Source organism: Neltuma alba, unplaced genomic scaffold (genome assembly GCF_004799145.2).
Source record: "Neltuma alba isolate B1F8T4 unplaced genomic scaffold, ASM479914v2 tig00012263_pilon, whole genome shotgun sequence".
Lineage (NCBI taxonomy): Eukaryota > Viridiplantae > Streptophyta > Magnoliopsida > Fabales > Fabaceae > Neltuma > Neltuma alba.
In genome coordinates, this window is record NW_021636789.1 from 269111 (window position 1) to 413289 (window position 144179).

At 35.5% G+C, this 144179-nt stretch overlaps 5 protein-coding genes across 8 annotated transcripts; 2 read left to right on the forward strand and 3 right to left on the reverse strand.

The window, feature by feature from the left end:
* The first annotated feature begins 1426 nt into the window (after positions 1-1426).
* LOC114725729 (zinc finger protein ZAT3-like) lies at positions 1427-2164 on the forward strand. Its single transcript, XM_028912282.1, has one exon. The coding sequence runs from the start codon at positions 1427-1429 to the stop codon at positions 2162-2164; it is 738 nt and encodes a 245-aa protein (XP_028768115.1).
* Positions 2165-19172: 17008 nt separating this feature from the next.
* LOC114725730 (protein NLP2-like) lies at positions 19173-22467 on the forward strand. The gene is given in 5 exon segments (XM_028912283.1): positions 19173-19994; positions 20373-20426; positions 20525-21548; positions 21633-21970; positions 21973-22467. Coding segments are annotated over 5 exon segments (2733 nt in total).
* A 9738-nt stretch (positions 22468-32205) lies between these two features.
* On the reverse strand, positions 32206-82439 carry LOC114725742 (NPC intracellular cholesterol transporter 1-like). The gene is given in 40 exon segments (XM_028912306.1): positions 32206-32536; positions 32882-32950; positions 33069-33135; positions 35001-35068; positions 35333-35443; positions 35661-35718; positions 35840-35876; positions 35966-36059; positions 37055-37120; positions 37197-37261; positions 37365-37509; positions 37631-37696; positions 37958-38107; positions 38804-38873; positions 42110-42186; positions 42301-42369; positions 42461-42544; positions 42966-43015; positions 49447-49590; positions 49781-49979; positions 53243-53371; positions 53478-53561; positions 53702-53815; positions 60302-60409; positions 60478-60573; positions 61431-61499; positions 61697-61798; positions 61945-62040; positions 64268-64351; positions 69051-69168; positions 69276-69343; positions 71987-72178; positions 72331-72575; positions 74509-74580; positions 74583-74658; positions 75901-76017; positions 81209-81316; positions 81441-81540; positions 81616-81695; positions 82201-82439. Coding segments are annotated over 40 exon segments (3894 nt in total). The 5' UTR covers positions 82246-82439; the 3' UTR covers positions 32206-32434.
* Positions 82440-86628: 4189 nt separating this feature from the next.
* On the reverse strand, positions 86629-91827 carry LOC114725741 (probable galacturonosyltransferase 3). Its single transcript, XM_028912305.1, is given in 10 exon segments — positions 86629-87032; positions 88268-88412; positions 88414-89211; positions 89447-89781; positions 89903-90040; positions 90265-90402; positions 90473-90520; positions 90969-91029; positions 91192-91244; positions 91620-91827. Coding segments are annotated over 10 exon segments (2076 nt in total). The 5' UTR covers positions 91701-91827; the 3' UTR covers positions 86629-86753.
* Positions 91828-123308: 31481 nt separating this feature from the next.
* Positions 123309-139280, reverse strand: LOC114725716 (actin cytoskeleton-regulatory complex protein PAN1). Of its 4 annotated transcripts, none has more exons than XM_028912263.1 (14): positions 139127-139278; positions 138853-139027; positions 136791-137925; positions 136313-136522; positions 135972-136201; positions 135349-135423; positions 128037-128108; positions 127851-127949; positions 127653-127724; positions 127456-127570; positions 126833-126901; positions 125210-125570; positions 124783-124912; positions 123309-124003 (listed from the first exon to the last, which is right to left on the reverse strand). In XM_028912263.1, the coding sequence occupies exons 2-14, from the start codon at positions 139000-139002 to the stop codon at positions 123578-123580; spliced, it is 3144 nt and encodes a 1047-aa protein (XP_028768096.1). In that variant the 5' UTR covers positions 139003-139027; positions 139127-139278; the 3' UTR covers positions 123309-123577. The 4 variants fall into 4 exon arrangements, with proteins under 4 accessions (XP_028768096.1, XP_028768097.1, XP_028768099.1 ...); XM_028912264.1 differs by having other exon boundaries at positions 139116-139278; XM_028912266.1 differs by having other exon boundaries at positions 124786-124912; positions 138853-139280.
* Between the last annotated feature and the right edge of the window lie 4899 nt (positions 139281-144179).

The following is a 144179-nucleotide window of genomic DNA, read 5'->3' on the forward strand; positions in this document are numbered from 1 at the left end:
ACATATGTCATGCCAATCAACTCTGCTTGAAAATAAAATAGGTTTTAGATTTTTCCCTCGTTCATACTCATATGGTGCAACTTCTAACATATAAATATTCTTGAAAGTTTTGTTCCCAATTGGATCCGATAATAATTGAATTTGACTCAGTTAGATAATCATAAATATACGCTAATAATAAATAAAGGAAATATATAAAAACAAAAGATGTAATAAATATCTAATGTGATGTTTTATAATTTTTTTTGCTGGGTATCGATATTCTCCTATTAAAAACAATCCAGTTCGATGCATGACATCTGCCCTGCTATTTAATTTCTAGTGGGCAACAAAAGATGTTTACGCCAATATTGAAATCTTTTTGCCCAATATACCCTAATTTTATTAACATCTTCTTGCTCCATCCATACAACCATAATTCTTTTCATGCGAACTCATACACTTCCTAAGCCCAGCATGAACCTCATCTGCAAGGTCATTAAGCCCATTCGTGACAGACCCTCATCCTGATGTTGGGATAGAATGATTTTTTTGACCAGGGGAATAGAATGATTTGGATTGACATAGTTGGTGACCTGGTCACAATGCATGCGCGCCCGAACACACGCACACATCCTACATTGCAGCAAGCAAATGTATTTTGAAATAGAGTAGAAGGACGCGAAGATGATCTTTTTCTCCCCTCACATTTCGCATCTAAAAGAGTGGCATCCCGTTGCAATTTTAAATTTCTTGGGTAAAATCTAAAGAATATCAGCGAGTGATCCAAGACAATTCACAACTACAAGGAATGACTGATTTTGTTCATTCCCATTTTTCCAGCTGGCCGTGACCTTTTCTAAGCAGCTGCCTGCGTGCATTTAATTTCTTTTCTTTCCCTTGTATATATTTTTATGATTTTGTATCCCGCTCCATATGTCACTCATCAGCTGAGTTTACCTTAGGTGGCAAAAAAACCAAGTTTACCCTAGGAAAAAGTTAAAAGGAAAACCTGATACGAAGCAACGGAAAATCAGTGTTGAGTTGTGGTTCATGAAGTCATTTTCCCACGTCCTTCATTGTACGCATCACTATTTAACAGGTGGCGGAAATGTCGGGCATCTTTTCTATATATGAGGCCTGAACTCAAAGAAAGAAGCAACAGTCCTACAGAAACCGGAAGATAGCAGCCGAGGGGGAGTGCCCAGAGACCAGACTCAAGGCCCAATAGTTTGGACCCAATCATTAAATTAATCAAAATTAAATTAAATTAAATTAAATTAACCAGATAAGAGGATCGGAGGAGGAGGAGGAAGAAACCGCCCACTTCAACCGAGACGTTACAGTAACCGCTTGGTTCAATCCATGTCCATGTATAAAAGCCCCTCCTCTTCCATCGTTAAGACTTTTTTGGTGTCTTTCCAACAGGAAACCCACTCTAATCGCAATGTCCAACTCCGACGCCGGTGCCGTTACTGATCCATCCACAACTCCAAGCAGCACCCAGAAACAGCATTCTCGAAGTAAACGAAAGAAACGAATTGCCATCATGGACCACAAGGTGGCTTTCAAGCCCAAATACGCCAAACAACCCCGCCCTGACGCGCCTATGATCACCCGCCCATGCACCGAGTGCGGCAAGAAGTTCTGGTCATGGAAGGCGCTCTTCGGCCACATGCGCTGTCATCCCGAGCGGCAGTGGCGCGGCATAAACCCGCCCCCAAATCTCCAACGACAGCCTCCTCCGGAGAAGCAAACACCAGAACTCATGACCCCAGAAGACCACGAAATCGCGGCCGGTCTTCTGTTGCTGGCGAACTCGGAGGGGGCGGGAGCGTCGCGGTTCGAGTGCTCCAGTTGCAAGAGGGTGTTTGGGTCACACCAGGCTCTGGGAGGGCACAGGGCGAGCCACAAGAATGTGAAGGGGTGTTTCGCGAACGAAGATGAGGAGATGATGATGGTTTTGGAAGAGCACAAGTGCAGCAGATGCCTGAGGGTATTTCCGAGTGGGCAAGCGCTGGGTGGTCACATGAGGCGTCACTGGGAAAAAGCAGACCCCGAGCCTCCTCATCCTTCCATCCCCCATCTGCATCATCCAGGCTGTGGCCTTGACCTCAATTTGCCTCCCCCTCTCCCCCCTGATTCCTCCTCTCCCTTCGCTCTGGATTTGAGACTGGGACTTTAATTTAAGGTGGCATGATTTCTCATTACTTACTATACTTGCTTACTTATCAAGTTACAGTGTCAGTAGCAATTTGTTTGTGACAAATTCATTATTATATACTCTTGTCTGGATAATGTACTCTATTTGCAGATTAATATATTGACCTCACCCCTTTGGCCATCTTTGTCGACAACTAACTCAGAGTTGTTGATATGTGTGTGTGTGTAGCTGCTGCTTTCCTTATTACTATTTTTGAGTAGGCATTTTTCCTTCGCCGTCGTTTATGTCTGCCCTCACTGATATGTCCAGCATGTTATACCGTCGCTGATCATAGGACCGCAAGCCGAGTCATATGGGTTCATGCAAATAGAGGAATGGTATTATTTGTTCTATTTTGTCGCTGCAGGTTTAACAATGTAAAAGGGCCGTTGATAAAGGCATTCACGTCTATCGGAATTGGGAATTGTTTTCCTTCTAAATTCTTTTGTGATAGGATTAAGATTACTCGGATAGATAATAGAATATCTACCTTTAATCTAACAAAATGTCACTTGTAATCCGCTATTTCAAAAGTTAATTTGGATCAAAAGAATAGCTTTTATATATATCCTCTAATTTTCCAAATGGTATAGGTTTCCTGAGATTTATTCTAAGCATCACATGTTCAAACGGGCATATTGGCATCATTGTGCAGTGGAAGCTAGATCTTCACATTGTAGGGTGCAGCAACTACTGCTTGCGTCTCCGGGCCCGGGGGTGCTCGCTGGTGTGGAGGATTTAACTCAGCAGCACCAGAGACTGCAGCAATTACTTGTTGATAATTTAGCTGCGATCTAAATAGTTGTTTCATGCTCGATAGTATATGATTGAATCTTCAAAAATATTTATATTCATTCAATTTCCACATTTACAAACTCAAACAGAAAACACATGGCCAATCACACCTTAACCTAGCTAAAGCTTTAGCTCTAATAAACTTCCGAGAACTGACTCATCTAACTTTCATCATTATTGTTGTTGCCTGAGAGAAAGGCCTAGCTTGTTTCTTATTTATTTTTTATTTTTTAACCTTAAACGTGTAGCTTGTTTCATCATGAGTGCAAAGGCTTCTCATGGGGGGAAACTATTGGACCTAAATCTGTTGTCCAGATATCCTCCTCCATTATTGGATCCTTTGATGTTGTTGGCTGTGAGGATGGAGAGATACGAGAGGTTTGGGCCTATCTTGTGTGGGTCAGGTGTGACTGGCGAGCGGAGTTGGACAACCACTGTAACAAGAATCATCAGGCTTTGCTTATTAGTTTATTTTTTCCCATAAACAGAGAAAGATGGTCTTTATACATTGAAGAGATTGGGAAGGGAAAGGGGCCTCTAATTGTCCAAACCTCCCGAATGTTTTTCTCTTTTCTCTTTTCACTATTAGATTTGAATTTTTTAATGATTTTTCAGAGAAAACTACCACAAAATTGTGCATTTTTATTTTTTTTTTGAAAAAATCATAAAAATTCAAAACTGCTCCATTTTTTTCTCATAGAATATTAAAATGTCACTAATTTTATGTAGAATCTAATAATGAAAAGCCCAAAAAAAGAACACTTGAGAGGTTGGGGCATTTCAAGGGCCATTAGAGATTAGAGAGTAGGGCATTAGAAGCCCCTTGCCCCAGTATGAAGGACATAACATTACTTGATAAAATTTAATCAGTTCTATACTTTGTGATATACTTGATTATAAGTAAAATAATAGACTTATTTATTAGAATTATTATCAAACTCTTGATTCTTTATTATTTAATTACGAGTAATAATTAAAATTTAAAAAATCAATTTAAAGAGATACTTGTTAAAATGTTAAATACTCCTCCGGTTCTAAATATAAACCCACTTTCGTAGTATAATTTACACTATGAAAGGGGTCTTATATTTAGGACCAGAGGAGTATGAGAGAACTTGATTTGATATTTGAAAAGCCTTACGTTGGATAGAATTGTAGCCTTAATAACTAATACATATACGTGTATATATACAAGGGGAAAGACTGATGAACTTACTGTCTTAATAGTTTAGATTAGGATGTGATGTCAAATTCACTTATATACAGAATCTTTTAACTGACTAGTCTCCTAAATTTGGGAAATAAGTTTTCACTTTTAGATCAAATTCGCTTATATGCATCATCTTCTAACTAACTAGTCCCGTAAACTGGAAAGTCTGTTGCCATTTTAAAATGTGAGTCTTTGTTCAAAAGTTAAAGTTTAACGTACGGATAGATTGCAAATTTTCAAAAATGAAAATACATGGTACGATTCGAGCGGTCCGCTTCTTGTTATCAATTTAAAGGCCTAGTGTGTGATGACAATATTCATCTTACCTAACTTCCCTAGTAATGATGTCATCCTTTGTGATTAGATGACCATGACCTTCTTATAATGAAGAATAATCTGCATTGATTTTATTTTTATAATGCCAAAGCGGGAAATCAGCCAATATGGTCTTTCACCTCGGAGGTTATCTTCAGTTGTTATGTCATCAGTTCTAGGATAATATAGATCTCCAATAATGTACTTATATAATTAATATACAATTTTACAATGTCATGAATCATTTTGTTGTGGTCCAGGAATTAAACTTGTTTCTTGCGTTTTGATCCTGAGAGATTGAGCATTCGGGTTAAATGGATTCGAATCAATGTCATGTAAGGGGGAAAAAAAAAAAAGAGATTCGAATCAATGTACCTGTCATTACTAAATCCCGTGTCAATCGAGTCCTTTCATAAAATTTTGGGGGATTGAAAATATATAACATATATAATACGAAAAAAAGAAGAAGAAAACTTGGGGGTCGTGGATGACCCTTTGCAGTAGGAGCCACATGATTATCTCTCATCCCTTTTGTGTCCAGTGCACGTATTATTGAAGGGAAAAAAGGGAGAATCTAAACATTAAAAGAAAGAATCTTGAATATATATATATATATATATATATATTTATAAATAGTTGTGGGACGGCTTGGGTGCACAAAGGATTCTCATTTCCACATTTCATTGATTGTGTGGGGGAAACAAATATATGCTTACAACAGATAATATGGATTGACGTGAAAACAAGTACGCTTCTATTCTATCATGTGCAGGCTTGTGAGCTACAACCCTTATTCAATTCGATTTAGGTAGAATCGCAAATTAGTTTCTGAAAGAGATCTTATATATATTATATTCTTCAGGACGGTCTTGCAAGAATAATTGCCGTGGGCTAGCTTTGGCTTATTTTAAACAAAGACATTCCCAATAAATTAATAATAAACAGTAAAAATTAGGAAGGCTAACATAGGAATACATGATCATGAGAGGTAAGGAAGGCCGATATAGTACATCAAAGTCAACAGCGGTCGTTACGGATAGTGGGACGTGTAGACATATATACTTTTTGTCATGTCACTGGCCAGTAGTAATATAGGGATTATTGCTTTTATCAAGAAAAAATTCATTCAATGTATTAACTATTAGATATGGAAATCCAAAACATGGCGCAACTGTATCTAAGATTTGATATGAGAATCTGAACATTGGGATCTTGAGCAAATCCTCCGATCAACACACTGATTGCCGGCAAATACTGAAGAAAAATTTATTTTAAATGTGGCTTCCTGCTAGTCCAACATATTATTGTATCCTTGAAAAAGAAAGTAGTACGTAATTCATGTTTATTAATATTAAACCTAAAATCTTGTGTTTGTATGCCAAGAATCAGTTAAAGTATTTTAGTGTGTAGACTGTAGACTCCATTCGGGGTGGAAAAGCAGTAAATGAATGGCGTGTACAAATTTTATTTGGTAGGTTTTTTCAAATTATATGGAAATAAATGGAAAAAAAATACATATATCTTAAAAAAAGAGCACAATTTCATGGTCAAGTTCGTCAATAATAAAAGTTAGCGGTACTAAATATAATTTAATGATAAAAAGTGGAAAAGTTAGTATCAAAGATCGATCTTGTAATTCAAATCTCCATTATACCATAAGTGTGATTTAATTACACATAAAATAAGATTTAACGACATATAAAGTCACTTTTACATAAAAAGCATGAAGTTCTATGTCAAAATTTTTAAAATAAAAATGAATATTTTTAATTACTCCTATGGTCCTTAATATAAGATCTATTTAACTAATTTGATTAAACTAAGAAAGTTAGGTAAGTTAGTTAATTATAAAAAATGACATATTTTTTTTTCTAAAACACTATAATTATTTTTCTTAATATCATCTTTTCCTCACTTACATGATTATGGTTAAAGGAGTATCTATAAGAGTATTTAGGAAAAAATGATAAATATGAGAAATATGTCTTATATTTAATATCAAAATTAACTTAACAATTAAGTCCTATATTAAAGACTAGAGGAATATTTCAGAAGGGCAGGAGATTGCGATCCCAATTTCACAAATAAGTGGAATATAAAGCAAATGAGCAAGAAAGTAAATGTTGCGGAGAAACGCAAAAGCTATAGAACCCATTGGCTATTCGTTAACATTGCTAAAGAGTAATTCCTAAAGTGGTAGTATAATATTATTGTTCTCAATTCTCAATGTGGTGATGTCGCAGAGGTGTTAATTACACGGGGTAGCTTAATTGGAAAGATATCTACAAAGCTTAATTGGTGTGTGCGTGGGTAGAAAATAAATTAAACAATTTAAAGCTCGCAGTTATGCAATATCATTCTTACAAAAATTCTTATATATGATGGTAATTAATTAAATTATACGATTATATGTATGTGGTTAATTTCCCTCTCACGGTCTGTTCATGCAAGAGTTTCAACTCTGAGCTGCGAGTTCATCGCATTGGACAATGCTGTAATGTCAGAGAGGAGGAATAATTGGTGGAGCATCAAATCAACGAAAGGGACAAGTGGAGTGGGTCAACCTCAAAACTCTAAAAAAGGATCCATCCCCCTCCCCAATAATGATTTGTGCCAAATTAATTAAACAAGTTGCTCCGATTCTTAATCTAACATCGCCATCTTCATCGATCTCCAATCCACTTCCATTTCGCTATTTTATTATTTAATTTACAATTCGCCGCTTAATTTCTTCATCAAATGTCATAATATTCTTGAACCAAGCAGCACCTATGAAAGAAGCTTGATTATTTATTAATTAATTCTCTCTCTAGGCTCAATGATTCCGCATCTTATCAATTCCCTTTTTAATACGGCCTCTAAACTAAAGAAGCATTTTATTTCGTTTTCACTGACTAATCTCAAACACTATTATATTATCTCATTTTCTGCTAACATTAACATGCATGCTTTCTTGAATATAAAATTCATTGAAAACGACGGACTGCGACTCAACTCATGATCTTGTAATTTACAGTACACCAGCTCTGGATTATTGTGTGCTAATTAAGATGGGCAAGGTATGACCCATAACCATTTGATTATATATATTTTTATTAGATTTTTTTCGTCATTCGATTTTTATTTATGGATTGTTGACGTAAACACGCATAATGATATCGTATGATTCATGTAGCCGACTACACTTAGTGGGATAAGACTTATTGTATTGTTGATGCAAATATATACATCTAATTTCATGATGTGGACGTGCCAGCCAAAGTTTCTACGCCTTTCTGGCATTCCATCCATTTCAATTCATCAAAACCCAACTAGGTTTTGCAGCGTTTTCAAATATTAGCGTAGTGAACAAATTACTTATTCTCGAAAATATTTTTTCTAATTACTAATCCAAGTTGAAAATGCTGTTAATTGGCCTCCAGTGGGGGAGAGGGTGTTAAAATACGTACCTTCCTATTTCTTTCTGTTTGGATGCTCTTGAAATGCAAATATATGTAGCTGCAAGATATGTCCCAGAAGCACTAATTGCACATTTTCCAATAATGCTACAAAGAAAATAATCAACTGTAACATTTTTTGTATACGACTAACCATATAGAATGGATTCGGAGGAGAGTATGGGAATTAATTTACTACTCCTTTCATCTTGATTTACTTACCCTGATTTGGATTTCTAATTTGTTCTCAAATAAGTGTTCTGTTTCAAATTTTAGATAGGATTATTATTCGTGTTCAATAATACTACTCCTATAAGACGGAGGATATTAAATGGAGGTAATTAAAACTTAAAATGTGCGTCATCAGATGGAGGGAAAAATTAAAAAGAGAAGAAAATAATTAATATATGCGCGTAATATCTAGATTTTGCTTTCTTATTCTTTTTTTATAAGGACGGGTAAATAGGGACGGAGAAAATATTATGCTGGGGGAAGAGTAACAAAAGTGGGTAGAAAATAGAGTGGTGGCAATCACGTACAGTAAGTAGAGAAGCAAAGAATCTTAAAATGGCCAGCTCATTCTCACATATTCACAAGGATTCCCATATGTTATGTGGACCGCAAAGTACATTATTGCTCATTTAATTAATCAAAGCGTATTTAAGCGACTTACTTTACCCCGAAAGTTTGAAAATAACAAACACTATAGGGCCAGATTAAGCAATATAGTATACTATATTTACAACAGTTGTTTGCGCTAATTTGGCTTCCCCGCGCACTGAAATCCCACTTATTCCCTTAATCTTTTTTACCCACACTTGTGAAAGTGACCCACCAAAGTACTCTTCTCTTTTACCAATTTTCAAATTATTAATGCCTAGCCAGCGGAAAGGCTTCCCACCCATCATCCAAGCGCATACTTGTTTAAAATCATTTAATCGCCGCCCAACTAATATTATATCCTACATATACCACCCATTTTCGAAATAACTGGATTAGGAAAATTATTAAATTATGTACCTTGATTATACAAAAATTCAACAAATTTGATCCAAAAACGTTAGATATTAGTAGAACATTTAAACCAATTTTGTATTAGAGTGAGCTCTTTGTCTATCATCGTAACTTGTCAGTTTATTATATTAAAGTTGTCAATTCTGGTTAGCTATTATTTTTTGTCATTAATATAAGAACTTCTTCATTAATTTGGGTAATATAAATTAGTTATACATAATGAAGATAATAATAATCTCCTTATAATACCCTATATGTAACATAAGATTATAGTGTATAGTTAGTTAATTAGTTAGGTAAATTAGTTTAGAAAAAACTAATAAATACGAGGGACAAAATAAATTAAAATTATATTATATATTTAGGATTAAATCCAACTTCTAAGGTACCCATATATCAAGGATCCGAGGGATTGTTAGTGGAGCTCTTCATCATCATTTGCAAATGAGTAGTAAACTTCCTAAGGGCAATTATCAATTTTCCATACCAAGTTGTAACCTAAAATAAATTGCTGAAATCAATTCGCTGTGCTCAAGTTATAACATAAAATGAATGACTTAAGTTATTAATTTGTTATGCTCAAGTTGTAACCTCCTTTCTCAATATTTAATTTGTTGCGGGCAGCCAAAGGTAGGAGATTTCGCCAGCTAATAGTCACCAACAGCCGCTCGAGGATGGCGGTTGCCGGCAACCATGTGGGAAGGGGAATTATTTTTTGTTGTTAATTAAGAGTATTTTTGTAAATGAACACTAAAACTTGTTTACAAATTTTTCAGCTGAAAAACTTATTTACAATTAATTGTATAAAAAAAACAATTAAGATTCAACACTTTACAATACTTTGATTATTTCAAATTACATCCGAGTAATTTCCCTTGCATTTTATCCAAGCAATTAATAGTTCTTTGAAATTTTTAATATGACAATTATTTGAAACAAACTAAGGGCCTGTTTGTTTTTGTTCTTTGTTTTCTTGTTCTCAAAACAATTTTGTAAAATTGTTTCTTATAACTATTTTTGAAAACAAAAAACAAAAGAATTTGTTTGGATAATAATTTTTAAAAAAAATCATGTTTACAAGAAAAAATGATAAAAAAAATCACACTTGGTAAGTGATAGTTGTCACTGGTATTGATAAGTAGTACAAAGTATGTGAGAAGAGAAGAAGATTTTTAAAAATTTTTTAAACCAAAAAATAAAAAACACAAAAATAAAAACAAGAAAATATGTAAAAATTGTTTTGGTTTTTTAGTTTTTAAAAACACATTATTGTTTTTATGTTTTTTAAGACAATCAATTAAAAACAAGTTACCAAACAATTTTTTTTTGTTTTTCTGTTTTTAAAAACAAAAAATTGTTTTCAAAACAAGAAACCAAACAAGCTCTAAATTTCTACACTCTCCGTTTTACTTATAAAACAGGTTTAACTAACTCACACAAATATAATTGCAATTAGTTAATATCCAATCTTTTTAGATATATAATTCATTAAATACAGTTGATTCTCTTCTGAAAATGAACGTCATTAATAGGAGTCAAGTAATTTTTTTAGGTTTAATATGCATCGAACATTCTAAAGTATTTTGTGATATGTTCAACATTCCCAAACATTTTTTCAGATACATCTAATATCTGGAAATATTTTATAGTGTAATTATATTTTCAAAGTATTAATTTTTTTCAAAAGCAATTGTGCTTTAAAGTATCATTTTGGGAGCAATTTTAACTGTAACGTCCTGAGTTTTATCGGGTTTTAATAGCCTCTTTTTGGTTGATTTTAAGGATAGATTAGTGATTTAACCTTGATCTTGGTGTTTGGCTTGGGATTGAGGTATGTTGAAGGAATAGGTGAACAATGGAGGGGAGTGTCTTTTCGGGAAGGTTTGGCCGCGGTGAAATCAGAGGGACGCCGCGGCAAAATTGTCCAGGTGAGCGAGGTTTCCCTCTCGGGAAGGTCTCGCCTCAGCGAAGTTAGGGCATGCCGCGGCGAAGGTTTTCTGGGCGAGCGAGAGTTTCCTCTCGGGAAGCTTTCGCCGCGGTGAAGTTAGGTTTTTAGGCAAGTAATCCCTTTCGGGATTAGTTCGCCGCGACGAAGTTATGGGTTCGCCGCGGTGAAAGGGGTCGAATCTATATAGTCGCTGGAGGGGTCAGATGTGCGAAAATTAGAAAATCTGAAGGAAGAGAGAGAGGCTCTGCTAGGGTTTCGAATTTTTGACTTGGAGGGGGCATTTCTAAGGATCCATTACCTCAAGTAAGTGATTTTAACCTCTAATCTACTTTCTTTCATGGAATATCTGAGGATTTATGGTGAAACCCTAGAGTTTTCTAGGTTATTATGGAATTGAGGTTTTTGACCGATTGTTTTGAGTTTAATTGATTGCGCTTTGAGTTAGTCTAAGTATTTAATCGATGTAGTTTTCTTGGATTTGAAGAACTTTGAGTTTTTGAAGTTAGGGTTTATGGAAATGGGAGGTTTGTGATTGAGGATAATAATGTGGAGATTGATTTTGAGTTTTGTGATTTGGGTTATGTTAATGAGGGTTAAATTGGATGTTTAATCGGTTTAGAATGTTGTTAAGACTTCAATTGTGCAAATGGAATGTTTGGGTGTTGAATTCCTATAGTGGGTCCTTGAGGTTATGAGTTTTAATTGATGTTTGGAAAGGAATTAAGGTTTTAATGGATTTTTTTATGACCTTGGAGTGTTGCCTTGATGGTTATACCCTTTTTAGTTGGGTAGAGTTTTGGTTGGAGCTAGGAATTTTGTGTCCCCAAGTGTTGTTTTGGTCACATTATTAGTTGAAAGCTAATACATGATGGTTGTATGCTTGTGTAGATCGGTTGTGAGTCTTTGGTACACGGGGCATTGTGGTGGTTTGTTATTCTTGCTCAGGCGAGAGGTAATCACTTTCCAATCCTTTGTACATGCTTTTGTGGTATTGTGAGTGGATTTATGTTTTGTGCTCCGAGTAACAACTGTGTTCAAAGTGTATATTGTATATTAAAAAGGAAAACCGTCTTGTGGGGTTTCAATTGATATTGAATGAATTTATTACTTGTGAAAGATAGGCCACTGAAAGAAGTTAATTGTGAAATGATTATTTACTCTTTGATTACGGTTTGAGCATGATGCATGAGTTGGGAATTGGTGAGAGTTTTGATTGTTACTACCACGTGGTAAGGCCTCCATTAATGTATTATGGTTGGCTCTTTACGTCCCCCATAGTGAGGGATAGGCCGGGTTCGGCTCTTGAAAATCCCCCAAAGTGAGGAATATGGTTGATGGGATTGCATCATGGCACTTGCATGACTTGTTATGGCTACCATTTATAATATTACTTGTGAACTGCCCCACTTAACACTTCACGAGCACCTATTTAGTAGTACCTTGAATTGGAAAGGTTGGTTACTGGGACGTTTGTCTCACCCTGTGGTTTACAATGTTTTCAGGTGAAGGTTCTGGGCGTGTGTCATCAGGAAGAGACGCAGAGGCTTGAGCTTGGTTAGCTTTAGGCCTCTAACCCTTGTATATGTATGGCTAGTTGTATATTGCCACATTTAGGGCCTTTTTTGAAATATTTTGATTGCCCGGCCTTATTGTAAACTGGAGGGAATGTTATCTCCTTATTTTGGTTGGCCGGAGGCCATTTCTAGTGTCTTATGAAACTTTGATTTATTTTGTTGGAAACCATTTGGATGGGCTGATGTGATGTCTTTTGTTACCCGGGCCGGATGCTCGGAGGCCCAGTGGATGTAAATGAATGATTTTAGTTGCATGCAACGGAGTTTGAGTTTGAACCGAGTTTAAATGTTACTCCTCCGGTCCTTAATATAAGACCCATTTAACTAATTTGATTAAATTAAGAAAGTTGGGTAAGTTAGTTAATTATAAGAAAAATGACACATTTTTCCTAAAACACCATAATTATCTTTCTTAATACCCTCTCTCCCTCTTCTACTTGATTATAGTTGAGGGAGTATCCATGGGGGTAATTTAGAGAAAGTTAATAAATATGAGAAATAAGTCTTATATTTAGGACCAAAACCAACTCAAGAATTGGGTCCTATATTAAGGACCGGAGGAGTAATTTCTAAAATTATGCAAATTTCTTTCTACTATAGTAATTTGTTGTAACACCTTTCTTTTTCTACCATAGTAGTGATTTTATGACGAGTTTATAATGTTTTGAGGTTAAGGGTTTTACATTAACTTCGTCATTAACTCCTCAAAACGTCCGTTAAATGAATGTATATCAAGCATTATAATATATATTTTTAGTATTTTCTAAAATATTGGATGCACGTAAAAAAATACTTCAAAGTACTGAATAAGATACAAAATACTTTAGGGTATTTGATGTTTGGATGCATTTGAAAAAATATTTTAGAGTGCTGGATACATCACAAACTACTTTAAGATGCTGGACATACCTGACAAAATATTTTAGGGTGTTGAATGCAATTTAATGCTTTTCGATGTAAACTATAAAGTATTAATTTCGTTCCACCTAGTATATCCCTAACTAACTATATAATTAATTAACTAAATTCCCCTAACTAATTATCTTTATTGAGGGTAATTAATATGATATCTTGTGAGAAATAACTAATTTAACCTATTTCTTTGATAAGTTAAACTAATTTTTTAATAGGGTTAAAGTGCAAATTTGCCCTCGAGAGTTTTCACTCAGGAGATTTGGGTATCTGAAGGTCTTTTTGGGAACTAATTTGCCCTAAAAGTTTAAAATCGTAGTAATATTGTCTCTACCGTTAAAAATATTAATGCTCAATATAAAATTTTTAATGGTAAGGGGTGATATTACTATAATTTTAAACTTTCGGAGCAAATTAAATTTGCTCCTAAAAGGCTAACAGATACCCAATACTTCCGGATGAAAACTTTAGGGTTGCATCTTAATCTTTTTTTAATTTATATAAAGTCGTTGTTTATAGCAAGTACGTATTGAATAGTATATATTAATCCGTCTTAATATTTCGTAAAATATCTTATAAGCTGAAACATAGAGCCCTCATAAATATGCCTTGTAATTAGAAAACTGAGCGAATATTGTGAGAGAGAAGAACGTATAGCACTGCACACTTTATTTCTCCATCAGAATTATATATTTATTACATATGCTGTATTCTCTTTCAAGTTTTGACAAATGGACTCCTTTGATAATGATAATTATATTTTTTTTATCAATTATAATTATTATATATTCTTAATCTATTACATACTTTTATTATCATAGGTTTCGCTGTACCTGCTACTTGTAGTTAAATCAAGCCATTATTCGGTTAGGTGAAAGATATACATGAGTAAAAATTTAATGAATAGTTCACCAAAAAAAAAAAAAAACAATCAAGCTTGGTTTTTACACCAAAAAGCTAAAAAGGATAATTAAAGAAAATATATTGTCAGAAATAATTGTCAGACATAAGCATTAGAAAAAAAGTAATTTCACATAAATTGAGACAAAATAACTATCACATATTTATCTCATACTTCATAAAATTACTTCTAAAAAAACTAATCCAAAAATCCCATAATAGAGGTCCCATGTATGAGCTTGCCTAGAATTGTTACTCCCTTCCATCCTTTATGTAATATATTAGAAGAGTTTTACCAATAAAAATAAAGTGATTTTGTAAGAGTACTTGTAAAATATTAATTGTTTTATTTAATTTTTTTGGGTAAATTTTCAACGAGGATTGTGATCGAGAGGGCATATTTTTTTTTAATTTTAATATTTATTAGAGATAAACATAATGAACAAAATAATTTCTAAATAATTTTACGGATGTAATTAACTTTTCCTCATTCCAATGAAGTAGTCCGAGGAAATAATTGTACTACCACTGGTCATTGATATAAAACTTGTTTAACACTTAATTTGATAATAAATATAAGATCATAAGCCACTTCATCTCCAATATTTATATATTTTGTCCTCAAGTAATCCCTATAGTGGTTGTATATGTTACAGTGTTACTATCAATGGGTAATTCAAATACACATGGTTAATAAGAATATTTTAGGAAAGACAATATTATTTACTACAAATAATTAATTTAACTAACTTTTTTAATCTTTTCAAATTCGTTAATTAGATTTTATATTAAGTACCGAAAGTATTAGTATAAACATCTAATATGATATGTTGGGAGTGATAGGCAGCATATATTATACACCCACGCATATGAGAGATATGCTATGTGAATGGGTAACTAGGACGTGAATACTTCTTTATCTAATGCAGCTAAGCAAGATATTCTCTATATGCTTCACGCTTTCTTATTTCCATCTTTTCTATTGACTTCCTAGTCGTGTTCTTAGTTTTATGATTAAGGGTGCCTTGTAACTAATCTTCATTTTCTATTAATACCATTTTGTTTTTTTGAAAAAAGGACATGGTTTTTCACCAATAATAATGTAATTTATTTCTTTCTCTGAACTCATTTCTAATTTTTTTTTTTAGATGTATAATTGGTTGCATTGGAGGCCTAATTTTTCCCCAGTAAATAGAAAAGGATAATTGGTTCCTAAAATCTAATAGGAATTCCAGAATTATGTTTGAAAAAGATGAAAAATAAAATAAATTATTGCTATAATCTTCTATTCCTATTTATAAGACAATCTTAACATATTTTATTGGAATCAATTAAAACTTTAACATCATTAGTTCTGACTTGAAATTTAATAACTTTTTAATTTTATCGCTATTTAATTATATAATTTTTTTAAAAAATATTAATCTATATAACAAATTAAAGCTAAAATTATATATTTATATGAAAAATTTAATGATGCAACTTATAAATAAAACAAAAAGATATACTTTCTCTACCTTATAAGTAGGATGAAAGTAGCTAGGATGAAAGGAGCAATTACTATGGGTGTTTATGATTATCTTGCAATTTGTTTCAGCTTTCCACACACAACTTCAATGCTGAACTGTAAATAAAGGCCATAATAATAAACAAATACTACCTCCGGTTCTTAATATAAGACCTCATTTGACTTTTATTTTAGTTCTAAATATAAGATCTCAATCCATTTTGTCTCTCATATTTATGTATTTTTTCCTAAGGTAGTCTTTCTAATAATAGTAGTTTTAGCCAATAAACTTGATTAGCAAGGATAGTTTAGGAAAGACAACACCTATTTATTATAAATAGCTAACTTAATTGACTTATTTTCTTAATCTATTTAAATTAGTCAACTAGTTCTTATATTTAGGACAGAGGTAATACTACTACTAGTACTACGGAATACGGATACCAATTTCAATCTCATCAAGGGTCGCTAACACAAGTTTGTAATGCAAATTAAACGAGACTCCTTTTTGGCTAAAATAATTAAACTCGAGATTCCTTGACATAGAGGATAGATAATTCAGTTTGTGATTAATTAATCCTGACTCTCAAACGTTAGTAATCATGATCTTTAACCAAGCAAATGTGTGTTTTGGATCAATCTTTATGGACGATTCAGAGCCAGATAATATTGATTTTATTTCGTAATTTTGACCATCAGTTAAACCACTCAATGGGGACACATATTTAATGAGTAATAATTGCATATGGAATCCGAGCTAATAGCCTATGAGCCAAACGAATGACAGGGACGAGCTGATTCTGTAGTAAGGGAATTGGTGAACACTCGGATGTGGGTGAAGAAGCAATTTTCTCTCGTCTTCTTGTTAGTATGTAGTTGAAGTAATAAACTAAACTCTTTTATGCAGCCGGTGCGGTTGGTGCGATGATTCATTTCATGACAGATGGCGCTGGCAACAATATTATGCACTCCTCCCGTGCCCAACATGTTCGCTGTCTGAACATTAGATATATTATATTTTTACTAATTTTGCTCTTAATTAAGTTTTTATACTCTCTCTCCTCATCTTTTTCTTTCTTATTCGCCTTCTTATTAAATAACGACATATTTAAAAATAAATATGCAATTGTTACATATTTATTATTTTTAACTAGTTTTAACTATTTTTTTAAACAGCATAATTTAATTAAAATGATCTTATAAAAAGGATAAAGGGAGTAGTACTCCCTCCGGTTTAAAATATAAGACAAACTTTATTAAATGAGCTTATTTTTCATAAGATAATATTCATTTTTATCTAAATATTTAATGGGTTTTATTTTTTCAATTTTACCCCTAACATATGCATTTTATTTATTTTTGGTTATTGACTGTATTAATCACGAAAAGTGGTTGGTTTAGGAGGCATGGGAAGAGAGGTACCTTCATTTGCCTTCCATATATTTTCTTTCATCTTTGATTCATTTATTGCATCTTTTACTTATTATCTTCATTAATAAGAATATATTTGGGAAAAAAATATATGCCCTACATATTTATTGTATTAAACTAATTTTAACTAATTTCTTGATAAACATAAATGGATAAAATTTATCTTATATTTTGAACTGAAGGGAATAATAAATATTCAAAAGTACTTATGGGGCAATGATAGTAGGATATTACATTTTGAGTACGCCAAATGATATACTCAATTATATGATACGATATGTAAAAGTACAAATCTTATTCACGCACAAAAAAGTACTATAAATCTTCCAATTTAGGAAAGCAAATGCAGGGCTAACATGGTGATATAGTTTAAGGTGATTATTATTTTAATAGAATCCAGAAGTGGTCCAATTAAACAAAACACAGACAGAAATTCTGAAACAGAACATATGACGTTATTTCAATGAATAAAAGAAAGAACACGAGAGGGAGAGGTGAAAGTGATATACACAAGGTGTAAAAGGATCCCAAGATAAACGATTAATCTTCAGCAATTAAAAAGTTTGCCCTTCGTTTTCCAAAGGGGGCCCAAACAAACCATCAATCTAATATGGTAATAATTTAGGTTTTTGGAGATTCGTGGCGTCAATGAACTCAGCCAATGAAACGCACGGGAATCTTTTTCACGGCCTCAACTTGGATGTTACACGTAGAAAACTAAGCCTCTTCTCCATCCATCCTCATGGACATGGCTGCCATCAACTCGAATGAGTTAATATGCAGAGAGGCATCCTTTTCGCCGATATCGTGCACGTGTACGCAATCCCTCGCTTCGTAGATTTTTACAAACACTAAATCTCTAGGATCGCCATGTGGCAGATGGAGAGCGAGCCAACTCTCTCTCCCAACCACGCCTTCCCTCCCCCTCCTCCGATATTCAGCTTGAGTATTCTTAAACTCTGCTACTATATTATATAGTCACACGCATATTGCCACAGATAGGCGACTCTGAGTTGGTTAAGACATACGCAGGCAGACATACCAACGCCATTACGCTTTTTATATTTCCAATTCCATAGTATATCATACCCTTTTCTCTCTTGCTTGCTCACGTATATCGCCCCCCACTGAACATATTCATATATACCTTGAGTTCTTCCTGAGTTTCTTTATGCAAGGTTTTACTCTGAGTTAACGCCAGTCCGCTCACTGCCCTCAATTTGTCAGCCCAAACCAGCTGCATATCCCAATCCCAATTATTGCTGCTGCTACTACCCTCCCAAAGCGGATCATCACTTCTCTTGCATATATATCACAATCTTCCAAACGTAAGTCTTTACTACTTGTTTTTCTCTCGATTTACTACACTTCTCCATCGCGAGCAACAAGATCTTTGCCTTTTCCTCTTTCTTTACAACTCCTCACAGACTCTAACCCAACCTCCTGTTTTCTTTTGGCAAAATAATAGCACTAAATGAGATTGTGATAATGGGATTTTGATTTCTTAATTTGTTTATCCTACCAAAAGGCTATTCTGTGTTTATTTCACTCAATCTGTGTAATATTACCGGCGTTTACATAGAAGAATCCTTAATAAAGATCTTGGACGTAGTCACATAAATTTTTCTATTTTGGTTAGCATTATCATATGTTAAAGCTTTCCAACCAAGGACTCGTCTCTTCTTTATATTTTCACTTCCTATTTTCCAAAATCCTCTTGATTCTTTGAACCAAGTAATCATAAAAAATGATACTTCCTCCCACTGTCAACTCAGGCTTCAATTACTTCGTGCTTTTAATGGAAGCAGTTTGTGTTTGCTAAAGAGATCCAAACCCCTCTTTTGTTGGATTCTGGAGAGAGATTTGCTTATTTATCTTATCTTATCATTCAATGTAACGTGTATATAGGATCTGTCGGAGAGAATCGCAAGTTGAGGTATAAGCAACATGGAATATGGTGCCTTAGTACACAATAATTCTGCATTTGATGCCTTATCAGACAGTACTGCCTCAGTTTCAGAAGGGGATTTCATTGACGAGGTCCTTGCGCATGGTTGCTGGCTGGAAACCACCGGAGGATCATACAACCTCACTCAGCCTTGTGCTACGAATCCCCCTTCTCTCAGTGACCCTAATTTGCACTACTGGACATCCTCAGATCCAAATCACCAAATCTATCAGCAAGAATCAGAGTTAAGTTTTCCATTCCAATCCGAAAGTTTCGTGGTTGCGAGCTCTGAAGTGGGCAAGAGGTGGTGGATTGGACCAAAGGCAAATCCCGGTCCATCTTCCTCAGTCAAAGAAAGATTAGTTCTTGCCGTGGGATACTTGAGAGACTACACCAAGAATGCCAATGTGTTTCTTCAGATATGGGTGCCCACCAGGAGAGAGGGAACATACGTTCTAACCGGCGCTCACGATCACGCTCCCCCTTACCCATCCGTCGATGATCCGAGCCGTAAGACTCTTGAATATTACCGAAATGTTTCCAAAGGTTATCAGCTGGCTGCCGAGGAGGAATCAGAGGAGTGCCGAGTAATCCTAGGAAAATTGCCTGATCAGTGGACCCCCACTGTTCGCTTTTTCAAAAGCCACGAGTATGTTACATATGTAAATTATGCACAGCAGCACTACGATTTGCGCGGATCATTGGCCCTTCCCGTGTTTGAGAGAGGCAACGGGACATGTCTCGGCGTTGTTGAGATTGTAATGACCAATCACAACATCAACCATCACCCGCAAATCGACAATGCCTGCCATTCTCTCCAGGTTTTCTTCTTCTCCCGTAAAATCTTCTATTTTCCTATGTACATCTAGCAACCGAAACCGTTTCTCATTTAATTTTCTCATCGAGTAACCAGTTACCACCGATATCTTCAATATTTTCTTTTGTTTGTTTGTTTGTTTTTTTTTTTTAACTCCCATTCTTCTACCTTCTACGGACTTAACAATATATAGCAATAATATGCTTGTTCTGGAAGCCGGATGGTCGTACAGTAACAAAAAGGATCGATACAGATTAAGACAAACACAAATATATGTGTGCTTAATGGACTAATCAGCGTCCTCGTGTTTTAACATTAAAAATAACGTGTCACCATACATAACCTCTCTCACATAAGTATATGTATATTGATCTGCTTGCAGACTGTTGATTTTAACAAGAGTACTTGCCAGAACCTCATTTCTCCGTCTGTGAAGGTAAGGGAGTGAGCGGATGAGTCAAACTAGATTCAGACCATAAATATATACAAGATTACGTATGAACGTGTGGTTGCTTTTATGTCGTATGTGAGCAGGTATTTGACGAGTTGTACCTAGCTGCACTAAATGAGATAGTAGAGGTGTTGACGTCTGTGTGCAAGACACATAATTTGCCTTTAGCCCTGACTTGGGCTCCCTGCGGGCAGCAAGGTAAGGGCGGATGTCCGAACGATAATTTCGTCGGTTGTTTGTCCACCGTGGATTCTGCTTGTTACGTGACGGATTTAGATTTACTTGGGTTCCAAGAAGCCTGCTCTGAGTACCACCTTCTTAGAGGGCAAGGCATCGTTGGCACAGCCTTCACCACCACCAAGCCATGCTTTGCAACCGACATAACTGCCTTCAGCAAAACTGAGTATCCTCTGTCTCACCATGCCACCATGTTTGGGTTGCATGCCGCCGTCGCTATTCCACTCCGTAGTGTCTACACCGGATCCGCTGATTTTGTGTTGGAATTTTTCTTACCGAAGAATTGCCATGACGGCGAAGAACAAAAGCAGATGCTGAATTTATTATGTGTCGTGGTACAACAAGCTTGCCGGAGTTTACATGTTGCCATGGACAAACAGATGGAGGAAGAATTCACGTTTACCGTTGGAGATATGCTGGCTGCGGCTTCCAAAGGCGGAGCCCACAAAGAAGAAACTCTTGAGTTTGGGTCTTGTAATTTAGAGGAGGCATCTTCAAAAGAATCGTCGTGGATTGCACATATGATGGAGGCTCAAACCCAACACAAGGGCAAAGGCGTGTCAGTGTCGTTGGAATACCTGGAAGAACCAAAACAAGAGTTCAAAGTGACAACCAACTGGGAAGGTGCCCACGTGGGATTCTGCAATGGGCAGACATTTTCAGATTATGGACAAATTCACCCGAGCTCAGCGGCATCCAGAGCGAGTGTAGAGGGTGGAGGAGAATCTCATGCTTTTGGTGGACGCCGCTCGTCTGGTGGCAGAAAATCAGGCGAGAAGAGACGAACCAAGGCCGAGAAGACTATCAGCTTGCCAGTTCTTCGACAATACTTTGCAGGAAGCCTTAAAGATGCCGCCAAGAGCATCGGCGGTATGCATTTGTACTTATTTGCCTGCAATCAATCTCGCGCTTAATTTATAATTCCAAACTTGAATTTATTGTGTTTAATTGCAGTGTGTCCCACGACTCTTAAAAGGATATGCAGACAACATGGAATTACCAGATGGCCTTCAAGGAAAATAAAGAAGGTAGGACACTCGTTAAGGAAACTTCAGCTTGTAATCGATTCAGTACAAGGTGCTGAGGGCGCCATTCAGATCGGTTCCTTCTATTCCAGTTTTCCAGAGTTGAGCTCCACAAATTTGTCTGGCAGCGGTCCTTCTCAATCGTCAAGCATCAGCGACCATTCCAAGAAAGCGCATGCTCGTCCCGAGCACGGCTTATATGGCCACGGCGGCCCAACATTAAAATCTCCGCCCTCTTGTTGCAGCCAGACTTCCACCATCATTAACGCCGGTCCAGTGCAGATTTTATAATGGCAGAAAACCCAGAAGCATTGCTCAAGAGAGCTCATACTCACGTTGAAGCAGAATTGCGTGAGGATACAAAACATTTCGCAAGCCAGCAGAAACCACTCGGGGAGCATCCCAGTGTTGAGATTTTACCTCCATTGCCTGAAAATAGTGGATGGAACGCACGAGATGGTGATGCTTTTAGGGTGAAAGCTACTTTTGGGGACGAAAAAATTCGCTTTAGCTTGCAACCAAATTGGGGGTTTAGAGAACTGCAACTGGAGATCGCAAGACGGTTCAATCTAGATGATGTGAGCAACATTGGTCTCAAGTATTTAGATGAGGAGGGTGAGTGGGTTCTTTTAACGTGCGATGCTGATCTTGAGGAGTCTAAAGACACATATCGATCATCTAAGAACCGTACAATGAGGTTCGCCCTGTTTCAAGCTTCACCCCTAAATCTAGCCAACACTTTCGGCAGCAATAGCTCATCCTGACACCAATTGTTTCGTCTGTTTATTTCATTCTAGTTCTAGCTAGCTGCATCATGTGTAGGCTTGAACCAGCTATATTTCTCTTCTGCTTTTAGTTAAGGGAATAAATACAGGTGAGATTTATGTCGCTACATTTATAGCAAAGAGAAGAGAGAACCATTATCCACTAGGATCTTTGTAACATATATACTGAACAGATGCCAGGTCATAGACGTTCAATGATTAATGGGCTGCGTCCATAACCATGGACCGTCCCTATGTCATCGCTCGATTCATTGGCTAAGCCGCATAAGAGTACATTATCATTAATTTAGCCTTTTCATTTAACAAGTTTAGATGTAATTGTTGATAAATGATTTTTAATATATGTAGAAACATGGAACGAACATGTTAAAAGTTATATAAAATTTAAACTAAATTTAAAGGGTTTACTCTTATTATATTACGGATTGTGTATATATGTTAACACTATTAAAAGCCCAATAATAAATAACGATAGATCAAAGCCCAGACACTTATATTAGGAGCCCAACAATACTCATATTGATAGATACTAGGAGATATTTTTTGCACAACTTTGCCCTAAAGGATCACTTCTCATATGTTATATATACTTGTGTTGTTACTATTCACAAATCAATAAGAATGCTACAATGCTTTTAGTTGCATTACTGCTTTGTCTTTTTCTTTCTATCCTTTTCATACTTTGAAATGGTATCAGAGTTTTGAGTAGTCAACATGACTGATCCTACCAAAACCCCACCTTCTCATTCCTCTACCACCAGTGAACCCATAACCACACCTATACCTCCATCTTATCCTTCAAAAGTTTCCCCCTTCATCTCAGTCAACTTAATCCAGAAAACCATCTTGTTTGGAAAGCTCAAAATGCTTTCTTATCTTTATGGCCAATACTGTTTCTTTTACATTGATGGATCAAATCCCCAACCGTCTCACAAGCTCAATGATGGAACACCAAATCCAGCTTATATTAAATAGTTTGAACAAGATCAGCTTGTCCTCTCTCTTCTTATTTCTCTCTTTCTGAAAAGCTCATAGCACAAGTCATGAAGCACAATACTAGCCGAACAATGTGGTATGATCTTAAGACAACATTCTCTCAACAATTTCAAGTTAAGTATCTTCAACTTCATCAACAACTTACTCATCTTAAGAAAGGAGGAGAATCAATCTCTGAATATTACTAGAGGGCCACATTTCTAGCTGATTCATTGGCTGTAACAGGTAGTTCAGTCTCTAATGTGGGTTTTAAGATCTATCTTTTTAGTGGTTTTGGCTTAGAGTTTGACTCTATAGTAACGTCACTCACTAGAAGATGAGAGGTTCTTACTATTGAAGAAATCCTTAGTCATTTCTTTTCTTATGAGGCTAGACAAAATCAAAATATTGGTACTCAATCTGCTTAAATCACAGTCAATATAGCAGAATCATCTATAGGTCTTCTCCCTTCTCCAGGTTGCTATAGTGGCCGTTTCTTTTAGAATAATAGATTTTGTGGTGGTAGATGTTTCTTCCTAGGATATCATGGAAGAGAAAACAAAGGTGGTTGTTCCTTTTGTACCACCAATACTTGCCAACTCTATCTTTTACCTGGACACACAGTGGTGACCTGCAAACATTGCTATGACCCCAACTTTTAGCTTGGTTCTATCTCTGGTAATTATTCAGTGTTCCTTTCTGCTGTTGAAGATGATCTTCGATATCTAGACACCAAGGCAACAAATCACATGACAACAACATTTTCAAATATGAATATTCAAGCTAATCCTCATGAAGGCCATAAATTAGTACATGTTAGTGATGGTGCACCTTCTCCAATACAACACACTGGCTCTGCACAACTCACTTCCCAAAATAGAAATATCTTTCACTCAACTTCTTCATTTTCCTAACATTACCAAAAACCTCTTATCTATTTATCAATTTCATCTTGATAATTATGTGTTCTTTGAATTTCACTCTCATTTTTTTGTGAAGGATGCCAAAGCTAAAGAGATACTTCTTTAGGGTCCAAGTCACAATAAGCTTTATCTTATCCATGGTCTCCATTTGTTTTCTCAGCCTATGGTTGCTGATTTTTGGTGCTCGTACTTCTCTCACTTCGTGGCATAATTGATTGGGACATCCTACTTTTTGTACAATGCAACACATTATCTCCTACGCTCTTCCTATCTCCACTACTTTTGTGTCTTCTCAGTGCTTAGCTTGTCGTGTAGCTAAAAGTCATCGTCTACCATCTCCTTCATCTCCTTAGTGTTCCACTACTCTTGTTGATGGTTTTAGGTACTATGGTTGCTTTGTAGATGACTTTTCTAGATATATATGGTTGTTTCCACTTAAAACTAAAGATCAAGTTCTTGATACTTTTCTCTCTTTCAAAACTATAGTTGAAAATATGCTTAATCGTAAAATCAAATCTTTTTTAATTTGATTAGGGAGGAGAGTTTCATCTATTTAAGGAAGTTCTCTTATCTTTTGATACTCATTGTCGCACCTTATGGCCCCCCACACACCAAAATGGAATTGTCGAGTGCCACCATTACAACATTGTTAAAACTGGTTTTGTCATACTCACACACACCTTAAACTTACTAGTCTTATGCCTTCTCTACAGCCACCTACCTACTTAATCGTAGTCCTAACTCGGTACTCAACAACATCAGTCCTTTCCAAAAGATTTTTCACCAAAAGCCAAATTACAAATTTCTCAAAGTCCTTGGATTTGCTTGCTGGCCCAACCTTTGCCTTTACAATCACAACAAACTTGGACCCAGATCCATCTTATTTAAATCCTTAAACTGGCCGAATATACATCTTCAAGTATGTCATTTTTTATGAAGCCCATTTTTCCTTCTCAAAGCTTAACAAAACACCTCAACCCAATCATAAACAACTCACTCTTATTCCTTTTATTACAAACCCAAACCCAACTCGACCACCCACTATTCCTAGCCTAATACAACAGCAAACTCACATTACTCTCACACACTCTCTAGCATGTGACACGCATCTTTTAGATCTGGGCTTGCCCATCGACACATCATCACTAACCTCTACCTCCTCTAAAATGCTAATTTCCTCAGCATCTTTATCTCCCTTTGTACCTTCTACATTGATTCATCCAAATCATACAACTTCCATTCATACCATGGTTACGCGATTTTAAGCACAAATCTCTAAACCCAAACAATTTATAGATGACACCATCCCTTGGCCGCCCCCACAAGCCTTAACAGCTATGGCGTCCTTAGTTCATGTGCGTAGCTTGGTCTCTAAAGTACTCAAATCTCCTAAATAGAGAAAGGCGATGAGTGAAGAATTTCAAATACTTCTTGATACAAGTATATAGAGTCTCATTCCTCGTACTGCTACTCAGGACCTGATCGAATGTAAGTCGATTTTCCAGTTAAATATACTCTAGCAGGTGACATTGATCATCCTAAAGCTAGACTCATTACAAAGGGCTTTCATCAGCAAGCTGGTATTGATTACTCTGAACCATTCTCCCGGTTGTCAAATTAGTTACAGTTAGGTTACTTCTCTTTATTGTTGTCTCTTGAAATTGGTCTCTGTGCCAAATTGATATTTAGAATGCTTTCCTTTATGGTTTTCTTGATGAAGATGTCTACGTGACTCAGCCTTAAGGATTTATTCACCCAGAGTACCCAGATTATGTGTGCAAGTTGAATCGATCTCTCTATGGTCTCAAACAGGCTCCTAGAGCATGGTTTTCCTATCTCAATTCTCGACTTATTCAGCTTGGCTTGTGTGCCTCTAACTTTAATCCATCTTTTTCAATCTTCAATTCATCCAAATATCAAATGTATGTGCTCATCTATGTTGATGATATCATCATAGCTAGCTCTTCTGATGTTGATGTAAATGAGCTTCTTCAAACATTTAGTTTCAATTTTCCAATTAAAGATTTAGGTCCTTTGCAATATTTCCTTGGTGTTGAAATTCACAGAATCTCTGATGTTATTGTACTGTCACAAGGGAAATATATTTTAGACTTGTTAAAATCCACAAATATGCTAAACACATACTCCATATCTTCTCTTATGGAAGTAAAGACCAAACTCACAAACACTAGACCAAATTTTTCTGATCATACTTTGTATAGCAGCATAGTTAATAGCCTCTAGTATTTGTCCTTCACACGTCCTGACTTGTCCTTTACTGTGAATTATGTTTGTCAATTCATGCATAACCCTAAGGAAAATCATTGGATGGCTGTTAAACACATCCTTCACCATCTCTACAGTACTTTCAATTATGGTCTTCATATCAAAAAGTCTTCTCATCTCAATTTATTTTTGCTATTGCTTCTTTGACACCAAATACTCTTGAAGGCTATTTTGATCCTGACTAGGGAGGATGTCCAATTGATCTTACATCCATTGCCGGTTTTGTTGTCTTTTTTGGCCCCAATTTCATATCATGGAGCTCCAAGAAATGTCTCATTGTCTCTAGATCAACTACTGAGGCTGAGTATAAATCTCTTGCAAATGCCACTAGTGAAATTGTTTGAGTACAAAACCTACTTGGCGAATTACATATTCATCGACTAGAAGCTCTTATGTTATATTGTGACAACTTGGGTGCCACTTATCTTACTGCTAATCTTGTTCTTCATTCTAGAGCAAAACACGTAGCTTTGGACTACCACTTTGTGTGCAAATGAGTTGCATAAAAAACAGTTAGATCAACATGTGGATAGTCTCGCAAAACATCACTAATCACTTTCATTGGACTAGATCGAGTCCAAATGTAAAGCCATTACCTTTAGACTTGTAGGGAAATGTTAATACTATTAAAAGTCCAATAATAAATAAGGATAGATCAAAGCCCAGACACTTATAACAAGAGCTCAACTATACCTATATTGATAGACACTAGGAGATATTTTTTTACACAACTCAGGCCTAAAGAATCATTCAAGAACTTTATGATATATATATACTTGTGTTGTTACTATCCACAAATCAATAAGAATGCTACAACGCTTTTAGTCACATTATTGCTTTGTCTTTTGTGTTCTATTCTTTTCATACTCTAAAAATATGGATTTTATACATGTTATAAACTTGGCTTTCAGTTAAGCTAATGTTCAAGCTATGGACATGTTACAACTGACTTAAACTATTGATAATTAACTCTCATCATATTTAGAAATGAAAACAATCTCAAAGAGGTTTGACGACAAGTGGAGGCTTCAATAACCTTGTCAATGTCATATTGCCTTGATGACAACCTTAAGTACAGAACTCATCAAACATAAGTCTTCCTAAGCAAGTCCCCATAATATATGTACACACGTACATGTTTATATATATATTGGACGTAGATCTAGTACTTGTCTTGTTGCAATTTATGATATATAGGATTTACCCACGACTGTAGCAATTAATGATTATCTAATTGATTTCAAGAAAGGAAAATGAATGCCACACCATCTTTTTTTTTTTGTGGGGTCATGAATGCCCTACTATCTTAAGAGGCTTCATCTCAATGGCTATCTGAATATCATTCATAAGTGTCACACAGAACCCTCTATTGCTCTTGTTTACTGTTTCTCGCCATTGAGATTCTTAATAGCAGGCTACTTAGGGAATTGTTAGATATTCTCATGCAAAAATGATACAGACAAAGTACCATCAAAGCACACAAAAAGTTTGATCTTTATGCAAGCATATAATTTGCATTGATGTGGTCATAAGTGACCTAAAATTCACAAAGTTATATGAAGATGCCAAGGCTCTTTCAATAGAGATTGGGCTTGACAACGACATCGTTAGAAAATGGAACCATATTTATTGAGCATAATTTAATTAAATGAGAAAAATCGAATTAATGTTCACATTATTGCATGAAGTTGCCTTATTGGTAGAATTAATGTTCACAACATTGAGTAACGATATAATCATGACTGATGGTCAAAAACTTCTATTATTAATTGCTTGCTTGTAAAACCAGGGTGACAAAGCCCAAGTAATACTGACTTTACTTTTTGTTGTTGGCATTAACACCCTTCCCCAAGTATAACAATATTTGTCTCATAATGAAGAGGGAGTCATCTTTAAAACATATGTTGTTAGTCTTTGGTTTGGAAAGATACTAAGTGTTGAAGATATGATTTTAAATAGCCTTCATTGGTTAGTGGGTAATGGCTCTCAAGTTAACCTCTTTAGCAACAAGGGTGTTGGGAGGAATGGTTAGTCAAGTTATTATATGATGATTTTGTTGATAAAATTTTGAGGACTCCCTTTTTCTATATTCAGCAGAATAAATAAGATTGGTGGGAAGTGTAGTCATTCAAGAAAGTATATTGCAATTGAGGGACATAAAAAAGGATCTTAGGGCAACACTAATTGCTCCTATGTTAACTCTTCTTGAGATGATATTACTCCTGAAAAAACTTTCAGATACTTATAACCCTTGGACAAAAAATTAAAAGATCATTTATTTCTTGAATAGTTTTTTCAAAAAATGAATCCACCTGATTTATGAGTAATAAGATAATTCGTGAAAGAATAGAGAGAAATAACCGAATTGAGTTAATAGATTTACTTAGGTTAAGAGACCAATAAATGGTTTTCATATTCAAAACCAACTTCTAGAGCTAAATTAAACCTTAACCTGATAAAAAATTAGCCCATATACATCTTGTTTAAACATGGGTTTTGACGATTTTTGGCATAAGTTGGGCAAATTGAATTTTATTCATTGTGTGCTTTTGTTCATGTAGAGGCATCTTCATGATGCTTTGCCAACTAAAGTCAACTTGAGGCAGCACTGTATGGCCTTAAAAACACATTGTTTTGTCAATCGAAGGTTAAGGCATCACTTATTCTTTCAGTGCCAATAGGTATGAGCCATTTGGTTTTGCCCCTCCCTGGGTTTGAGGTTTACTTCCTTGTATGATTTTCAAATTGAGGAGTGGATTTTGAATACCACTGGAAGTAGTCTGCTATGTGTTGAGGAACATATTTGTTGGACCTTATATTGTATATGGTTTTTTCAAGAATCTTACGTTAATACACAATGAAGAGTCTGAACCAACAAAGGTCATTATTATGATCGATTGAGAGTTTAAATTTTACTAGAATGTAGTGGAATGGGGAGATTCTATTGAGAATAAGGACATCAATAGTCTTGCAGTGCAAGTAGATTGCTTTGTGAATTGGGTGAAATGGGTGGCAGATTATTTTAAGGGGTTCTAGGAAGAGGCAAGGCATGTAATGATGCATTAGGTATTTATGAATTTTGGTTCTATTTCAAGGTTCCCATTCCAAGGTGGAGTTTTGGGAAATGGGCATTTCTTTTCAGGCAGCTAGGAAGGGTTCTAATGTTCAGGGAGAATTTTATAGTGCCTCTTAAAAGCCACTTGATTTCCAATTAGTGCGAAGAAATTTTGACATTTTAATAAAGTATTAAAGTACAAAATGAAATTATACTTTAATGATAAATGACCAAAAAACTCACCCACTGCCAAAGCTTTCGTCGTCGCCCATCAAAGCACGATTGTCAGAGCACCGTCGGTCGCTAGAGAATAAATGCTTCGACAAGGTGGCTACCCCTTGCTCATTAAAATATTTATGACAACCAATTTATCAAACCCATTTAATCATACAATGCAAAAAATTATACATGCAATAAATTTGGCTTCCAAACTACTTGTTTGTTGCAACAAGAATTTAGCTATGTATGCTTGTCAATTCTTTATGTGAACTTATTAATCATACCTTTTACATATTCAATCTTCGTTACTACTTCTCACAATATAAAGTGTATTTGTTCAAACTCTAAACAATTTAGCTATGTGCACTTGTGAATTCTCTATGAAAACTTGTCAAGCATACCATTTACATATTTTATCTTTTTTAACATAAGGTGCTCTTGCTAAAACTACATGTCAATTTAGCCATGTGTACTTGTCAATTCTCTAAGGGAACTTGTCAGCCATACCATTTGCTTATTCAATCTTTACTTTTTACAATATAAAGTTTATTGGTTAAAACTCTAGCATAACTTGTCATTTACCATCAAAGTATATTCAATCATACCATTTTTTTGCATATTGAATTTTCTTGTTACAGCATATTATGCTCTGTAATTTGTTGTAACATAAAATATACTTATTAAAATTCTAACATAAATTCTACACTTCTAGTTCAAATATTTTGAATTAGATTTTATTGTTCAAAATCGATTTCTCAATTCCAAATCCATTTTATCAGGCAAAATTGATTTTTTTGGGTCATTTATCACATGTTTAAGTTACTTTCTTTTTTTAATTTAAACCCACTGTTAAGTTATTAAAGTATATTTGAATCAATTTCTTATCTGGTAGGGTATTGAAGGATTATCACACATTTAGGTTACCTTTTTTTCATAAGGTTAAACCCATTCTAAGATATTATATTTTAAATAAATTTTGGTTTTTAGTCTTTATTTTGAATTTTGATTAGTTTTGGTTTGTAACGATTGTGAAATTTGAATTTGATTGGTTTTTAAAAAATTCATGTCAATCGTTGTATTATTCAGCTGTAGTTTTAGGCTTTTAGTTTTAGGGGGCTATTTCATTGAAAACCAAACATGATTTTAAGTGTTTTTTTTCTTAGAAATAAATATATGAAAAAAGTTTTATTTTGACTTTTAAAGTGCTTTTCAAAGTAATCTAACACCACCTTAAAGTTGTCTTTTATTCTGTTGATGATAAACTTTGTCGATCATGGGTTTAATAAATTTATACCTAAAACTGAAAATGTAAAAGCTTATTTATAAATTGCTTTTCGAACGCGTCTGGAGAAAAGAAAAAATTGTTTTGTATAAATAACAGTGTCATGATTTTTCATAATTCTTTAGCATAATATTTTAACGGTAAACTAATTTAATATTTTATTAACTGTTTCATAATAATTAAAAAAAAATTCTGGTTCTTTCTTCGTAGCATTTTATCATTGAAACTATGATAAATAATTTCTAAACTAAAATGCACATAACCCCCTTAACCGGAACGATTTTTTTTTTTTTTAAAAAAAATTGTATCAACTCAACTTTAATTCAATTGCGCATAACCTCTCGCTTTTAAAATTTGAAAGTTTAAGATGATGCCATGGAGTTTAAGATGATGCCATGGAGACTACGAAATTAGCAATTGGGAATCATTATTGGTAAAATAAAAAAACTGTTCTTCTAATGAAGTTTTTAATTTTAATTTAGGATAAATTAATAAAAATTAAAAACAATCCATTGCCAAATCATTTAAATAATCTAATGCGATTCAGGTTCCATTAAACTTATTCATCATTTACCAGTAGAGATTTAATGGTCAGTATCGGAAAACTGAGGGTGTTATTTTTAAACTTTTAAAGATGAGCACGTTCTATGCTAGTTAAATTTGAAAGAAATCACACACACACATCTTTAACCTAATTTCTATCAAACCCTTTTAGTTTTTATGTTCTGCAACTCCGAATCTTTCAATCTCATGCTTCTACCTCCACCTACCAAAAAATAAAATTAGAAAACTTGACATAGAACCAACGATTACTATCATCGCAATCATCACAAGTTTTCGATATACTTTCTATGTTACTTAGATTTAGAGGTCCAAGGAAATCCTTGCTTCGTGTGCTCAAAATAGTGATAGAGTCTCAATCTAAAGCTAAACGCACAAGGGCCAAAATGGTGCCTCTGCTGCTAATGAAAAGCATATATCTATCAAGATATTTAATAGGTGCGCTTTATTTAAATAAAAACTGAATTAAGCATATGGCATAGTATTTGTGATGGTCAAAACTACCAAAACCACACAGAATTGCTCTGACATCATATACATGGAACTACAGTGAGAGAGAAGCTAATCATAATCCTTAGAACAAATTTTCTTGATCAGTAAAGATGCAATTAGCAGGACACAAGTTGCAGACCCTAAAATCTAAATTCAACCTGAAAGAGTCGGTTCAGAAGGGGTGGGGGGAATGTCTTCCAGTTGCTCCTTAGTGATTGTGTACTTGGACGGAGGGCCAAATAAACTCAATGCTACCTGGGAAAAGGCAGGCAGGGTTTAAAATTGCTACGGGAATGCTTGCCTCAATTATATTATACATAAAATAAAGCAACGATAAAGAACTATCCTCCGAAGACAGGCAAGGTAACTTGACCTTTCCACCATGTATGGTTAGTAATACAAAGATCAAACATAAAAGCATTTCATCATTGACTTGCGAACTAGTTATTCAAAAACCGAAGGCAAAATCTCATATCTGTTGTATCAATAACATATATGACCAGCAAAACCCGCAAAATGGAAAAGGACCAAAACCTTTTGCTTGAAGGCAATCAAGATCTACCATAAGGAGCAGAGCAAGAGGAGATTATGCACACTTACTGGTAGAAACACAAGCCCGTGTAAGAAGCCAATGACAACCAAGGCCAGATACATCTGGAAGTAATATACCTATAAAAACCAGAAAATGTGTTGTTTCAGTAATAATAATAAGCCAATGCCAACTAAAACTAGTTTATCGTTCCCGAGCAGAAAATAAGTGTCAACAGCCAATGGAGATATCACATACCACGAATATTTCTGATCTTGAGAAGCAAAGGACAAGAACTCCAACTAATTTTGTAAGAGTGATTCCACTGCCAATATAAAAACGGAGAAAAATGTTTATTGGCACAGAAATTAAGATCCAGAATTTGTAGCAGCAGGATCTGCGCCAATTCTGAGGATGCAGTAAAATGAAACTAAACACACTTAATGTAAAATAACTTTAATTTGCAATTAGAAGAGAAGTTAAACCAATAACTAAAAGGCATAATGTGGGACCCAACCCAATGACAAATTGCTGACATTCTTACCAAGGGACTTTTAAGACAAGCAAGTTGGACATGGTTAACGTCTATGACCTAACGTGAGGGCAAAAACTAATGGTCACTTGACATATCCGCTGGTGTGGCTAGAACGGGAGCCCAAATGATTGTTACATTCATGACTTGAATTTGTCCAAGTGTCTTAAAGCTACTGAAGTTATTTGTGATTGCAAAATACCTCAAAGGATAAAAGGGAAGTTATATCACAGGCCACCAATGTTATACTGTAGTGAATGTTGGTTCAAAGGGACAACATGAGCATATGCTGAGGTGGATGTGTGGTCATATACAAAAAAAAAAAAGAAAAAAAAGAGAAAATTTGTACTGAACATGTGCGTGAAAAAGTTAGAGTGACGTCTATTGAAGAAAAAATAGTAGAAATTTATTTGAGGTGGTTTGGACACATTCAAAGAAACCCATTGGATGTGACAGTGGGGAGGGTTAATCATGCCGTATAGAGTCCTTTGAAAAGGTGTAGAGGAAAGACAAAGAGATTACTCAATCAAGTTATTGAATGAGATCTTTTAGCTAACAATCTATCTAAAAATCCAGTCGCTGGTAGAGCATAATGGCATTGATGTGGGGTAAGACTTCATCATTGTTGTTGTCGTCTTCTTTTTCATCCAAAAGGAATCATGTACATGATTTTTATAAACCAGGTTCAAAATGTCAACTTTTAGAAGAAATGGGATGATTTTCCTCTATCTCCAAAAATCACAGGGTAATAATTTTTGTCACTGTCCATTATCCTTAGGTATCCCTTACTGTCTTTAGAAAGTTAGTCGTTCTCATTTTATTTTCAATATCCCTAATGTTACAGATGCATCCTAGCCAGAGCAAAACCCTATTTTGTACTCTTATTCTGCCGTCAATAATGAAATTGAGCCAGTGGAAGCAATAGTCACTTGCTCACTGTACTAGAGTGTTGGACTTGATCAACAATGATTCAATTTGACTGCTCTCTGAGAGCCGATGGCCAAGAGGGACAGGGCTCCTTGACAGAGATTACTCATCGTCCTCCGTCAAGAAATCAAGCATCTGTCTCTCAAGTGAAATCAAGCATCTGTCTCTCAAGTGCCGCTGAGCGAACCTAGTCCTATTCTCATCATCTCACAATGCTTGAGCTGTCAAAACTACCAACAATGTTCAGTGAGTGTGGGGCTGTTCATTAGAGTGGAAGTATGAACTGCTCACCACTGAACTTACAAAACCCAACCCTAATTATCCAAAATTTAGTGATTACGAGGCTGATGATGGTATAATGCAGAGGTGGCTCATAAATTCAACGGTCACAAAAATTGGAGTGAACATTATGCCATACCCCATGGCTAATGAGATCTAGGAAGTGGCAAAGAAGATATTTTCTTTCATGAAGAATAAAGTTGCAATCTTGACTATTGAAGGTTCATTACATGATTTTTGACAGCGCAATCTAAACGTTAATGACTACTATGACACCTTTGTGCGTCATTGTTAATGACTTGACTTGAATGAACCCAATTTTGCACTCTCATTCTGCCATCAGCTGTGAGCCAATGGAGGCAAGAGTGTCTGTCCACTTGTTTATTTCACACATGCTTGCTATTAAATCACAATTTGGGCTTAAAATGTTATCAAAACACCAAAGAATAAACCTGAATACAGAAGCACCCATGGTACACAGTGCTGTCTTTGCTCGTTGATTCTTATCCCCAGAGCATACCTGGGTAAATAGAAGCCACATAAAAAACTCAGCAAAAAGCATATCTGCAAGTTGCCAGCGGTAAGATTGCTTTGAATTTTCCTCATGGCTTAAAGACTAGAATTTTTTTGGGCAAGAAAGAATTAGAATTGCAAGAATAATAATGATCTCAAAAACCACACTTTAACAAGACAAGGCAGGGCATTAGAACGCTCAGCTATGACAAATTATAATCATACTGATGGAGAATACACCTCAAATAACAAGATAAATAATTATACTAACCATAAATGCATGTGCTATATGAACACAAAACTCAACAGCAATCCCTATTGACATAATAATGTTTACAACAGAAACTGCATTTAGTTGAATATCCAGAATTGCCATCACACCCTGCAGGATTCAGCAAAGGTAATAAGTGTTATTTCATCTTATCTTTCTTTTTTAAAAATTATTTTGGCATCAAATTAGACAAGGAATAAGTACACAGCAAAGATTGTGAAATGGAGTACGTGTGGAAAAAAGAAAGAAAAATGGACGGGAAAGGGAAAATGAAAGAGTAAAGCGATTCAAAAGATGTAGCAAAATTAACCACAAAGATGAAATATACCATGAGGTCCACAATTATCATGATCAGAACAACTAATATGATCGCTGAACTCCACAAGCTGCATTTGGGAAAAAATCAGAGACAGAAAAGGAAAAGCAGATCACAATTTAGTCTCGATAATAATAACAATTCTCCAAACTATCATTACCACACAATGCTATATTTGAATGGAACACTACCTGGAAGTAATAACCAGACATACAACAAAAACAGCACCTGTTATATCATCCAGAGTTAGAGATCTCCCAGGCTCACAAAAGCAATAATTTAATAGTTCATGTCAATGAGAAAGGAAGAATAACAACCAAGTGCTATAGTAATGTTGATCAGGGCTATCTTCCAAATATCCAGATACTGTTCAAAGAAGATATAGAACACCGAGTATGGAAATATATCCATCTGCATTAGAGAAGGATGATCATTAACTAGAAAATTTAATAGAAGTATAATCTATAAAATAAGAAACATTAGCAGACGTGATGAAAGAGAAGAATTAGAAGAGAGAAAAGATAGTAGATATCCTGAGTAGAAATAACATGAAATCTCTCCAGTTGAACAGATTCCCACCTCTCATATCATGACTAGATGAAACAAAGAATAGAATCATTCAAGTTTACGCCAAATAAACAAATTTCAAGAAGGATAGGGTGAATTTGCCACTTCTTCCCTTATGGGCATTCATGATCCTTCTGATATTTAGTGGAGGCAGAAATAGCATATGCTGCTGGCTATAAAAGTTCTTTCTTCAAATCATGACAAACTTTTGGTTTGCAGAAACAAGTTGCTGTCTCCATTTACGGTGTATGGAATGTGAGCCTTTGAAAATGTCTAAGTAGAGTGATGAACCCTCTTCAAAAACCTATTGTAATGGGAACACTTATGCTAAATGTGGGGCTAGACATCCCATACTACCATGGTCTCCACCAAACGACCACCTTGGGGGAGCCAACATCTCAATGTCTATTCTTAGTGAAACTTTACTAACATACTTAGGTTCCATAGAGCAACTCATGCTGCTTAGTATAGGACGAGGCATCCCAGAGTATCTTGGTCCCCCTCAGGTTCAAAACTCAAGAAATCCAGAGAAACCACTTCCAAGTAGAACAATAGACAAAAGATTACAAGTGTAAGCAAATAACATATTCAGTTTTAATCCAGTATAATTAATGCACAACATAGTAACAAATCAATCTTAATATATGGGCATGCACATGGCTATGTTCTAACAAAGTAATCATTAATAATCATGTTGCCCATCATTTTTATCACAAGGCTATGTTCTATGATAAAGAACGCAGAGGAGAGAGTTCCCTAAAAGCTAACATTGTTGCATAAGGCGATGTTCTATCATAAGGAACACAAGGAAAAATGCATCCTGCAATGAGTGTTCTGACCTCTAAAGAATCAGAAATTTTTTTGGAAAAATCCCGTGCAGCTCGCATTGCATTCACATAATCACCCTAACAAGATGTGCAGCAAGATTAGAGCGAAAATTGTCCTGAATGCAATAAAATTACGAATTAAGACACTGCATACCTGTCTGTTAAGTGGCGTGTGATATGTACGAAACTCAGATGCCCGTATGACACCACTTTGATAACCTAAGAATAGGTCATAAGCAAGTTAAAAATAGTAGGGAAGTAATCCATTATAAATAAAAAATTACAAGAAAGGAAATCACAGAGAGAGAGGTGTTTTTCAAACCCTTTAGATCCACACTATTGGTATAGGCCCCATGACCACCCTTTGCACAGTCAGCTGATGGCAACGCATCAAGAAACCATGGAAGCTTTTCTCTGAATTGTGCAGTAGTCGGACGGTCATTAACCAAATCTGAGTGGCGGAAACACTAGTAATGAATGAAAACTGTTAGTCTTTTCGCTATTGCACTACTTTAATTTACAATTAAAATTCTTTGCAAGCAGCCTTCTCAATCATTTCCAAGATGCAAAGGGTAAACTGGGCATTACAGTAGTACAGTCTTTGCACACTCCACCAAACCCACACGGGCCTTCATCTGGTGAACAGCAAGGTGGCTGAGAGGAAAAAAAATTCTCTATTTTAGCAATGAGGAAGGGCATCTGATGCTAAATAAACCAATATCAAACTGAAATCTTGATTGCCCCACCAATTATAGCACAAATAGAGGAGATAAAGGATGACAAGGGCAAGGAATCACAATATTGCACTATGTATATGTACATTTTTGTGTGTTGATTAAAGTCCAAAAATTATGAGAGAATAATAAGCAGCGAGGTTGCATAGAAAATTAGACGGGCAGACGTAAAAGCACAGACCTGATCATCAGGAGGGCAATAAGAGCCGTTTCTAAATTTTCTACAGCAACCAAAAGCTTCTGGTGATAGCCATACAAGGAAATCATCAAGCCATGAGGCAGCAGGTTTGGCAATGTAACTTGATTCTGGTACCAAAGATGCCCTAGATATCTGCAATTTTAAAGACAAAATATACAATTCCATTTACACATACAAAATCTCATATTCTTAATGCTTTCCAGCAAGATAGAACAGACTTTTAGAAGATAGAATCACTTTGAAGAGATGAAAACACAAGGAAGAAGTAACGCCTAACATCAAAGTTATAGTTCAGGGGCTTCAACATTCCAGATCAAAGATAGCTTTATTAGGGAAACCAATAGGAGTATACAGAGTCTGATGAAAGGGTGATAGGTTTCAGCCTACTACGACCACTGAAACACACATAAGGAGGCATGAGTGAGTGGCAAAATGGTAGAAAATAGGGGACTATTGGTCCAGAAGGAACCACAGATGTTAATATACAAAATGATAGAAAAGTGAGGGAGCAAAATAAGGGTGTAATGATGAAGGGTAGGAGGGAGCAGTTAAAAAGTTGGGAGTGGGTGTATAAAGAGCCTAGCTGAGAGTGTGAAGAGGGAGAGAGAAGTTTAAGCATGGTTTTGGATGGAGAGCCAACCTCTCGAATTAGCAAATCTATGGTGTTCTGTTCTAGGAGCGTGTGGTGTAGGATTAATTATGCGTTTGTCACGTAGTGAATGATTCACAACCTTCTTGTTATCCCCACGGGTACAACAATTACCATTAACGAAATGGACAAATTGACACCAACACAAATGATAAAGCACCACTAGAGCATTGAATTACCTCGTTCAATAGAGAGTTTGAATCACAATGGCTAATAGAGCATAGCTGGTTTGTATGTGTGGATTCCAAGCTGCAGAAGGGATACGCAGGAAAGCCATCAAAGCAAGAAGATGATATATGATAACTAGTGACCCAACGTTAGAATAGTTGAGTATTGCCCGTTAGTTATAATCTTATCTAGTTTGTCATATAGGATAGGATATATTTTTAAATTTAAAATATTGTAGCTAAAGAAAATACGTTTCACAGCATATGCATCTCTCAAGCAAGAAAATACCTCCAATACAAGTCTAGGCAAGGATAACCAAAGTGAAGTTATCCCAAGAAGGAAAGGTCATATCTTGCGCTAATCAGATGCGTGCAATTTCAAATTTTATGGATGTAGAAAGTTTGTGACTACTATCCCTCATTACATGATTCTAGAGGATGATGATAACACATGACAAGCTTGAATGTAAAGATCCTCTTGAAGATAACACAGGACAAGCTTGAATGAGGGATGATCTGTTTTTGCAAATATGAAACTCCATTGAGAGTGCGAAAATTAGCTCCATTGATCATTGTAAATTTGTTAAAGAGCATGGATCGTTTCCTGTATTTATGAAGTGTGCAATACCTTTTATTATGCACAGAGGCAGAAAGGACCCTTGAGGCCTACTTATATACTGTAAGGATTTATGAGGAGCTGAACAAAATATAACCTCTTCTCATTTTAAGATTCAACAGGTTCAACGGGAGAAGATGGCTGTTAAGAGCTTTTTCTTCTTGATCTCGCATCCAAATATGAAAATGTTCAGAGTTCTTGTATATATGGCATTATCAGTTGGTATTTGTGAAGGATTGCAGCTAAAACATACCTTGGGGAATGATAAAGCCCAATTTTTATATATTTTATCCCATATTAACTTGGGATTTAAATGATAATTTTGAGCTTAATTGGATTTTTATGCATTAGTGGATTAATTGGTTGATTTTTGGATTTTTCATAAAAATTGAGATTTTGGATTAAAAATATAAATATTTTTTGATTTCCTATTTTTGACTTGGAATTAATTTTTCTTATTTCTTTGGAAACAAGTCTCATATTTTTAGAAAGATTATTTTTGGAAAGTTTTGCAATTTCTTGCCTAATTTTTGTGCATATCTAATATTTAATTTTTATATAGATTATACTATATTTGAATATAATCTACATTAATGGATGTACTTAAATTCTTGTAGGCCAAGAAAGAGCGTATAGGAAATCCAATGGTGCAAGATTATTTCTTGGAATTTAAGCACAATCCAATGGCTGATATTAAGTGGGTCAATTAATTACTAATGGGCTTGAGCTTTGGATTCACAAAAATTTCCTTTTCTCCCATTAAAATAATCCCTCCAGACATGCCTTTTCTCAGATCCCATAGTCACTGATCACGCTCATGCCTCTCGGTTAAAAGAATTATTCACTTCTCCATTCTTGCGCAGTGCCACACACTCCCTCATTCATGTCACGTAGCCCATCTTGAATCGAATTATTGTTTTCCTCTCATATTCATCTCTCCCCCTGCGCAAGGATCCACTTACTATCCACATCATCATCATCTTCCATTCTTTATTCTTTATGGCCGTGGCTTTTGACAACCTTGGAGGAGGAAGGATAATTTTCACGACAGCTTAAGCTTGTTAGGAAGGCAACTTGGGAGGATCATGAAGAAGGCTTGAGTCTTGGGCTAACACTTGAAGATCATAAGAGAGCGATATTCTATTTATCTTTTTAATTCAAGAACTTGAAATTATTTAGTTTTAAATAATTTTGGGTTGTATTTTTGTGAGACAATTTAGTTCTAAATTGTCATCTCTATGCTTAGATTAGATCGATATTTGGATTTTATTTGTGCTAAGATACTTGTTGGAATTTATGTTTATGAACCTTTGCATTGTTAATTGAATTTATAATTGAGTTTTCATTATAGATTTAATTATCAATGTGATTTGAATTGTAAAATTTGGATTCTTTTGCCTCTTGATTGTTTAATTGGGTTGGTAAATTATCTAATTGTTTAATTGGATAATCCTAAACATAATTTTCAGAATTAATTTGAATTATTTGTCATGGGTTTTAATGAGTTTAATTAACCAACCTTATACCATTATGAGTTCTCTAATGGTTTAAGGTTTTTTGAAATTGAGAGTTCCTTTTGTTTCAAGTAGGCAATTAGACTTACTAATTCCACTCTCTTATCACTTCCTTTTGGTCTAATTAACTAATTAAGGTTATGAAGGTTAAATCCATGTGAATCTTAAGTTGTTCCCTCTACCATACCTGAAGAGAAACTTCTCAATTTTACTTGTTAATTTTCTTTGCTTTTTGGTTAATATCCTTTATTTATCATTTTAATTTTTTTTCTAAAAAAAAATCCCCCCAAAAATTGCATTTGCATTCATTTAGTTTAAATTAATTTTCATATAGATTTTAGAACTTTTGTATCTTGCATTTAAAATTAGAATTTTGCATTTTAGTTTAGGTCTATTTTATTGCATTTTTCATCACCTAAATTTTTACCTAGAGAAAACCATAATTGCTCCTTGGAAGTAATGACCTAGATTGATCCTAAACTATAAATTAATTAGGACCTGGTTTAATTGAGTGTTTTAATGACAAGAGGCATCACCAGGGAACTAATAACTTACAAATAACTCCACTATTCAAACCAATTAAGGTACTATGGGAGAGCATGACCCAAATCAACATTGTGAAAAATTATGTTCTTCAACATAGGATCAAACAAGTAGAACTAGACTGAAACTATAGCAAAGAAAAACTTGCTATGATATTATTGACACCTCTACATCCCCAACTAAATGGCAAGTGGCAGATATACCCACTAAAGCCCTACCTAGGGTGAAGTTTGGAGACCTAAAAAGCAAGCTAGGAAAGCTCAACATCCAATCTTCAGCATGAAAGAGGGTATCAATGATCACAGAAGATAATGAAATCCTGTGTTAATTTTTCTGCTCCCATATCCGCACCTGGTCATTGCAATTAGCAGCTAGATTTCTGCTTAATCTTCCGTTTTCTGTTTTCCTATATATGTGGGATTTGAGATCTATCCTATTAGTCTCATTCCGCTACTTATTCCTGCAACTAGCCTACCTATGATGAATAAGAAAACAGAAACAATTTGATCACTCACTGTTTGTGTTACATGTTCATCCTTTTTGCAACAAATTTCTTAACCACAAATCCAAAGTTTGCTTAAAAAGATATCGACAATGATTTATAAAGAGAGAACATTAAAACAACCCAGTGAACCAATAACCGACCTGTAGTTATAATCTTTAACAACAAAATATAATGGTGGTCCAACTCTGAGGTACTCTGAGATGTTATTGAAATAACCCTGGAAGCAGCCAAGAAAAATGAAGGTTGGTTAGGTAAGACAATTGTCAGAAAGAAATTGCCCAGCATGGGGAGAATTAAAAAAAAAAAAAAAAAAAAAAAAAAGCCTTGAAACCTGAAGGTAGGAATCCCTAGGAAGAACAATCTTTTGCTCTAGACCGCGTTCAATCCTTGTGCATAATGCCTGTTGAAGTAAACACACCATAAAAAGAAGAATATATCTCTAGAAGTTGTGAAGAAAAAGCAATGGAGCACCTTATCTCATATCAACTTACAATGCTTGCTAACGTAAATGCAACAAAAATGGCAACGACCACAATCTTAACTCCCCAAAGTCCAAGAATTGGCGCATGAATTTCCTAAATATTACATGAAAAGAGAGTTATCTTTCAGAATAAAAACAGGAGTATATATGAGTGTGCGTGCACGTGTGTGTGTGAGCTTTTTTTTTTGTTTTTTTTTGGGGGGGGGGGTAAGCTTGTATGCCCGTCTGAATAAACTTTCTGACATTCTCCTGTCTCCTAAGAACTAAAGCAATTTTTAGACGAAGAAACCAAAAACTGCAGCCTCTGGCATTTTAAAAAGTTGAAATTGTTAACCTTTCTCAACTAAAACCCTGCATACGAAAAAAAATTATTGGATAGATTTTGGACCAAAAGCTATATAAACAAGCAGTAAAATACCATATTCGCTTGGGAACCATTAACCTGCCATCAATTAGACTAAGCAAACAACAATCATTGCATCCAGAAAAATCTTCACATCAAAATATGATTTTACCTTCATATATCGTGTCAACAATCCATCTCTTTGCTGCCTGACGTCTACACCTTTATATTGAAATAATCAGAAGTATGATTTTTTCCCATGAAATATTAATATAGAGAGAAAAAATATCCAGCACAGAGTATAATATATCATTCAAAGAATGAAAATAGAAAACTCCAAAAGATAAGATTGCTAGTTAACTTGTAATACTAGATTAGAAAAGTCTGAATACTTTCCAACTATTCAAATGAGGATACATGGTATTTTAATTATAGAGAAGAGCTATCCTAGGAAAGAAAATTAGTGGATGAAACAACTTAAAAAATGAGAACCCCTTCATCTATGCCTAACTACTAGGGTTAGCTACCAAATTTGGTGAATTAAAAAAGATCTAATACAAGGTATTTCACCTTCCTATGCGGTAAGTTGGTCACCTAGAAAAGCAAAAAACAATTGGTAGTCTCTTGTAGTAGTGCTGAATCAGAATACAGGGCTTTAGCACTTGGTATATATTGGAGATAACTTTCTGAATATTCACTTGCTTATTCCCATGTAAGATCAATACATAAGTAGGCTCAAATTTCCTTGTAGTATAAAGGAAATCCAATTAAATTGAATAGAAATTAATATGGGGTGATCACCCACAATCAGGAAGCATGATTCTAGGAACTACGTAAGGAAACACTAAGAGTGTAGAGACTTGTCCTTAATAGCTAGAACTAAGGGATTCGATTCTAACAATCCTCCTCAAGCTGGAGAATAGACGTCTAGCATTCCTAGCTTGCTTCAAAGACCTTCCAATTATACCCTTGCCAATGGTTTGGTCATTATATCTGCAATTTGGTTTGAGGACCTTATAGAGGATGGATTTATGATGCCCTCCTTCCACCTTCTCTTTGATGAAATGTTTGTCTATTCCCACATGTTTTGTCCTGTCATGATAGACGGGGTTTCTTGTCATTTCAATACTGGCTTTGATGTCGCACTAGAAGTGAAGGGGTCCTTCATATAGGATTTCGAGTTCTTTAAGAAGTTTTATGATCCATATTCCTTACACACTCCTAATGCCACAGCTCTTAGTTCTGACTTAGTACTACTTCTTGACACTACAGATTGCTTCTTGCTTCTCCATGTCACTAAGTTGCCCTATACATAAGCACAGTACCTTATGGTGGACCTCCTGTGTTCTAATGATCTACTATGATCTGTATTTGTCTAGATTTCAATGCCTTAGTCTTTTTTTCTCAAAAAAGATCTCTTTTCTTGGATTAAGTTCTAGATAGCTTAAGATTCTGTACACGGCCTCTATATGTTCCTCTTGCGGTTGATGCATAAATTGGCTTACCACTCTCACTGCATAGCTTATGTCAGGGTGTGTGTAAGTTACATAAATTAACTTTCCTACGAGTCTTATACCTTTTTGAGTCAACTAGAGTGCCATTTGGTTTGATTTCCAAGCTGTATGTAGCATCCATTGGTGTTTTGCTTGGTTTAGCTTCAAGCATCCCTATTTCATAAAGGAGGTCTAGTATGTACTTTCTTTGGGACATGTTGATCCTTTTCTTGGTCCTTGCTATCTCCATGCCTAGGAAATATCTTATTTGTCCAAGATCTTTTACCTGGAACTCGACTGACAGTGCCTTCTCGAGTGAGTCAATTGATTTGTCTTCGTTTTCATGATAATAAGATGATCGACACAGACAATGAGTATGGTAACCTTCTGATTGTTGTGCTTTACAAATAATGTGTGGTCGGATTGCCCTTGGGAGCAACCAAATTGTTTAAGAGCCTTTGCAAACCTATCAAACCATGCTGTCGGTAATTGCTTTAGCCCATATAGAGATTTTCTGAGCTTGCAGACCTTGGAGATGTTTTCTGTCTTCCTTACTTCTTCTGGGATTTCCATATAAACTTCCTTCTCCAAATCTCCATTTAGGAAAGTGCTCTTTATGTCTAGTTAGTGTAGAGGCGAATCTAAGTTAGCAGCTATGGATAGTAGGATGTTGATGATGTTGAATTTTGCTACTGGAGTAAAGGTCTCCTCGTAGTCGATCCCATAAGTCTGGGTGTACCTTTTTGCAATGGGCCTGGCTTTGTATTTGTTGAGACTACCACCTGGGTTAAACTTTGGAGTAAACACCCACTTACAACCTACCACTTTCTTTCCTGGAGGTGATAAAGTGATGTCCCACGTTCTGTTCTCCTCCAGAGTTTTAAGTTCCTCTTCCACTTTCCAATTAGGATTAGCCATAGCTTGTTGGAAGATCTCTGGTATCCTTACCTGTGCACTGTTAGCAACAAAACTTTGCATTCTACTAGACAAGTTACCACAAGATACAAACCTTTGCATACGATGTTGGGTACCAGATCTTACTCTCTTTCTAAGTGTTATAGGCCATCCTAGTTCTTCGGAATCTAATTTCATGTTAAAGTCCTGGCCCTGCCTTAGAGTGGGAGAGTTATTCCTTTCATTTCTTTCATGATTGATTTTAGTATTTGGGTTATTATTAGTTTTTGGGTTTTCTATGGAGTCTTTAGAGTCACTTTGTTCGATGTCATAGCTTGCGGGAGGGGAGTTTGGTGTAGATTTTGTTTTGTGTTGTGGGGTTTCAAGTCTGTCCAGAGAGTTCTTATTCCTGTTTAAGTTTTCTAGTCTATGGAGAGGATTTTTAGGTATAGTAGGTGCAGTTTCAGGTCAGGTCTTAGTACAGTTTAGGGACTGTTTGTTTCCTAAATTAGCCATTCCTTTGCTCCATAGTTCTCCACTTGAATGGGTAATTTCGAGTAATAGGCCTTGTCTTCATAGAAGACAACATTTTCAGCGATGTGGACAATTTAGTGTTCGGTGAATAGCACTTATATCCCTTTTGAGTTACAGAATATACGATAAAAATGCACTTTTCTGCTCTGGATTCAAGTTTCCCTTCATTTTTATAAACAAATACGACGCAACCAAAGACTTTGGGGATAAATTATTAATTAATGGGTAGTTTGGATAGTATTCAAGTAATTTCTAGACAAGTGATTTAAAATTCAGTATTTTGGAAGGAACTCTGTTTATCAGATAGGTAGAAGTTACAGCATCTCCCCAAAACAGAGTTGGAACATTTTCCCAATATAATAACTCGAGTTACTTCAATAAATGTCTGTTTTCCCTTTAAGCCACCCTGTTTTGTTGCGGGGTGTAGACACAAGAGGTTTCATGGTGAACTCTGTGTCCTTGAAGAAAATCTTTGAAAAAACCACTCGTATTCTTTCGCATTATCATTTAGCAAAACTTTGATGGTGGTTTGAAATTGATTTTTCACATATGTAAAGAATCTTTTGAAGGTTTCAAAAACTTCATATTTCTCTTTTAACAAGAAAATCCATGTCATCCTAGTATGGTCATCAATAAAAGTGATGAACCACCGTGCATTAGAAAGTGTTTTTATCTTGGTAGGGCCCAAAGCATCATTGTGGATGGTAATAAAAGGAGCAATAGGTTTATAACATTGTTTAGAATAAGAGGCTCTAGTTTGTCTTAGCAAATTGGCAAGTATCACATTTAAGAAAATCCAAAGTATTTTGTGGAAACAAGTATTTCATATAATTGAAGCTAGGGTGGCCTAGTCTATGGTGCCATGATAAAAAATCCTTGTTTTGAGAATCGTGGCTAACAATTGCTTGTCTTGTTTCCTTTTGTTCATACTGAAATGGTATAGTCCATCCCACTACTTAGCCTTGCCAATTGTCCTTGATGTTAGATTCTGAGAAACACAGCCAGTGTCATTAAACAAAATGCGAAAGCTTTGACTTTTAGTCAGTTTACTTACATAAATCAGATTACAAACAAGTTCAGGGACATATAACACGTGTATAGTGAGATGTTCAAGAAGTTCAATTGTTCCAAGTCCACAAACACGAGTACTAATCCCATTTGCTACTTTTAAATTCTCATGGCAATATCTAAGAGTTTCAAAAAGGAATTTGTTACCAGTCATGTGGTCTGAAGCTTCTAAATCCATAATCCATACATCATCACCAGTCACCATAGCATTGAGAGCTATTATGGAGGTACTTGACTGCATGATAATAGTGCTGGGTAGGCTGGTTTGTTTTTTTAGAATGAGTCTCAGCAATTAAAGCTCTTCAGGGCTCAATTTGTCATCTTCCTCCTCTTTTCTTTGGGCATGGTACCCTTTCTTTTTTGTTCTTTGTTTGTTGCTCTAATTTAGGGGTTTTCCACGTAGTTTCCAACAAATGTCCTTGGCGTGACCTTTTTTGTTGCAGTGATCACACCATTTGTTTGCCTTTCCTTTATGTTTGGTTGGGTTTGTTCCTTGGATTGCTAGAGCAGAGGATTCAGATTGAGTAGTTGGGACCTGTATCAGTTGTTTTTAGCTTTCCTCACATGTTACCATGTTAAAAGTTTCAAACAGAGGAGGGAGAGGCTTAAAGCCCATAATTCAGTCCCTAACATATTCAAAAACATCGGTTAGTCCTAGCGAAAAATCATAGGTTCTTTCCTTCTCAATGAGGTGTCTATAATATTGGGCATCATCTACACACTTCCGGAAGTGTGTTTCAAATAGGTCTAATTGTTGCCAAATTCACATAAGGGTACTATAATATTGGGTTACAGACATCATACCTTGCTTGAGTTCCTCTTAGTTGCTTCTTCAATTGGCATAACGTACCAGTATTATCAACAAGGGAGTAGGTTCGCTTGGCAACATCCCAAATCTCCTTTGTTGTATAAGAAAGTAGATAGCCTTCACTGATCTCCAGATCATCGAATTACACAACCAGGTCATAATCTGGTTGTTTTCAGCAAACCAAGTGTCAAACGATGCATCATCAGGGAGTGGCTCTAGTGCTTGGCCGTTCACATACTTCTCTTTACGTCAGCCTCTCAGATACATCGAGACACTTTGTGACCTCTAGAGATAATTGCTCTCGTTTAGCTTGTGAGCTATCACTATTTGCTGAGTTTCAATTGTAGAGGTGAATTTTGGTGCCATTGTGGAGTTGCAGGAAGGCTGGGTCGGCACGGAAGGTGATGAAACTAGGGGAGCTGATTTGCTCGACTCGCTTGGTGGTGATGAATGAAGCCCGGTCACCTGGTTCCATTGTAGCATCCCAAATAGGGAAGGAAAGTTGTCACTGTTCATATTTTAGGTTTTTCTTATCTCTGTTGCACTAATACCATATTAGAGATAATTTTCTAAATATTCACTTGATTATTCCCATGCGGATTTCCTTTTAGTGTAAAAAAGAAAATCTGATTACATAATATGGGTGGTCACCCACAATCAGGAAGCACGATTCTAGGAACTAAGGAAACAGCAAGAGTGCAGAGATTTGTCCCTAATGGCTAGAACTAAGGGATCCGATTCTAATAGTACAAGTGAAGGAATTTGGTGAATACTACTCTTTAAGGAGCTTAAACTAAAGTTACAAACTCCAATTCAAGCATGGCATGACAATCAATCAGCAATGGAAATTGCAGCCAATCCTGTTCAGCATGACAAAACAAAACACATCGAAATTGACAAGCACTTCATTAGGGAAAAGATTCAAGGAGGCATTGCCAACCTCACCTACGTGAAATCACAGCAACAAGTGGCTAATCTTATCACTAAGCCACTGGACAGGAAGCAATTTGATGAGCTAGTAGACAAGCTAGGAATGCTAGATATCTACCCGCTAGCTTGATAGGGAGTGTTGGTTAGTGTATTGGGCTTCTAGTCTAACCCCAAGAAGCTTTAGTTTGACCTAGTTTAATTAGTTGTTTCTATTTTTAGTCCACACCTCAAATTATAAGGGACTAGGATATCTTAGCATTTATATTGGGTAGGATAGCATTTTGTTTTTTTTGGGGATATCCCTCTTCTGTCCTCTCGAACTCTTCAACCCTATTCTACATATATCAGAGCATGAAGATTCTCCACTGCAAATGAGGGAGTTTTTTTGCCACGAACTGTCACAAATTTTCTATTTTATTGCAGTAAACTAAACTATTATTCACATATCATGATATTTTGTTTATAGTTTAATACATATAAAGCAAAGCTACCACATAAAAGAAAATGAATGTGGGAAAAAACTTAAGAGGTGGATAATGCCTTGATCTATGTCAAACTGATAAGGTCAGCTATTAAATTCCAATCACAGCTAATATTACCCAATAATTTCTGACTTATTACAGTCCTTACAATGCTTTATAGGATTGCACAATAGGGCCCTACATAAAAGTACCATGGACAGTACCCAAAAGGAATAAACATGAACATATCCCATGATGTGCAATAGCAAAACGGTAACCATGAAAATACGAACTCTTATCCTTAACCAAATTTGCAAATGAATTTCTAAGACAACACGTTACCAAAACATCCTAAATAAATAGCATATTAAAGAAGAGACACAGTTTACCTACTAATATGTAACAAATAATGCTTCAATATGAAGAATAATTAACGTATTCACGAGTGTTCCTTTGCACAATTACCTTCATTATGTTGTATAGAGGCTGAAGTCACCTTAATGCATGGTATACAGTCAATCCTATCATTCTCAGCTCTTATAAAGTCAAAAGTCACCAATGCTACAAAAGCAGTAATTTGCAGAAGAAAGTCCAGCAGAACAGCCAAAGCTACATAAAAGTAAATAAATGTTAAAGGGAACACCTGCAGGAGCTTCAAATTGTTCAACCTCCCTTTTTGAGGATACATAATAATTTTTCCCCAATATGAAAAAAGCATTATTAAACCCCCCCCCCCAAAAAAAAGGGCATACATGAAACCAATGGAAAATTTGAGAATGAGAGGAGAAAAATATTAAACCTGCAAACATCGAGAAAACACGGCATGCTGGCATTGAAATGAAAGATCCTACTGCAAAAGCCAAAATCTCAGAGATGCTGGCCAGTGTAATGGAAGGTCCTACCTGCCCTAAAGCATTACTTATCCGCTCTTCTATTGGCAAACTTGTAGACTGCCGTTTCATAGCATGTACAATTATGCACATGTTATCTACTCCAACCTGATTATTGAATGGAAATTCATAAAATAAAGAGAAATCTCACAGTAAGTCCATAAAGTGATAACTAAGCAGAAAACATATGCAAATTAAAAACAAAATGTTTTTGAATATGCAGGAGTTTGGATGACCCAAGCGACCATGTCAGCTGATTCCAAGAGAAACACTAATCTGTTTATATATTGTGAAATGGTTTGGCCGATTTTGAAGACCGTTTCTTACATTTAATGGGAGTATTCAATGTCTAGCTGATCTACAGGTTCGTCTGGCCAATCCTTTTGCTGTGGATTTTGAACTGGAAAGAGAGCATAAAATACGTTGCTATTGTTCCATCAAGCAGTGTCCTCAAGCTTTGAGGAAGGGAGCTTTTATTGCACGTTGGTCATAGATAGTAGTCAACTTTAGTGGAATGTGGTTGAATGATCATTAGAATAATTGGACTATCTATGTTGGTTTCATCCTGTTAGTATATGGAGGTCAAATAGGAGAAACCAGTAACTCAAAAAAGGAGACCAAGCTAAAATGGAAGTTCTACTGATGTTAGGCAAAATCAACAAAAGATATGAGGTCCACTCGTGGATATTGCATGTTTATGTGGGGGAAGCTAATGACAAGAGAAATAAAAACCAGAATATAGTGGTCAAAAGTAGCGCAGAAGCTGAGCCTAGAGCCACAGGTCAAGGAATATGTGAAGGTCTATGGCTACACAAGTTGTTCAAGGTATTGAATATCTGTATGGAACATCCTACCCTGCTTTTATTGTGACGAGTCAGCAAGTGATTCCTCTCTCGATCCTTTTCAACATGACAGAACTAAATATGTTGAGGTAAATAGGCACCTCATTGAAGAGAAAGTTGAAGAGGGAATCATATTTATGACCTAGGTTCCTACAAGAGAGCAAACGACATATATCATTACAAAGTGTCTAGCCCATTAAGGAGAAGATTGAAGGAGGATTCATATCCCTTATCTACAAACCAGCTTGGAGGCAAACTGCAAATATCTTTATAAAGGGCATGTACAAAGAGAAGTTTCAAGAATTTGTAGGCAAACTGGATAAAGATTAACATCTATGATCCGACTAGAGGGGGGTGAAAACCTCCAGATTAATCAGCATTAATGTGATTTTATTTATTTCCTTCCAACTTCTCCTCATTACCATGTAAAGAGTCAAAGATAGGATTTAATTCTTTATTCCTTGTTTTTAGCTGAGATTAGTGTATTACCTCAATGGGTCTATTTTACCAAAATCTTGATCAACAAAGAGATGAAAATTCAGATCTCTTTGCTTGTAGTAAGCTTCTCAAATCGATATACGGGTTAAAACATAATCCCCTAAAGCATGGTTTGAGAAGTTCACCAAGATTGTTCTTGTACACGAATATAGTCAAAGGCAATGTTACAATACCATATTCATAAAGACTCGGCCAAGGGAGAAATTGCAATTTTGATTGGGTACATTGATGACATCACCAGTAGAATAAGTTATGTAGAAGAGATAAGTAAATCGAAGAAGACACTTGTAAAGGAGTTTCAAACAGGACCTTGGTCCTCTTAATACTTGTTAGGAAAGGAAGTAGCTAGATCTATTAAAGGTATCTTGGCCTCATGATGGAAGCAGACAATTGATCCCTTGCCTGGCATAGGAATGCTTGGATGCAAACCATCTCACAATCCTATGGAAAAGGATCACAAAATAAATTTCAGGCAAGAAAACCCTCCCACTGATGTGAAGATCTATGAATGATTAGATGCCGCTAGTCAATGAAGAAGCCATGTAAAGTAACTAAAAGGAGCCTAATGTATCTAAAAAATGAAATTGAAAGGGGAATTTTTATTTAACTGTTTATTTTAAATTCTGGTGAGAAATTAGAGATATATTGTGATGCAATTTTAGGGTTGGATCAATCACCGAGAAGAGATTAGTAATTTATTGCCCTATATGCAGGGGTAAACTTTTAACCCCAAAAGGCAAAAAGTAACCAGTTGATGCTGAAGAAATATCATGGGCCATGGCTCTTGTAATTTGTGAAGGGATTTGGCTCAAACATGTACTAAAGGAACTACAAAGCAAATACAAGGGTAAAAAAAAAAAAAAAAAAAACAAAAAAATCTGCAATGTGATACCAGACAATATAGCTAAGAATCTTGTCCAGCATGACATAACCAAGCGCATAGAGATTGACCAAGGCATTACACAAATCAAGTGTAGGAAAACCTGTATGCTTGCTAGGATTAATTAATATTTACTCCCCAGCATGAACTAGAATGTTGGCATTTGAAAAGGAAATTACGAGTAACTAGGCTGATTTGCTGAAATTATTAATGGTGGTCAAACTTGGAAAATAATCAAGATCTGGAACTAATTATTAGAAGATCTAATCTTCTTCTTCAATCCCTGATCTCATGTTACTAATATCATATCTCTCCAAATCCTAAGTTTCTTTCTTGCCTTTTATATTTTATAGTTGTTAGACTTCGTTTCACAATCAATGCATCTTCTTGTTTGCCACCTTTCTTGGAGGGTGGTCAGCAAACCTCTCTTCTATCACAACCAGCTTATTTATAGTTTGCTTTCTTCAACCTTTGTTTCAATGATATTTCTTGTGATAAATACTAGTCCAGAAAGTTTCCTGTTAACAAGCGAGTCTCTCAACTATGGAGGGAGGTAGCACTGTGTCTACGGCATTAGTTCATTATTTATTTTTTACTCCTAATATTATCAGTATTTATCTATTAATTATTTTATCCAGTCAGTTTTCATTAACTATATCCTTTAAGGAATTTAATTAGAATCACCATAGATTTTAATAACCCTTGAGCTAGAAGGCAGGTTTATTGTTTCTAAAACCTATATGTCCACTGATTACAATGAATAATTGCAACATACTGAGAGAAAAATTAAGCTCAACCACTTTTCACCATTTCCGAATATCTTAGCTAGACCCTTTTGATGGATCATAAATTACTTCAGCAAAGTGTTGTACTTTTTAATCAGACCAGTCTTCTATATTTGGGGAAAATATTTTTATGTCTCCACTCTGGTATACAACAATATTTTTATGTCCTTGTGGTGGTATCCAACAAGTGAATTTCATAGGGCGTCCTCCTAGTGGAGCTACAAAGGGATCTTCTAAGCTAATTATACGTAGGTTGAGTTCAATGGATTATTTACATCAACAGAATACAAAAAACATAACAAAGTTCCAGGCAACGTGGAGCAGGTAAATTCTATCAGCTGGTAATGGTAAGAGAGTCAGTCTTACAGCCAAAACTAGGAAGGGAATGACTTCCATAATGATTAAGGTAGATTTCACTCCAATGACACTGAAGAATCCCATTGAGCCGAGTACAGAAAGCATAACAAGCACAACGCCAGAAAGACCAAGCAAAACCTGGATTACATAAAATTAGATTATGACCAACGTCAAATAATCATGCTTAAAATTAATTCTAGCACCTTGGGCCATTCACACAGGAAACTTCAAGAAAACATCATACCTTGGATGATATGTAGAAAGTTGATAGATGAGGCATATCTCCCAAGGTTACAGATACATAAGCAAACATTACAAGGTAGCTTGCCTAAGGAAAGGTAGACAAGAACTTAGAGGTAAGGATGAGCACAGAATTTTGATTCAGTTAAAACAAGCAAATGAAATAGTTCATAGGCACACAATACACAAAAATTATTCAATTAAATGGGAAAATTGAAAATGCCATACTAGTATCGTTACAACATCTGCAGTGCTTTCTCTTTTTAGTTCTTCCTCAATTGAACTCTCAGCTGAAAATGACAAAGTAAGATTTCTAGACGTCACCATTGGCAGCAAGTCCTCCTGTCAAAAGAAAAATTGATATAACAAGTTTGCTGTATCATACACGCAAAGCACACTGGCTCAAATAAATCATTGTTATAAGCACCTCCCCTATAGGCTTTAATACAAGACATTTCGTCTAAAAATTTATTTTTCCCCTAAATATCCTCTGATTTGGTATTCCCTGACTAACTAAAAAAACTTCCTTTAATTAATTAATTTTATTGATGGTATCTATGAAATTTTACAAGAATCACCTACTTTTAACTAGCCTCCACAAATTTTGTAACGTTGTTAATAGCTCCTAAAAAAGGACCAAAGAACAACGTGATGCAAGCAATCTTATAATACTACGAATCTTAACCAATCGAAGCAAAACAGAGTTGCAGCAACAAGGGTTGAATACAGTTATTTTAATGAAAAACACACCTAGTGACACACACAATGTTCAGAAAAAAGGGCAGATTGATAAGAGGCTGCCAACCACACAATCTTTCAAGACGTATTCCAGAAGGCACAAATGTACCCGCACTAAAGAGGTGAATAGTTCCTTTCATGACAATTAAAACTCGTGGTAGAATTGCAGGGCTTCCTAATTTTATTGGGACACTATCAGAGACAAATTACACATCAATTGACCGACCTCGCCAACAAGAATTTATTCAAATGGTCAACTGCAGCAACAAATGACTCTCAAACAAGCCATGACTTTAGTTCTGGCGTTTAGGCATCCAGTTGTGGAATGTAAAGCATCAAGGAATAGGGTCGCAGCAATCTTATCTCAAAATGGACATCCCACTGCTTATTTTAGCAAGGGATTTTCTTTTTCCAACTATCATAAGCCTCCCAATGAGAGCATTATTTGCTTGGATGGCTCTTTGAGGTGCATACAGACTAGTTTAACTCCAAAAAAACAAAATCATTGGCTAAGGATCAGATGTAAAGCAGGATTAATTAAGGTGATGGGTATAAATATCGAAGAAGAAAGGCTTTAGGGTGGGGATATTGGTGTGAATGGGAGTAAGGACATCATATATTGTAAAGATATGTAAATATATATTGTAATTAGTATAGTATCAAATCAGATATGATAGGATAAAATATTATCTCCTAATAATGAGCCATTAATGGTCCAGGCTCCTTTCTTGTGTATAAATTTCTCCTTTCTGATCATGAATATACAAGAAATATATTCCATATTATTCTTTGTTTAATATGGTATCAAAGTAGGCCATTTAGGGTTAGGTTTTCCATCTGGTTTCACTTTGTTTGTGCTGTAAAGTGGGTCTCTGCCGTCAGCTCGTGTTCAACGTTAGGGCTTCTGTGATAGGTGTCTGGTGGGAGCACGCGCCGGCCAAGGAGGATTGCACGGTGCTGACCGGCCGATCCCCGAAGTCTCGTCGCCGTCTGAGCAGCGCGTGAGCCTCACGCACCGTCACCTGTGGCAGTACCGTTCACGCACCGCCCTGTTTTTCGCCGTCTAAGCTCCTCTTCGGCTTTGTCTTCCCTTTTCCAACGTATCCCTGGTGTTTTTCAGATCTGGGTCCTCCCCTTTGTGTTGATTCAAAGCTATTAGGTTACTGTGCCTTGTGAACAGTAATGTTTCAGATCTGGTGTTGCTGTTCCTGCCTTCTATAAACTGTAGGAGGTGTTGTTTGGTCCCTGGTGTGATCATTTGTGACTACTTGTTCTTTCTTACTGCTGCTAGAATTATTATCTCCTTTCTATTTATATTTCATAGGTGATACTAAGTCTACAGTTACCTCTGAAATGGTTCCAATAGTCATTAAGATTACTGCGCACAAATTAAACTGGACAAATTATCTAGATTGGAGTAAGACTATTCGTATCTACTTATGAAGCATTGAGAAGGACAATCATTTAACTGAAGACCCTCCGACCACAGACTCTCGTCAATCATGGTTAAGGGACGATGCATGGCTCTTCTTACAAATCCGCAACTCCATTGATAGTGAGATTATTCCCTCTGTTTCTCACTGTGAATTTGTTAAGGAACTGATGAATTACTTAGAGTTCCTATACTCAGGCAAGGGAAATATCTCTCGTGTTTATGAGGTTTGCAAAGCTTTCTATCGCGCAGAGAAGCAGGATCGCCCTCTAAAGACCTACTTCATGGATTTTAAACGAATGTATGAAGAACTGAATGTTCTAATGCCTCTCACTACTGATCTGAAAGTTCAACAGGCCCAACGAAGGACATGGCCATCATGAGTTTTCTCATAGGTCTTTCGCCTGAGTATGAGACTGTTCGATCTCAAATTCTATTTGGATATGAAATTTCTACCCTTTAGGAGGTGTTCTCTCGTGTGATGAGGACTGAGAATCTTTCATCGCTAGTTACCAATGCTCCTGTCAGTGCTTTAATCAGTCGAGGACAAAATGAGTTGTGGGACAACTAACCGTGACGGTTCTAATCAAGGGGGAACCCCTCCAGATTTAAATAGGGTGATATGTTACTACTGTAAGGAATCGGGCCATACGAAGCATGCTTGTCGTAAGCTACAAAACAAACAACGTAATAACTCTGCACGTGTGGCAACACTAGCTGATGACAAGGTCACAATCTCTGCTGCTAAATATGCTAAATTAAAATCTCTTACACCACCCGTGAGTGCTCCAGCTGCTACAAGTAATCAGACTACTGCTCGTCTCTTCTTCCTCCAAATGGATCATAGATTCTGGTGCTACTGACCTCATGACAAGTAACCGTCATCTCTTCTCCACGTATAATTCTTACGCCAATCCTTCAACTATCACTATTACCAATGGCTCCTATTCTCAGGTCCTCAGATCAGGCACTATTAAGCCTACCCCCACCATTCATTTGTCATCTGTGCTAGATGTACCCGACCGTGCATTTAATCTGCTTTCCCCTGATAAACTTACTCGTCAATTAAACTGTTGGGTCTCACTCTTTCCTGATCATTACTTGATACAAGATCTTTTGACGAAGAAGATTATTGGTAGGGGCTTTGAACCTGGTGGATATTATTTCCTTGACAAGCAACGGTCTCGTGCTGTGGCTTGTACCGGTGGTCTCACTCCTTTTGAAGCACATTGTCGTTTAGGTCATTTGTCTTTGTCTTCTTTAAAAAGGGTTTATCCTCAATTTCAACACTTGTCATCTTTAGATTGTGAGTCATGTCAGTTTGCCAAACATCATCGTTTTCTTTTAGTTTCTCGAGTCAATAAACAGGCTTCATCCCCTTCTGAGCCAGTTCATTCTAATGTTTGGGGTCCGTGTCTTGTTGAGTCAAAAGCGGGTTTCAAATATTTTGTTACATTTGTTGATGATTATTTTCATACAACTTGGTTATATTTAATGAAAAGTCATTCTGAATTATTCTCTCATTTTTGGGCCTTTTTTATTGAAATTAAAACTCAGTTTCATACTTCTATTCGCACCTTATGTAGTGATAACGCTAAAGAATATTTTTCTACCACATTTGAATCCTATATGCTTCAAAATGGTGTCCTTCATCAATCTTCTTGTATTGATACACCAGCTCAAAATGGTGTTGCAGAACATAAAAATCGCCACTTACTAGAGGTGGCATGAGCACTCCTGTTTCAAATGAAAGTCCCCAAAACTTTCTAGGCTGATGCTGTCTCCACTGCTTGCTTCCTCATTAACCGCATGCCCTCTTCAATTCTTGATGGTAACATTCCCTATACTACTCTTTTCCCTTCAAAACCTTTGTTTCCTATTGATCCTTGGATCTTTGAGTGTGTTTGTTTTGTCCGGGATGTACGACCATCTGTCTCCAAATTAGATCCGAAGTCTCTTAAGTGTGTCTTTCTTAGCTACTCTCAGGTTCAAAAGGGCTATCGGTGTTTCTCTCCAACTCTTAATTGTTATCTAGTTTCTGCAGATGTCACCTTTTAGGAATCGATTCCATACTTTTCTTCGTCCATTTCACCTATCCCTCCTCTATCTGTGGAAGAGGATGACCTTCTAATGTACCCTGTTCTCTCGCCACCCACTCCACCACCTCCGGCTCCAACTCCTGCTCCTGCTCCGGCACCTGTGCCACCACCCCTATCTCATGTCTACACAAGACGTTCTAGGGAGACCAATGTCACCGTCCCAGATTTCGGCCCTCCATTGTCTTTGTCATCAGATCCTGCGTTGAGCATCTCTCATCCTGAGCCTACACCTCTCTCCAACTCTGAGACACCTCCTGTTCCTCATCCAGATCCTTCACTTGACTTGCCCATTGCTCTTTGCAAAGGTAAACGCACTTGCACCCATCCTATTTCCTCATTTGTGTCTTATAACCACCTTTCCCCTACCTCTCGTGCCTTTGTCTCTTCTTTAGATCTTATTTCCGTACCTAAGACCCTTCATGAAGCTTTAGCCCACCCGGGTTGGCATGCTGCTATGGAAGAGGAGATGGCGGCCCTTGACCGGGCTGGCACTTGGACCTTAGTGGATCTACTGGCAGGAAAGAAGGCTATTGGGTGTAAGGGGGTCTTCACCCCTAAAACTCGAGCTGATGGTACCCTTGACAGTCTTAAAGCTCGCTTGGTTGCTAAAGGCTATGCTCAGACCTATGGTGTTGATTACTCTGAAACTTTCTCTTCTGTTGCGAAACTTTCCTCCGTTCGTCTTTTCATCTCTATGACAAAAACCTATGGTTGGGATCTCCATCAATTGGATATGAAAAATGCCTTTTTACATGATGATCTCCTTGAAGAAGTCTTTATGGAGCAACCACCAGGCTTTGCTGCTCAGGGGGAGCGTGGAAAAATATGTCACCTCAAGAGATCCTTATATGGCCTGAAGTAGAGTCCCCATGCATGGTTTGACAGGTTCAGTACTGCTATGCAGAAATTTGGCATGTGTCAAAGTAAGTATGATCACTCTATGTTCTACCAGAGCACAGACACTGGCATGATTCTATTGGTTGTGTATGTAGATGATATTGTGATTACAGGGAGTAAAATGTCGGAGACCTCTTCACTTAAGTCCTTTCTTAATTCTCATTTTCAAACAAAAGATCCGGGCCCGTTAAAGTACTTTCTCGGAATTGAGGTCTTGAGAAGTAAGAAAGGAATCTTGTTGACTTAGAGGAAGTATGTTCTTGATTTGTTGAAAGAAACTGGTAAGTTAGGGGCCGCGCCAAACAGTTTTCCTATGATTTATAATCCACTCCTTGATGCCGATGGAAGCATACCATTTGAGAATCCCGTTAATGCTGATGAGAGCAAGCCATTTGAGAATCCGGAGAGGTATCGAAGATTGATTGGAAAATTGAATTATCTTACTATGACTCATCCTGATATCACTTATCCAATCAGTGTACTTAGCCAATTTATGGTCTTGCCTACTATCAGACAGCGGGAAGCTTTAGAGCATGTGCTTCATTACTTGAAGGGGTCTCCAGGTTATGGGATATTATATAGAAATCATGGTCATACAGATATTAAGTGCTTTTGTGATGCTAATCATGGTGGTTCAAAGGCCACAAGAAGATCCACTACAAGATATTGCGTCTTTGTGGGAGGAAATTTGGTGTCCTAGAGGAGCAAGAAACAAAATGTGGTGTCACAATCAAGTGCAAAGGCAGAATATAGAGCTATGGCACAATCTGTGTGCGAGATAGTCTGGTTACATCAATTACTGAAAAAGGTCGGTCTTAAAACCTCGTTACCAGCAAAACTGTGGTGTGACAATAAAGCAGCCTTACATATAGCTTCTAATTCAGTGTTTCATGAACACACAAAACACATTGAGATTGATTGTCATTTTATTCAGGATAAGATCAAGGAAAAATCCATCTCAACAGGACACGTGAGATCCAGTGATCAATTGGGTGATCTCCTTACTAAAGCTTTGAATGGGGTTCAGATTGACTATCTTTGTAACAAGTTGGGCATGATTGACATCTATGCTCCAACTTGAGGGGGAGTGTAAAGATATGTAAATATATATTGTAATTAGTATAGGATCAAATCAGATATGATAAGATAGGATATTATCTCCTAATAATGAGCCATTAATGGTCCAGGCTTCTCTCTTGTGTATAAATTTCTCCTTTCTAATCATGAATATACAAGAAATATATTCCATATTATTTTTTGTTTAATATATATATTAATCGGTTGGAAGGTTTTCCTGTTTTCTTTTGTTTTGGGGGGGGAGGGTGTTGGGGGAGTTGGCCCCCGTCAAGCACAACTCCTTCCGTCCCTAATGGCAAGAGTTTACCAAAGAATGGCGGATGTTTTCTCCCCCACGTCTGATCTACAATTCATCAAATTCAATTGCTAATTTCAATTTACAATTGACAAGTATATTTCTAATTATAATAAGAAAGGTGAAAATAGATGTTCTAGCAAACTCCAGCAGACTTTCAATTAGCCCTTAATTCTCGTGACATATATGGTCATGTTATCAAGGCTCTTCATACAAGAAGCAAATAAGAATCATATTTAAAAAGAAAAAACAAAAGAATTAACTGCAATTAAAGTGTTCAGTAGTGAAACCTTTGCTAATTGGATGAAAGCCTTTTCCCATGCGATTGCTTTGCCATTTTCATCTCCAATTTCAGCAATTGCATTGTTGACTGGGTAGGTAATAACAAATGCAGAGGCCTAAAATAGGGCGATCAGAAAAAGGTGAACACATAGCAGGATAGCTAAGAACAAAATAAAGATCTTACCTCAGAAAAATTGTTTGCAGAGAACCCTCCCAATGCAGTGGTTGGGTCTAGGGGAGCTTTAAAAGCACTGAAGCATGTTTCTGAAGAAGTATAATGCTAAATAAAAATGTAAGAAAATCAGTGTCAATATATAATATATAGTTGGACAAGATAAAAGCATGAAATTACAAATGAAATCTCATTGGTGGCTCATACAAGGTAATACATAAATTCAGTAATATTCTTTAACAAAAATTAAGATGGCACAAAAGTACTCAAGGGACATTAGAACTAAAACATTTCTTACTTTAATTGACGACGTGGACTTTCCTCTTGAAGGATAAATCCAGAGTCTCAAATGTTCCAAAACTTCAACTCACTAATGCAAACCCAATTCCAAACAACCGCTAAAATATTGTGGATAGATAACAGGACAAAGTACTTGAACACCACACTATCCTATTTCCTTACTAAGAATGGTTTTGTTTATCAGAATTTATACGCAACTCAACCAAGTAGACTGGTGAGGCTAAAAGAAAAATAGCCAATTGCTCAACCGTAGGAGGGAGTCAAATACTTTCTGTAGTTTGATGATTCTGAGCAGATGCATGTAGACACCAGAGGGCCATTCTATTAGGCCAAAAAGATAGGGATCTGTTTGATCATGTAGGACCAGTTTTAATCATGGAGGAATTAGCCAGCGATTTAGTTCCCTGATTTTCCTCACGCACATTCTTATATAAATAAGTACCATTTGTTTCAGAAATAGAAGCAACAATCACTTCTTTCATATCTTCAAATCATGGCCTCGTAATATTACTATCCTTAGGAGTTGAGTGTGGACCACAAGCAAGCCTTGTCATTCACTGTTTCTTTTATTTAATCAGAAATTTGAACAAACTCATAAAACAAAAATGCTCGGAAAATAGTTAGATGAATAATCAAACCACAAGAAACATGTTAGTACGATTTACCTGAAAACAATACTCAGCATGTTCAACGCCTCCATAGTCATCATAATTCTCAGGGTCCATTTGAAAATACTATCAGAATCAGATAAAAGAGGAAAGAAAGGACAACAACAGAAGCCATCAGATTATGCACAAGCACAATAGTGTAATGAAAAGGTGTCAAACAAGAAAATCCTACTGATTGTACTTGACAAACACAATAGAAGCCATCATGCAACACAAAAAATTAAAAACCACTGGACAATCATTTCCGACTATGGACCTCAGACCTGCAGAATGCTTTGGGTGGCACAGTCCTGGCCCAGAGGCTTCAAGCAAATGTCACCAAGAGATACCAATGAACCAGAATAATTAACATGAATTTCGTCAACCTGTTAGAATAATTAATCAACAAATATGTCACCTAAACAAACAAATCAACAAATATTATGTAACAAGGAGGGTGCAGCAAAGTATACAAACAATTCACTCAATTTACATCAATTAGCAAGTAAAATGGAGTCAAAGCTGAAAATACCTTTCTCTGTATTTCAAAAAGTAATTCGATGTTTTCCTCGGTTATGATACTTGGTGGCTTGCCATTCTTAGACATAGGGATTGTTCCAATCACTAACTGGAATATAAGCAAAAAGTACTCCAAATGTGATTTCATATATAATGTATAACATCAGAACAAAGGAAATAAAATTAACAGAAAATAGGGAATAAAAAATTGAAGTGACATTTAAATCAAACATGATTGCACAGATCGAACAAACATTCTGGAGCCACCAGAAAATTTACAGAACCCAACAAACACAAAAATGACATAACCATGGGGTTCAGAAAATGAAAAGAAACAGAACAAAATAACAATCCCTCTAAAGTTTAATATCAAATCAATATATCATCAGCTACCAAGACAAAAACAAACAAAAGGCCAAATTTATGAGAAAACCCACAATATTTTGAGAAAATGTTATCCTTATTCTGATACTCAAATCTACCCAACATAAAAGGGGTAAAAAAAAAAAAAGAACCCAGCTAGAATTGAGGGAGAGTACAAGGAAATAAGCCATCAAGTAGTTGTGCAAGTTATGCCGTAATACTCAGTTATGCTAGTTATATCATTATAACATGGTTGGAATGTTGCCTATATGTCCCCTACTCCCCTGTACCCGCTCTCAGAACAATCAATACAGATTACTTCCTCTGATTCTTCCATCTTGTTGATAAGGGGAGGTACCAAGGCTGGTTTGTAAGTTAATTTACTTAACTCACACAAGGCCAGATATTTCATATGCAGTAAGTCAATTCTCAAACAATCCGAACAAGGATCACATGACAGCAGTTTATCGAATACTACATTATCTAAAGTCCACACCTGGGAAAGGACTATTCTTTGGGAAAACAAATCATAGAGGAACAGAGATCTACTCAAACGCTGACTGGGTAAGATCAACAGTAGATAGGAGAACTACCACAGGCTAATCTTCTTTTGTCTGGGGGAACTTAGTAACATGGAGAAGCAAGGAACAGTCAATTGTTTCATGAAGTAGTGCTGAAGCTGAACTGAGAGCATTAGCCCAAGGAATATGTGAGCAAGGAGCTAAAAATAAGTCATGATAGCCCAGTGAAAGTATTTTGTAATAACACCACTACTATAAAGATTGTAAATAATTCAGTTCATCATGACAGGATGAAACATGTTGAGATAGATTGACATTTTATCAAAGAGAAGATTGAAGAGAAGACTACTAATGTCATACACACTCGGTCTAGTCACCAAATTGCAGATTTGATGACTAAAGCTCTGTCAACCACAAAGTTTGAAGGTTTCTCACAAAAGTTAGGAATGATGAATATCTATTCGCCAGCTTAAGGGGGAGTGTTGAAAGATGAAGGCCTAAACCCACTTAGGAGGACCCAATTAGTTCTTTATTAATTATTTTATGTATTATTTACATTAAAATGAATTAGATTAGATAAGATTTGTTTTTATCCTGATTTAAATTTCAATTTCAAGATATTAGGTTTTATCTTTAGGCTTTATCCTCTATTTTGACTACATATATGAAGCAAATACATCAACAAAGCTTTGAAGCTGAGCATCAATTACTCAGCCAATTTCTTCTTCATTCTCTCTCTCTATTTTCTTCAGGCACATTTTATGACACAAACATAACCTCAAAAAGATATTTGACCCAAAAAATAGGAAAGAACTATTATGGTTTTAAGAAGATGCACTCACGTCATTAATGAGGTGTTAATGAGGTGATTCCATCATAAAAGGGGAGCAAGCGGCAAGTATTCTAACACTAAGAGGGATCTAATGCACACAAATTATTCAATCAGATCCCAAGATATAGGCTTAAAAAAAAAAAATATTAGACACATCCTACCCTAAAAGAAGTAAACAATAGAATCAGAAAACATCCAATAGAACCATAAACAAATAAACAACAACATCAGGAAATAAATGAAAAAAAGATCAAAGTCAAAGAACAATTAATACATTGAACACGCCTTTTGAAACAAAATCTTAAAATTTGACCCTTTTTAGTTCTTCCAATCACAGAAAGTTCCTCCTCTAAGTTTTCCCTGATCCTGAAATAACTTTTTTTCCTCAAGGAATCCATACTACTCAATATGGGACTTGAAACATTTCATGCCACATCAATCTCCATCATAAACAATCAATAGCAATATAAATATTGAGAAAAGCTTGCCATATTTTTATTTTGTACAGAAAAATTTATAGACAAATTTTTACTCCCAGTTCAAACACCAACAACTACACCATATGAAAACATTCCGTAGTATCCTAACAAGGTAAAGAAAATTATATGTAATGTGAAAACCTGTTCAATTCTATAGAACGGGGCAAGGTGACTGTCAAAAAATTGTTTCTCTTCTGCTGCCTTGCTCCCAGGACCAACCCATAACTGCAATCAACCCAAGATGAAATAGTTTAAAGATGATTAAAAGCAATCAGCAAAACCAATAGTAAAGAAAAGGAGATCATATATGTGGATCATTTCAAGTGACAACAACAACAACATTCTTAGCTTTTGGTGAAACAAAAGATGAATAACTGCAGCAAAGAATGTGAGTCAGTCAGTGATAAAAGAAAAGAGAAAAGTAGAGTAGATAGAAAAATAGAGAGATGAAACTTAGTCATAAAACCTCTAGGAACATGCCAAGGGTCAAGCAGCTCAAAAGCTCCAACTATTAAGAGGACGTATGATGAACTCATGCATTAATTGTAAAGAGTCAAAGTATTATTTGTGTTAAGAGCAGCAAGATTAGCATTAGTTAATTATTATTTATACGCTTACTTTATATTTCCTTAATTATGTCTACCTATAGAAGTTGAGAGAGGATGTATTGATTCGGCCCAACAATCAAGGGGAATACATAGTTATACACAGCATACTGAGTACTGGCTGAATAAATGCTACGACAATCAAGGGATTACCTAATCAGAATAATTTGAAATCAAATCCTATCATATTTACATTTAGGCCTATAATTCCGATCTACATATTCAAATTTGTCCCTGGCTAATCCTTTTGTCAGAACATCTGCAGTTTGCTCTCTAGATGATACTTGGGTTAGGCTGATTATTCCATCATCTATCTTTCCTGTTATGAAGTGTTTATCTATCCCCACGTGTTTGGTTCTATCATGTTGAACTAGATTATGTGAGATGTTGTTGGCTGCCATGTTATTTCAGTAGAGATTTATCAATAAACTTGCGCTCTTCTTCAGCTCTTCAAGTACTTGGTTTAGCCATATGCCTTCACAAATGCAACGTACAACAGCCCTAAACTTGGCTTCTGCACTATTCCTTGCATCGACAATCTGTTTTTTGCTTCTTCTAGTTACTAGATTACCCCAAACAAAGGTGCAGTACCCGAATGTGGATTTTAAGTCATCTTGGTCACTTGCTCAGTCTGCATTTGTAAAAATGTCTACATTCTGCTTATCTTATTGAATAAAAGTCCACAACTTGGAGAACCTTTCAAGTACCTAAGAATCCCATAATCTTCGTTTAGCTCTTTTTGCTTTACATCATGGGAGTGTTAATTGACCAGGCTAACTACAAAGGCTATGCCAGGTCAAGTGTGAGAAAGATAAATCAACTTTCCCATGTATTGGTACCTTTCCACATCCACAGCCTTACCCAAAGCTTCGTCATGAATTATCTTGTCAACTCATTTATGGCTCTTGACAAGTGCCAGGTGCCTGAGATACATCACCTGTCCTGTGCCTACGTGAGTAGATCTTTACAGGTTTATTAGTGTTGCCCCCTAGACCAGAAGTTCCCTTATTTTCAGACAAACAACATTAATTGCTTCCTCAACCAGTATGTCAAGAGTTTCAGGTATAAACTCAAGAGTAGGTGGTTCATGGTGGAGTTCTAGAGTCGGTGGTTCATAGTGGAGTTCAAGTGTCTCATTGGTAATGGTCTGAAATTCACTTCAACTCTCCCCCTGAATTGAAGATCAAGAGTAGTAGGGGTCATCTACATGAAATGTGACATCACAGGTGACAAAAGTTGTTTAATGACAGGATCATAGCATTTATCAACTTTCTAGGATGCAAAGTACCCAAGGAACATACAACAGACAGCTTTAGGATCAAGTTTAAGGGTGTGATGAAGATAGACATAGGTGGTGCAACTAAAAGCTTTCAGAGGAGAGGCGTACACAAGATATGGTAGGTTGTAGTGTTTACATAAGACTTGAAGAGATGACTTATGAGACAGAGTTCTGCTAGGCATGCAATTGATGAGGAAAGTGGCAAAGAGAACAGCATCATTCCAATAATATTTAGGAACATTACTACTAAACATGATTGCTACAGCTCTCTAAAGGATATGTCGATTTTTTCATTCAACAATGTCATTTTGTTGTGGGCTGTAGTGACGTGCTTTTGCAAACTATGCCATGGTTTGTGAGAAAAATGGAAATAGTTTTGTGTAAATACTTAGTTCCATTAAGGTGAGAGAAATTCTCTTGATTTACTGATTCATCCCAATCAAGGAGAGTATATACAACAAATTGTGTATTGGCCAGATAAATGTTACAGCGACTACATAAACAGAATAATTGGAAATCAAATCCCATCATATTTATATTCAACGCCTATATTTCCTATCTACAATCTTGGAATTTCTCCAGTATCTTATCTTAATATCTTATCATATCCTCTCTCTCTCTTAAAAAAAAATAAATTTGAGACATTGGATTAGTTTTATGATTCTAGGGTTAGCCTGTTAACTTATGTTTACCCTATATAGAGCCATTGTACTCAAAGGTTTATTCAAGGACCAACAATAAAACAAAGGTCTGTCTCCCTCTACCTTCAATCCTTCAATTCAGATACTCTTAGGGGCATAGCATCATAGCATCGATGATTTGACCACCATAATTTAGGGGTTAGAAACTGATTATAGTATATGAGATTATTCTAATTCTCTGCCTTGTCATCAGCCCTAATGATAGAAACCGAAATAAAACTGAAAGATAATTCTACTAGGGATGTTGAGGCAAGTATCTCACTCCCAACACTCTAATAGCCAAGAATAAAATTCCACTAAGAATAAGCAAAGCAAGAATCTCACTTTACTCATCTCAATAGCCAACAGAAGGAGAATCTCCAATTGAGTCAAATTAATAATCTGTTAATTTCTCAATCATACCTTAACTTCTCAGATAGCCAGCCTATTTATAGAGCTGGAATACATTTGAAATAAGCAAATAAAATCGACATAGTCCCTAAGATCATGGAAACTGACTCCCTAAAATTTAGGCTCACTAACTAATGACATAGGAAAATAACAGAGTTGAATAAAATACTTGACTCAATAAATAATCCTAACAAACTCCACTTACTCCTAAACTTGTGCAGCAATTAACCACACCACTAAAATATTAATAAAATACAATCAGGTTAATTAATTCAATTCCACAAATTCACTGCGACTTGGTACACTATCATCTAACAATGCATATTCTAGTACAGTAATCTAATTAGAGTAAAAACAGTTTATTTGCTCTGTTGCCGTTATTTATCTACACTGCTTTTCTTTGCACAAATTATGAGGTATCAATTCCCATGTAGTATTACAAATTTTAAATAGCAAGCGATAGCTTTGACAACCAGTTACTAGCAAGGAAGGAGTCAAACAATGTTGCAAGTACAGCTTCTAGCACTAACGAGTCTACGCATATCCTAGCATGGATAGATACTTCCAAACGGTGACAAAGAAGCTGGACAGGATGAAAAATAGGGAGTAGGTGTAGACCGTCAAATTTACTACAAATGGACTTCAAGGAAAATGTGGCTATTTGACCAATGATCCCAACCACCACAGACTACAGAAATTGCTGCTCCGAGGAAATGGAAGACCAAATATGCACTCCGCTTAAATCCGGCTTTGGCAACAAGTTCAGCCTCGTGAATCAATATTTTGAACCGGAAAACTGTATATGCTTAGGGTTTGCCTCTTAAGCCAAATGTTCTATCAAATCTAACCCAAAAGAGTAACTTGGTCACAAGGACGGCTGAGCAAAGCTGTTGGTCCAGGAATTCATTCACGAATCCCAAATCTATGACAATTTGACAGGGGTTGATGATCAACTATTTGTTGTAGCACCACTGATTGTAACTACTTCCGGAAAGATAGACCCTCATGAACTGTTGAACAACAATATTGAAAGGCCTAAGCCTATTAGGGCTCATTAATCCAATTGTCCACTTATGTTGTTTATTATTACTGTTATTATTCTTAGGATATTTAGGAGATAAAATCAGAGCAAATATAATCTGATTTTATAGATAAGATTTCTTTTTTATCTATAATCAAGTAGATAAGATAATTTCAGTTATTTTCTTTTCCTATATGCAGGGACCAAGTACTCAAGAAAATTTTCAAGCTGAGCAATCTCAGCCAATTCTCTCTAACAATTTCATGAACTACACTCAAGGACAACCTAGAACAATAAGTAGCCGATGCCATCTAATCATTACTATCGCAAAAGCCAGAATAACCAAGCTAGCACATCAAACCATGATCAGATAAGGTAGATAATGGAGATACTATCCATGTTACAAGCATCGATTAAGTTGCCCAGTTCTTCAGCAGTTTAGCTCAAAAATCTGCTAGAGCTAAGGATCACTAACCCCTTAATTCTATGCCTGATTATAAGCCTATTGACTTTAGTACGTTATACATTAATTCCATTAAATATAATAATCACAAAATGCCTAATATTCATAAATATTCAAGAAAAGACGGCTATCAACACATGAAAATACCTAATAATTGTGACTACCTTGGTCACTCTAATGAGAATATAAACAAGAGAAACAAGAAATAATGGATGCTAACGTGAATTGAGTAGATAACAAAGGGAGTGCAGATAGCAGAATTCCACGAATTATAGTATCACTAAGTATCATACAGTAAGAAGTTCAAAACAAATTGAACATTTATTTTGACAACCTAGCCAAACATGTCTAAAAGGAATTTTAGAAGTAACAAGAACAGCCCATTAAAGAAAACTAAGCACCACAAAAAATATCACATCACATTAAATCACAAAAACTAATCTGACTTGCAAATTGAGGAGATACCTTCTCAGGCTGGGTTTCAACCTTAAAACGAAGCAGGCCCAAACAAAGCAAAACAACAATTGCTAATGAAGAACAAAGAACAATAGTGGGGTTTCTAGCAGCCCATCTTCCATAAGTCCTGGATCCAAAAGCAAAATTTTATCAGAAGAGATAAAAGAGAAGGAGAGAACCAAGAGACAAAAGGAGGGAAAAAACCAAAAACTAGCAAGGACTAAAATTTCTTACCTATAAAACCTGGACATATATCCTTGAACAAGAGAGAGTTGTTTTTCATCACTTGCATGAAAACCCGCCTGGTAAACAATAAGAAGTCAAGACAAAAATATTATACATTATAATATAGAAATAAAACAAAGTTGGGTAATAAACAAACATATATATTTATGTTATTCCAATTCGTCCCAGCCCATTGCCACCACCAAAACCGACAGAAGGAAAAAGGGTAGAAAAGAGGGACTACTGGTCCAAAAGAAATCACAAGGTTTAAGGACCACAAAAGACAGGAAACTAGAGGAGCATAACATGGTAGCCTTGATGAAGTAAGAGGAGCAATTAAAGTCCTTGACATGGTGATCTGGAAAAAATATTTGTCAGGCCTTGGAGAGAGCCAACCTCTTGAAAGTTGGCAAATTCGTTATATTCTTGACAATTTAGATTTATTGTGGTAGGTTTGTTTGTGTAGTAAATAGTTTAGTTCTATTGTTCATCTTATGTGCTGGTGTTATGAGTCTGCATTCCATTTTTTCACTTGTCAATGTCATTTGTAGCAATCTGTGTTGTTCAGTATCCTGTAGCAAGGGTAAATCAATTGCCTTTGCATCATTTTGTCTGAAGGGAGAGGAGAACAATTTTGGCGCCATAGAGGAGAAAGCCAACCCTAAACCTCTTATCTTCTTGATGATTCACCCATATATTTTGGGATGTGTGTGTAGTTCTTTTGTTCATCTTATACGATGATGTTCTGAGTCTATTCCATTTCTTCATTCATCAGTGTCATTTGTAGTATCTGAGTTGTTTAGTATCCTGTACCAAGGGTACACCTCTCGCCTTTGCTTCATTTTATATTTTGCTGCTGTATTTCTGTGCTTTTTTGGGTGTAATAGGTGACTAGGTTGAATCTTGTGAGCCAGTATAGTGCAATATTTATTAAGTGAAAAAGTAAAACTCAATTTTCATCATATGATTTGATCTCAGTTTATACTGTTCTTAGCTCAGTGAGACAACTTTACAAGTCCCTAACATATTCAAATTAATGTCAGGTCTATGTCCAAAATAAAACAAAAAGGTTTGGGCTGACACTCCAACCATGAACCACATTAGCAAATTTAAACGCGTCTTTTTTCCAATAGAAATAACAATAGGAAGTCACCAAAGGCGGTCGGATCAAGTGGAAACAACCCAATTCCCCTTAGCAAGGTCAAGTCAAACCTTGTCAATGGAAAAAATTAGTTGGAAGAGTTACCCCCAATGGGGCCCAACAATATTTGAATCTAACCTAATATTAACAGATTTCAAATAAATGTACCCAAAAAAAAAAAAAATTGAAAGTCCAGTCTACAGAATTGAAGCTCAGGCATTGTGTGCCAATAAGAAAATGAAAACATAGCAACACAATATTAGAAAATGTACAAGGCAGAAAAATACAGTCTGTCACTTCCCAATGTTATTTTTTTATTTAATTTTATATCCTTTTTATTTTTGGGATTTTGCAAATCAGAGAGGTATTTGCAGAAATATAGGTAAAATGAGAATGGTTCTGAAACGAAGAACCACTCTGTTATTTCATGTATTGAGAATACACTGAAACCTGTACATATATCCACAGAAGAATAGTAACAAGAAAGTAGAAATCAAGCAGAAATATTTCGCTGTTAAGTTCAGAATATTTCCCCTCATAAACTCTAGCAGTAGTTTTCGAAAATATATAGCTGACCCTGAAGCAATTGATCCCCAAACATCAGGGTTTCCAACAGTATTTGATTTATTTGTACCAATAATCTGTACAAGGGTGGTTTGCATATGAACCGTAGAAGCAATAAATTGCTTTGTATGCCCCTATTTTCTCATTTAATGCAAAATTATCCCTTTATCAAAAAGGGGGAAAAAAAAGGTATATGAACAGTTGAAGCAATAAATCAGTAAAAAAAAAAATCCCCTAAAGAGACATCGGGCCCAGTAATGTAGAAATAGCCTAATATCTGCACCAGATAAATGTCTTCATTATTTACAGTAATTCAATAACTATGGAGATCTTTAGAGTATTTTTCCACCCTGCCTAGTACATTGTGCATAGCACTCTTTTATTGATAAAAATAACAAGCAAATTACGTATTAGGCTAGCATCAGGTCAGTACCACGAGTTATAAGGTTTCTTTGTATCTTTATGCTAGCATAAAAGTTGTTGATCCAAACATTACACAATACCAATAAACATAGACCCCGTGCGACAAATTTTATATATGTGTGTTCCCGTGCTCATGCGCCACAGTCCAGCTTACCACATACTAGGCATAACTGAGACAACTGAAGGGTCTACCCACTTAATAACTCACCAAAAGACGAATTCCTTTTCTCTCTAAGAAAGTGAAAATTATCTGAATCAGTTAATAATTCATACGATAATAATTAATAATTAAATAACTAACAGGTTCCACAAACCAGATCAGACGCTCTTGATGCCAAAAGTAGAAATCCCGTCATTTTGAAAGTAAAGCTAAAAAAAATGAACGCAAGAGAAAGCCATAATTCCAAGGCTCTGGAACCAACAATTGAAAGCTAAGTGAAAGCAAATTGAAATCTTTCTGTTAGATCTCAAACACAGATTGACAACAACAACAAGCCTTATTCCACTAGGTAGAGTTAGCTACATGAAACGTGCAACGCCAAACACACAGATTGACATCAAAACAATTTTGCATTTATTAGACAGAACATACCTCTCTGAGATTGTTTTCATCCTTTTGAAGATTACTGACATTGCGCTCATTAGCGCCCATGTCACTCAACAATGGCTCCGCATTGGAGCCAAGTCTCCCCCTTTCTCTTCTCCCTTGAAACCAGACCCATCCAACCAACATGATAACCAATACAATGTAAAATATCACCAATGAAAACTCCAAGCAACGGACCTACAGGTACCATTGAACAGAAATTAAATTCACAACAGGTATCTTATTGCCCATCAGAGTTCATTAGACCATTATGGAAAATGGCAGAGTCATAAGTCAACTAATCATGTGTTCCACTGAATCATTAGACCATCAGAGTTCATTGTTTAAACCTTGAGAGATCCAAATTTGACAGTGCAGGGCTCTTTTTTGTCAGGAGGAGGTTCAGGACCAGAGCACAGAGGAGATGAAGGGCAATCACCACAGGAGCAGCCCAGTGAAGTGTCAGTACATGAATAGACAGATGCGTTCATAGGTTCCATTGGAGATGAGTCAGGAACAGCTGTCTTGAAAGTTATAGAATAGGGTGAACCAGGACCACCAGGAGGTACTTTTTGACCAATAAATTCAAACCATTCTGGCAATAACATAAAAAATAAATAAATAACTAAAATAAAATAAAAAGGAAACAACTAAAAACAAAACAGAAAATAAAGATATGCTATCAAAATGATGTTGAGAGATGTTAAGGAAGCTTTTCTGATGGTATGCCTCTAGGAATTTCAGGTAGAATTCTTGGTAAAATTCAGAACAACTATAGGCCAAAAGGCATATTCCTCTAGTACCTTTTATTGGTCTTGAGGGACAGACCTCACAACTCATAATCAGATTCATTTTCAATAAATCCCAGATTCTATGCGTATTTCCAGATTATAATTTGAGGGCAGATTCTATGTATATTTCCTAGTATTACAATTATTACAATAACTACGATATCACAATATCTAATGCTTCCCCTCAAGCTAGTTTATATTTAATGTATCATCACGTTTACTTTCACAACAAAACTTTGCAGAAACAATAAGATGCTTATTGTAATTAGTCAAAGATGTTAGGGGCAATAATCACATGACCAGCACCCTAGGCATTATAAGAGGATTATTACTTGTTGCCCTAATATCTTGCCCAATTTATTGTCTCTAATCAATATATCTATTCAACTTCCATGTACACAAAATATATGAATAAAACTCTCCTCTGATTGCACTTTGTTCCTGAGGTACAAGCAACATGGTATCAAAGCTTGCATAAATCACTCATATATCTTTCTCATCTGTTCCATCTTTCTCATCAACGATAGAAGATGCATTTAACAAGAAGATACCCACAAGCAACGCTAGCAAGTAGTCACTATTATAAACTCAAGCCCCTCAGTAGTTGCTACTGGCTTCAATGTGATTTCCTCAAACATGGGTATTGATGGATGATTCCAACTCACAACAAAGAAGCTAAACAGGAAGAACTACAGGGAGTGGGCTCAAGCCGTCAAACACTTGTCAAATGTACAGGAAGGACGGGCTATCTCACCAACTCAAGGAGCCACAAGAGCATAGGACACTTTTGTTTTTCATTGATTGAGGATAGAAAATTCCCTTGTCACATCTAGGGTGGTGAGTTCAATGATACTTACAGTCATATGCATCATCATGTTCCTCAAGCCTAAAAGAGAGATCTGGGAGGAAATATAACTAGCGTGCCATGATGGTAAAACACTAGTAGATAAAGCGGAAGGTGAGAGAGATGTCATTGAATATTATCTTGAAGTGATGGCCTTGTGGCAAGAATCAAATCATCACAATAAGAATGAAAGGAAAAACCTAAAGGACTGCTTCCTGTTCAAGCAAAAGGTTGAAAAAGAGAGAATATATGATGTTTAAATCATGCCTCACCAATGAGGTATTTCTCCTAAATTCTTCCTTCAATAGACATTAATATGCTCTGTGGCCATTGAAAATAGTTGTCATCATTAAGCTTGTGATCAATTAACAATGGGAAGGAAAAAATTCAGCACATTCCTAAGTATTGCTACACTTCTTGATACTGGATTCATCACCAATGATGCTACAAGCACTCAGTTCTGGTTCCTCAATATTGATGCCATGTTAATGCCATTGTAGGAAGAGAATAGGGCAATATTTGTGGAGCTCCATTACCTGACGTCGAAGAGGGGTTCACAACACCAATAGTTAGAACCCCAATGTGGTTAGATTTTTAAGATATATTGAGCACCACAGCTCTGATACACTTCCCAAAAATCTGATTCTATTCTTTATTCATAAGAAGTAAAGGATTGGTGAGTACATTGTCCAACGAAACAAGTAATTGCCCAAGATACATCAAAATAATATTTGAAACAATATCTTGATGATATCACCCCCAAACAAAGAAAGAAAATAACGGAGGAAATAACAAAGTCATAGCCATAATCTTGACCTAGTAGATGAGCCAATATTGGGCCTTCAGGTAACCAAAAATGATGAAAGCACATGATAAAAGAGTTACAGTATTACCTCTAAAATTTCTAGACCCAGCTCCAATAAAATCTAATGCCCTTGTATTCATTGTTCCAAACTTTACATCCTGCATGAGCTATATAAACCTTCACCAAAAGTTTCAGTGACAAAGAAATCGATGCCATCCACAGTTTTGTTGCCATTAACCTAGGAAAAAAAGGTGATCTTCAATATCATCTAAAAATTGGATCTTCAAGTATCACATAATAAAATAGAACATTATCCATGAATTCAGATTTCAATCACATTCGTAAGACAAAGTGACCGGTTTTGTTACATTGTTAAAACTATTAGATTCATTGACTAGCTCAAGCTTTTCTATTTAGAAACATAGCTCATCCTCCACCATCACATTTTCCTCCTGTGAGAGTCATTCTTTGGACTTCCAATTTATCTCGATTTTTTAATTCTTCAAATCTATTATGATTTTATAATCTACTAGATAGAATATTTTCTTATCTAGCCAAATAGATTTAGGTTTACCCTAGATATTATTTTATTTCCAGTATTATTGCTTTGCAACAGGAGAAAGGCTCTTCCTTTAAATGTATTTCACATCTGCTAAAAAAAAATGAGGCTTCAATCACTAACAGCTCAACCAATCTTCATGGTATCAAAGCCATGATCACTTTAACACCATTAATAAAAAAAAAAAACACATGGCAACTCAGCTAAATCAATAAAGTTCCATCAGGTTCATCCCAGGAAGACGAAAAGGTGTACGTTGATAGCCATGCAATCCCAAGAAACAGCAATCATTTGAAAAATGCAACTTGAAAAGCAAAGAATAGTCATGACATTTCCTGCTAATTCAATTATGCTCGAGGCCAGGCAAACGTTTATGCTATATAAAATGGCCAAAGAAAATTAGGATGCTGCTCAAGACTCAGTTCATGAATTGCAAGCACAACAATGCTACAAAAAATCAAGGGAAAGTCTCACAACATGAAATAGGGCACCATGAATATTACTTCCTCCAACCCAAAATGTAGGAACTAGTTAATTCACACAATTTAATTGTGAAATATTTGCGAAAATAGTATTTCTTATTGATCTCAGGTAATATGCATCTAAATATATATACACAGGAAAAAGATGAGAATAAAGGCTAATAAAAGCTATACAATCAGAAAGTATTTACATAAAAATGGCAAGCATGAAAACCTCAGCACCTTCCTACTTGAAAGTTTATCTAACAGGGTTGCATATGGATTTAAGGGGAAAAAAACATAGATAAAGGCTAGAATCATCATATTACAAGAACGTGAAAGAATTTCCTAAGCCTGGATGCATTAAATTCAAGCCCATAAACAAAAAGAAGACACTTAAATAGATCAATTAGGACAGCAGTATCGCTTTGAAATAACATCCACAAAGAAAATGTATGACCTCAGAGATAGAAGTCACGTTGATGAAGAGACTCTGATTTGGAGAGCAAGAAAGTTCACAGAAAAGATTTAAAAAGTTCCTCAAGCATGCCGGACAGCCCACAAGAATAGGTATTGCCTGCAAGATAATGAGTGTTCCTGTCACCACGATAGTTAATAACAACATAACCATAACATGCATCATTATGTCAAACATGAAGTTTATATTCATGAATATTATAATGAGAATGTTGGCAGCTGATACTACCGGGCCTTGGCCCTAAACAACTCTAACCCTAATTAATTTGAATTTAAGTTTTTGTTGAAGACACCGTGGGCCAGGCCTATGACTAAGTTCTCGAGTTTTAATATTAGTAGATATTATTAGCTTGTAATTATTCCTTGTATTTTGCAATTCTGATTAGGATTTGACTCTGTTTTGAATTCTTCTTTGATTCTGTAATTTGGCTGATCCTAAGTAAAGATTATAACTCAGGATGTGTGCCTTTAAATACTATAACTAGCCACTGAATAAAATAAAGCGTCCTAAGCACCATCTCCTACATGGTATCAGATATCAGAGCACCGCCAATCACCATGATACAAAATTGGTTTTGGATTGGATCCACCAGGCCAAAATGGTTCTTCCCCTTCATCACATAACATGGCCGTGACCAAGAACCAAGGGATAAGCCAACAATAGCCAATTGATGCCTAATCCGTGCAATCACCAATCATAGACTTGACGGCCACAACTACCTACAGTGGTCAGTCAGTGTAAGACTATGTGTGACCAGAAAAGGCAAGCTCGACCACTTAACAGGAAAGAAGCCCAGACCACAACTCACAAACAAATCATCCAATGCTGACCTCTAAACTTGATGACAACGAACATTAGCATGAGTTTCTCTTAATTTCAATTGGCCAAGGAGGTTTAGGATGTTGCGCATGATATGTTTGCCTTGATTAAGAATAGAGCAGCAATCCTAGAGATGGAAACAAACCTAGACAATCTTAAGAAAGGTAATCTCTCAATCACTAAAGTCATATAGAAACGGGTGCTTTCTATTCTGAAGGAGGCCAACCGAATGATAATAAAGATAAAAGGAGCAATACATGGTGTGAACATTGTTAGAAAGCAAGACACACCAAAGATGTATGTTGGAAGCTCCACGGTAAGCCACCAAACAGCAAAGGAAAGGGGAGCCGAGAAGGCAAAGCATATGCAGCCACCTCAGGTTCCAAACCTAATCTTGGAGACAAACTGAGTAGAGAAGATATAGAGTTCTTAAGAAAGCCTCTAGATAAGTATGACAGCCAAGAGACCTTGGTAGCAATTGGTAATGTGGCACTCACAGGTAAGGCTGTTCTAGCCCTTAAAACTAAGGTACATCCAGATAATATGTGGATTGTAGACTCAGGGGTTACTAATCACATGTTTGGTGATATCAATTTTGTGCAAAACATAAAACCATGCCCCCATCCCATGTTTATTAAGGTTGCTTACAGGAAATTCCTCAAAGCACAAGATAGTGGTGAAGCATGGTTATTTGGAAAGTTACTTCTGAAAAATGTCTTATATGCACCTATTTTAAAGTGCAACCTTATATTTGTCAGTAAAGCTACCTCTGTTCAGTTATGTAACATAAATTACTTTACCTCTTATTGCTTGTTTCAGGACTTGAAGTAGGAGACGAGGATTAGCATAGCTAAGTTGCTAGAGGGTTTTACATGGAAGAACAATCAAGCACAAATAAAGACTCTTCAATCGCTAAACCAATAGGTGGTTCTTTTGTTTCTATTCAGGATGATAAAATTTTGTTATTGCACTATCGTTTAGGCCATCCCAATTACATAGTTATTCTTCTATTCCTTGTGAAATCTACCAATTGTCAAAACATACAAAGCATATATATCTTGCAAAAGCTCACCATACATCTCAACCCTTTTTCCTAACACATAGCGACCTTTGAGGACCCTCACAGATCACAAATCTTACTGACACCAAATGGTTTGTCACATTCATAGATGATCACACAGAGATAACCTAGGTTTATCTATTAAAAATAAAATCTGATATGACAAAAACCTTTCAGAATTTTCACAAAATGATCCAAAACCAATATGATATCTCTATCAAGACCCTAAGAAGTGACAATGGCACAGAATACCTAAACTTTACCCTTCAATCTTACCTAAAAGACCATGGTATTGTCCACCAAACCAACTGTGTAAACACCTCCAATCTTACCTAAGTGACAATGACATCTATTGGAGGTAACAAGGGCAATCATGCTTACTCATAATGTTCCTAAATTCTATTGGGGAGAAGCAATACTCACTGCCACCTACCTAATTAACCGTTTACCTTCAAAAATTCTGAACTTCAAAACACCAATCCAGCTCTTGACCGAAACATATCCAAGCTCATACCACTTCACAAATATCCTAGAAAAAATCTTTGGTTGTATAGCCTACGTCCACAATGATTCATGGTGGAAAACTTGAACCTCGCCCCCACACGTGCATCTTCCTTGGCTACTGTTCCACTTAAAAAAGCTACAGATGTTTTTCTCCTACCCTCGAAAAAAATCTTATGACCATGCTGAAAATCAAAGCTATTACCCCAAAACACCCATTCAGAGGGGGAGAGAGAGAATGGGAGTTTTTGAAGTCCCTAAACATACCTAGTCCAACATTACCACCTCTAACCAAGCCCGTGCCTCAAGCACTAAACCCTGAACCAAACCTGGACATGTACCCTGACACACCAGAGTTGGAAATAGATAATCCTAAAGATAAAAAAAGGGAGACCATTAAAGCTCAAGCACAAGTACTGAGAATGGAAGCTCTGAACCAGAAAATGAGGCAAGCCCAAGCCACAAAGAAGAACCCTCTAAAGCTAAATTAAGCCATGATACAACACTAGCTCCAAGCTCTGATAACCTTAGATAACCTACTTCAGAAAAAGGGTCAAAAAACTGCACTCAACAACCTATTAGCAATTTTATATCCTATCATCGCTTTTCAACGCCTATGTTGAGTTTTGTCACACAGTTATCTGATGAAAACTTACCCAGCAACTTTGGTGAGGCTATTATCAATCTAAACTAGAAGGAAGCTATAACAAAGGAGCTCAGGGCACTACATAAAACAGAGACTTGGAAAATTACCCAACTAACTTAAGGAAAGAAGACTATGGGGTGCAAATATGTATTCACATAGAAATGCAACCCAGATGGTATAATAAATAAACACAAGGCAAGACTAATGGCAAAAAGATATTCACAAACTTATGGTATTGATTACTAAGAAACTTTTGCTCTTGTGGCAAAAGAATATTATTAGAATCTTTTTGTCACTTGCAATGAACCTAGACTAGCCTCTTCACCAACTTGATGTGAACAATGCATTCCTCAATGGAGATCAAAAAGAAGAAGCATACATGGAAGTACCTCAAGGGTTAACGAGCACAACAATCCTAGAATGGCATGCAAACTCTACAAATCACTCTATGGACTAAAGCAGTCATCAAAAGCTTGGTTTGAGAGGTTTTCAAAAGCTGTTAAAAAGCAAGGAGTTGTCCAGTGTCAGGCATATCATACTTTGTTTGCAAAGAAATCCAGAGGTAAACTAGCTACACTAATTGCGTATGTGGATGATATTATCCTGACGAGTGATAATGCATGTGAGATAGCGAAACTCAAATAATCACTAGAGCAAGAATTTGAAGTCAAGGACCTAGGAGTACTCAGATATTTCCTAGGAATATAGGTGGCAAGATCCAAGGATAGGATCATTGTTTCCCAAAGAAAGTATAGACCAGATCTTCTAAAAGAAACAGGGAAGCCAATAGCTAAACCAGCAGATAAACCCATGGAACAAACTAGTAAAGTGGATGGGAAGTAAGAAGAGTCAACTGCGAACCTGGAAGGTAACAGGAAAACGAAGAAAGTGAAGCCTAAGAAGGAGTCAGTACCTATTGATGCTGAAAGACACAAGAGACTGGTAGGCAAGTTTCTAAATCTCTCTCAAACTTGTCCAGATATAAGCTATGCAATGGGTGTGGTAAGTCGATTCACAAATGAGGCATTAGAAGAGCATATGAACGCAATATATAGAATCTTGCATCACTCAAAAATGACTCCTGGCTGAGTATTATTCTTTGCCAAAGGAAAGTCTCAAGAGATCATTGTGCATACTGATGCAAATCATGGAGGATTCCTACCTGACAGAAGATCCATCGGGTTACTGTACTACGGTATGGGGAAACCTAGTCACATGGAGAAGCAAAAAGCATACAGTAATATCAAGGAGTAGTGCAGAAGCAAAGTTGCGTGCCCTAACACATGGTATATGTGAAGGATTGTGGATGCTTAGAGCTCTGAGAGAGTTGGGGGTACTTCCTAACACACCCATACAATTGAGATGTGATAGTCTTCGCCATTGGGATGGTCAGAAATCCCATTCATCATGAACGAACAAAGCATGTAGACATTGATAAGCACTTTGTTAAAGAAAAAGAAAATGCAAGGATTATCAAAATATCACGTCTCGTCATGTGATCAGGTTGTAGATCTATTCACTAAACCATCAGGAAGGCCTCTATTTGAGGCAACTAGAGGCAAGTTGGGAATGTTGAAGACTCTCTTTGAGTTTTAATATTAGTAGATATTATTAGTTTGTAATGATTCCCTGTATTTTGAAATTCTTATTAGGATTTGATTCTATTTTGAATTTTTCTTTGATTCTGTAATCTAGCTGATCCTAGAGAAAGATTATAACCTAGGATGTGTGCCTTTAAATACTGCAACTAGCCACTGAATAAAATAAAGTTTCCTAGGCAACATCTCCTACAGTTTTTTATTCAGTCTATTATATAGGAATATCTTTCTGATATATTTATCCTTGTTTTGATTCTGTATCTTCCTTGAACTCATAGAATTTCGGCCAAATCACTAGGATGTCCGCCCACCAGTCTCATATGATTGATGTGCTGTATCTATTTATTCTCATCATTCTATTTGAATAAATCAAGTTCAGAATCATGAGAATTGTACAGGGAACAATACAAGCAAAACCAGATTTATTACTACAATCCTAGCAGGCAATACATATGCTATTTTGCATGATTAGGCATCCAACGAAAAATGGGTTTTGGGAATTGACTGAAATTCTCCCCTGCAAGACACCTGTGAGTTATATATGGGTTCTAGCCATTAAATATAAGCCACGGTACAACAGCAAACATATTGCTAAATGGTTTGCATAACCCCATGGTATTGACTGTCAATAGACTTATGAGAGTGAAGTATAGAAGTATAACTTGCCTGTTGGACCTGTGCCCTTAATGTATCAAACTGGGTCTCCGTACAACAAATATTTCCAGTTATGGTTGGACACAAACTTTGAACTTTGCCGGATAGGAGCTCATCAGGCTGCAATGTAACATGAAGCAGTCGTATTGAACATCATAAGAATTCACATTTCTCAGGTTCTCCAGACAAAGGAAAAGACAAAGCCCACATGTAAGTATAATGTAAAGAAAAAGAAGACTAATACCTTTACAGAAGGGGAACTATATGGGCAGTTCAGAACTTTCCCATCACTCCGTTCACCACATATGCCATACATTGCACAGTACTCAACAGAATGCTTGCCCCTAAACAACAACAGAATCAATAAAACCACCTCATAAGAATTCACAATTCTAAAGGCTTGGTTTAGGCAGCCTTACCTAGATGTATCATCGGAAATCCAAAGAACATTCGAGTCAGAAGTCGCGGCCCTCGACAAGGATGAACACAGTAATAGCACCTGCAGATTCAAAACATTTTAAGTTCAAGCCGGTGGTCGATTGCTAAGATGCATTGATACCTTCAACCTTTCTCCGTTGCTATAAAGTCTTGTTTTGGGCAAGGAGACCAAGCAAAACGCGTAAAAAGAACAAGGCTACAACTTCAGAATAAGGGGTGTAGGAAGCCCCAAAAGCGTCACTAAGCAGATGGTCGTTAAGCCCAGAAGGGGCTTCTTCGGTGTCACCCAGGTACCAAAAGTGTGATGCAAACTTTGATTTGGAAGCAACCAACGACAGAGTTGCACTCTAAAAGCATGGAGAACTTCGACTCGGCAGTGACATTTGATGGTAGCTTATATCAGTTTAAAATTGTTTCCTTTAATACTTGCGTTAAATAACGAACGCGATGATCAGACGGAAGTAGCATAGTCCAGTGAATGTCATCAAGATAATCATAAACCGAATCAATAATTAGTTCTGTTATGCATGAGAAGAAGAAAGATCAGAAAGGAATTCAATTCTTGCCTGAAAAAGAAACGCAGCAACGACGACACCGAAAGCAGTACCCATTCTCTTCTCTGTTACGCGAAGCAAGATGGAAGCTTGGCTAGGTTGATCATGTACGCCGCATAAGGATTAGAGCCGGAACTCCCAGCTGCTTTTGCCCCCTTTCTTTCTTTCTTTCTTTCTTTCTTTCTTTGTTGGCTGTAAGTAGGTGGGAGTCTCGGGTCGCTGCCTCACTTCGGGGTGAATGGGACGTGATTCTGCGAAAATATATTCTTTTATGAGACCTCATAAGAAAAATATCCGCGGAAATGAATGATATACTGCTAGAAACGCAAGCAAGCTAATCTGGAACGGACACAACCACCAATTAGAACGCGATTATCAGATGCCTCACCATGCTCCAAGCTCCAAAGTAGGAATCGAAGTCGTTCAAGCAAAACTCGAGTCAAGACTCAAGACATATCACACGATAAATATGGGGCAATGATGACAAGCATCTTGGTTCTGCTGAAGTTACCAGGTTGTCCTCCGCCTTCAGTTTCACATGAAATATTAAGGGCCTGTGTTTGGTTTGAAAAAGGAGGAGAGGGGAGGGCTTTAATGATCCCTGTTTGGTTCAAGGAGGGGAGGGGGAGATAGTAATAATCAATTTACCATTTTACCCTTACATATTAGTTTATGTTTTTATTGATATATTATATAAATTAATTTACATCTTAATTTAAATTATATAATTTAATAAAAATTCAGTCTTATCATGTTAATATGTGTATTAAAAAATTGGTATGGTAATTTTATTCTAATTAAATAATAATATATTTAAAATAATCAAATTAACAAATTTTATATGCTATAAGAAAAATGAAATTTTATTTTCTTTAGGCTATCTTTTTTTCAGCTTTAAAATATATTTAATAAATAATATATTTATAAAAAAATTAATTTATAATATATATTTTTTATTTAAATATTTTTTATTTTAAATAATTTTTATAATATATTTTAATTATAATAATGTATATTTTTTATTTTTTACTTAGGATAATATATTTTTTATTTGAAATAAATATTATAATAATATATTTTATGGGTATAGTGGAATATTAAAAAAGTCATAAGGGTATAATGGTCCAAAATTTTGGCTCCCCTCCAAAAACCCCCAATTTGGAGGGAAGCCAAAAGGGGAGAGGGAGGGGAGGGGAGGGGAGGGGACATTTTAGCTCCCCTCCCCTCCAAAATTTTTAACCAAATGAGGGGAGGGGCTCATTCCCCTCCCCCCTTCCCTCCCCTCCAACCAAACACACCCTAAAGGGAAAATTAGTTTCCCAATCCTTATAGTGCCTGTTTGGGTCAGCGTTTGCTGGCCCAAACGTGGCTTATAATCACTTATAAGCTCAGTGGGAAAAATGGACCGTTTGGCAGAGCTTTTGAACAATTGGGCTTTTGAATTTTTAAGCCCCTTCAACGCGCGATTGGAATAAGCTGGAGAGGGGGAGCTTCTGATCATATTCTAGGAGCTTATGGACCGTTCTGACAAGAAGAAATCTATTCCTTTACTTTTCTCTTATTCATTTGCCTTCTCCTATTCAAATATGTTTTGTTTTATATTTGCAATTTTTTTTCTATTTCTCTTATGTTTTCAAATTTAATTCCCTCTATCAATTTAACTTCTTCATATCAAATTAACAATAATTCACTGTATTATATCAATTCATTTTTTTTCATGTTTCACATTATATTTAAAATATTTGCTATGATTTTTTTGAAATTTTAAAATTTAATTCACTCATTAATTTGACTTCTTCATAATAAATTATTTTAATTTCATTGTATTATGTCAAATCATTTTTTTATCATATTTCATTATTTATTAACATTTATACCCATTTTGGTCATTTTATAACCAAACTCACTTTTACTCAACTTTTTACCAATCTCATTTCTGCAAATTAGCTTTTCTGAACTCTAATCCAAACACAATTCAACTTATCCAATTTAGCTTTTACCAACTTCACTTTTCCATAAGCTACTTCTCCTATAAGCTGCTTTTTCAATCGCTCATCCAAACGGACCCTAGTTTACTTAAATTTTGAATTAAGTCCCTGCATTTTTTTTCCCTTTTATCAAGTCTTTTAAGATTACACATTTAGCTTCATTAATCCCTACTGTTTAAAAAGAGTTAACACCATTAAAAAAAATCTGTCAAGCAACATGACTTGACAGCAGGTACACAAATAAATTTGACTCAGTATTGAGTTGCAAAAGCAAAGGCACAGAAACAATAATTTAATCAAAAGTTGCTGCTCTTTTACCGTTGACGTCTTTTGCTTTGCACATTAGGCATTGGAGTTCTTCTCTTCATTTTGCAGAACTTTAAATTGTAACCCAATTTTTTGTTTCAATTTGTTATGGTTATCCTCGTCGGCAATACTCTTCTTAGGAACGACTCAAGTCCCATAACACCCATAGAGGCCACAGCTTCACCATGCTTTGGTGTACCAACAGCAGCTTCCACAATTTCAATTTCTTTCACAAGGAGATCTTCTAAGTATCTAACTAACACTACCAAGAATTCGTTTCAGCATTAATCCAAATCAAACACTCTTTTCTCGCTCTTCAATTTTATTATTATTAAAAAAAAACCAGAACGAAGCAGAGAAGCCATTCTTCACTTCTTGAAGCTCGACTGCTTTGAACTAGCCACGCAAATGGAACAACTTTCTGCCATGCTCTAATCCTTCCACTAACTCACCTCCACTTCTCCCTCTCCCTACGAGCCACCCACACTACAAAAAAACAGTGAATTTGTTAGATTGTCGCCATCTCTAAGAACCCCCAACCAACCCTAACCCCAGCCAAGTGTAAGAAACACAATGGGATTCTTCGTCAAGTTTTCTTCATAACCTCGACCACTAACTTTTAAAAGGTTTCAAATTTCCTCAACTATTTTATTAGTGATATGAAATGGCTACCTAGTATCTTTGATTTCGACAAGTGGCGCCGATCTTCCCTCTGGTTGATAACAATGACTCGATTCTCACTGGGGTTTGGTCATGCATAATGATTTGTCTAGCTGTTGGTTAGGTTTGTTTTGGATTAACAAATTTTTTTAAAACACCAGTAAATCTTTTTAAACAGTTTTAACAGTAGGGACTAATGTAATTAACAGGGGAAATTTAAAGGACTTGATAAAAAGAAAAAAATATGTAGGGACTTAATTCAAAATTCAAGTAAACTATAAAGACTGGGGAATTAATTTTCCCAATATTAAAATACTCTTATACTTGGGGTGAGCAAAACCAAACCGTAACTGAAAATAAAAAACCAGATCAAATTTAATTTCATTTTTTCAGTTCGGTTATTTCAGTTTTCAGTTATATACTCAGTTTTTATTTTTTAATAATTCGGTTTTTAGTTTTCGGTTCAGTTAATAGGAAAAAAATTAAGTTATAACCGAAAAACCTAAATAAATATATAATATATTTATATTTAATAGATATTATTAGAATAAATATATAGGTGGGTATATGTGAGCTCTTTAAATATATTTATATTCAGTAAATATAGTTATAATAGATATTATTGTGATAAATCACATTGAATAATGAAATATTTATTAATTAATGTTTATAATTATGTTTTATTATTTTTCTAATTTAAAATCACTTTTTAGATTTATATATTTTACTTAATCAGTTAACCGAGTCAAAATATTTTGGTTAAATCGGTTTCGATTAATTTAGTTAATCAATTTCAGTTTGATGTTTAAAATTGGCTCTATCTGGTTATTCGATTAGTTCAGTTATCACTAAAAAATTGAATGCTCACTCTTGCCTACACCAAATAAAATTACTTATGGCTAAACAAATAACCGAATTATCTGCATAAAAAGTTAATTAAAGTTAATTTAAAATAATAAATATCTAAAAACATATTTTTTAAAGTATATTATTAGTTATAGGAAAGGCGAGTGAGAGAGAAAATGGGTAGGAGAAAAATAAAAGCAACATCTAATTAATTAGAAGTACAAAATTTTTTTTAAAAAAAACTCATTAAAACTTATAAAAAGTATCGGTCTATTTGAAAAATATAATTTATAAAAAAATCAGACCTAATGTTAAAAAATATTGAAGAAATAACAAATAATCACTTTCGCTACTATAAAATACTCTGGCATGTTTTAAGCATCAAATGGCTCCAACCATTACCTCAGGTATTCAAGCCAAAATATACTTTCATGTTTTGGGTACTTTATCACGTATTCATTGCTTTAAAACACTGTCATGTTTTAAACTTCCACTCTCACTACAAATATTTCCAACGCCATCTGATTACGACAGTTTATCAAAATCATTTTTTCCCACAAAATTTATTCTCAAAATAACTTTTTTATCAATTTTCTTTAAAAACTTTTTTCCAAATCATGATTTGGTTTCTACCCAACTATTTTTCTGTCAAAAATGCATTTGACTTTCTGTGAAATAAATATATTACATGTTTTGACTCAAAGCACAAGGTTACAATTTGCTGGTGAGGGAGAATAGGTTGGAAACAAGAAACGGATCCAAGCATCACTGATCACTAATGTTGCATAGTTGAAAGTACGGATTATCAAACATAAGGTATCTGGACCAATACGATTTATACTTGGAAACAGCAAGATTCAACCATGGCTTGTAGTTCCCATTGTAATGGATTACAGCAGCATTTTCAATCTCTGTTAGATTCAAAGCAGGGTCATAGCCAAGTCCCAAAACATGCCAGCCTCGATCCAACGGATAGGTAAGATTATAGAAGGTGATTAGCCCTGGGGGCAGTGTGCCCAGCTTCCAAAGAGTTCTGTCCTCATTCTGCCAAAAAGAAGAATCATCATTTATATACCCGGTCAAAAAAGAAAGTTCAAGATGCAAGCAAGTCCCCTCTACTTAGTGGGTTACGTAATTTTCTCACCCACCCTGTTGATAAGAAATGTATAGAAATCCAATTTTTCACAACATAAACTATTCAGTTAACTTTTTCAAGTGGCATCGGGTGTGGAGTAGAAAGTTGAAGAAGGGATTATCTTGCACAAAAATAAAATTTGAGGGATTGATAATCAATTTTAAAGTTGGAAGTAAATTACACACTATCCTAAATTGAGAAAATTCTTTGCATTTTGGAGCAAAAAGGGAAAATCCCATTAAAAGTCACTTGAAATAGGAAAATCCCAAATCAGGCAGATAAATTTCATAAATTCCTAATTGATCCATGGACCCAATTTGAGATTTGTGTTTTCGGCCTTTAAACACATTGTCCCTTAATTTTTTTCTCAAAGGCACTTCCGACTATCGGCCACCACCCCGCTGGCAGTTGGAGCTCCAGCAACTGACAGTGACTGAAGCTCCGGAGACAACCTTATTGCAAGGGTTTTATTGTGGATAGCCAATGGGCACTTGTGAATTATTAAACTAAACTTGTTTTGTGATTGAATAACAACAAATGTTTATTAAAGAGTGCAATTTTATTGCAAACCCTTAATAAACCTTTATCGTTATTCAATTACAAAAGAACTTTAGAAATTAACAAAATCAATTTAGCAATACACAAGTCTCCCCTAGTTATTCACAACAAAACTTTTGCAATTTTTTAATAAACTTCTGTTGTTATTCAATCAGAAGATAAGAAATTAACAAGTACAATTTAACAAATCACACTTTCTCATTTAGCTTTTTACAACAGAACTTTTGCAATAAAGTTGTTGGAGCTTCGCTTTTGAGAGGGGGAAAAAAAGAGATGTGACTGTTAGAAAACACTAGGAGCAGTGTGGTAAAATGCATAATTCACAAAATCCAAATTACGTACACGGATCAATTAGGGATTTGTGAAATTTATCAAACTAAATTGAGATTTTCCGTTTGAGGTGACTTTTAATGGGATTTTAAAAAAAAAAAAAAAACACTTTCCATGCATCAAACAATCAGAAAGGAAAGACGACGACATGCCCTAGTAAACATTCAAGTCCTAAAAAAGCAATTATAAGGGCAACCAATTTGTTATAGAAATATTCAAGGAAATTTAAACCACACTTATATTAGGTAAAACTTACCATATCTTGCCATCGATGATAAATCCCAGTGATGTTCCGTTTCTTCCATTCCTTCAAGTCAAAAATATTCATTCCAAACGCCCAGCCACAAGCATTTGGACTGAAGTTATTCGAGATCAGTGGATTACTAAAGTTGAGGTATTTAAAACCTATGGAAGCTCTCTTTGCATGTCTCCACTGCGCCATTCACCATTCCTTCCAGATCAATGGACCAAAGAGGTGTCAAATCCTTCTGCACAACAATGTCATCATCCAGAAACAAAATTTTGTCTAGTTTTGGATAAACTTCAGGAAGGTAGAACCTCAGGTGGTTCAGCATAGATAAATATTTGGGATTTCTATATTTTAGATTGTCAGATCCAACAGAGAGGGAGGAAGGATGATTAACTTTGAAGTAATATTCCTTAATTCTTGCTGATTCAAGTTGCCGAAGAACAGAACAATATGAGGAATTCAGCCATTTGAAATCATCGATATTTTGAACTTCAACAGTAGCTTTAGCAGGGGGGTTGATGAGAAACCACATTCTCATTGCTGCAAAATTTAACTTATCGGTTACTATATGGAAAACGTGCTTCTCAGGTTCCTTTGCATTATGCACAGTAGAATTAACAACCACTGATGTAGCCAGCACATTATCAGAAAATATGGCATAGTGGAAAAGGGATGGATCTTCAATCTTTTCTTTGTCAAAATTTCCTTTTTTATGATAACCCAGCAGGAAATAATCCGCTGCAAGTTGCAACGGAAGGCAATGCAATGGTCTAGGCACAGTTTTGGCAGCTAGCTGAATTAAGAATGCACTCCGTTTCTTTTGCAAATTAACACTCTCTTCAGTTGACTGAAGCATTACCCTCAACTTCCTTGCCACTAAAAGACAGTCATGGAGTTGATCCTTTGCTGTAGACAGAACACGACCCATAGCTTTTGCTTGATCAAGTGCACTTAGAAAAGCAATAAATGGAAACTTTGCATCAAAATTAGAACAATCTAATATGCCCAAGAAAACTAGTTGGGTAAAAGTGCAATTTTACCCCTCATCTTATTTCTCAGGTGCAATTTTATCCCTGATCTTTTTAGTGGTGCACCACTAAAAAGATCAGGGATAAAATTGCACCTGATCTTGGGGTAAAATTGCACCTTTACCCAAACAAGAGAACAAAAAACTAAATCAAATACCTAGGGAGAAGCTCTGCATCAGAACTTGCTTCTCCAATGGCAAGCTGACTTTCTCTAGAGTGTTTTATAAGGGCATTGTAAAGAATAGTTTTGTTCTTAGCCTTTGCAATATTGGTATATGCTTTGGCCATTATTATTTGATCTCGCATGAGTTTCAGAGTTGAATCTGAATTTGGATTCTCATATTCTCTTCTCCATATACTGAACTTCCCCTTGACGGTGGTAACAAAGCCTTCAGCACGTTCAATTGCTTCTGCTAAAGTTTTGCTGTCAGTTTCTTTCTCTTGTAGAATAAGCTGAGCAGCACGAGCTTTCCTTCTTTCTTGCCGCATTATCTAATGGATGAGAAATTATTAGAAGAGCTTAAATGAAGATTAAATTCATAAAAAGGAACAAACACTCATTTATTTCCATTTTTTTGGGTCAAGTTAAGATAGATACAACTTTAGTAATTACCCAGCGATTTGTCATAACTGGGCTCCTTGGTGACGCATGAGGATGATTCCCTCTGATTTCTCCAGAATAATGTTCATCTACAGACTGCCCAGGGTACTCTCCAAGAGTTGAACTAGTGTGAAATGATTTCACCAGTGTCTGAAAGTGTGTCAGGTTATGAATCTTACTGCCAGTGATGAAAGACATAAAATGACAACCCAATTTGTGATGCCATACATTTCAACTAAGAAATGGAAACATAGATATTTTGCACTAGTTGATTCTAATCACATATTATTTTCCCTAGGGAATAGTCCTTGTACTTAATTGCAAGAATCTGAAATGAATTTTTTTTTTATTTTAATAAATTCGATCTGAAGTACCTCAGAGCTCTTTTGCTGTTCAAGGTTTCGATCAATATGGTTTTCCCAGATCCAGGAATCGGATAAGTCTCTCATCTTCATCCTTGCAAGTCTAATACTACCAGAGGTATCACTGTAAGAGGCGATTATGTCCATCTCCTGTAGAAAATTATCACTCTATCAGCACATCGTTGGCTCCAGTGAATACAATAATGACATTCAACAATACCTGTTCATCTGGATAACTGCTGACTCTAGCGGCAGAAATATCCCGATCCTGTTCAAACGGCAATAGTAATATGTCAAGAAGTGCCACAAGTGCACAATTAGATAGGCTTTTTGCCATGAAATGGTTCAGTGCATGATTGCCGCAAAAAACGATATCTTAAGACTAGTAATTTCCTAGGTACAGATAGTTTCTATGTTCATCTACATATCATCATTGTAACTAGAAAACTAAGCAAAAAAACAAGTGGTAAATATATAAATCCCATTTATTCAATTGTTTATTGTCACTTAAAATAGTAGGAGAACTGCATATCAGAACTTGGCTAAAAAATGCAGGCACTTGAAGATACAATAACGAGTGCCTGCAGCTAACTCTGAATAGGTTATGCATGTTAGACCTATATTATTACCGTGAAAAAACCAAAGAGAGTTATACCGTTGTTAGGAAGGAGAAACATATACTAAAGGACATATGCAATCCGAACTAAGATTACAACCTTTCTGCGATGACTTAGCTCACAATCATGCAGGGCCGAAGATCTTCTGATATTTTTTTGACTGGAAATAGAAAAGAAAAGAAAAGGAGAGCATGGTCAAGGATGTCAGTAGTTTTCTAACCTTTGTTACTAGGAAGGCATGGAAGTATTAATAGATAAAGTAAGATCATTAACAGCAAAACGCTTTGATAAATGAATGGACTGAGTTGAGAAGTGACATTACTCGGTCGAAATATCCGACGAATCAGTTCGTACAACGGCAATGACAAACAGAATCTACACAGTTAATTGAAAGAGTAAAATTTCAATCACTGGGTCATATTAAGAAACGAAAAGCGATTTAATAAGTAATACAGTCCGAATATAGGGTTAACTATTTATACAGAGAATCTTGTAATCGATGAATGGCTAAATAGAGATATCTTCCTTTTCCTGATTCTAGTTTACAAAACCAACCAGTTCGACATGTAAATTAATTCTATAACGCTAACGCTAGATATTGAATTTCAGGCAGATGAATGGATCTTAAAGATCAGGAATTATAGCAAGGCATAGACACAAAAAAATCAAAAAGGAAATCACATGGATGTATCAGTCATAAATTGGATCCAAGTTCCGTGAAATGAAGATACGGAAAATGAAAGAGATTACCAAGAATACAAAGAATAGTCGTGGAGAATTGAAGTCCATGACAGCCATAGAATGAACAACAGACGGGGTGCGTTTCAGCATTAAAAATATCAGATTGCAGACTCCATATTACTGCTTCCCTAGTTGGCGGTTAGGGGCCATCTATTGACAGCTGAGTTGAACACAACGCGGGCTACGAAACACTCATTGTCGTCGCATTGCAAGGGTGCAGCGATTGGATATCGCTGTTTTGGAGCCAACCCAAACTCGTTTATACTCCCAAGCAACTTAGTGGCTTTAAATAAAAATAGTTAAAATTAATTAAAAGTAATAAATATATTAAAAATATATTTTTATTTTTTAATATGCCTTTATAATAAATAAAAAAAGATGAAAGATAATGTATGAGGAAATAGAGCTAGGTAAGAAATTAGTAGCCTAGTAGCCTACCTGCAACTCAATAAATTTTTGCTAGTAGTTTAAGTTCACCTCCAAATAATAGCCAATAAATAGGTAAGGTAGCCTATTAAATAGAATGGGTTATGGACAAGGCATTGGGCTACCCATACCTGCATCATTTAAGTTTTTTTAAAATATTTGATATTTCATTTTTTAATCTTTATTTCATTTTCCCATCACTCCTCTCCCTTTCCCATTTTCCCTTTTATTCGAGTGGTCAAGCCAGCCCTACTGCCTCACTTGTTCTTCAATCTTCAGTTCACTCTTGAATCTTCTCTTTCCTCTCCGTTCCTCACCTTCCTAGCCGCAACTTCCCTTCCTGGCTTCCTCCTTTCTAAATTCAAATTTGAAGATTGAAGCTTTTAGAAAAAAGCTCTAGGTGAGTGCATTTTCTCTCTCTTGGGTTTCGAGCCAAGGAATTGCGTGAATGGAAGACACAGGTCAACGCAAAACACCACCCGATTAGCCAGTGGAGGTGGCCAGCGAAGAACAGAAGAAGAAGAAGAAGCTGGGTGAACTAGTCACGGAGATAATGGATGACCCCATGGATGACAGGAACCAGGACACTAGAGTTGAAACGGAAAACAAACACATTGAAGAACAGACATCAGCAGCAATGGAGCCAAAAACTCAGAAAAATTCAATTCCATCCTACAAGCAATCACTACTGGGGTACAATGGAGTAGCAAATGGCGGGGATTGTATGGAATCAGAGGATTTGCTTTTTGAAGAAGAGGAAATCTCTTGGAAGATGCCGGAACCATCCGAAGAGAAAAGAAGACTAATGAAGATATACCCGATGGTGGCTATTTCATTAGAAGAGTACAATGAGTGGTGCAAACCTTGGAATTATTCCCTGATTATCACTGTCCTGGGTTGTCGATTTAATTTGTATACATTAAAAAGCCACCTGGTAAGAATATGAGGAATGTCAGAGTTCGATCTAGTGGATCTCCCTAATAACTACTTTGTAGTCAAATTCACTAGCCTGGATAACTGGAGAGCACATTATAAGAAGGTCCTCTATGACAGGCCATGGGTAATAGCACAACATTGTGTTTTAGTGCAAAGATGGACACCGTACTTCGACCCTTTCAAAAATCTACTACGCCGATGCATAACTTGGGTCTGGGTTCCTCATATACCCATTCAATGTTACAACCACCACTGCATGGCTCAGGTAGGCGAATGAATTGGAAGACCCCTCAAGGTCGACTTAAACACGTTGGCACTAAATGGATCGAAAGTGGAAAGAGGGAGATATGCATGGATATGTGTGGAATTGGATCTACAACGACAGCTGGTACCTAGGATTATTGCAACGGGAGATATCTTTAATGTAGAATTCGAGGGACTAAACCTCATTTGCTTTGAATACGGAAGATATGGACATCGCCGTGAAGCATGCTCATGGAAAAGGAGCCCAAATGCACAAAACAATCAACAACAGCAAGAACACGAGAATACCGAACAAGGCCAACAAAGCCCAATGGAAAAGACACCGGTGACGAAACTGAAGAAGATGACTGAAACCTTCAGTCCATGGATGTTTGTCTCAGGATAAAAGAAGGCTCGGTTATTGACGAAGGGATATCAGAGGGAAGAACACAATGGGTCAGGCGTCCTACCTAAAGCTGGCGAATAAGGCAACCCGTAGACACCACAATCAAGATACGTGGCGCTTAACAATCTCGAGGAAGAGGAAACAAGCAATCAAGCCTTGGAAATCGGCAACAAAAAAGAAGGGGAAATATTTGAAAACGAAGAAGAAACGGGAAGCTTGGCGGGACAGAGGAATCAAGTACTGACCTTGCTAAAAGACACCTACGCATGGACCAAAATGGTGGGCCATCCAAGCCTAAAAACAAAAGCAAGGGGTCCAACCAGGCTATAGGAAAAGAGAATGAAAGACCTAACCAAGGAAGTATAGAAAAATTAGAATATGGAACCCAACCAAATGGGAAGGATGATAGGAGGGAAGAGGCCCAAGTCGGGAATTTAACAAAAGGTAAGTCCAAGGTGACTAGCAAAAGAGTGCATAAAGTTGTCCAAGGTCAATTGGACCAGCGAGTACAGAGTAAAAGGGCTGAGAAAACTTCTCATAAGGATCACCAAAATGGAAAGATGGGTACCAGTAAACCTATTTCGGGAGGAAAACAAAATGAGCTAGAGCCTACAAATTGTGCAATGGTAAAGTCAAACTCACTGGATCATCCAAAACCTTCGGACCCGAACAAAAAAACAAAAGACAGTGGAATTGAGGACAAGATACTTGCTTCTATTAAATCAACAGAGGAAGGATTGGAAGAGGTGGAAACCGTGCCTTGCACGTATGGCAGCAATTAATTCCCTTGGGTCTTCTCCTTAATTGTAAGTATGATTATTGCTAGCTAGAATTGTAGGGATGCCAGGGGGCGTGCATTCCCTATTTTAGTTGTGATATTGTGTACAAGAATAAAATTGATATTTGTGCTTAATTGAACCAAGAGTAAGTGGTGAGAGAGCTGAAAGAGTGGTGCGGAAAATTGGCTTCACAAATTGGATTCATGTGGAAGCCTTAGGATATGCAGGAGGAATCTAGCTACTGTGGAATCAGGGACATGTGAATGTTCAATACATTTCTTCAAATGAGCAGATTCTACATTGCCTTATTAGTAGTATACATGTAACTAATGCTTTAATCATGTCTTTTGTCTATGGTGAAATAGATCACCGAAAAAGAGTCTCCCTTTGGCAATCAATTTTAGCAATCGTAGAAGTTACAGAAGAGCCTTGGCTTCTTATTGGTGACTTCAACACTTATAGATTTCTAGATAACAAGGTTAGAGGTGCGAGTCCCAATTTCCAAGCAATGGAGGATTTCAATGAATGCATTATGCAAGCAGGACTCATGGCGATTGAAGACAATCAGACCGAGTTCGCCTGGGAAAGAGGGCAATTGCGGGAAAAAATAGACTAGGCCTTGTGCAACCTCAGTAGGTATAACATGTTTCCTCATACATCTATACATCTCGACTTGAAGTATAAATCCGACCATAGAGTTCTTGTTACATCATGCTCAAGTCACATGGCTCACAGATCACCAAAGCCTCGTTTCCAATACCAAGCCACCTAGTTACTGGAAGAGGGATTCCAAGATGTAGTGAGACAAGCTTGGCAAGATGCAAATTGGATTCAGGGGGCCCAAAAATTCCATGTAAGATCATGGAACATGCAGTCTATGGGAGTATTAGGGAAAGAGGAAGATCCTAAAAGACAAGTGGATATCAAGCAAAATAAAAAACCACAATGGTCGAAAAGGCTATGTTGCAATCAAAGTTGATATGGAAAAAGCCTATGACAGGTTAGAATGGTCTTTTCTTGAAGATACACTCAGATGCATTGGATTAAGAGAAAATATGATAAGGGTAATAATGGCATGAACAAACTCAACCACAATGAAAGTCCTTTGGAATGGTGAAGAAGGACCTACTTTTACTCCCTCGAGAGGTGTATGGCAAGGTGACCCTTTAAGCCCACACCTATTTGTCTTATGCATGGAAAGACTACTCATAAAAGCTGAATGCTTTGTGTAAAGATGGAAGCCAATCCAATTTCGGCACGAGGGACCCCAACTCTCTCATCTCTTCTTCGCAGATGATCTGCTACTTTTTGTTGAGGCTTCACAAAAACAAATCTGGGTCATTAAAAAGGTCATGGCGAAATTCTACATAGAATCGAGGCACATGATTAACCTCAACAAATCTAAAGTGTTTTTCTCCAGAAATGTTAACTTCCACCGAGCTGTTAATTTAAGTCAACGACTCGGAGTTGGATTAACACCGGACCTTAGGAAATCTTAGAGTGCCGCTTATTAATAAAAGGGCAACTAAGGAGACATTTGGGCATATTACAAGGAAAGTAAAAGCCAAGTTATCGTCCTGGAAGGGGAAATTCCTTAATATAGCGGGGCGAACGGTTCTCATCAAAGCAGTTCTTTCAGCCTTGCCGTCCTGTCAGATGTAGTCTACCTTGTTACCCAAAGGAGTCCTGAAGGAAATTGAAAAGATCAGCCGAAACTTCCTGTGGAGTCAAGATGAAAATGCTAAGAGAATGCATCTTATATCCTGGGACAGAATTATACAAAACAAGGGAATGGGTGGTCTTGGTATAAGAGATTTAGAAATTCAAAATCAGGCGTTTATAATGAAGCTATGCTGGGGATTGGTTACCAAACCTGAAGCCCTTTGGGTTAAATGTCTACGTGCTAGATATGACTGTGGTAATGGGACTATACCTATAGTTGTTAAACAGAAGCAATGCTCTTTGACTTGGAAAGCCATCTCCGAGATTTAGGAGAAATTTCTTCAAGGCCTAGGTAAGAAGGTAAACAGTGGCAAACAAACCAAATTCTGGTGGGACTCATGGGCACCCCTTGAAGGGCCTCTGATTAAGTATGCGTCCAGCAATACAAACAGAATTGATCAAGACAGACTAGTTGTTGACTTTGTGTCACTAAGTGGGCAGTGGGAGGTTGAAAAATGGTGAGAGTTTTTTCCAAGTAACATAACAAGACTCCTCCAGCAAGTCAAACCACCAATAAGCGATGAAGAGGATATGATCTGTTGGCATAGTGCACATGATGGCCGGTTCACTGTTAAAGCAGCTTATAAATTCCTTTCTGAGATGGCTAATAACACTGGAAGTTCAGTGTGGAGAGGCATATGGCATTGCCAAGTGCCTGAAAAAATCAAGTATTTCCTCTGGCAAGCAACTTATGGGAGACTAATCACCAACTCACTTAGAGCTAGGAGAGGAATTACTGAATCTAACTTATGTCCTTTTGGATGTTTATGTGAGGAGAGTACTATTCACACTCTGAGAGACTGTAAGAGAGCAATAGAAGTGTGGAAAAAAATTTATTCATCCTAACCAATTAGCAGTCTTTTTCTCTTATGATTTGCAGGAATGGATCAGTTGGAATATGAAAAATAATCCAACAAGGGAGCGGTTCCAGCATTAACCATGGATGAAGGTTTTTGGACAAGCATGTTGGCTCATTTGGAAAGCACGATGTACTCAGCTATTCGGGGGAGTCAACGCCAAATGTTTTGAAATTTATCATTAAACGCTGTTTCATATCATGGAAGATACCTCTGGGGCTAGATTCTACCACAAAATTTTCAAGGACAGCCATACCATAACTAAGCATTGGACTGCACCACTGGTAGGCAAAGTTAGAGTGGATGTGGACACTTCAGTCTGAGAGAATCAATAGGCAACTTGTGGGGGGTAATCAGGACCATCAAGGAAATTGGGTTATGGGTTTTGCAAAAAAACTTGGCGCATACCCAGTTGTTGCGACTGAAATCCTAGCCATTAAAACAGGAATGGAGGTGTGTAGGCAATTGAACATAAATGACGTCATAGTACACTCAGACTCATTAGAAGCAATAGGCACGTTGATGCGACATAGTGGAAACAATCACCTATTCAGTAGTGAGATTGAAGAGACGAGGAGGATCATTTATGAAGACTGGAATTTGAAGATTACATATGCTGCCTGAGAGTCACTCCAATGTGCAGATGCGTTAGCAAAATAGGCCCATTTAATTGAAGATCAGATGGAACTCTATACTGACATCGCCGAATGCTGCAAGACATTAGTAGTGATAGACAAGGAAAATATGGAAGGGATATGATTATCTATTTAGATACTTTTCAAGCTTAGCTTGTCCTTGTAACTCAAAAAAAAAAAAAGATTGAAGCTTTTAGGTTCCAGATCGAAGTCAAATTGTCAAAGGGTTAGTTTTAGCTTGCATATTGAACTTTTAGTCGAAGGTTGAAGCTTTTAATCAACTTGAGCTCGATGGCAACAACTGGCAGCTTGAACTAGACTTCGAATTAGCAAGTTTTCAATTCTAACTTCTCCCTATCCCTTGTAACACCTTAACTTTAGACCATATATGAAACCAATACAAGTCAATTGGTACCACATTATGTGGTATTAAACTTGGAGAACCCTTACTTTGAAAAATTCATTCTTGAGTCACTATTTACTTAGTAACTCTAAAATTTTTGCCAACTTTAAAAATCTATAACTAGCTCTGGAAAAATCAAAATAAAGTGGTTTCAGGTTCTATTTGAAACTTACTAAGTGGTCTTCAAAAGAAAAATACTTTATGCTCAAAGATCTATTTAACTTGAGCCTACTTTTCACGCAAACGTGCACTGTTTATATGGTAAATTTTCAATTTTTCAAAATTTATATCTAACTTTAGATGGGTATAACTTTTTACACAAAACTTCAATTTTAATGAATTACTACTCATTTTAAGCTAAAAATAAGATATATTAGACTGCTAAGTTTCATGATCAAATTCCCTCATTTGTTTAGAATCACATTGACTTCAAAATATATGCAAATTAGGTCATTTTCATCCCTTTAATCTCCATTCATGTCCCATTATGCCACATTATTTCATAGGAACCATTTATCGTACCAAAAAAATACAATCATACCCTAACCATACTATATAATATATAAGAGTCATTGAGTTATCCAAACAAAGTCAATACATAATTACATCACATTATCCAAGTAGCACACAACAAGTAATCCTTCAAGTAATTGCCACGTCCTTGCCCTTCCCTTTGGTGCTTCCATCCCTTAAATGGTTATGATTTAAACATAATAGGGGTAAGATTTTAAAGAAATCTCAGTAGCAAAGAACATCAATCATACTATCAAAATGTAAGGTTTGTTTATGTTATATGCAAGCATTTAACTTATGTATTATCATGCCATTAACAGGCCATGGAAAGGGAGCACATAACATATCATTTAACATCTCAACTATATATTTTTGCTAAGGCATCAATGCAAGGAGTTAAACATGTTTCAACATTCATAACTCCACCATTTAACTGCACATACACATAACATAAACAACTAATATAATTCGATACCAAAATTATAAGTTCTTGCTACCTCTTTACAAACTTGATTTCTTGAGCCCTTTTCTTTTTAATGCCAATGCCTATCAAGCAAATAACAATAATATTCCAATCAACTTAACAATCCCATTAAACACTTTAACCTAAAACCCTAAACCTTTAACCTTTATTTTAGGATTTTAGTATCATTTTCTTTAACTTAACTTTCACATGCTTTTCCTATATGATTTTTCATGTAGAATCCATATACAAACTTAGACTTATTGAATTCCAATTCCTTCCCCCATAATCATGCTTGGCCAAGAGGTACCCTTGGAATTTAAAAATTCTATTTTCAATTTTAATGCTTCCAAACACATGTTTTTTACATATCCCTATGCAATTTTACCTTCTAAACTCATTGGAAGCATCAAAATAACAAAAATCAAACTCTAACTCAATAAATTAAATTTGGCCAAAATGAAACCCTAGATTTCACACCCCGAAATCTTATAAAAATAAGGTGTAAACACCATTTTTAACCATTTTTTTATCTCATAATCCATCTATAACCTTTAAATCACCCATATCTCATCATGAACCAAATTGAACAGCACCAAATCCTAAGGTTTCTAGCCTTTAACTTCTATCAAAACTATATTTAAAACCATCAAACTGTAGAACATCACAAATTAGAAGAAAATCTAAGCTCTTACCTTAGTTTAGCACTTGATTTGACCTAGGTTTTGCTTGAACTTCTCTTCCTCCTTCTTCCTTCTACCTTGGCCAAGATTTCTCTCTTCCCTTTGCTTCTTGAACTGGCCAAAACTTTGGCCTTGAATGAGGGAAGGGGGTATTTATAATGCAAGCCAATTTATCTTATGGTAATCTGCCAAAATTACTATTAACTTCCACCACAAAACACTTGTACAAATATTGCTCCGTCTCCCCTCAAGATCATGACAGATGAGCCCTTTAGGTGTCCTCCACATTCACTTCTCAAGCCGCCTCTCAAGACACCTCAAATGCCATCTACCACACATGTGGGAAAATAACCATTTTTTTATCCACTAATTTCATTCTTCCAAGCTTAACCTTCAAGAATGTGTATTATTCCATCCATATCCTCTCCTCCCCTTATTTGGTGCCACTTTGGGTAGAAAGAATTGGGAAAAACTTTGTCCCACCAAGCATAAGACTATCACACTGTGTAATCTCATAATGTCGGTTGAATTTTTCTTAGATCTTGTTAAATTTACTGCTTCTAAAATTTTATTTCTTCACACCAATAGTTTCTTTTTCATGAAGAGAGGTTTTTCTAATTTTCTCAAATTTAATTTTAACCTATAACTCCTTCAATCAAATTTTTCTCGAAATCAACCTTTTACCAATATAATTTAGTTTTAAATATTTTAAAGCTAACCTTTGCATCTTTAGAGGCGAGAAAAAATTTTAAAATTCATACTAACCTCTCATAATTTTTCTCTTTTTTTCATAAATTATTGAGGCCTCTACATATTTTAAATAATTTAATTTGGCCAATTTTCTCTTAATTAACCAAAATTCCCTAAAATTACAGAAAATTCTAAAATAAATTGTTTTCATGTTGTTTTCATCTTTCAGGCATCACATACTATCCTAGACCCTTTGTTTTATTTTTCATGAATTTTTGAAAATTTTCAATTTTACCTTTCGTTGATCGAAACTTTTCAAAATGACGGTCAGATCATTTCCCGGATTTTACTTCAAAAGTTGTTTCATCCACATTTCTATCACAGTGCCTAGCCCCCATTTAATCCCAAATTCCTCATTTTTCATGTTAGAATTAACAAAATATGGCATCCCTCCCTTGTTGGTCCTTACTCCTTGGTAGCTTGTAGCCCATATTATTTAAAGTTAAGTTAATTGAGTACTAAATTGAACGAATTAATCAAAACCCCATAAGAAACTTTGATGCTTCAGTGCTATTTTGTTCTGTTTCTGACTTTCTGTATATATGCCAATGATGTTTTCTCTATGTTTTCTTACAAAAATGTGGAAAATGTCTTGTCCTTTGTATAGGGCTATTTGTAAAAAGGTTTTTCTCATTCATGAATTATTTATTGGCCTTTTATTGCAAATGCGTGCTTGGTATGCTATGCTAATATGTTTGAAAGCAGAAGTTTGTTTCTCTTTTGTTATAGTGAGGAATACTAATTTATATTTAAAATTTCGTTCATATCATTACTGTGTGAGTTTTGAATTTTTGTTGTTCAAGTTTGCTCCCTTTTAGTTATGTTGTAGAAGCTGCTAGTGCCATGTATGATATTTAATTTAGTTATTTCTGGTTTGTTATTTTCTTTGCTATGAAATAGTTTATTATAGCTTTTCCATGGTTGTTTGATTTCTTATTGGTTTGGACTATGGAAGAAATGAGCAACACAAAGGTAAAGACTGGCATGGATGATGTGTAAATAACTTAGAAGGATACTACAACAACAATAACAAAGTCTTATCCTATTAGGTAAGGTCCACTACATGGATTGCACAACATCATTAAGCTCTATCAGAGGCCAAGTCTTTAGATATATTGTTTGTTGAAAAATCTCGTTCAATAACTTCATTAAGTGTTCTGTTTAGCCTTTATCTACCCTTTTTTAGAGGACTCCATACTATTTGATCAGCTCTTCTCACCAGCCATCCAAAAGCCTTCTTTGCATGTGACCAAGCTATCTCAAACGATTTTCCACCATTTTCTCATCAATAGCAGCCACTCCAACTTTTCCACGTATATATTCATTATAAAATCCTTTTTTTTTGCATGACTACACATCCGTTTTAGTATTTTCATCTCATCTACTTGCACTTTATATTCATGTTGTCCTTTTAAAGCCCAACACCTACTACTATATAGCATTGCTGGTCTTATAGCAGTATGGTAAAATGTTCCTTTAACCTTATTAGGTACTTTCAGATCACAAATAACTCTTCTTGTTTTTTTTTCATTTAAACCACCCGACTTGAATTCTATGATTAACATCACTATCAATTTCACCATCTTTTTATATAATTGATTCCAAATATCTAAAGTTTTTCACTTTTGGGATGACTTGATCTCCTAGCCTAACTTCCATATCCCTTCTACCCTATCTCTTATCAAAATTGTAATGCATATATTTTGTCTTATTTTGACTCAAATAAAAACCCTACTATTCCAAAGTTCTTCTTCACGTCAACATCCCCAATTGGACAACAAAATGCAACGATGCTAATAAACAACACGGGACAAGTACCACCTTCACAACCCAAAAGCAAAAAAGGCAAACATCTTAAGCATAGAAGCATTTGACAAGATTTACACTAATTGAAACAAAAGGTGAACATCAGGCATGGTGCAACTATTATCGGTTGTATTATGCAAGCCACCAACTAATTATGAGACGAGACAATTGTTGTGACATTATGAAAAGCGTCTAAAAAATCCAAATAAAACAAGCAAAGGACAGTCATTTTTCTCAGTTTCTTCTAGTAAAACATTGACTCATCAAATGTATAATGAAGAGCTATGTAGAATGGTTGTTGCATATTTCATCATGAAAGGATGATATGCATTTTCGAACTATTGAAGGAGAGGGTTTTAAAGACATGTGCAGCTATTTGAACCAAGATTTAAAATCCCTTCACAATAGACAGTTGCTGGGAATTACTACTAGGTGTAGCTGAAAATTGAAAAAAATATTTTAAACAATCTAAAATCCCTTACCACAAATCAGTGAACTCGAATCTAAAATACCAACTACATGTGTTTGATTGCTCATTGTATTGATGATGATCAGAATTTACAAAAACGATTTTTGAATTTTTGTGTCATTAAAATCCATGAAGGGGATACAATTGGCAACCAATTTGACATTTATAAAGTTTTTACAGTCACTCAAAAATAGCTACGTATAAATCAACACAAGTTGAATGATTTGAATGTTGATAATTTTGATAAGAGTACAAGTGTTATTGTCCATAATTGGACAATTTCTATGTCAATTTTAATTTGCATTGCTTCATCTTTTTTTGCTCATATTAATGACACTAACATATGTTTATTTATTTTGTTTTTGTGGAGCAAGGGTTAATAGCTCCAAGTTCAACCATTTCAAGTGATGATGATGATAATGATACGTCAGATCTAACTAGATAATCAATTGATTATATTGTTTCACTTTCATCTTTTATCAACTCTTAATACTTGTTTGAACTTTTAGCCTTTGCCCTTTGGTTAGAAGTTGGAACTTTTATCAAAGTATCAAGCTTTGATTGTTTGCGACTTGGTGATTGTGTGATTAAATCTAGATGATATTATGTTATTGTTATTTCATATTAAGTATGTCATTTGGTGTGCAACCTTCATTAATAGCTTTACAAGGTAGCATATAAGACAATTGTGTTGAAAAAATAAAATAAAATGAATCATCTTGTAACATGTTTAATATGGGTTTAAAGGGATTGTGAACGGCTTATGGGCTAACCCAAGCCTATTTAATTATAAATGGGTGGACTATGAGCTAGTACCTCCCACCCATTGCCCAACCCTATGAAGAAATGCGAGAAAGAGAGTGACAAAAAAGAAAGAATAATAATTAAGGGCAAAATTTAAAAAAATGTAATTTTTTTAATGAGAAAAAATGCATTAACTACTAGGATAAACCTAAATTGAAACTTACAAAATGAACCGCACTTTTTTTCAAATTTGAAGTTTAATTACAAGAGTAAGATACTCTTACCATCCTTTTGTTTTGCCTTAATTACATGAACCTCACATCTATTTGGAAAACATACATTTTAGTCCAAACCATTAACCGTTAAAGAATATTTTGAAAATATTCTTTAAATATATTTTTTTAATTAAAAAATATTAAAATAAATTGTTTTCTACTTTACCTCTCATTATATTAAATATGTAATTTAATGTAGTTCATCTTTAATATTAATATTTAGTAATGATCTATTTAATATTTTTACTAAATTTAGTAAATTAAAACATAACTTTATAATTTTATTGAAAATATATATATACAATTTCAACCCTTTCCGTCAGATTCATAAAATTTTAGCTTCTAAAATCTAATTTCATTTAAATTTTAGCTTCTAAAATCTTTAGGCTAAATTCCAAAAAAAACACCTTACAAATTTTAAAATTACAATTACCCTAATCTAGAAAATAGTACAAGAAGCGTATCTCTTAACTAATTTGAAATCTTGCCAAGAGATCTCAATGCTCCTAACAATTCAAAAGGATTTTAGAAATATTGCGCTTTTATTCAACTGTCCACACTTAAAAAAATCCATATCACCTCATCCTGCTACCCTTGCTGACTGGCAGAGCTTCAGCGCTAGCAAGTGGCCGTTACTATTTTAGGATATTTATGATACTTTATTAGTTATTTACTACATTTTATCAGACCAGTCGAAACATCCGTTAGCAACTTTTATATTTAAATAATTTCATGAAAAATGCTCCTATTGTAGGATATTTTATACACTTAATTAGCCATATACTTCCTTTGGTTCCAAATATAAGCATCAAACAAATAAATCATACAACTTAAAAATTTGATTAAAATTAGTTAAAGACAGTAAATATGTAAAAAAGAATGCTACTTATTTTTCTAAAATATCTTTATATATGGAGAGAGTAAGGGGGAGAGGGAGAGAATAAATGGAAAAAGAGATAAGAGCGAATAAGTTTAAAAAAAAAAAAGGAGAAGATAAGAGAGACATGTAGTTAATTAGGGGTAAAAATGAAAAAATACATTAAATGATTAGAAAGATTTAAATGGTATCTTATAAAATAAAAAAAATCAGGCCCCTTCAAAAATTTAATGGTTATATTTTTAACTAGAGAAACTACTACACTCAATTAACTAATCACTACACTTCATTCGACAATTAACAAGTATTGCATGATATTTATTGCACTTAATTAGCTTTTTTAATTTTATATTTGATTAGCTATTTACTACACTTCATTAGGCAATTTAAGACATCTAATAGCAACTTCCAAACTTGAAATTCATAAAAAAGACTCGTTGCAATATATGTAGTACTATGTGAGTTACCCTCTCCATCTCATCAGTTCGACTTTAGGAAAGATTATTTTATCATTTGGCATCTCAATCTTCATGAAATTGGTTATTTTGTAAGTTATAATATTATTTTTTAATTTTATGTTATACTTATGCATGTCCTAACTTTTTCTTACTTGAACAATAAACATTTTAGCCGTACACTACCCAAAAAAAATAGTATTTTGTAGCGGTTTCAAATAATCGCTACTAATCAAATAATTTATAGCAGTTAAAAAAATCTCTGCAAATATGCAACAGTTTGTCTTTGACATTTACATTTGCAGCGGTTTAAAGTGCATTAGCCGTGGTTAAAATCAAACTGCTACAAAATAATGGCACCAAAATTTGGTGGCACATGGCGGGAACAATTGTAGCTATACTTAGTAGCGGTTGGGGGGGTAAATAACCGCAACCAAAATTATTGGGTATAAATTTGTTGCAGTTCATGGAGCACCGTTGCAAAATTTTTACAGCGGTTCTGTCTGCAGCCAAAAGTATGAACCGCTGCACACTCTACAAGGGTTATGGCAATGGTTTGTCAGTAACCACTGCATAAAGCATGGCAAAGGCCGCGGTTTTTGCCTTGGGAACCTCTCTAGGCTCTTTATATATCTGTTGGTGTTTTTTATTTGAATATCCGCTGTGTAGTACCTATTTTGATAAATTTTAAGTTTAGTCTCACTCAAAATCTTTTTCCCAAGTTAGCATTTTTAGTATAAGCTGATTAAAATTTTGTATATGAAATTTATTTAATTAAGAATGCATTTTATATTATTGTTTAGAAGTTAGCTGTTTGCACTTGAATATGTTTGTATTTTTAACTATGACTGCATAATTAATTTGTTTTTAATTTTGTGTAGTTATAGATTATAGATGTAGTGAGTATATGAATTGAATGGCTTAAATTGATTGTTGATATAATATTAATTGTAATTAATTTGTTATGTATAAACATTGTTACGTGCTTTTTTAGAGCACAATATATAATAAATTGAATAAGTTAGCATTCCCCCACATAATTAAATACGGAAATATGAAATAAACTTTTAAGTTTACTTTGTTAATTTATTCATTCTGCAATTATATTTTATCGAACCAATAAGTCGACTGTTCTGCGTGTATTGATCTGCATGGGAAAACAAAACAATATATTGTTGGTACAATTATTGGTGGAAACTTTCTTTTATTTTGAAATAATTTTGGAATAACCTTGCCAAAAATGATTTGAATAATTTTAGTAAATGCTATAATTTATTTATTAATTTTTTATTACTGTTGATATTTTTTTATATGTTAATGTAGTAGTTTATACATTTATTTTGTAAACGTTTAATTATTTTAGTATTTGATTTGAATAATTGTTTAACATTAAGTATTTGTAAATAATTTGATTTTGTTGTACTCTGCACATTGATTTGTAGTTATAATAATTATTCACATAAAATTTGTAAAATGTATTTGTTACATAATTATTTAATAATTTTGATTATGTAATTAATTGATTAAATTGGATATTAATGAATTTTTAATTCTGTATTTTGTTAATATATAGTTATAATTACGTCTCGACATCATAGGAAGGCACCTATGAAATATTTAGAGCCTTCTTGTCGAGGTCGAGGTCGAGGTCATAATGAGGGCCCTTCGTCACCCCATAGTGATGACGATTACGAGCAGAGCATATATATTAATTTAGATTTAGATGATTTTGACGCAGAGATGATGTGACAAGTAGAAAGTTTTATTAATGAAGATGTAGAGAGGGAGTAGAATGTCCCTTGTCATTCTGCTGCACAAGGGACGAAATTTCACATTTGGATTATGCGTATGCCAAATTTATTATATTTTCAATTATTATTTATTTATCCAATATAATTGTGGTTTTTAATTTTGCAGACCCTGAAGGACATATCTATGAGGCCGCATTGGTCATGAGAGAAGTATATGTATTAGATCCAGACCATCATATACTTGTAGAGTGGGACGAAAGGACGGACTAACCAATTGGTGCTTGGTGGCACTGTTTTTAACAAATACCTTGCTGAATTGCACACAATTATGTTAATTTTCCCATATACCATGAGAACTAGCACAAGATGGAAACAAATAGGAAGAACTTGATTTAGACTGACATTGTAAAAGTAAATAATGTAACTACAAGTATTATTTGTCGTGTTCAAATATTATATTTAATTTAAAAATAAATGTAAATTTTGTTGTATTTTGGTGTTACAGAAAAGATTTGCCATGATGGACAAGCATAAGAACTATGCCCTTCAAAAAATGGGCGATGCATGGAAGAATACGAGAGGGCAATTGTATACGGCTAGAAATAGGGATGGGACAAGACCAATAGATGAAGTGATGAGAGATGTGCCAAAGAACGTCCCGGGCAAGGAGTGGGCAAGATTTGTACACTTTAGGAGATCACATGAGCAGTTGGTAATTTGTATATTTTTTATTTTTGTATTAATTTGTATGAAACTACAAGTAATTGTTTTAGTTATTTTGCATGTGACATAGGTGGTTTCTCGAAGAAACAGGTAGAGCCAGGCATGCCAGACGATCCTTCATACTAATAGATCAAAGACTTTTGTTGTGACCATGAGTGAGATGGTGAGTACATAAATATAGTTAATATAATTATATATTGTTTGAATAATTAATTATTTTACTATAATTATAAAATTTTTGTTTGTATGGCTATGTAGGAAGCATGAGCTAGAAGGAAGGGAGACAAGTCGATTAGGGTGATCTATATATTGAAACTCAGGCACAGGTATGGCACTCCCAGCTCACAAGACATTATTGTAAGTACTAGATTACATTTATTATTTTTATTTATTATTTCTAAATCAACATTTTAATTACTAATGTAATTTTATATAATTTGACAAGGTAAAATTAAGCATTACCAGACTGAACTTCGCGAGTCGTAGGGCTTAGTGGATGTAAAGGCTTCCCTCAAGGCGGCTCTAGATCAACATCGTGGTTGAGTTCACAGCCTTGGTTTTAGTGCTAAGCCCATCAAGATTTATGGCAGGTGCAGAGGCGAGGCTTCATCATCCCAATCTCTATCTATGCAATCACGAGGGGTAGGTACAAATGCCCATAATGATTTAGAACTACAGCAACTGAGGGAGGAGCTGAAGGGGAGGTCTGACAGGAGATGAGCGAAGAAATGCAGGTGGTTGCATCCCAAATATTTCAAAAGATGCTTAGTACATATAACCCCAGTGGCCTATGCAAGACATCTAGATGCCTCCTACGAATATTCCTTTTGATCCTGCACGTCGTCCCCCATTTAATGTTGGCCAGGAAACAAAGTCCAGACAACACACAAGTCAACAGGACCAGGAAGGTGATGATGACAGTGATGATGATGATGAAATTCATTCATAGACTTCATTTTATTAGCATTTTCAGACTTATCTTCAGTTCGACTTTAAATGCTTTATTATGGCTATGACTTTAGTCTGTAGAACTTTAATGTTTAATTATGTCCAGTTTATTTATGTCTAGTTTAGTAATATATGTTGAAAAAAAAATTAACATAAGTTGTGAAGAAAAAAAGATAAAAACATGGCTTAAATTTAAAAAATGCTGTATCGTAACATTTGCAGCAGTTTTACAAAAATCGCTACAAAAGTATGAATTTGCAGTGTTATAAAAAAATTGCCGCAAAATTTTAATCCGTTGCAATTTGCAACGATTATTACAAATAACCCCTGCAAATGTTTTTAAACATTAAAATTTGCAGTGGTTTGTAGAAAAAAACCACGACAAATTTTTTAAACGTTCGAATTCGTAGCGGTTTTTTGGTTTAATTGCTGCAAATATTTTCAAAATCTATAAATTCCCTTCCATATTCACTTTATTTTTAGCTCTCAACTTCCATAGAGTTTTGATAGCAATGGACAAATCATGGATAGGCATGCCTCGAACTTCACCACAATATTTAGCTGGCTTAGATTCTTTCCTCAACTTTGCTATAGCCTATGCAACTACAACTAGTAATATTATTTGCCCATGTCCTAAATGCAACCTTAGGAAGTGGCATGTGAGGGCGGTAGTTAGGGAGCATTTAATAGTTAACCCCTTCCCCTTAGGATATATATTTTGGGTGATGCATGGTGAAAGAAGCAATAATTTGCTTCCAGCAAATTCTCGGGTAGCAATGCATGTAGTAGATCCTAATCCCATCAATGATGCAGTGCGTGTGCTTTTGGGATGCATGCAGACAACTTACAAGAAGATGAGGTTCAAGATCCAGATCCGGAGTTCACAAGAAATGATGATGCTAGAGGTTTTTTTAAGCTCATGAATGATGGAGAAAAACCTTTATTTCTAGGTACGAATATTTTTTAATTAAATGTTCTCTTTAATAAATTATATTATAAATGACGGAAAAAATTTTATTCACAGGTGCAAAATATTCTAAATCGTCTTTTTTGGTTAAATTGTATTACATCAAATGTTTGTGTGGAATTACTAATAGGGCAATGTTGTCACATCTAGTAATATGACATTTAGGAATAGGGATATTTCTAAATAATTAAGGGTAAAAAATGACAAGGAGAAATAGAAGAATTTTGGTGGAAAATAATTATTATAATTTTCCAAGCCAATTATGAAAAGTTTGACTAATTAAGGAAAATTGGTCAAGAGTAATTATGGAAAAATATTTCCAAGCCTTGAAAAATTAAGGACAATATTTTTGAGAATTATATGGGATTGTAAAATTTGTTTTATGACCAAATTGCCCTTAGAGAAATTACAAGGGAATTTAAGGACAATTTAAGCTAGTTTAAGGTCCTTTATTTAGAAAATCCCAAATAAATATTTTTAAGGAGAATAAAATCCTGAGAAAATTCCTATGATATCTCAAGGAATTATAAGAGATTATGAAATTAAAAGGAGGCCCTCAAGTATCCAAGATTTTTCCCAATTCCTTTGAAAAGAGGAAAAATCACTAAAGAGAAGGAAAATAATTTCCCTTTTTATTTAATTATTGAGAAATTAAAATTGAGACAAAGAGGACAATTTGGGAAGATAAAAATGAGGAGAATAATTTATGGATTTGACAAAAAATAATTACAAAGGTCAGAGCACTGTAATTATAGAAAAGAAGTTAAACCCGGAGTAAAAGTGCACCGATAAAGTGTTAATCAGAGTCTTGCACTTTACTTGGCCCACAAGTTGCCACTTGTCAAGCCTTCAATGGATGATAATTAAAGCTTTCCAAGTGTCAATCTACCAATGGAGAGGATCTTGACTTTAGAATTTAATTACATTATGATTTAAGTTAATTAATAGAGAGGATTAAGACTAAGTAGGCTTATGATACTTGGCATGACATTAATAATGGTTGGTGGGATATTTTTGGTTCATTAATTAGCTCTTCCTTCCCCCTAAATCTGATTATGATTCGGCCAAGGTGAGAGCAAGAGAGAAAAGAGAGAGTTTCAAGTGGAAATCAAGGGAAAACCATCAACTTTGATCAACCAACCAAGCTTCAAGGTTAGTTTTTGTTCTTAAGTTGTTCTCCACCTTGTTTGCTTGAGTTGTATGGTTGAAAATCATAGTTTCTCTTCTCTTTTGATGCTGATTGAAAAATATATATTGTAGAGGAGGAAGTTTTATGGTTTAATCTTGTTAGAACACTTCAAAGCATGTTAGATCCTAGTGATTACAAGTGGTTATAAGTTGATTTTGAAGTGTTTTCTTTGCCATGTTGCTTGAGTTCCATTTCGGCCAAAGCTAGATCTAGATCCTAGGATGTGTTTTTCAAAGTTTTAAGGCTTCTATTGTGTTCAAAATGAAAAATGGTGTAGGGTAAACCTAAAGAACAAGTGTTGTAAGCCATAGAATCAAAGTTACAATTTTTGGATAAGGAACCCTAATGGTTCGGCCAAGCTGAAACTGAAAGAGGAAGTTTTATTTTCTTAAATCTAAGTAGATATTTGGAATCTACATGAAAAACCATGTAGGAAAAGGTCAAGATGGAATTTTTAGGGTTTATAGAAACCAACTCTAGAAATTCAAGGGCAAAGATAGAAGCTTGAAGGGGTTTAGGAGTTATTTGAATTATGTTATTGATTTTTATAAGGAACGGTTGATGATTCTTGCTGCCATTTTTGTGGATTGCCATGATAGGGTTTGGCATTTGAGGAAGCAAGAAAGAAGGACAAGAAAATCAAAGAGCATTGGATTAAGGTAGTAAGATTTAATTGACCTTAATGTTGAATGTTGCATTGATTGCTATGCAATTTCATGTGCTATTATGTGGTTGAACTAAACGATGAGGATGATGATGATTGTGTAGCTATACTCCTTGCTTTATGTGCCTTGGCTATTGCATGCTAGAGTGTTACATGTATGAGGTAAAGTAGTTCCCTATTGTTGGAAATTGTGCCCTAGGGGCCAATCATTATGTTTTGAACATTGTTCATTTATGAATTTATTAATTACGTTATCATATTATTTGCATGTTTACTGTGATGACTATCCTTGGATAACTCATGGTTTATCCTAAATGTCCCTGGTCGGTCATCTATGTGGGAGCAAAGATGAAATAAGACCAGTATGACTTTAAAGATATATAGAGATATAAATTAAAGTCATAGGCACATGTAAGAGTACAAGGTGTTGGACCGACCCGCTATGAGAGAGCTGCATGGGTTAAGTCATAAGCTTCTCTCATATACAAACCATGTCACTGTGCCCTTTGACCTGAGATCATCATGGATTCCTACATGAGAAACGCTTAGCTTTGACCTAGTCAAAAGTCACTTTTGACCGAGTGATCATAAAGACTATGTTCAGGCTTAGTGGTTTTTCATGCGGAGGAATGTGAATGGTCAAGATGGAATTTGTCCCTCACATTCGTAGAGAGACATTACTGGGCCCCTCGATGAGTGAGTCTGAGAAATGTATGGCCATACTATAATGGAAAGGTAGTTCCATTTCTATACTCAGACTACTCAGGATCGAGAAAGTAACGGTCATGAATAGGAGGATGACGTTCTCCATGCCTCGTCCATGACCAAAATGTCGTGTGACAAAAGGGACGTGATATGGTTGTATGAAAGGTTGCATCGTTCAATGATCCTCATATGTTTTGGGTAGTCGTGATGTCTTGCTAGAGACCGCTTACGACTTGTGAGTCATTATAGTTAATGGCCCATTGCCAACTTCATATGGGCCTACAGGGTCGCACACAAAATAGCCCAACACGAGTTATGATGTCCAGATTCAATGAATAAATAGGGTGGACGTGTATAAATATATATATATTCGTATATATATATTATATATAAATATAAGAGATATTAATTGTTAGATTTAATTTATAAGGATAAATTAGATCTATGTAAATTAATTCCGTCATATCTTTATTTTTGAATTAGATAAATAGGTGAATTAAATCTGTGAGACGGATTTAATATAAACCGTATTTATTTAATTGTTCTCTTATCTAATTATGCAATATTTGATATTGTATTAATTTCGGAATTAATTTGGGATTAATTTCGAAATTAAAATATCACTCATAATACCTATAGCATCCTATATATTCGATATTAGGGAGCTAGGGTTTGAAGAGTGAGAGTGAAAGCACTAAGGAGATAAGGGACGGCCAAAAGTGAGGAGAGAGGACGGATTTTCAAAACCCTAGACGGACATAGACGCTAGCACGCCGTTCGAGGTTGAGGGCTACTCGTGTGGATACCGGTAGAGGAAGCCGACCGGAGTTGTCGACTTCGAACGACAAAAGAGGCGAGCAGAAGCATCCTAAACGGCCGAATCATCGAGTCACCAGGAAATCGAACACCGAAGGTAATGCTTCTTACTACCTGACTTAAACACAATCGGTAGATCCGGGCAAGGGATTGAAAGTTTTAAAATTTTAAGTTGATTTCCGCTGCGCGTCGTCTTTCAATTCCCTTCACCTATTAATAGCAAAAGGTTGGAATGCTTGTAATTAATGCATGTTAATGTTTTGGTTGATTGACTTGCTACTGGGATTTCTTAAAATCTCATCCCCCAAATATAATATAACATTTTAGGGCCTGAAACTCTCAAGAGCAAGCTGCAGATTGGAGGCTAAATTATGATGTTGCACCATAAAAATTCGTGGACATTTGGTTATGTATAAATATCAATGTTTGGTGCTGTAATCCCTAAGTAGGACGTTAGTTTAGAGCCATGTTTCATTAAGTTACTGAACGAATCTCTGCACGAAATTTAGTATGCTTAGGTTTGACGTCCTGAGCTTCAAATTGATAGGTAGCACGTTAAAAATGGCCAAGTATACGATTTTTAATGATTTTTCAAAGTTAAGGTTCAGAATCTAGAAAAAGGATTTTTGCCAAATGAACAGAGGTGAATTTCACAAAAACTTGACACTTTTTCAAATGGAATTGGTTCATAAGCTTATTTTTCCTTGAAAGAGAATTCAAATAGATTTTTATAGAATTTTTAACCACTCCATTTTGATTTTTGTGGAATAAGTTATGAATTTTTAAAGTTGGGTAAGAAAAATTGGATTTTACCCGATGAACAGTAAAAATCCGAAATTTAGCGTTTTTAAGGTGAAAATTGAGCCCAAGACCATCCAATGTGGTCTAAAGTGGTTTTAATTAAACCCTAAGTGGATCCGATAGTAAGGTGTGACAAATGTCAATGTTGCTTGAATTACTGAGTGATGCATTTACCAACATGGATATTCTAAATTCATTCTATGAGGCAAAAAAAAGATCAACAAGTTGGGGTTAAATTATAGTAAAATTAATGCATGTCTAAATGATTACATGTTGTATTGGGGAGATGATGCGAACCAGAAGACTTGTAAACAATGTCAAGCCTCTAGGTGGAAGTCAATACAAAGAGGGAAAAAAACCAAAAAAAGAAACCCGCAAAGATTTTAAGATATTTCTCTCTAAAGCTGTGGTTACAACGACAATATATGTCATCCAGGACAGCAGAGTGCATGAGATGGCACGATGTTGAAAAGAACACTAACGGCAAGTTAAGACATCCACAAGATTTAGAGGCATGGAAAGCTTTTGATTTGAAATTTCTAGATTTTGTGGCCAACCCAAGAAATATGTATCTTGCTTTATCAACTGATGGGTTCAATCCATTTAGGAATATAATCTTAGTAGTAGTTATAGTATTTGGCTGTTGTCTTGATTCCATATAACTTTCCACCTTGGATGTGCATTAAACATAGCTTCTTCATATTATCCATGATTATTCTTAGGAGGAGAGCACTGGGTAATGATATTGATGTGTACTTGCAGCCATTGATTAAGGAATTACAAGAATTATGGACTTCAGGAATGCAGACATATGTCTCTTATGAAAAAAAAACTTTTCAACTTGCATGCATCCCTTATGTGGACAATCATCGACTTTTCTAGATTGGGAACATTATCTAGTTGGAATGTTCATATTGGTCTCGCATGTCCAATGTGCAACCTTGACGTGTAGTCCATTTGACTTCTACAAAGTCAAAAATGGTGCTTCATGGGACATAGACGATTTCTTGATCAAAGACATAGATTTAGGTTGCAACATAACTGCTTTGATGAAAAACAAGAAAAAAAAAGGTCCTCCTATGATTCTGATTGGTGAGGATATATTTCGGCAGCTACATGATGTTGATATTGAGTTTGGAAAAAGTGATTATGTTGAAGGAATTGGCAAAAGATCACAAGAAATTTTCACAGCAACTGAGCCTATGCAGCGACGTAAGAGAAGCATTTTCTTCACTCTTCCTTACTAGAAAGATAATTTGTTATGGCATTGTTTTAATGTTATGTATATTGAAAAAAAATGTATGTGATAATGTCATATACACATTGCTTAATGATCCTGAAAAATCAAAGGATCACCTTCAAGCACAAAAAGATTTATAAGCATTAGGAATTAGTGAGGATCATTGGCCAAATGAAAATGGTAAGTTCTAGCAGGCTAAATTCATGTTGATGAAACAAAATAAGGATATCTTCCTGATGATATTGAAGAATATTAGAGTTCCAGATGGATATTCAAGCAATATTTCAAGATGTTGAAAGCTTATAGGGTTGAAAAATATGATTCACACATTCTTATGCAACAGTTTTTATTGTTAGCAATAAAGAGTATGTTGCCTCAGAATGTATCAACAGTCTTGGTTGAGCTCTGCATGTTTTTTAGGAAGTTATGTTCAAAATTTCTGACTACTAAAGAGTTGGATCAGCTGCAACAAAAAATTGTCCATACCTTATGTCACATGGAAATGATTTTTCCTCCGTCATTTTTCACTGTCATGGTTTACCTGACTGTTCACCTTGTTCATGAAGTAAAACTAGGTAGCCTAGTCCAATATCGTTGGATGGATCCTATAGAAAGGTATAATATTTTTAACTTTATTTATTATCATACACTCTCAATTAATTGCACTTTTTATTTATATAATGTTTACTTAATTTGTGATTCATTTTTTTTAATTATTCTTTAAGGTTTTTAGGTAAATTAAAATCCTATGTTAGAAATAAAGCTTAGCCAGAGGGTTCAATAGCAGAAGGATATTTAGGGGATGAGGTTCTCAATTTTTGCTCAACATACTTTGATGATATTGAGACATTGTACAATCATCTGCCTCAATTTGATGATCGCCCCCAACGTGCTTCATCCACAACAAGCATTATGTTCCGTCCTATTGGTGAACCTGTTTGAGGATATGAAAATATAAAACTTACTCCAAAGGAAAAATTGCAGGCACATAGCCATGTGTTAATAAATTGTAGTGAAGTTGATCCTTTCATTCATTAAGATAATCATTAACTTTTCATATTTACCTTTCAAATTTTGACACATTAAGTAATATTATTCATTATATACTCATTTTTCTATAAGAGTTTAGAAGTCATGTGAAGCGTTAGATGCAAAGTCACGTAACACATCTGTAGAGGTGGACAAATGAGTGCATAGGGAATTTCCTGGTTGGTTTGTATGCCGAATAGCAAATGACAACATCTCCCACCCATATGATCTTTCTATTCTTGCACTTGGTCTGATTGATCATGCACGTAGGTTTACAGTATATAATGTCAACATATTTAAGTTTTGCACAGTTGCACATGATCAAGGTTTGCTTGCCCAGAAATGTGGAGTTTTGGGACCTTTGGAACTAGGAGTTATGCAAGTAGCGATGATAACGATATGACCTTTGAGGGTGTCCCATATTATAGGAAGCTGATAGACATTATTGAATTAACATATAATGGTTCTTTCACTATAACTCTATTCAAGTGTTCCTGGGCAAACATCACAACTTCACGTGGTATCATGACTGATGAATTGGGCATAACATCTGTCAATTTCTCAAGGCTTATTCACACTGGTGAATCAAAGGATGATGAGCCATGTATACTTGCTTCCGAGGCACATCAAGTTTATTATGTGGAGGATGAAAAACATAAAGATTGGAATATAGTCGTTCATCTCAAGCCTTGAGACCTTTATGATATAGGTGATGGTGATAAGATCAACTATGAGAGTGAACCGTTCCAGCCAACTAAATTGGATAATAGAGATGATAATTTTCTCCTTCTCAGGTGCATATTATTCAACTTAAATTTTTATTAACTACATTTCTTATATATATATATATCTAAAATAAATTTATTTTTACCCTTTCTCTTCATTTATTTTTTCAAGGACGATAATAAAGAATGAAATGTTCAAGAATCTTTATATGCATATGTAATTTTTTTAGCATAGATATGAATGTATTTCAGCTAAAATATAAGTATATGAAATTTTCTTTATTTTATACATTATTTGCAATTTTTGAAAACAAATTGCCTAAAATTATATTTGCAGTGGTTTATCGTAACCGCTGCAAATGTAGCGTAAAAACTGCTGCAAAAAATATAAATTTGTAGTAGTTCTAAATAACCGCCAAAAATTTAAAAATTTACAGTGGTTTTGATCATAATTGCTACAAATTTTAAATTTTTGCAACAGTTATGATCATAGTTGCTGCAAATTTAAAATTTTTTGCAACGGTTTTTGAACCGCTACTGTAACCGCTGCAAAATTCACATTTTTCTTATAAATACCTCCCAACCTATTGGCCATTTGCTCCCTTCTTTTCCTCTTCTCCTTCCGACTTTCCTCTTCTTATTTCACCCTCATTTATGTTTCAGTCGTCTTATCAAAGGTAAATATTAAATATTAATTTATTATGCATCTCTTTTTTTATTTTTATTAATTTTATCCATTTTTTTAACTTGTTTTTTCCTCTTCTTTGCAGATTCATACCACAAGATTCATATTTCTATCTTTATGTGTTTAACATGAACTACTCAATTTATATAATATCTATTTATAAATTATTTATTACACACAAAAATAATTTTTAATAACTAATAATAACACATTAGAATCTAAATTTCTAATAAAATACACAAATTACAAAAAGTATGTATATTTTATATTTTTAAACTAGTTATATATATTTTTAAACGCTCAATAAATAAAAATCAAATTATGCAAATAAAAAAAATCAATTACAAAAAATAAAAAAAGAAAATATTGGTGCACAGATTTTTTTTTTTACTAGAAATGTATATTAGCAGCAGTTCAATTTTAAATTGAAATCAACTAACGTTTGTAGCAGTTTTTAATAACCGCTGCAAATGCTAAACATTTGCAGCTGTTTTTACAAACCGCTGCAACTGTTATTTCTCTGCAAAATGTTTGAATTTTTTGGCTCTAGAGTTACAAACTTCTGAATACATTTGTAGCGGTTCTCACAACTGTTGCAAAATTTTGTAGCAGTTTTGACCATATTTCTAGCAATTTGTTAAAACCGTGACAAATTATATTTGCGACACCCATTTTAGTGGCAGTTTAAAGGAAATGATAGCACATATAGCTTCATGTCTCCTCAAAAAGTGCAACGAACAAGAAACAGTATGGAAGCGAAGTCAGTTTACTTGATAACCACAATGACCTAGACGAAGAAGAAAGTATATTTTGCACCTTACGTTGAGGTAAGTATACTATTGTATTTAAGACACACTGATTTTATATATAGAATTATAATTAACATGATTTATATTTTGTAGTTTTATTGGGCTCTCCTTGTTCTTTCCCTCTATGATAATGATGTTTACTAGTTCGATTCTCTTCATGGAGGGTCACAACATGAAACCAAGAATGTCATTGAGACATGAGTTTATATTATAAATTTATTACGTATAAAGTCTACAAAAACGTGCTATAATATTATTTTTTCTAATTATTGATCGGTCTTTTCAAAGTTTCAATGTAGTGATCAAGAAGAAAAAACCACTACCAACACAGATTCTCCTACAAGTATATTGTTCTGAGTTAAGTATATGTTTATAGTTTTTTTAAGATAATCAAAGTTAAATATTCAATTCTATTTTTCATTTTGTTAGTATTGTTGTCAACCCGAGAATGTTGAATGTTGATATTGTGTGTATGAATGTCATCATTGAGATAAGGGTTACTGAGAAGTTAGACGAGATAAATAGAAGTTAAATTATAATTCTTCAAATTTTTTTTACATTTCTAATTTAGTTGACTAATGACTTTGTTCCTTTTAATTTACAGGCATTCTAAGATAGTACAACATATGATCTCGAAGAAATCAATTCAATGAGGGATGCTTTGTCAATAACATTACTTGAGAATATGGGTTGATAAACATTTTGAAGTTCAAGATTTTGGTACTAATAGTTGAATATAGATTTTCTAGTTCATTGTTTATTAGGGCTGGTTGAACTATAGATTGGTTAAGTTATTAATTATTAGGTGTAGATGATCAAATAAGGATTAAAAATTTTAGTTATATTAGTGTTAGATTTGAGTTTTAACTTTAAATTGGTTTTGCATTATTCTAAATTGGTCTGTTTGCTTTGGTATTGCATGAAAGTTGTATACAAATTAAAACAAATTTATATAAAAAAATAAATTTTTATGGCGGTTATTTATTTAATCAACGTGAAAAGTAATTTTTCACAGCTATTAAATAAATAACTGCAGTAAAAAGAGTCCCATAAATGACGTTTATTGAGGACTTTTAATGGCAATTATTTAATGTAAACCGCTTTGGAATGTGAATTTTTCTCGGCAGTTAGTAACCACCGTGGAACCTTATTCTTTTTACTTCAACAGTATTCATTGTTCCTCCGAAATCAATTGCTATAAAAAGATATTTTCTGTAGTGGTTGTTATTTGTTGCTTTTGCTTCGTCTACAGGGTTGTGCTCTCATAGATGGCGGCCACGCGCGGTTCATGATTAAACAGCCGCATCTTTTTTTGGCCCCTTAAATCGGCAATCTAAGTTTTTTGCTTGCCTTTGTCCCGTTTGCCTTCTTTTTTGGTTTTTGTTTTTTTTTTTTGAAGTCAGCAATTCTTACCCCATTCGCTTGCTTTTTAGCTTTTTCTGAATCATTGAACATATTGGGGGGGGGGGGGTAAATTATGTCCCTTGAAATCATGGTTTTGAAAAAGCCATCCAAACATCATGATTTTTTGTAAAACTACTTTTGAATTGAAAATCATGATTTGGGAGTATAAAACTATAGTTCTCCATAAGTGATTTTTTTTGTTTTTGTTTTTGGGGGGCAAAAACCATGGTTGGAATTTTTGAGAGTATATACACATATAAATTATTAATTAATTATATAAATACTATTTCTGGTTCTTAATGTATAAGTTAGTTAAAGATTCAATTTGATCTTAAATATAAGATCCCAATTCACTTTATTTTTTATATTTATTTATTTATTTCCTTAAGTCACATCATAATATCAAATGATAGTTTCAATGCATGTGATTAACAATAATATTTTAGAGAAAATAACACCTATTTATTATAAATAACTATTTTAAGTTATTTTCTTAATATTTGCAAATTAATTATGTAGTTCTCATATGATAAAATATTGGTCTTACATGTGGTTATTCAATTTTCCAAAATTATTATAACACACCTAGAAAAAAAAAAAGATAGCACATTAAAGTTTCCTCCTAATCTATAAAAATCCAGAACTTGGACAATGGATCGCGTGATGATCTAAGCTATTTGATGGTTAACCAAATAAATTTAAATTAATTAAATTTTTCCAAATTCAATATTTTAAGAAACAAGAAGATAGGTACATGATAGCTATTTCCAAATTTATTATTTTATACAAAAATATAAATTAAAATATACGTTTTATATAATTATCATATTGACTTTGTCTTTTTTGATAATTTGCACATGAAAAAAAATTGATTCTGATAACAACAATTTAAATATTCTCACTTTATCAATTTTTTTTTATAACAAAAACGTACTTTTTCACTCTAAATCATGGTTTTGGCAAGAAATTATCCAAATAGGCAGATTTTTCAGAAATCCTTGGTTTGATCCAAAACCAAGGTTTTGGCTTCCAAAACCATAGTTTCATGAAAAGCAAAAAATGTTGCTTTTTGAAAATATGGTCCTTTTTTTTCACATTGTAATACTACCTCCAATATTTAATATAAAAATTAGTTAACTAACTTGAGTAGATGAAAGAAATTAGTTAAGTTAACTATTTGTAATAAATAGTCGTTGTCTTCTCTAAAATACTATTTCTAATCATGTGTATTTGCTAGAAGTACCGTTTGATGAAATATTTAACATATGTAACTACTATAATAACTACTTTAAAAAAATAGATAAATATAATAAATAAAATAGATTGGGGTTTTATATTTATGATCAAATTAAATATCAAAATAGCTCTTATATTGAAGACTAGAGTTAGTATGTTGTTAAAAAAACTAGTTGTGAAAAAATATTATGGGATTTCATATTTAAAATCTTTTAGGTAAAATAATATTTTTCTGTTGGAAAAAAAAACAATCATTTTTAAAAAAATATATTTAATCTTATATTTTATAAATAGATATACACGTACTAATTATTTATTAATTACGTCTTTTTATATATTATTTATTATGTTGGCAAAAAATATATTATAAAATTTATCTTTTATGTAATTATCATATTAACTTATATCCTTTTTAGTAATTTGTATATATAAAAAGTGTTTTGATAATAACTATCCAAACACTCTCACTTCATCAAAATCACTTTTTCATAAAATCTGTTTTTTCAAAATCTATTCTCAAAAATAACTTTTCTCCCAGAAGCTATTCTCTAAACCATGGTTTGATTTTATCCAAACACCCCCAAAATCTATTTTTGTAAAATCTATTCTCAAAATAACTCTTTCTCCAAAAGTTATTTTCCAAATCATAATTTCGTTTCATCCAAACTCCTCATATGATGGAGAGGAAGGCCAATGGAGTTGAGTAGGATATATGTGAAAATAGGGTATTTGTGGACTTCGAAGTCTTTATATCTATTATATCAAGTTCTCTAATAACATATTACCATGTGTGTTTTTTTTTTGTTGAAATATTAGCATTTGAAAGCATTTAATTATAAAGACACATTAAACAAGAAAAGATACATTGCCACATATGATTGGATAACTTGATATAATGGATAAAAGAAGCTTGAACTAAGTTTTTTCCTTTGTGAAAATTAACAGCATTAACAATGGTTAATCTAAGATTAAGTGATGACGTGTTAAAAAGATACAAAGGACAGATGCCCTTTAGTAAATTGGATAACCTGAATGCAAGTTTAGTTCAAAAAGAAAAATACTTAATTCAAATTACTTATATCTATTATGTCATGTTTTCTAATCACACATAGACATGTATTTTATTTTTTTTCATGTGGGTGTACAATTAAATGCTATTAAATATTAATATTTCAAAAATAAAATATATAGTAATGCGTGATTGGAGAAATTGATGTAATGGATATAAGACAACGTAAGTATTGTTCAAAATTATAAATAACTTGAAAAAAAGGGTCCGATTCATTTATTGTAACAAGTTTGAAATTTTAAAAAAGTGTTTGTTAATTCCCAAGCCGTTACAGTAAATAGCTAGTGAAGTAATAGGTATAGTGACAAAAGTTATGAATCTGTGATGCATTTATTTTAACGAATTTTAGTGAATGGCTAAACAAGAGATGTATTAGTAGATCTATGGTCATGTAATTTTTGGACATACAAGAGATGGTAGGATTGTATCCCACTTTGCCCAACTTTATCGCAAATTATCCTTGTTGATAGCAAGGATGGCTGCCGGTGCTGGACCTCCAAAAGGCAATAATGGTGGTTGTTGATGTCTCTAATAGGGTCATCATTGGCAAAAGGTGTTAAGGTGGCATTTTTTTGTCTTTTTTAAAATTAAGGCAATATGGTAAAAAAAAAAACTTTTTTTTTTTTAATAAAAACATTTTCAAATTCGATGCATTGCTTTGGAATTATATTTAATAAGAAAAGTAAAAAGTACAGAAAAAACGATATTGAAAGGGAAAAAAGTACATATTGCTTCTTTGAATTAAATTTGAATCATATCTTTAATATGTACATATCTTTAGTAACAAAGCAATTTTAGCCCCAGAAAAAAGCAAGGGAGCAATCCCTATCTTTCACTCAATGAATACGTGAATACATTATAATTAATTTTACGTTAAATCTTTTGTCAACAATGTTTGGTCGACGCTAAACGTGTAAATGTGATCGGCCACTCCTTTATTTCCGCTATACTCATTCTACAATTTACAAAATATTCTCAAATTGACATACAACTAAAAGGAGGCCAAACTCATATCTCGCCAACAACAAGAGTTATGTCATTAAACTCAGGGGGGGGGGGAAGAAATACTCCTCCGATCCTTAATATAGGACCCAATTCTTAAGTTGGTTTTGGTCCTAAATATAAGACCCATTTATCATGTTTATTAATTTTCTCTAAATTACCCCTATAGATACTGTCTTAACCATAATCAAATAGAAGAGGGAGAGGAGGTATTAAAAGAGATGATTATGGTGTTTTAGGAAAAATGTATCACTTTTCTTATAATTAACTAACTTACCTAACTTTCTTAATCTAATCAAATTAGTTAAATGGGTCTTATATTAAGGACCGGAGGAGTATTACCTTTCATTCGGAGAAGTAAGATCAGTTTTGGTGGGTTATAATCACTTTAGGTTTTATATTCTGCTTTTAGGATTTCATGAGATGCCATACCAAGCTACAAGGAGTCCATTTAATGAAAAACCATGAATGCTTGCAAATGTAAAGCTTAAAATAAAAAAAAATTTCATCTTTTATTAGGGAGGAGAAACAGAAAGAGGAGTTTCACACAATTCCTCCTTCTCCCAAGACCCAAAAAAAAAAAACAAAAGAAAAGAAAAAAAGAAACACATGAGAAAAGCCCGGGAAGAAGAAATACGCTATTAAATACAAAGGATACATTACAATTACGAGATCCCAATTAATAACACAGACAACTCACTCCAAGTCGAAGGCCGAAAGACATGATCTTGCACCTACGGGATAGTTAATCACAAGACCATACTAAAATGCGCTCCAACTCTCAGAATCTCTTCGTGGCGTTTGACTTTCAGATGATGGCCTAAATGGTCCCGAGCCAAACGGACCGGAGTCATCAAAGGCTGGAAAGCTACGACCCTGATCAAAATCCCCACGGCTGCGGACAGAATCAGATCGTACTAGTGTATCCCGCGAATGTAAAAAGCCGCTGTCATGTGTGCTGAAAGAATCAAATCCTGGGTTGTCAAAAGCAGGCTCGGACCACTCTCTAGACCTCTGTGGGGAGGTGCCTGAACTGAAAAGAGGCGTGCTTGGAACAGAATCGTCAAATCTGAATCTACTACTCTTCGGTTGGGGATCATCTGCCTGTGGTGAACCGGTTTTAATGAGGTTGAGGCCCAAACCCTCAGGATGGAAGAAGTTGTCTCTGGCTCTATCAAGATCAGGGTCCTATACGTACGTCGAAGAATGTGATCAATAAAATGCTTTAAGTGCTTAATAATCAAATACGCACAATACAATAAACTTGATACATTTTGGGAAACCAAGGACATTGATGGACGGCGGGGGTTCAACATAATGGGTTTCACTTAACACTATATCACATTCAAACCTAGAATATTGCGCTTTCTCATTTCTCCACCATTTCCTGTTATTTGGCAAGTGGCATAAAAAATGCCTAAACAACAAACTTTGATTATTCTTTGATTATTCCATATTATCCACCGGCACCATGAAGCAGGAATCTTCTGCAAGCTCTAAATTCCCCATGCTCAAATCACCATAGTCATAGCTATCGTGCAGAACAATGAACCAAACCAAGATTAATGCCCACCATTTATTTAAGAAATTAGCAACGAATAACTGCCCGTATCCCCTACTTACCAAGTCTATTATTTCTACAACTAAGGTTTTTTCCCCCTCTAATCATCACATCCCCAGGGACCAGCTCCACTGTCCAAAAGAGGACTTGACCTTTAAAGTCGTTTGCCTTGGCACATATTTGCCACCCCACCCAACAGAGTGCAGATTCGACATGGGACAAGCCAACATGCCCCATCAAGGAGTTATTCTGCTGATCTCTCTCAGGGAACAAGGAAACAGGGACAACTATATAGCTACTACCGGAAATAATAAAGAAGAAAAAAGAAGGGGGCATTCAAGCAACATAAATGAATTAAGTTTATAGGAAAGAAAAATTGCATAGGATGGGTGCAAGAGTTTCCTACCACCTTGGCTGTGCCACTAGGATTGAATCCCCAGACTGAGTCAATATCATCATTAGTGTCAAAGGCTCCCCAGTCTTGTTCGTCGAAAATTTTGTCACCAGGAAACACAGACTTAACACCATCATGATCACTGCATAACCAAAATAATATAAACAATTCTTCTGCAAGACCATAAAACCTTTATCATGTGAAAAAATGACAAAAAAATTTGTCAAAGTTGATAGCATTGAAACTCAGCTCCAATTAACATAATGATATTTGATGGTCTACTTTTGTTAAGGACTTGGATTCAGCCATTAACCAAGAAAGATGGAGCGTGCCTCATAAAAACTTTATTATTAAAATAAAATGAGCAACCAACCAGTATGAAAAATTTTCCCCCAAAAAAAAAAAAAAAAACCTGATGCACCAGTCCTGAAAATCATACCTATGGATTCCTTGAATATTCTCTTGATCAAGGGATGAATTATGTTCGCCATTATTCTTTCCAACATTAAATTCCTGAGAGTCCCGTGTGGGGCTTCCAATGCCACTCCTTCCAAATGGACTGTTAGGAGCACTTACAGCTGATTCATCTTCACCTTTACTATGAGCAGATCCATTGTCAACGGCCTGATCTTCAGCAGTCTGATGCCTATCTGACTTCTCATCAATCTCAACTGAAGCTGCAGATGTTTGATTGTCAGCAGTGGCAGCAGCTTTCCTGCTCACAGCTGATACCATTTTTTGTTTAGGAGGTGCTAATGTGTTTTCCACGCTGAGAGTGAGCTCTTTGACGAAAGTGAATCCTGATAGATGAAGGTAAAATAAATAATGAAGTTTGAACAGTTCTACTGAACCTTTCTAAAATGCGGATCGCAGGTGCAGACAGGAAAACAGGTTAGTAACAGACTAACAGTTAACTGCTAATTGAATCCACCAATAGCCTATAATTTCCCCCACGAAAGAAATTATGCGTCATATTGTGAGTCCTCTCGAGCCAACCTCACAACCACACTGAGAATACGATTTATTCTATCATTACCCGCTGGCACAATAGGTCCAGCATCAACAGAAAGTACCAACTCCTATCTTAGCTTTGTCTTTAACAAAGACACATCTTCTGAGGTTTTTGCAAACTTTAACAGCCAATTAGCAAATTTTTCATGCTTTTATGGCTCCTCCTAGACTAGTCTAACCACGAATCTAACAAGGGTCTCTTACTAACAAAGAAAAAGCCTTAGTCCCTATCTATAATGAATTAGCTAAATAATGGATTAGTGAACTATGTATAATCAATAAATAGACGAGAAAATGGGTTAAGGACAAACAGATGCCATGACAAAGGTAAGGTCCAGGAGATTAATGTTATTAGATTATTACAGATTGAGCCAAAAATTAATTTAAAAAAAAAAAAAAAAGAGAAGCTCTAGGAAATCTGCATTAAATCCATGGGAATATTGGGTCAAGATCTAGGAATTATTTGCGTGAGTAATTATAGAAGTCTGACCAAATATAGAAAAATATTCCAGATTTGGTACTCATTGCTACAGGCAATCACCATTAATTCCCGTATATTAGCAATGGCTACTCTCCTATCTTTCTCTCTCAAATCTTGTTAGTTCTTTCATTTTTCTTCTCGTCATAGCCATTAGTCCTTATTGTCAGCATTTATGTGTTTTATTTTTCATCTGCAGCCAGACCTGAGTGCCTCTCACGCTTTAGCCAGGCAAGCTCCTTGCCCTTGTTTTTCAGGCCTATGATTCTTGCTCAGCCTTGTCTCCTCTTCCCTCTAATTTCTATCTCAACTATAGGCACCCACCTGGCTTCTCTGTGTATTTACAATCATTCTCTAAATTATATTCACAAGAATTGAGTTCACTGAACTTACTGGTGTTCGTCTCATCCTCATATGATTTTCTAATCCCAACTGAACTAGGCCCACTAATGAACAACTACTTCGATCTATTTCCAAGTATTTAAGTTATATGCGAGCAAGTATACAAGTTTTATCCAAATGAAAATAGTAATTGACGGATCAACAAGATTGATTAGGATTATTGTGGCATACCTTCATCTTCAAGCTTATCCCAATGTTCATCCCAGTCAGCGGCTCCTTCTTGGATGCCAGGTTGCCAGCCTTGAAAGTTGAAGTAGGTTGAGGTCAACAAATGCAAGGAAAAGGAAGCCCACCAGTGAGATACAAGCGAAACAAGTAGGGGAAACTTCATTGAACAAGAATGAAGAGCTGTTTTAGAGTATAAAAATGTTTTCACAGTTTTATATCCAGAATCTGTGCTGAGTGTGTGCAGACACAAGTTAAAGAGCAGCCATGACAGAGGAGCATAAAAATAGTAATATATTGCAATTAGCAAAATCTAGAACCACAAGTCATGTACCATAAATTACCCAAGTTTAAAAGATTATGAAGTGCAGGTCCACACACGTCTTATTAAAAACTACAAAAATTCCATACATGACAAGTTGAAAAGAAATCAATCTGCCCATTTCAAGTTCACTGATTCAGAATTTAGGACTAGTTCATCAATCTCTCCACCAGTCAAGAACACAAAAAGGAAAATGATAATGACAAAATAAATGAAACAGATATCACGATATAATAAAGTTGTGAGCATGAAAAAGACTGGAAAACGAGAGAAGGATTTATAACGGGATCTACAAATTTGAATATACCAAAAGGTAGCTCCACTAGTGTTGTGGGCTTCCCACGTAACCCATATTTCTTGCACCGTTCATTTAAAGATTTTACTAGCTCATCAAGATCTGATTGGATATGATCAGCGTGAACCTGAAAGTTAAGAGAAAACATAAGAAAAATCAGACTCCAGATGTCAGCAAAGACCTGGGAAAATAAAAAATTTCATATATACCTGAAGGTTACCATCACTACTGCCATCTTGTTCCAATTTAACAACTGATTGATACAATTCCAACTTTTTCTCCTGTGCATCATGGTTCAAAAAATTATTTTACATTGATCAGGCAAACACACACACACACACCCCCACAGAGTAGTGATAAGCTTTGTATTTACACTAACTTGAAGAAAAATCCGTAGTTCATCAAACCTGTATGTCACGAAATGTGGCTTCTTCAGCAGTTAACTTAGATGCTATATCTCCAACTTGCTTATATTTGGCTTCATATTTCTTCGCAAGAATCTCAACCTGGCATCGGAGTAATAGGCAAATGATAGACATCAGAGGTCAAGGAGATAATCAGATCAGAACACATGCAAGTGTCAAGAAAGATACCTCATGCTTATCAGAAGATATCCTTTCTACAATCTCATTAAGGCGATTGTCACATCTGCTCTTGTACAGAACCTTTTATACAAAAAAACAAAAAGGTTTCAATAGGTGTTCTTAAATTTTCAGTAGAACATAAAGAAAAATACAACTCTGATAGTATTATATAAAAAAGGAGACAAAAGGTTCTGCAACCTCAGTCCCAAGTAACTAGAGAAGCACCCAAAGTCTAAGATGAATCATGAGAAAGTAGCAATGAAGAGAGGAATTTGCTGCCACCCCCAACCCCACCCACGCCAAGATGGAGGGGAGAGATGAACTCCACAAACATGGTCATGGTAGCACTTGGGAGGATTGACATGTTTTCAGACTCATATAGTATTTTTTACTTGTAATAATTCTGGGCAAGTTTTAGAAGTCTTCTGTTGTCAGAAATGTTAAAAAGTGCGAAGAAAAAGAGACATGTCAGCCAATTTCGGGAAAATGTTGCAGAGATTCCCAGGATCTTAATAGAGAATTCTAATACTGCTCACTCTGTGTTGTAAGGGTGCCTGCTTATTTCATATTCCTATTACATCCATTCTAAATTCCGTCATTTTGTCATCAGACCCTAAGAGTCATGGGAAACTAGATACAAGAATGAAGAGTAGATACATTAAAAAAAACATGAACAAATTTTTGAAGAAAGTAATGGTTGTCACCAAGGATATTTACTAGATACAAGAAGGCTTTAATCATGTTGAGAAAAGAGAGATATGAACAAACAAGGGCAAAGAGTGTCAAGCTGGATCACCAAAAGACTAGATGGAAACGGGGAAGAATCATAGTTAGGAGGTCCATATAAACCCACATCAGAATCCCATACTTCTGAAATGGGACTCAAGTCTCACACATAGCAAACAGGGTCTTAATGCTTATGATTTTCAATTCTCTCTTCTCGTGCTGTTCAAAAAGCTTCATGTTTGACAAAGAGTATGAGTCAATTTTGGAAGCCACCACCATAACAAATGAGGTGTATTAGGCTAGCAGTCCTTCAAAGATAGCTCCAATATGTGCTTCCATAGGGACTATCTCACCAATCGCAAGAATAGCATCAATTAGTTTCTTCGCCTTCAGAAGGAAGTCAAAGATACCCAACAAATCTTTCTTTAAGTTCTTGAGCTGATTTCTCAGCTGTTTATCTTTCACACAAGTCTATAACACAAAAAAAAAGACTTCACGGTTAGTCCAGAATCGGTACCTATGTTCATACCCCACCATTCATGCTTGCATCCCTTTCGTCATTGATGCAAGAAGCCATAATGCAACTAACTGGTCCTACAATTTCTAGTTGAGAAATTCCTTAGAAATTTCCAACGAGTTCATCTTCATCTGAAGCAAATCTCTAACACAACGCACGTTAGCCCAAAATACATATTTGCATCTTGAAGCCATTAATAGCAGTGAAAGCTTGCAGCAGCTTCCATATCAAGTAATTCCCTTCCTCAAGTTTGATGGACACAAGATTTGAGAACCGTGGTAACTAGATTTGCGCAGCATTGATGCAAAACTTGGGAAAGGCAAAATATAGGCATTGGCCATGGGCACGTGTATCCGCTCTCATATGTTGCAGCTTATGGAGAAATTGATGTAGAGGAGTCATGAAAGGAACTCGCTTACAAGCTAGGGAACTAATTCATGGATGCGTGTTCCTACTGATGAAATCGACGGCAAATGGAAATTTCAAACACCAAGTTTTCAATTTTGGTGGTGATGATGAAATTAGATGGACACTACCACGAGATGACCACATGAGGCTTGACATTGATGGATCAGTCGATGCTCAATGACTAGCCACAAGGGGAGGCATTGTGCGCCACTCAACTGGACAATGGATTTTTCAGTTCCATAAAAAGCTCGGTTTTGTTCCTCCTACAATTGCGGAGATTTTGGCCTTGCAAACTGGATTGGAGCTGTGTCAACACCAAGGGATCTGCAAGTTAGTAGCATACACAGACTCAATGGAGACTTATCACTTGATCATGAAGGATGATGGTGAGAACGACCCTCTTAGACCTGAGATTAATGAAATCCGAGACATGCTCTACTCTGGACGGGATATAGAAGTTAGATACGCACCAAGAGACAGCATCAAGTGCATTGATTTTCTTCCTAAAGATGCTCATTATCAAAGTGTGGAGATAATTTTTATAAATGATCCCCATCCCAAGTCCGTGCAACTTATGGACGAGGATATACATCCTCCATTTGATGGATGTAACTTTGATTGTGTTCTTTTCAAGTTTCTCACTTGCCTTGTAATGCCGGGGAAAAAAAAGGTTTTGTGCAGCATTTGTTTCGCACCATAAAAAAATTCAAAACAAGAGATAATTTCCATCCAACTATAGGCAGTGTATTTACAGAGTATCACAATTGAACTTACTCTATCTAACACAATAGTCTCAAACTGACCCTAACAATACTACCCTTCTCACTACCCTTACAATGTCCCACCAAGCTCCATAGCCCTTAGCCTATGCAGCATGGCTTTATTCTAGATGCTAAGCCTAATGTAGGAGTCAAATTCCATACTTTGCCACTGGGTTCTAACAAGCAGGATTTAGTTGCATCTCTCTACTCAAAAGAAAAGTTGTTTTAGACCAAAAACCATTTAAGAATAGAACTCTCAACCTTTACTCCTCTTTTGTTCTTCTTTTCTTTCTCCAGTAAAATACTTTGACCTCCTTCAGATTTAGCATTCAATACACAAATTACCACACACTCTGAAAGCATGCTATCATTTAGCCTTTCACACAGTGATGGTTTAAAAAAAAGTTTACTAAGATAATAGAAGCCAAGTAAAAGTCATATATATATTTTCCTTAAAAACCTCAAGTTTATTAGTTATCAGTTTTATGAAGCATCATTTAAAAAAAGAGATAAACGATTTTAAAGAAAACAAATGTTTGCACATATTTTTTATGATAGGGTGAAGATTTCGCAATAGTAAAAAAGGGGGAGGAAACCAACCTATGTTGATGAGCTTAATTAATTCACTTTATATACAATGGCATGATTATAAAAGTTAGGGAATCAACTATAGGTAAACAACAAGAGTATTTTTACATCCTTAAAAGCTTGAATGTTTTGTTTATGCAGTGCAGGAAATGAGATAAACAATATCCTATTTTGTGGGAATATTTTGCCATTAATTGTACAGATTTTATTTTGTCATTGATTAGCTCTTTATTAGGCTTTATTACCTTTTATGAGATATTATTATTCTGTCTCTCTCTAGGTGTATATATTCAGATGTAATGTACCATTCAAAATGAGTGATAGAATCATATTTCCCACAAGATTCAACATGGTATCAGAGCATCAGGCTCAAATTCGAAATTAGGGTTCCTAGGCCATGAGTCAGATAAAGTCTTTTGTCCAGTATGCTAGGGAACTTGTGTGCGCCATGATAGAGTCATTGTTGACTCTCACCGCCAGTCCCATCAGCAGCAGGAGACTTCAATCGGCTAGACCCAGAAGCAGCTCCATGAACGGCAATGCGTGAGTCACACGCGCCACCATAGTCTCTAGCGACTGTAGCACATCCGTGGCGTGTGAGAGCGCGTGGAAGGTCCACTCCGGCAGCGACTTCTCCCATCGACGACAGCGAGCAATTTCCGGCCAAACCCAGGGACTTCCCACGTCAGAATAGCCCTTTCCTGAGATGTCTCGTTAACGTGCTACATGTTGTGTACTGTAGCCTTACATGTGCAGGATTGTGGCTTTTGGATCACATAGACAACGATTTTTTCTTCATGGTTAGTGGCGTAGGGATGGTCCTATGGATGCTCCTACGCTCATTGCTCAACACTTTGTACCAGTTGCATCAGTGGCGAAAAGAGGAACTTTCCTTCAAGCCTTAAAGATGTCACAAAACACAGTAGTATGGATTGACTCGGGAGCATCTGACCATATGACCAATTCCCACAAGTTTTTCACCACTTATACTCCTTGTGTTGGAATCATCAAAGTAAAATTTGCCGATGGTTCCCTAGCCCAATTGCTGGCAAAGGGAGTATTCGTATTTCAAATTCGATAGTCTTAGAATCTATCTTACATGTGCCTAAACTTGATTGCACTCTCATTTCGGTTAGTCAGTTGAGCAAGCAGTCAAATTGTTTTGCTAAATTCCTCCCATCTCATTGTGTTTTTCAAGATCTATCCTCTGGTGTGACAATTGGAATTGCCAAAGAGTATGAGGGGTTGTACTATTTCGAGGTCAACCAAGTGGGTAATTCACTCTCACCTACAGTAAGTCATTCTGCATCTACCTCAAAACTTGATGATTTTATGTTATGGCATAAGAGGATGGGCCACCCTAACTTCCAATACCTTCAACGGTTGTTCCCAAATCTGTGTCCTAACTACGATGTTAGTGCCACCCATTGTGAGGTTTGTGAACTTGCAAAACACCATCGATCCTCCTATCCTAGAGCCATTTACACACCTACTAAACCGTTCACAACTATACAGTGACCTGTGGGGACCATCCTGAGTTGCCAACCGCACCCACAAGAAGTGGTTCATTACCTTCATCGATGATCATACCCGTGTTTGTTGGGTGCATCTTTTGAAAGACAAATCTGACATCTCATCTGTGTTTCCCGGGTTCTATTCCATGATTAAGAACCAATTCAATTCCAGTATCCAAGTTCTCCACAATGACAATGGCACTAAATATTTTAACCACTCCATGAGTATGTTTCTTCAAGAACGTGGCATCATTCATAAAAGTACATGTGCTCATACACCCCAACAAAATGGAATTGCTGAGAGAAAGAACAGACACATCCTAGAGGTTGCCCGAGCCCTCATGTTCACTTGTAACGTTCCAAAATACTTTTGGGGAGATGCTGTTCTCACTGCCACACACCTTATAAACAGAATGCCAAGTTGTGTATTGTCCTTTGAGACACCTCTCAAGAAACTCAAAAGTATCTATCCTACCTCCCATATTGAGACTAACCTTCCTTTCCGTGTCTTTGGATGCACAACATTTGTCCACCTACATCAAAATTCCAAACTTGAACCACGTGCTGTCAAATGTATCTTTGTGGGCTACTCACCAACTCAAAAAGGCTATAAATGCTATGATCCTGTCTCTAAACAAATATTTGTAAGCCTTGACATTAGCTTTCTTGAAGATGCACCGTTCTATCCTAAGCCTTCACTTCAGGGGGAAAATATAGGTGAACTTCAGTCTTGGGAAGGTATAGAAACCACTCCAAGCACACCACTCCAAGCACATTATAAAACTCTTGCTCCAAGATTTCGTGCTTTCACTACTAATCCTGACAGGATAAAAATTCCTAACAACATTCATGAAGCCCTTGAAACACCAGAATGGAGGAAGGCTGTTATGGAAGAGATGAGAGCTCTTAAAAAAATACAATACATGGGAAGTTGTTGATTTGCCACGAGGAAAGAAACCTGTGGGATGCAAATGGGTCTTTACACCAAAGTATAAGGCTGATGGTTCCTTGGACAAATACAAGGCACGATTAGTGGCTAAAGGGTTTACCCAAACCTACAGCATAGATTACACTGAGACATTTGCTCCTGCGGCAAAGCTCAATATAGTTAGAGTTCTATTATCATTAGCTGCAAACCTTGACTAGCCGCTTCATTAGTTGGATGTCAAGAACGCGTTCCTTAATGGTGAGTTAGAAGAAGTTTTCATGACCCTACCTCCAGGTTTTGAAAACAAGGGAAGAAGTAGCAAAGTATGCAAGTTAAAGAAATCTCTCTATGGGCTCAAGCAATCTCTCAGAGCATGGTTTGATCGCTTCTCAAAAGTGCTAAAAAGAGAGCAGTATGTGCAGGGCCAATCTGATCACACACTCTTTGTTAAACATAATGGAGAAAAAAGGGCCATTTTGATTGTCTATGTTGATGATATGATCTTAACTGGAGATGACATTGAGGAAATTGAAAAACTGAAGAGAATCTTAGCATTTGAATTTGAAGTAAAAGATCTAGGCCAAATGCGTTATTTTCTTGGCATGGAAGTCGCCAGGTCAAGGAAAGGAATATGCATCTCATAAAGGAAATATACTCTTGATCTCTTGACAGAAACAGGAATGCTTGGATGTAAACCTGTTGACACTCCCATTGCGGTACAAAAAAAGAAGAAGAAGGAAGAAAAAGGCAATGTTGGTGATGATAAGGAGGAGGAGGAGGAGGAGGAAGAAGAAGAAGAAGGACCCCTCGTTGACAAGGAAAGATATCAAAGTTTGGTGAGAAAACTCATCTACTGTCACAAACAAGACTAGATATTGCCTTTGCAGTGAGTTTTGTGAGCCAACATATGCACTCCCCAAAAGAAACTCATCTGCAAGTTGTGTATAGAATTTTGAAGTACTTAAAGGGTACCCTAGGAAAGGCTTATTCTTCAAAAAGGCAGAATGACCAAGTATAGAGATATATACTAACGCTGCTTACGGGGATGGCTTTGAAGATAGAAGATCCACATCTGGGTATTTCACCTTTGTATGGGGTAACCTAGTAACATGGAGGAGCAAGAAACAAAATGTGGTGTCTAGAAGTGCCGCAGAAGCTGAACTCAGAGCGATTCCACATGGAATTTGTGAGGGTTTGTGGTTGCAAAAGCTCCTCAATGATCTACAAATTGAGGTAGAATTACCTATCAAGCTCTATTCTGACAACAAGGCTACCATCAGCATGTCCCATAATCCAGTCCATCACGATAAACCAAACACGTTGAAATAGACAAGCACTTCATCAAGTAAAAGATTGAAAATGGAGTGGTGTGCTTGACCTATGTTCCGTCAAAGAAGCAAGCTGCAGATGTCCTTACCAAGGGGCTTCCAAGAGACAGTTTTGATGAATGCGTAAGCAAGTTGGACATAATTAACATCTATGATCCAACTTAAAGGGGAGTGTGGGAATATTCTGCCATTAATTGTACAGATTTTATTTTGTCATTGATTAGCTCTTTGTTAGGCTTTATTAGCTTTTATGAGATATTATTTTTTTGTCTCTCTCTAGGTGTATATATTCAGATGTAATGTACCATTCAAAATGAGTAATAGAATCATATTTCCCACAAGATTCAACATATTTTTACCAAGCTCCTACTTGCAATCTCTAGCTGCACCTGCATGGAATATAGCTCAGCCTTCAAACTATTCTGAAGAATGCATGATAGCATGTTATATACCTCATGAAATCGATCATCCTTTACCATTTACAAATAGACCAAATAGAATGCAAATTGAACGGCATTAGTTTAAAAGAAAAAAGCATGGAAAATACTCACAAGTTCTTGCATTTTGGCATTATAGAAGTCTATTTTCTCCCTGGAATCCAATATTTCTTTCTCGAGTTCTTCCACCTTTAATAACAAAAACAACATGATGAGAATCTCCTGTTCAGCTAAAACAGGACAGAATCCAATCAGGTATATGCAGGCATGACACAAGGATCTCAATAAATGACAATCTAGAAAATGGACTTTCCATGAACTGTGCAGAGATAACTACAACAGCTAATAGTTATCATGTGTAAACTTCAATCATCATTAGAAGGATTAAGAGAAAGCAAAAAATTCTAGCAATGACATATCACTGCATCATAAAACTAAACGATATTACCTAGATGGCCCTATATGAAAAATTGGAGAAACAAAGATAGGAAGCAAAATTCCTAGGAAAGGTTTAAATAGCACAAACGAAAAACTGATATAAATACTGCCAAAATAGATAACCAAAATACTGCCAAAAAGCATAAGAGTAATATTACAAAGAAGAATTCTGATCTCAATAGAAAAAGAAGCGCAACAATGTTTGTAAAGACATACATAAAAAGAATGATTAAAATAAGGAACTAAATGATATTGTGCATCAGTAGTGTTAGTGCAAAAGCAAAAGATAGAAAAGGTACCTTCTTATCTGCTTCTGTTGCTTCTTCAAATTTTGAATTAATCGAACTCTGTTCATCAGAACTCAGCTGACTTATGAGGTGTTTCTCCAAGAGTGGCACTCTGCGCTTTTGCTGCTTATTCTCTGGTCCTTCATCTGCTTGAGGAACAGAAACAGGTCTTGGTGGCCTACTAGCAGTAGGGTTCACTGGTCGGGACCCAGAAACAACCATCCCTTGCTGCTGTTGAAAACCTTCAGAGATAATAGGGGCAGAGAGACAGATTTAGGAGAAGAAATAGATATTTTCATAAACATGGAAGCTTGTAACAAAATACTGCTAATTTCTTGTTTATATATATGCACCTGATAAAGTTCCCCAAGATGCAGTATTGTAATGACTTGTGGGTTGACCAGAAGTTGGTAAATCAAGCATAATGTTATTAGGAAGGACTGCAGGAAGAACTCGTCCTTCCCTGTGTCGCTCCATTAAGTACAATGCAATACAAAACTCCCTAAGAGAAAGCATGCTATCATTATCTTGATCAGATAAGTCCCAGACCTGCTTTAAAACCTCTGAGAGATATAGGTCAAAGAATAAAAATAAGGATCAGGGAATCAGCTAGCAATCAAAAAGTTAAAGTATGGTGTGTATAACAGAACCACCAACACCCCACCAAAAGCAGATGGCATCAAATGCAACCTATCTTCTTATAGAGATGATCAATCAGTCATATATTTCAACTGACTGCAGTCATTGTAGCTAGAGACCAAGAAAAGCAAGTAAAATATATGAACTTCAAGGCTATCAGTAAGCAAAAAGGAAAAGACAAGCACACCATACCTCTTGGCAATCTCCAACTAAGGAACAAGTTTCGGGCTTGCTCCCCAGTAATTTTCCCATCTCTGTCTGTATCTACTTCCACAAATACTTTTGTATATTTCTGAACATCGGATGAAGTCATCCTTGGCCAGAGAGATGGAGGCTGACTGGAAGCAGAATTCTGCAATCCCGCTGAATGTCCAGATGGAATCAACATAGTACGTGCCTGGATTGGGACATTTTGGTTTTGTTTCGCCAGTGCCTGAGCCTGTGGAAGTTGTGAACTAGCAGGCTGTGTCACAAGTGAGCTCTGGAAAGAATCAATGGCACTTGTCTGAATAGAATTCTGGTTCGCTCCAGATACTGGAACAGCAGCTGATGAAGCCTGTGAACTGCGTGTAGAAAATCCCTGTGGTGAAGAGTATTGCTTTAGCTGAGATGAGGTAGCAGAGAACACATCCCCACCCAAAAATGAACCAGAAGTAAAACCATTTCCTGAAGCATCAACAGATTTAGAATCCTTAACTGCTAGTTCAGATGGATTTATGTCAGAGACAGGGTACTGCCTAGGTGGCAGTGCAGCATTTGATCCAGAGGCTGCAAGCCCAAACCCATCCTGGGTTATTGAAGGACTAATTCCACCAGCTCCTACTTGGGAAGTTACTGCTGAAGCTCCACTCACTTGGCCACCGATCCTATCAGTTGTAATGCTGGGGGCGGTAGCTTGAGCTCTAACAACAGCCACTGCTCCAGAGAACCCTTGAGTGGAGCCTCTGGGTGCCAGATTCGAACTAGATGTAGAAGTTTGTTGTGGAGGCTTCACTAATTGACTTTCTGGAGAAGAAAAGTTTGGCTGGCTTCCAATTAAATTTGGAACTGTCCCCCTCAATACAGTGTTTTGGGAGGATAAAGGATTAACAGGAGCCATCTGAATTGTAGGTGCAGCTACAGAAGAATTAAACTGAGGTGCAAGAGTGGAAGCAAAATTAATTTGAGGTGCAGGTATCTTGGATGCAGCTGGGCCATGCAAAGCTGCTTTTACAATTTCTGGGGTTAGCTCTCGCTTACTCTGTGCCACTGTGACAAGTTTAAGGGCATTATAAAACTCAGCCCGGCCAAGGAAACCACTTTGACTCTCATTTGCAAAAGCCCAAATCTGTAAATGAAGCCAACCAGCGATATTAATAAAATTTAAAATACTGTCACAAAAGAAAAAATTTAAATATGAATGTGTCTGCGTTTTGACATGATTAGAATGTAGATGCCTTCATGCAGTGGTGTCACCATTAAGAAGGACGAACACCCATGTATCAAGGTCACAAGCAAGAGACGAATGTGGCGCCATCACAATAATACCTCACTAACAATCAAAGCAATAATTTGAGGAACTGGCAAGAACCCTATCAAAAGACCATTTCAAGTCAAAAGATGTTCATGCCCAAAAAATAGTTTCATTATAATCTCTAGAACAATCACTCACATGAAAGCCCATTTGACTTAAAGTGCAGCTAAAGCACAAGGGCCCATTAGTCTCTTAAAAGAGATAAATATCATTAAATTGCATAACTTAGCTGGTTATTTCCATATCTGCACCACAGAATGCAGAATAAGATTAGCCCTCACGTTCTGTAGAAAAGCATATATACAGTACTCATGATTAATTCTCGCATTTTTAATTTTTACAGAACTCAATTCATTGTGACTTCTCCCATTCACAACTAACGTAAGAAAAATAATTTAGGTAGATTGGCACCATTATATCAAGCACTGTGTAATCCTCATACAAATTCCAAACATCCGAAGCGCCCCAGATGGCTGAGATCTGCCCAAAATCTCAGTTTCAGGACAGCAGGATACATCGACACTGACAGTTCATACATCAAGGAAATTCAATAGAAAATAAATTTTAATCATCTTAACTGGAACCAACCTCAGATCAGAGTACAAACTGACATTTTTAAGATCACACTAAAGAATGGAAACAGTCTTGATATGCTATTGCCAACCACTAAAACAATAAACTTGTACACAATCATGGGAAAGCAAACATAACTGCGTGCCTAACAAATAGTGAAGATAGTACCTGCGCGAGAACCTGCTTGGACAAACCGGAGCCTTGGAAGAAGGCGACAGCTTCGGCACCACTAATACGGCCGTCCCGATCCAAATCCGCACGTCGAAAATAAGCATCGAAGAGATCAACATTAGGCGCTTGGTTCTGACTCGATGCCATTGTTAACACCGGCTGATTTTACAGTTTGCGAATCAAACCATAAAAACAGCAGATTCACAAAGCTAAAGGTATATGCACGGAGAACGTGAAAGACCTCAAACGACAAACACAACCAAGTTCGAACCCGTGCACATCAAAGGATTCGCCCAGCCCCCTATTGCTGTTAATTTGTTGGAACCAGCGGAATGAAAAATTGCGGAACGAAAAGGGACAATGACACTGTTACTCTCGTTCGGTAACGATGTTTCGAAAATACTACTGGGATTGGGCCACAGGACGGGACTTTCAGTCAGACCCGCCCCTCGTGTACTTTTTATTCGGTAAAAAATGGGGCCTTAGCCCAAGCCATTAAACAACTCTACCCAGCCTAAGGCATGAAGTAGCCAATAACGGTAGCCCTTGTAATCACAAAGGCAGGCTGACAGCAACTGAAAACCAGAATCTTGACTCACGATCCAACTTGGGAGCCAGCCATCACAAAAATAACCTTCCCTGTTCTAGATTCATTTTTTACTCAAATGCAAGAAAAAGGGGTGTACATACACTCCAATTCATGCACAGTCAATTTTTCAAAAGAAAAAAGTAGAGATGAGATTTCATGCCGAGAGCAGGGAGGATTCTTCATTTTGCAAATTTATGGAATGAAAGACTTTTGCCACTCTAATTTGTCGACTTAAACGTACTTAAGACATAATTATTATAGCATTATTAAAGATGAAAACCTAATTAAATAACTTCGTAGGCTTATCACACACACACGCGTGCTTGCGTGCTTGCGTAAATCCCCTGCAATCAATCAGTGCAAGGGTATTAAAATTATACACAAATAATAAATATAAGGATTAAGGTATAAAAATACTCTCAAGGCCAAAAAATAAAAGCACAAAAATACCCATCAACTTTTCCCAAAAGTGCCCCAAGTACTATATACTTTTATCATGTGCAAATCTACCAATACAAGTTTAAAATAGGTAAAAAAAAAAAAATCAAAGCCAAGCTAACAGCCGTTTATTTTAATGACGGGGCCTACAATATTTTTATGAAAGTATTACAATACCCTGATGATGCCTTTGTCATTAAAGCACTCAATTAAATTATGTCCTAATTAATTTGTAGTTTAGGGTCGACCTAGGTCATTACTGTAACATCCAGACTTTTAGGCCTAGAAGTACTAGAAATAGCCTGAATTGGATAGGCTACTAGACCCCTTTTGAGCAGAAGTCCCAAAGATAAGAAAGGAAGGCAAAGCAGTTTCAGGGACTAAATGCAAAGTAAAAGTTTTAAGGGGCTAAAGTGTAATCAAAGTTAGAGGCTCCAGTAAAGTCTCGAAGGCCCAGAAAGAGAAAAGAGACTAAATACAGGCCAAAGGTTAAGCTAAAAGCCTCAAAGAGAGGATTATATGAAGTTAAGTCTAAGAAGGGACTAAACTGTAAATTTAGAAAGTTATGACCAACAGGGGTAAAAATGGAAGAGTATGCAGAGAATTCCAAGAAAATCCTAGAAAATGGGAAATAATATTCTAAAGCTCTTCTGTGAAGAGAAAAGATGAAAATACCCCTGAAGCAGCTTCAATGGCATTTATGAGGTTATTACCAATAAAAAGTATACCATGTGAGGTAATTATTTAAAATAGCAAGAGACCTCAAAAAATGTATATAAAAATGAGATTAAATGGTTAGAAGGTTGTACTGATTTATAAAATTAGTCCCGCAACCAAAAGGCCAGTGGAGTGGCTTTAATAAATTAAAGAGCCGGTTTTGCTGATAAAAGGGTATTTTAGTAAATGAATTTTATGCAAAGCTTAAAGGAAGTGTTAAGGCCTAAGAAAACTCATAGATACTCTCTAGAATTAAAGGGAATTTATGAATCTGATAGAAAATAATTACAGAGGCTAGAGCACTGTAATTATAGAAAAGAAGTCAAACCCGAAGTAAAAGTGCACCGATAAAGTGTTGATTAGAGTCTTGCACTTTACTTGGCCATAAGTCGCCACTTGTCAAGCCTTTAATGGATGGTAATTAAAGCTTTCCAAGTGTCAAGCTACCAATGGAGAGGATCTTGACTTTGGAATGTAATTATATTATGAATTAAGTTAATTAAGAGAGAGGTTTCAAAAAGGCTTAGGCATTTGACACTTAGACTTTCATTAAATGTGGTAGATGAGATATTTTGAGAGCACTAAGGAGCTCATCTCTCCCCTAAATCAAATGGGAATTTCGTCTAAGGCAAAGAGGAGAGGAAAAGAGAGCGTTTTGGAAGGAGAACCAAGGAAAGCTATCAACTTTGGTCATCAATCAAGGATTTAAGGTGAGATCTTGGTTCTAGATGTGTTCTTGTCTTGTTTTCCTTCTCTTTTAAGGTTGAAAAATCTATCTTCTCTCCCTTTTTATGGCTGGTCGAAATGGTTGATGAGTGGGGAAGGGAGTTTGGTTGTTAGATCTTGCTAGAACACCTCAAAGTATGGTAGATCCAAGTGGATCTATGTGAAAATTGGAAGAATTATGTGCTGATTTAATACCTATTTCGAATTAGTTACTATTCATATCTGGTTCTGAAATTTGGCATGCTTAAAGTACACTCTGTGAGCTTTAAATCCACGGGCAGAACGCTCCATTTGGATATGTGTACGATTTATGGTGATTTTTCAAAGTTAGGGTTTGAAATCTGGAAACAGTGTTGAACTTTTAGAAGAGTGTCGAGTTCTGTACAATTCCGGTGCTGTTCAGCATAGATTTGGTTCCTAAAACTATTTTTCCTTCAAAGTTAACTTAATGAGCTTTCAGTGTGACTTGAAAACACTCAATTTTGATTTTTCTAAAATTAATTATGAATTTTCAAAGTTGAGCAAAAATTCTAGAGATTCTGCGTGAACAGTACCCGCGAATCAAAATTTTCAGATTTGATCTTCTTGAATCTAAGGCCATCTAAAATGGTCCTAATTGACAAGAAATGGATCATATGGATGGAAAATGATGAGATTTATGTTAGAAAAGCTAGAAAAAAAAACCCTAAGACTAAGAGAAAGGGTTGAGGTTCAAGAGAGCTGGCTTTGAACTTTATGTAATCTAGTGGTCCTAATAGACTGTATGATCATTATGACTATGTTTAGGACCTTTGGAACATCTAAGAGGATGTTTGATGATGTTGACCGAATGCCCACATGATTGGAAAGTCAAGGGAGTCAAAGGAAAAGTAAGAGGAAAGCTTGAGGCGCAAGGTAGTGAATTTACCTATTGTCATTGCTTGATGTGGTATGCTTGTGTGTTGCCGTGTACATGTTATTGAATGTTATTGTGACATGTTTTAGCTGCTGTAATTACTATTCATGATGAGTAGATTATGTCTCCATGGCCATGCATCAAGAAGTTAGCTTTGAGCATGCTAGTATGTCACTAATTAACAAGAGAATAAACAAGTTGCGTGTAGTGCATGAGCATCCATTTAGCATGATTAATATGGTATTGTTTGTTACTGAGATTCCCCCGAATCTCACCCCCTCCCTAACCAACCATTTAGGTCAATCAATGATGGGCACTAATGGCATGAGAAGCAAGGAGAAGAAGTGGAGAATTATTAATGCAAATGATTGATATAAATATTTAATGTATAATTCTCCTATGTTGTAAATTATGTTATGAATGCCATCAATTTAATGTATATGCTTAGGATGTTTATGGCATGAATGAAAGTATATGAGTATGAATGAGAAAGATTAAGCCCATGTTATGTATGTCAAACAAATAAAAAGAATTAAAGTAAGGAGATATTAAGGGATAAAACGTAGATCCTGAAGCAGTTAGTTTTGAGCTTTAGTTTGACCTATCAAATGAATGAGTTAAGTCACGAGATTTGGCAGACTCATAGTACACATCCCAAGCTTTAAAATGAGTTGTAAATCACCTCATTTGGATGTGTATATGAAGAGATATGAATTTTCAAAGTTAAGGCGCAGAATCTGAAAAATCCAGATTTTACCAAAGGAAAAGTAATCTTAATCCAATAAATTGTACATTTTCAATGAGAATGAGTTCAGTTGAATATTTTTCCCTTAAATAGTATTGAAAGAGCTTTCCGTAGAATTTTATAACACCTCCATACGATTTTTTTAGAATTAGTTATGATTTTTCAAAGTTGGACTTGTAATCTGAAAACTGGACAGTGAACAGTAATTTTCTGAAAATTAACGTCCAAATTGAAATTTTTAAGTTTAAGACCATCCAAAGTGGTTTAGAATGGTTCTAAATGACTGCTAAGGTACTATATAAGTAAGGTGTGATAATTACTTCCAAGGAGCAAGTTGTGGGTTTCTTTAGGTGAAAATTTAGGTGATAAAAAAAAAGTAATAAATTGGACCTAAACTAAAATGCAAAATTCTAATTCTAAATGCAAGATGCAAATGCTCTAAAATATGTATGAAAATTAAATTAAACTAAATAAATGCAATACAATTTTTGGGGGGTTTTTTGAAGGAAAATAAAAATAATGAATAAAGAAAATTAATCAGAAAGCAAAGAGAATTAGCAAGTAAAAATTCAGAAATTTCTCTTCAGGTACGGTAGAGGGGACAACTTAGGATTCGTATGAATTTAACCTTCATAACCTTAATCAGTTAATTAGACCAAATGGAGGTGATAAGAGAGTGGAATTAATAAACTTAATTACCTACTTGAAATAAAGGAAACCCTCAATTTCAAAAACCCTTAAACCATTAGAGAACTCATAACAGTGTAAGGTTGGTTAATTAAGCCTATTAAAACCAATAAAGATAATTCAATTTAATTTTGGAAATTATGTTTGAAATTATCCAATTAAACAATCAAATAATCAACCAACTTAATTAAACAATTAAGAGGTGAAAGAACCCAAATTTTGCAATTCAAACCACATTGATAATTAAACTCATAATGAAAACTCAATTATAAATTCAATTAACAATGCAAAGGTTCCAAACATATATTCCAACAAGTATCTTGGCACAAATAAGATCCAAATATCAATTTAATCCAAGAATAAAATAGACAATCTAGAACTAAATTGTCTTAACAAAATTACAACTTGTACTTATTTAAAACTAAACAATTTCAAGTCCTTGAATTAAAAAGATAAATGGAATATCACTTCCTTGTGGTCTTCAAGTGCTAGCCCAAGGCTCTAGTCTCCTTCATGCTCCTCTCAAA

Bases quoted from the DNA above. Each gene is read 5' to 3' on its own strand.
- LOC114725729 (XM_028912282.1), top strand. From the start codon at position 1,427: ATGTCCAACTCCGACGCCGGTGCCGTTACTGATCCATCCACAACTCCA.
- LOC114725716 (XM_028912263.1), bottom strand. From the start codon at position 139,002: ATGGCATCGAGTCAGAACCAAGCGCCTAATGTTGATCTCTTCGATGCT. The intron at 137,926-138,852 runs GTACTATCTTCA...CTTCATTTACAG, and splicing joins CCAAGCAGGTTCTCGCGCAG to ATTTGGGCTTTTGCAAATGA. The intron at 124,004-124,782 runs GTAGGAAACTCT...ACGTACGTATAG, and splicing joins CTAGTGGCACAGCCAAGGTG to GACCCTGATCTTGATAGAGC.